This window comes from Mauremys mutica, chromosome 3 (genome assembly GCF_020497125.1).
Source record: "Mauremys mutica isolate MM-2020 ecotype Southern chromosome 3, ASM2049712v1, whole genome shotgun sequence".
In the NCBI taxonomy this organism is placed as follows: Eukaryota; Metazoa; Chordata; order Testudines; family Geoemydidae; genus Mauremys; species Mauremys mutica.
The window spans coordinates 17,786,454-17,890,616 of NC_059074.1; the positions used below are offsets into that span (position 1 = coordinate 17,786,454).

The 104,163-nt window shown below is 46.0% G+C and overlaps 1 protein-coding gene across 1 annotated transcript; it reads right to left on the reverse strand.

Annotated features, from left to right (window-relative positions):
- Positions 1 to 305: 305 nt before the first annotated feature.
- Positions 306 to 87,412, reverse strand: ADGRF5 (adhesion G protein-coupled receptor F5). Its single transcript, XM_045011979.1, has 20 exons — positions 87,153 to 87,412; positions 85,147 to 85,335; positions 72,703 to 72,865; positions 47,314 to 47,443; positions 38,631 to 38,694; positions 35,560 to 35,730; positions 33,137 to 33,316; positions 32,507 to 32,719; positions 31,263 to 31,467; positions 28,046 to 28,233; positions 27,668 to 27,877; positions 26,115 to 26,327; positions 23,654 to 23,803; positions 22,085 to 22,290; positions 19,988 to 20,167; positions 17,458 to 18,855; positions 13,227 to 13,268; positions 13,068 to 13,127; positions 9,912 to 9,996; positions 306 to 4,460 (listed from the first exon to the last, which is right to left on the reverse strand). The coding sequence occupies exons 3-20, from the start codon at positions 72,813 to 72,815 to the stop codon at positions 4,381 to 4,383; spliced, it is 3,888 nt and encodes a 1,295-aa protein (XP_044867914.1). The 5' UTR covers positions 72,816 to 72,865; positions 85,147 to 85,335; positions 87,153 to 87,412; the 3' UTR covers positions 306 to 4,380.
- Between the last annotated feature and the right edge of the window lie 16,751 nt (positions 87,413 to 104,163).

The window sequence follows — 104,163 nt, forward strand, 5'->3', positions numbered from 1 at the left end:
TTAACAATTAACATTGCAAGATATAAGTGTGTACAGTAAGGACGGGTGCATTCTCGTTCTTTTTATACTTTTGAGATATAAACTAGATACAGTAACTCCTCGCTTAACGTTGTAGTTATGTTCCTGAAAAATGCTACTTTAAGCAAAATGATGTTAAGTGAATCAAATTTCCCCATAAGAATTAATGTAAATAGGGGGGTTAGGTTCCAGGGAAATTTTTTTTGCCAGACAAAAGACTATATTATATATATATATATATATATATATATATGTATACACACATGTACACAGTATAAGTTTTAAACAATTAAATACTGTACACAGCAATGATGAGTGTGAAGCTTGGTTGAGTTGGTGAAGTCAGAGGGTGGGATATTTCCCAGGGAATGTCTTACTGCTAAATGATGAACTAGCACTCAAGGGCTAACATGTTGTTAATGTCGCTTCACACTCTACAAGGCAGCACGCATGGAGGGAGGGGAGACAGCGTGGCAGACAGAGACAGAGACACACACCCTGTGTGTGAGAAAGAGAGATGTGCATTGCCCCTTTAAGTATGCTGACCCTACGCTAAGTGCATTGCTTTTTTAAGTAGATTAGCACGTTGAGACAGCAACTGCTGCCAGCAAGCACTCTCAGTCCTGAGCCCTGTAGTGTCCCCCCTCCCTGTGGAGATAAGGTACAGGAGATGGGGGTACAGAAGCAGGGGGGAGGGGGACACCCTGACATTAGCACCACTCTTCACCCCCCCGCCGCCCCCGCACAGCAAGCAGGAGACTCCTGGGAGTAGCTCCAAGGCAGAAGGCAGGAGCAGCACATGACAGTGGTGGGAGGGACAGCTGAACTGCCTGGCAATTGATAGCCTGCTGGGTGGCTGCCACACAGGGAACTTAGGGGAGGAGGGAGGGGGCTGCCGGTCCACCCTGGTTCCAAGTCGCCACCAGGTAGCGCCAAAGGGCTGCTCTTCCTGCAAGCAGTGGACAAAGCAGGCAGCTGCCAAACAACATTATAAGGGAGCATTGCACAACTTTAAACGAGCATGTTCCCTAATTGATCAGCAACTAACAACGAAACAACGTTAACCGGGACGACTTTAAGTGGGGAGTTACTGTATTAGGGAGAAAATCATAGTACAAAAATAAAGTGCTGTCATTTGTAAAGTACTATAGACAGTATCCTACAAATGGAAGACATTAACAATTACTTCTTTTAAAAAGCAAGGGTTGTAAAATAACACTGAAAGAAGCTGCACAGGAATTACCGGAATTTGACCCAAAGCAAAATCTTTTAAGCAATGGAATGGGAGGTGATTAAGGAAATTTCCCCTAGATTTTGAATATACTTTATTGTACATTTTTGAATTCTGAATCCCCATCTAGGGAAAGAAAGCTGGATTATCCAGACAGATGGTAGATAATGTTGTTTAACAACCCGTTAGCTTATGTCAGTCCTTAAGAGACTGTGTGACTGCTAAATGTGGGTTTTATTTTTCTTGACAAACTTACCTTTCTAAAATGCAGCTGTTGCATAAATGTATCTTCCTTGGGGCAATGTAACAAGCCTACTCTAAGCTTAGGTGGCTAGTACATGACAGTGTCATGAAGAAACAGGGCTGCCCAGGGGGGCCAATTTGCCCCAGGCCCCGGGCCCCACAGAGGCCCCCACGAGAATATAGTATTCTATAATATTGCAACTTTTTTTTATGGAAGGGGGCCCCCAAATTGCTTTGCCCCAGGCCCTCTGAATCCTCCGGGCGGCTCTGTGAAGAAATCACGGCACAACAGTTTTCATAGTTCACAGCAATGAAATGTGAATTTTACAGTGTATAAACTCCAGAATTGTTGAGCAAATACTAATTCTGCAGGTTAGTTCTATGTAGGAGAATGTCCGCAATCACAGCTATAAGGCTGACATTTGTCGTATGTGATGTAGCACCTTTCATACTGCAGGATTTCAAAGCATTTTACAGATGATAGGCTAAGTCTGCACTTTAGGCATACGCAGGTAGCACTGGGGAACACTGTGTCAAAAGATTCCCCTTCGAGTCGCAATTCCCTCCTTTGCCACCCTCCGTGTGTTAGCTCTGCTACTGTGGCCAGCAAGTTGGAGCGGCAGAACCAAGGCTCTGAGCATTCGAGGCCACCTGCTCCAGAAAAGGAGGGAGAGAGGAATACTGCTTGCTCTTATGCATTTGGACCCAGAGTCCAAGCAGCCCATACAAAGGCCAAAGGGAGATCTCACCACCCCTTTTTCCCCCTTGCACAGCCATGTAGTGCAAATCAGAATCATTATCTCCACTCCAGCTTCCCAAAGGTCCTGGACCATTAATCAGTGAAAAAGCATTTTGATCCCATGCTTAACCAGGCACAGGCAGCTGCTCTCGCACACTCAGACAGATGAAGGCATCGGGATCTGCTATAAAGTCCCATTCCCAGAGGACAATCCACCTTGCAGTGATGCTGCAGGGGAGCTGGCGAGGGGCACACCTAGAGGTGGATGTGGTTATTGACAGCAGTTCAAGGTCACAAATTTAGCACAGCAGGCCAGGGTTGATGCTTTCACCTGATCCACGGCCTGGCACTGCTCTTGCATAGGGGGGGGCTCAGCTGCCCGTTTGAGGCAGCTTTAGGGAACTTAGGCAGGGCTGAGAATCTTGACTGCAGTCTTAGCCCACATCCTTGTGCTGGGGATGTGCTTGTTACATATTCCCCATTCGGTCCCTTTTCAGCAAAGCCCTGAAGCATGTATTTCAACCTGTCCCTGCTCAGCAAAGCCCTGAAACACACTGACGTCAATGAGACTGAAGGAAGCACCTGAAATGAAGCACATGCTCTGTGCTTTAGCAGCATAGGGATGGACTCTTCTGAAGTAGGGTCTTTGTCCTCATTATGAGGCTGGAATAATCTGGCAAGCACACAGCAGTGTTCTCATTAATGCAGGATCCATTTCCTGTTAGCCACTGAAGCTACAACCCACTTACAATACTTCACACCTATTCTAAGATCTGAGAATAAGGAGGTCATTTCAAAGAAGAACTTTCACACTGGAGGAGACTTTAAAGCAAAAGTAAATTGCTGTCGGTATAAAGAATTTGCTTGACCAATACTTCTCCTACCATCCCACACCCCTGTGTAACAGTGACATCTCTCTCCCCACAACACAGGTTTCATCCTACAGTGCAGTCACAGGACCAAATTCGCCACATGCGTACGTGGGCCTAATTCCACTGAGGCTAAATGGAGTTGCACCCACTGATAATGGTGGTGAATCTGGCCCCTAATCCAGAACTGGGTGAATTTGTGAAATACCTTATGCCAAATTTTGCATGAAGAGTTCCTTTTATTGCAAACAATGTTGTCTTTGGCCATGAGTGTTTTGCAGGCAACTCTCGTAATCCTGGTTTAAGACATCAAAATCTGCAGCCATGGAAACAATTGTGAAGCTACAAATTCAGCGCTGTGATAATAATTTACACACCTTTCATCCTGCCTGGCACTCAAAGTGTTTTATGGTAGTACTGATCCTGCAAGCCCTCCGAGTTTGGGCCTACCACTGTGGTCAATGGAAGATCACTGAGCGCTTACATGATGGGACCTTATATACATACACCACAGGAATGCAGCCACCTGTGGGGTGGAGTGCAGCAACCAACCATCTCCTAACACAATATATACCCATGAGGAAGGGGGAATTTTAGCTAGGGATATAAGGTAAGCCATCATGTTCTTACAAAAGTCCCATAGGGGGCCTTCAGTGTTAAACCAGAGTAAGAAACACAGAGTAAGTCACATCTCTGACAGACCTCCCTGTAGTAATCATCAGGGTACTCCAGGTCTCAGAAGGTCAGCACTCTGAGCTAACCCATCTAGGGTTTGAACCTGGTATTCCAGGAAGTCTAGATAGCTCAAGCAAGAAATTTAGACTACTAAACCACCTGCCCCCTACAGGAGTGAGTAGATGAGCTGGGATGCACTTGTGTATATATGTATGCATTTGGCATCATTCAGAAAATTGGAAAAGTGAAATTATTAAGATCCTGTGAAGTGTATTATCATGTAGTGTCATGGCTCAATTCTGTGCAGTGCTGAGCACCTCCACGTTGATGCTGACCGCCTTCAACTGTCACTGAGATCAAGGGGAGCCTATGCGGAATATGTTTAAAATTTTTTAGCATTAGTGCTCTTTAACATTCCACATCCTGAAACTTCCATACAGGTTAAGTAGAAGGGACGCTTGTTAAAGAACACACCAAGGCACAGTGCAGTCTGGGTGATGTCCACTTCTCTATGATTCATAGAGTATTTTTTCATTCTTTTGACGTATGGCTCACAAAAAGACCCAGGTCCTTTCACACATTCTTGGTTCAACGTTTGCAACACATCAGTGAAGCTCAGAATATATGTTGGAGGTGTGCTCACCAAACGAACCTGTTGCTTCTGTGGCAGAAATTTTGTATTTTCCTGCAAAGAAAAAAAAATGTTTTGGAGTTGAAGACACACTGTTCTACGTTCCACAGACCCAGCTATCCATAACAAGGATTCCGTCTGGACTGTGGCTACATCACAGACCACAAAAACAACATGTCTTGTGATTTGTATCAGATGCTAACACAGACAGATTACGCTGATTTGCATTAGATTAGATTGTCTGAAAGTGACACTTGAATTCCATGATGGAGTTCCAGAGGCTGATGTAAATTCTGCTCTCTGTTACGCCTCTGCAAGCCGACCGAGGCCTGGATTCTAAAGTGGGGGCCCAATGATAAACTCGTACATTCATATTCAAGTAGGTCTGCATCAGTGTTTCCCAAACTTGGGACACCGCTTGTGTAGGGAAAGCCCCTGGCAGGCTGGGCTGGTTTGTTTACCTGCCAGTATGTCCCTTGGCCTGCGCTGCTTCCAGCAGCTCTCATTGGCCTAGAGCAGTGAACCACGACCACTGGGAGCCGCGATCGGCCAGACCTGCGGATGCGGCAGGTAAACAAATCGGCCCGGCCCGCCAGGGGTTTTCCCTACACAAGCGGCATCCCAAGTTTGGGAAACACTGGTCTAGATGATCTAATCATCCCGTCTGGCTTTAAACTATACGAATACTTAGGTAGCTAAATCAGTGACTCGATTTTCAAAGTGCTGAGCACCGAGCAGCTCCCATAGAAAGCAATCAGGCTACTTAATGAGGTGCCTGAATACAAATGTGGGAGTATAACTTTAAATATCCATTTGGGAAAATCGTGGCATGGCTTTTAAAAAATATAGGACAAATTCTGTTTGGTTGTACTGATGCAATCTTTTTGGCTTCAGTAGGTTCTGGCACTAGATTTTTGCCCCAATATGTGGTTAAAAAGACACTTTTAAAACATAATTGTTTGGTATCTATTAAGATCCCTCATTTGCTGCTTTCAGCCCAAACCTTTCCTCATCTCATCTGAGCTATAGTTGGATTAAAAAGATCACACCTATAGGGATCAAGTTATTCTGAGTTTAATTTAGAACAATACCTCCCTAAGTATCAATTAATAAGTTAGCCTTAGTAAAACAGCTACCCTATGCCAACAGGTGCTGCTTTCAAGCAACAGCTCAGATCTCCTCAGTCCTAGGTGGTGCAGTGTAGCTCAGAACTATACTAATTGCACCATGTCATGAACATAAGAATGGCCATGCTGGGTCAGACCAATGGTCCATCTAGCCCAGTATCCTGTAGATGATTTTGTATCATCTACAAACTTTGCCACCTCAGTATTTACCCATTTTTCCAGATCATTTATGAATATGTTGAACAGCACTGATCCCAGTACAGATCTTTGGGGGGGCCTACTATTTACCTACCTCCACTGTGAAAACTAACCATTTATTCCTACTCTTTGTTTCTTGTCTTATAATGAGTTACTGATCCATGAGAGGACCTTCCCTCTTATCCCATGACTGCTTACTTTGCTTAAGAGCTTTTGGTGAGGGACCTTGTCAAAGGGTTTCTCAAAGTCCACGTACACTCTATCCACTGGATCACCCCTGTCCACATGTTTGTTGACCCATGCAAGAATTGTAATAGATTGGTGAGGTATGATTTCTCTTTACAAAAGCTGTGTTGACTTTTCCCCAACATATTGTATTCATCTATGTGTCTGATAATTCTGTTCTTTACTATAGTTTCAACCCATTTGGCTGATACTGAATTTAGGCTTACTGGCCTGTAATTGCCAGGATTGCCTCTAAAGCCTTTTTAAAAAATTCAGCGTCACATTAGCTACCCACTATCATCTGTTGCAGAGGCTGATTTAAGCAATAGGTTACATACCAAAATTAGTAGTTCTGCAATTTCAGATTAGAGTTCCTTCAGAACTCTTGGGTGAATACCATCTAGTCCTGGCAAATTATTACTGTATAATTTATCAGTTTGTTCTTGTATTGACTCCTCAATCTGGGACAGTTCCTCAGATCGGTCACCTAAATAGAATGGTTCATGTGTGGGAATCTCCCTCACATCCTCTGCAGTGAAGACCAATGCAAAGAATTCATTTAACTTGTCTGCAATGGCCTTGTCTTCCTTGAGCGCTCCTTTAGCACCTCAATTATCCAGTGGCTCCACTGACCGTTTGGCAGGCTTCCTGTACTTAAAAAAATTATTGCAACTAGTTTTCGTGTCTTTTGCTTGTTGCTCTTCAACTTGTTTTTGGGTCTGCCTAACTATATTTTTACACTTGACTATGCTCCTTTCTAGTTTCTTCTGTAGGGTTTGACTTCCAACTTTTTTAAAGGATGTCTTTTTGTCTCTAGCTACCTCATTTACTCTATTGTTTTACCCATGGTGACATTTTTTGGTACTCTTACTGTTGTTTTTTTTATTTGAGGTACACATTTAATTTAATAATCGCTATTATGGTGTTTTTTAAAAGTTTCCATGCAGCTTGCAGGCATTTCACTCTTGTAACTGTTCCTTTTAATATCTGTTTAACTAACCTCCTCATTTTTGTGTAATTCCCCTTTTTGAAGTAAGATGGTGGTTTTCTTTGGTATTTCTCCCCTATAAGGAGGTTAAATTTAATTACATTAGGGTTGCTATTACCAAACAGTTCAGCTATATTCACCTCTTGGATCAGATACCGTGAGTCACGTAGGACTAAATCAAGAATTGCCTCTCCCCTTATGAGGTCCTGGACTAGCTGCTTGAAGAAGCAGTCATTAATGGTGTCTAGAAATTTAATCTCTGCATCCCATCCTGAGGTAACACACACAGTGTGACGTTATCTGATTACAATATGACCATATAGATCATTGTACAAGATTTGCTGCAAGTATATAACAGTGGTTGCAACAAAATTTGTCAAATGAGGTGTCTATGAAAAGGTTATGATTTGCTGGTTATGATTATGCTATCTGGATGTATCATTTTTGTATGTGAAGTTATAGGTTTTGGTTATATACTTGGATTTCAAATATTTGCTCCTGGGGTAATGCCTATGAAGTAATTAGCCAGCATATCTTGGAGGAAATATTCAAATTGAGTAGCCCATCAAAAAACATTTAAATGACAATGAACCATGGGAGATGCCTATCTACACTTAATGAAATTTCCTGCTGTGACTAGGCAAAATGCATGGACATGTGACTTGCCCATGTGACTTCAAACTCCATCTTGTTGTTGTAATTTTCCACAGTAAGAACAATTGCCTCCACAGGGCAAAAGCTATAAAAGGCCCTGGAAACACCTCCATTTTGTCTTCAATCCTGCTTCTTACCTCTGGAGGAATTTTGCTACAAACTGAAGCTCTGAACAATGGCCTGAATGGCCCATCCAAGCTGTGGATGTATTCCAGAGACTTGACCTAAGCCAGCAGTTTATTCCATCACTGCTACAATCTTAAACCAAGAACTTTGCCATTACTGTATGTAATTGATTCCTTTAACCAATTTTAACTCTCACCATTTCTTTCTTTCTTTCTTTCTTTCTTTCTTTCTTTCTTTCTTTTTCTTTTTATGAATAAACCTTTAGATTTTAGATACTAAAGGATTGGCACCAGTGTGACTTTTGGGTAAAATCTAAGTTATATATTGATCTGAGTCTGTGGCTGGTCCTTTGGGATCAGAAGAACCTATTATTTGATGAGACTGGTTGTAAAGAACCACTCATCTCTGAATCCAGTGTTTTTGGTGGTGATATAAGAACTGGACTGCCTGAGGAAACTGCCTTTATGTTTTCTTGTTAGCCAGTGTTGTGAAACTAATGTTGTGGCTGGTTTGGCATATCTTATACAAGAATAACCATCTGGTTTGGGTTTTGTTTGCCCTATTTCTCAGCAGTTCGTCCTGAATTTGACTTCCTCAGTTATGATCCACTTAAGCACTATTACACACAGACAAATAGGAATAGTTGAAATCCTCAATATTATTGGGTTTCCTGTTTTTGTAGCCTCTCTAATCTCCCTGAGCATTTCACAGTCACGATCACTGTCCTGGTTAGGTGGTTGGTAGTACATTCCTACTGCTATAGTCTTATTATTCAAGCATGGAATTTCTATCCATAGAGATTCCATAGTACTGTTTGGTTCATTTAAAATCTTTATTATGTTTGACTCTGTTTTTTCACCTATAGTGCCACTCCCCCACTAGTGAAACCTACTCTGTCGTTCCTAAATATTTTGTACCTTGGTATTACCATGTCCCATTGATTATCATCATTCCACCAACTTTCTGTGATGCCTGTTATATGAATATCCTCATTTAATACCAGGCACTCAAGTTCACCCATCTTAGTATTTAGACTTCTTGCATATGTACACAAGCACTTATAAAATTTATCAGTAGTTAGTTGTCGGCCTTCTTGTGATGTAATTGAATGAGACTCTTTTTCATTTGACTGTTTCTCTTCAATTTCTACCTGTATTTTATCAACTTCTATCCTCTCCTCTTATCTAGGATATAGAGCATCCACTTTAATAAATCCTCCCCTAAGGGATGTGTCTGTCTGAACCGTGTGCTTTTCTGCACCTGTCGGCTTTCCCTCAGGCCTTACTGTAAAAAGTTCTCTATGACCTTTTTAATTTTACATGCCAGCGATTGGTTTAGTTGAGCCCATCATTCCTGTATAGGTGCCTCCTTTCCCAAAAGGTTCTCCAGTTCCTAATAAACCTAAATTCCTCTACCAGACAATTGAGACCCTGTGGTTCTGCCTGTCTAAGTGGCCTTATGCATAGAACTGGAAGCATTTCAGAGAATGTTTCCATGGAGGACCTGGACTTTAATCTCTTACCTAGCAGCCTAAATTTGGCCCCCATGACCTCTCTCTTACTTTCCCTATGTCATTTGTACCTACCTGTACCACAACCACTGCACATAAGTCTGTCTCTATGTGCTGAGAGGTTCGCAACCTTCACACCTCGCAGGTGTGAGAGGTCTGCAACCTTCAGACCATGAGGTTCTCCCAGTCATCACAAACCCAACTACCTATATTTCTAAAATCAAATCCCCCATTACTATTGCCTGTCTCTTCCTAATAACAGAGGTCCCCTCCCCAGGAGGGGTATCCTCACTGTGAGAAGATACCATGGCATCATCTGGAAGGATGGTCCCAACTACGGGATCATTTCTCTCTGCTCCAGCTTGATGTTCTCCTTCCACAAGACTTTCATTCTTCTCAACAGCACAGGGGTCAGACTGGGGGTGGGACTGTTCTACTGTGTCCCGGAAAGTCTCATCTATGTATTTCTGTCTCCTTAACTTCTCAAGTTCAGTTACTCTGGTCTCAAGAGCCCGTACTTGGTCTCTGAGGGCCACGAACTGCTTGAGATGACTGATTTTTTTTTAGAAAAAACTAATCTAATCAATTTTTAAACAAACCTTAATAGAAAAAGATTTGAAAGGACAAAAAAAAATCCTGTCTGTTGTCCTTGTTATCACGTAGCCATTGTCACATACCTGCTTTGCCAAATAAGTTGTTTAGTGCTCCTGAGAATGGAGAGCTCATGGAGAACACGGGGGTAGAATCACCCAGGGACGTTGACTGTAAGATGGAAACTGGTTTTAGTTAAAAGTCAGGAACATTTTCTGCAGCTACATTTTAAAAGACTGTGAATAGAATGCTGTTCAGTGGAGCACACAGATGGCATATAAATGGGGTTTTGGGCAGGCTAGATAAAGGGGCCTATTAAACCAGCAGTTCTCAACTAGGATGACCAGACAGCAAATGTGAAAAATTGGGACAGGGGGTCGGGGGTAATAGGAGCCTATATAAGAAAAAGACCCAAAAACTGGGACTGTCCCTATAAAATCAGGACATCTGGTCACCCTATACTCCACCAGAGGTACACGTATCCCTGTGGGTACCCAGTGATCTTCCAGGGCTTACATCAACTTATCTAGATACTTGCCTGGTTCTACAACTGGCTACATAAAAAGCTCCAGCGAAGTCCATACAAACTAAAATTTCATACAGACACTGACTTGTTTATATACTGCTCTATATGCCATACACTGAAATGTAAGTACAACATTTATATTCCAATCAATTTATTTTATAGTGATATGGTAAAATGAGAAAGTCCCCAACTTGTCATTAACAGTGTGACGCTTTCGTAGTGTTATGTTTGATTTTGTAAGCAAGTCGTTTTTAAGTGAGGTGAAGCTTGTGGGGTACACAAGACAAATCAGACTCCTGAAATGGGTATAGCAGTCTGGAAAATTTGAGCACCACTGCTTTAAAGCAATCTACTGCAGAGGGAATAGTGATGCTATTGAGGCATCCAGTAGCATTCAACCTATCAGCACAAATTAGAGCCTTCACTTCTCTCTGTGTTTGCTTTCTTGTGGCTTGCTCTGTTTGGACTGGATTGTGGTTTTAGACTGAATTGTTTGTGTGTGTGCTGTGACTCTATTATTTGTCTGGCATATTCTTCAGCCAGGAATATGTACATTTATGGTAATGATCGTGGACAAGAGAGAAGCAGACAGATTAAATTTAAAATAAAGTACAAGACACAGCCACAAATAGCCTCTGCCTAAATGGCGCATATGATATATGGGGTTAGACTACAGGACCTTTCACTCCAGACAACACAGGGCTTCTGCCACTTGAGCTCAAGGAGAATTGCCATTAGCATGGCCAATAGCACTATGCCTGACATCCTCTTTAAGTCAGTCATCAGCAGATGAGATTACCACAAGCATTTCAGCAAGTCTGATTCCATCCACCAGAGGGCAGGTGGAACACAAACTATAAAACAAATGGTATTTTACAGAGGGGCAGGGAGAAAATGAGTTTATCTTGCTGGAGATGAAAGTCCCATAGCATTTTATAGGGCTGGAACCAACAGGGTTCTCCAGAGATAAAAAGGGGTTCAATAGAAACACTCTAAAAGCCTATAGAATTTAATGAGATCTCTGCAATAGATCGGTTTAAACTTTCTATAGCAGGGTCCTCATTCCCTATTAAATGTGATAGTGTTTTTATAAGGTTCGTCAGACTGAATGGCTGTGGAAGAAAGGATGCAATTTAATAGATTTGAAACACAAGTCCATAAGGTTATCAAGGAAGAAGATGAATGTGAATTAATTATTTTTAAGAAGGATGGTCACACAGGGCCTGATCTGCTTTGCTTACTCTCTCCTTATTGGCAAAACTCCCATTGAAAGAGGCCAAAATCCTGAAGGGTGCAACTTCCACTGATGTTGCTGGGAGTTTGAGTTGGCCCAATGGGGGCTTTTCCTGAATCAGGAGTGAGTAAGGAGTGTGCAATTTTAGTTGGTCTGCTCATTTCTGATTGGAATGGAGCACCGGATGAGTTTCCAATCAAACACTATTCCCATTCATATCAACAACCCAACCAGTGGCTGCAGATTAGCAGGTACCAGATGAACAATCACATATTTTTTTAAAAAGCTGTATGGAAATGTTCCAGCCTGACAGGAGGCAGACACGCTCTTTACAAAGGGTCTGTAGTGAAGGTGTGTTGGTGAAGTCCTCTGTCAACCCATGGAATAAGTACAGCACAGGCAGGCACAGTGCAAGCTCTCCTGAACTGTCTAGACAAAGCGCCTTAAACCTTTATGTGGAGGTATCAGCTCTGCAAGTGTATTTCAACCTGGGATTCTAATGTGCTTGCCAGCAAGGGTGCTAATTCGTATCAACTGCAGCAGTGGCTTCACGACAGCTATAACTTATTCTTCTGTGCATAAACTCCATTGTCTCTCATAGGCCCATATTTCTATGAATTTAACCATTTAAAAATGTCAGGGCCACAGGAATGGCCATACTGGATCAGACCCGTGGTCCATCTAGTCCAGTATCCAGATGCTACAGAGAGAGGTGGAGGAAACCCTGCAGTGGGAAATTCTGGGATAAATCTGTCTCTCGAGAAAGTCCCTCCTGACCCCCAATAGTCAAGGCATGTCCACACTGCATCTGGGAGTGACCCTCCCAGCCCAGGCACACAGACTCATGCCAGTGGGACTCTCATAGCTGTGTAGGCCTCACAGCTTGGGCTGGAGCAAAGGCTCTCAAGCTTGGAGGGGAGGAGGTTGGAAGAGGCGGGCATGAGAGCCTGAGCTCCAGACTGAGCTGCACTGTCAAAGCAACATCTACACAGCTATTTTTAGAGTGCTATTGTGAGCCCTGCTAACACGTGCCCTTCGAATCTGTCCTGCCCAGAAGCATGTGGATTTCTATCCCTTCCTGTTTGTAGTCAGTGGGGACTTCCCCCAGAATCAGGCACCCCATATGTTTCTATGGCCCTGTGTGTGTCAATAGTGGAGCTGGTTGAAATGTTTTGAATTTCAAAAAAAATCAACCAAATTTCAAAGTTTCAAAGACATTTTGAATATATTTTTTAAAAGTAAAAATATTGATTCAATTTTCGTAACACCACCTCCCCCATTTTTGACCAACTATAGGTCAAAATATTTTGAATTTTGAAAAAGGGGGAGAGTTTTAAAAAATTCATTTCTCCCAACTCTTTTTTTTTTGAGCAGCTCTAGTAAATAAGTATGAGTATAAAATATGTTCGACTAAATATACATCTGAGGCACTGCAGAGTATTAATAAAGTAACTATGAAATCCATTCTTAGAGAGGATTAACCTTTGTTTGCTGCGTACTCCATCTTCCAAGTGAATATTTGTTCTGCAAGGCTTCTACTACCTGTGGTTTGCAAACAAAGTAAATCAGTAAATCCATGCAGCCAATTCAAATACTAAGTATTTCTTTGTATCAGGTGTAAGACGTTAGTTTAATTCTTACCTTCTTGTCCCTGAGAGTTCCAAACACCAGAATGAATAATCCCTATAAAAATATGATATTTAAATATAAACAATATATTAATTTGTCCACATTTAACCACACTAGAGCATTCCTCTCCCACCATTTGTCTGTCTTGACTATTTAAATTATAAGCTCTTCAGGGCAGGAACTGTTTCTTGCTATGTGTTTGTACAGAACCTAGCACAATGGAGTCCTGATCTTGTTTGAGGTTCTCTAGGCATTGCTGTAATATAGATAGTAATAATAATTCAGCTCACAGATGTGACGCAAACCAACACAGACAAGAATTTCCAGGTTATGGATGTCATTGTGTCTTTAAATCATCCCATTGTTCCTGGGTATTGCATGAGAAGATGGTGACCAATTAATTGCTCTGTTCTATAATGCAGTAGTGCTTATTCAATGTTTCCACAATATTGACTGCTATTCTTTCCCAGGTTGTTACTGTGTGGTTAACATGTTGCTATCAAAAAGTAATATGCAAAGTGACTAGGGATGTAAAATTTTGAAGACGGGGGAAAAAACATTTTTTTCTCTTTTTGTTTCACAAAAGAAACGAAATTTTGTGGAAAAATTGAAATATCTGCAGTAGTTAGTTGCTTATCAAAACTAAACTTGATTAACTTCTTTAAGAATGAGAAATGTATTCTGCGTAATTTAGTTAGCACATAAAAAGTACTGTTTGGTATATTTATGAAATAAAGTATACCAAACTTGTGCATGGGAGCAAGTATAAATTCTATTGTTTTGATTCAGATAATAAGGACAAATACATCTAGCATTAAGGATGAGCTGCAGCTTTACACTCAGGTATTTAGGTGCATTTTTTTGCCTAGAGAAACATTTTGTTCATTTAAAATACTTATTATTTATTATTGGAAAATATTTTGAAGGCCAGAAGGGCAGAAGTAATATTATTTTAAACATTACTCTAAAAATTATTTCACTGAAATATTTCATATAACAGTTCCTTTTCAATTTTTCCCAAAATTTATAATTTTTCCATACCAGGCAAAAAAATGGGGAAAAAACCCCCCAATATTTTTTCCCAAAAGTTTCCTTTTTCCCCCAAACCCATACCTTAGTGACACAATAATTCTGATAGTTATTTTCAATTTTAAAGGCATTTCACCCAGGGAATCTGAGTGGTTTACACATATGAACTGGTATTTGTTAACAGCGCTGGGTAGAGAAAGGTAATTCCATTTTACGGAGAATTTGATATTTCAGAATTTGTTGGGTGTTGTTCTCATCTGCAAAGAAACCAAAAATTTTGGAATTATCAGTGAAAGGGAATATGGTCCTGCTCTAGAGCAGTCTGCCTGATGGGATGCCATGGAGCTCTAGACCCTGAAAGCTCTGGGCGGAATGAAAAACAGAGAGGACTAGAACCCAGGAGTCCATACTCCCAGGTTACTTCATTAATGGTTAGAACTCATTCTGCAAGTAAAAATTTTCCCTCATGATTGGCAGAAAACAGTCAGTCCGGTGGGTTGGTCCATTTCAGTTGTTTACTTCCCACTTATTAGTATTGCTCATCAATTTATTGTGTCTTTGATGCCTTAGAGCTGGATTGCCGTCCTACAATCCCTAATTATTTGGAAGTGATAACCTGCTAAAGTAGCACTGGAGGAAACAGAATCTGATGGTAGGTCAGAATATATAATAAATGGGAATACATCCTTAAGCATAGTGAATCTTGCTCCCATGCACAAAGTAGAGCTGTTTGCATAATTTGGGGAAAGAATTGCCTCACAACTTATTGGCAAAGACCTTGGGAGTAGGGTGTCACCTTCATCTGTGACCAATCAGTAAGAAACACAATCTATTTATTGACAAAGAGTCCGGTGGCACCTTATAGACTAACAGACATTTTGGAGCATAGCTTTCGTGGGTGAATACTCACTTCTTCAGGTGCATGTAGTGGAAATTTCCAGAGGCAGGTATAAATATGCAGGCAAGAATCAGTCTAGAGATAACAAGGTTAGTTCAATCAGGGAGGATGAGGCCCTCTTCTAGCAGTTGAGGTGTGAACACCAAGGGAGGAGAAATTGCTTTTGTAGTTGGCTAGCCATTCACAGTCTTTGTTTAATCCTGAGCTGATGGTGTCAACTTTGCAAATGAACTGAAGCTCAGCAGTTTCTCTTTGAAGTCTGGTCCTGAAGTTTTTTTGTGGGCATATATTGGTCCAGATTGAGGTTGATGGTGGGGTGGAAGCTGTTGAAATGGTGGTGGAATTCTTCCAGAGTCTCCTTCTCATAGGTCCAGATGATGAAGATGTTGTCAATGTAGCGTAGGTAGAGAAGGGGCGTGAGTGGACGAGAGCTGAGGAAGCGTTGTTCCAGGTCAGCCATAGAAAGGTTGGTATATTGTGGGGCCATGGGGGTGCCCATAGTGGTGTCACTGATCTGGAGGTTTATATTGTCACCAAATTTGAAATAATTGTGTATGAGGATAAAATAACAGAGCTCAGCAAACAGTTAGGGAGGATTTATTAAAGGGGATGCTCTATATCCTAGATATGAGGAGAGGATAGAAGTTGATAAAATACAGGTAGAAATTGAAGAGAAATAGTCCAATGAAAGAGAGTCTCATTCAATTACATCACATGAAGGCCAACAACTAACTACTGATAAATTTTATAAGTGCTTGTGTACATATGCAAGAATTCTAAATACTAAGATGGGTGAACTTGAGTGCCTAGTATTAAATGAGCATATTGATATAACAGGCATCACAGAAACTTGGTGGAATGATGATAATCAATGGGACATGGTAATACCAAGGTTGCTGAGCTCTGTGACTTTATCCTCACGCACAATTATTTCAAATTTGGTGACAATATATACCTCCAGACCAGTGGCAATCTACATGGGTGCTCCACTTCCTTGACACCACGGTACAAATAAGTGATGGTCCCGTTAACATCACCCTGTACTTAAAACCCGCCAACCGCTATGCCTACCTTCATGCCTCCAGCTTCCATCCCGGCCACACCACATGATCCATCGTCTACAGCCAAGTGCTGAGGTACAACCACATTTGCTGCAACCCCTCAGACAGAGACCAACACCTACAAGGTCTTCACCAAGCATTCTCAAAACTACGATACCGGCACGAGGAAATAAGGAAACAAATCAACAGAGCCAGAAGTGTAACCAGAAGCCTCCTGCTGCAAGACAAGCCCAAGAAAGAACCCAACAGAACTCCACTGACCATCACCTACAGTCCTCAGCTAAAACCTCTCCAACGCATCAGTGATCTACAACCCATCCTGGACAACGATCCCTCACTTTCACAGGCCTTGGGAGGCAGGCCAGTCCTCGCCCACAGACAACCTGCCAACCTTAAGCATATTCTCACCAGCAACCAGACACTGCACCATAGTAACTCTAACTCAGGAACCAATCCATGCAACAAACCTCGATGCCAACTCTGCCCACATATCTACACCAGCGACACCATCACAGGACCTAACCAGATCAGCCACAACATCACCGGTTCCTTCACCTGCACATCCACCAATGTAATATACATTATCATGTGCCAGCCATGCCTCTCTGCTATGTACATCGGCCAAACAGGACAGTCCCTATGTAAAAGGATAAATGGACACAAGTCAGATATTAGGAATGGCAATATACAAAAACCTGGAGGAGAACACTTCAATCTCCCTGGACACACAATAGCAGATTTAAAGGTGGCCATCCTGCAGCAAAAAAACTTCAGGACCAGACTTCAAAGAGAAACTGCTGAGCTTCAGTTCATTTGCAAAGTTGACACCATCAGCTCAGGATTAAACAAAGACTGTGAATGGGTAGCCAACTACAAAAGCAGTTTCTCCTCCCTTGGTGTTCACACCTCAACTGCTAGAAGAGGGCCTCATCCTCCCTGATTGAACTAACCTCATTATCTCCAGATTGATTCTTGCTTGCATATTTATACCTGCCTCTGGAAATTTCCACTACATGCATCTGATGAAATGAGTTTTCACCCATGAAAGCTTATGCTCCAATACGTCGGTTAGTCTAAGGTGCCACAGGACTTTTTGTTGCTTTTTACAGATCCAGACTAACTTGGCTACCCCTCTGATATAATCTATTTACTGTAACTTCAGGGGCGTGAGCGTCTTAGTCCTTCCTGTCTTCTTCTTCTATGAGTCTGTGTTACATGGTCATGAAAAATAAAGCAGTGCATACATGATACTCACTTGGAAAGCATTGAGGAGAGTAAATAGTATATGGAATACTATTGGGCTGTCATTGCTAAGGGTTGCGACTCCAAATCCCCAGGTAAGGCCAAATAGCGGCGTCAGAGTGGCAACATTTTTGATGGCTTGAATCAAGGAGCTCCTCTCCTGCTTGCTTGGCTTCTCCCCAATGGCAGGCCTTAGTATTTTGACTAGGATTACAACAGCAATGATTGAATTCACAGCCACAATGATCAGCGCGGGTATAATGAAGGCAAGGAGAGCTTTGCTTTTCTCCCAGTTGAGCCAGCAGGCATTTTCCCTCATGTAAGTGTTATGCGGCTGAGTGACAGCTATGGTGATGACTGATATAATAAGAGGGCACCCGTATCCCAAAGAGAATGCTACAGCTTTCTGGATGGTCTTGCTAGTGTCATGTAAAATGAAGACAAGGCGATAGAAGATCATGAGGCCCAGGGCAAGCATCCAGAAAAAGAGACTGAGGTAGAACAAGTGAATGAAAAAGGTGGCAGCTATGCAGACATTCCCATTCACTAGCTCCTTTTTGTCTTGTATGAAGGCAGTGACAACGAACCAGCTGTCTGCAAGCAGAAGAGACACAGCTATGTTCAATATACAGACGTGACGCATGTAGGAGGTTCTGTTTTTGGTCACATATTTCCATACCAGGGATTCAATTATTATGCAGATAATCAAGCTCACTATGGAAATGCTCAGGCCGATGTAGGTAATGTAATCTAGTGACTGCAGTACGGCTCCAGAAGGGGAGGACCCCTGGTCGAATGACATCAGAATTGAGAACGAAGTCAAGTGATTGCAGGTGCAAATGACACTGTCTCCTTCATCCTTCGGGTCACAACCAGTGTCATCCCATCCTCCTTCAGCAGCAGAGTGAGAGAAGTTCCAGAAGACACACTGGGGCTCTTTCAGGGAAGAATTGCTTTTGGCAAATGTCAGAGAGATCTGGAACTCCGGAAAGAGCGTGCTGTTCATTGTTGTCATCATCACCAAGCCATTCACATCCCTATCTGTCTCATTGGGGTTGGGCAGAATATATCTGAGGGTTGAGAAAGCCACGGAGATGACGGTCGAGTTTTCAACCAATTTCTTAATGATATTACTATTAATTAGCACATTACCGCTGAGGTTTGCTGAATTGGAGAAAGTAAAGCTCTTATTATAGTCTGACGTGCTATTTTCTGTTTTAACTATACCTTGCAGCTGAAGGTTGCTGTTGGTGATCGAAGGAATGGTATTATTAGCTGGCCGGAGGGACCGGGAAAATTTCTCCACTGAATTCAGTAACCGAGAACTGTTCTCTGCTTGCTGATTGTTCAGAACTTTCCAGGCAGGTATTGTGGAATTGTCGACAATAATGTTCACTGTAGAGAGGAAATTCTGTAATAAAGACAAACGTCTGGTATTAATGAAGTTCTTTACGAACATTGCTACTATCAATAATAACATCTGAAATTTATCTTTTTAGCCTGGTCTCTCTCCTTTTGCCCAGTCTCAAACAATCCCTCAGACCTTTCCCCCTGGATGTCCCATCTCAAGTCAGGGTCACTGAAAGCAGAGGTGCTCATCTTTCCTTCTAATACTGCTACACTTTTGCCTGGCTCCCATCCTGGCTCCCAGGTTTGCATCCTCTGTGTTATCTCTGACTCCAGTCTCCCTTCTGCTCAAACATCCAGTCCACTTAGCTGGTGTAAATCAACAAGTCTCTTGTTGAAACTTGCCATTTCTTCCAGCTAGATATATGACTAAAAATCAGCCCTGTCCTCTCTAATTCCACTTCCTGTCCATTCCTTGTTCATCTCTTGCAATTCACCTGTTTTTATTGCCAATTCGTTTCCCTTACCTGGTCACAACAACCCCTCCACATTTATCCTCCTCATTTTTCCCATACCTGCTTCTAACCCATCATTCCTCAACACACACCTCTGCAATTCACACTCACCCCACCTCAGCTGCCTCCTTCCGTTTCCATCATCTTGGTTTCACTAATCCTCCAGATAATTCATAGCCCCTCTATAAACACCATAATTTATTAAAGAAACAATCTCCCAAGTCCTTCCTTTATAAACCTAGGGGAACCATCTCAATTTGAGTAACTGTATGACCATACCACCGTAACCTCTGTACTCCTCCTTTTCTCCACTATCCCTACTGTTTATCAGACTCACTTGGGTATCATGTCTAAAATGAAGACCAGACGCTCTGTGGCAGAGACTGTCTTCTACGTTCTGTAAAGTTCTTAGCACACTTCTAGATGCTGTACAGATAATAATTGTCCTCTCTCCTATTGCTCCAAACATGTCACCTTTTGTGAATCCTTTCATATAAAAGCAAAGCTCCTGCTTCTTCACCTTCAAGGCCTTTCATCTGTATCTTTGTTCTTATTTCCTCTTACCTTATCACTCCCTCACCTCCTCCCTAGTCCACGTACTAACCAATCAGGGAGTATATTCCCATCTGATGCAAAGGCCAAAGAGCCATCCAGCTTCTATAAGGCTTAACTGTAACTTACTTCCATTGTGTGTGGCTTTGCTTCTGTTGGGATCTTTGAAACCAAATCCAGAATGGTAATTACTGCCACCAGGTTTGCAGGTGAAGTGTTTATTTCTTGTTGTTCCTTTAGTGTAGTATTATGAAGAGTCTCAAGATATGTGGGTAGCTGTTCTTCTGCCTGTGGACCATACACCAAAGACTAGAATGGAAATTAAACATGATGTTACATATATGCAATGCACCTGGGGCTTGATCTTCAGTTGAGATACACAATGAATACATAGGGAAAGATGTGTACCGCCTGCATCAGTCTAGTTGGATAGAGGGACAGGGTGATGGCAGGTGATTTTTAGAAGGGAAGACAAAGGATGCAGCAGCAGGACTGTTTTTGTATCCAATGGACAGTGCAGATCAGAAATGGGGTTATGACAAAAGCAAAAATGGGAGTGGTCCTACCGACCGCTCAGCCAGACACCATGATGTGGGAATTATTCCAAGCCAGGGACTAGCTGACAGCAAGGGATCGCTTACGCTCTGGAGCAGGGGTAGGCAACCTATGGCATGGGTGCCGAAGGCGGCACACAAACTGATTTTCAGTGGCACTCACATTGTCTGGGTCCTGGCCAGTGGTCAGGGGGCTCTGCATTTTAATTTAATTTTAAATGAAGCTTCCTAAACATTTTAAAAACCTTATTTACTTTACATACAACAATAGTTAGTTATATATTATAGACTTAGAGAAAGAGACCTTCTAAAAATGTTAAAATGTATTACTGGCACGCGAAACCTTAAATCAGAGTTAATAAATGAAGACTTGGCACAGCACTTCTGAAAGGTTGCCGACCCCTGCTCTGGAGCTACCTGTGAAGAGCAGGTGTGTCTGCAAATAGAGGACCACTGTTAATGAGCAATGTAAAGGCCATGGCAGGACAGAGTGATGGTCACCATCCAGCCACTGCAGTATGAACAGAGGGCAGGAACATGCTCCTGGGAGTTGCAAGCCAGCAATACTCACTGATGGATAGGCAGCACTACAGTAGAACCAGAGGCAAGAAGCAAGTGTTGTGCTAGTGTTGGACAGCTCTGGAGAGAGGCTTGTCTATTTGACTTTGTCATAATTTCCCTCCTTACTTCCTGTGAAGGCTCTGTGTTGTGGTGATCTTCCCTCTGGCTGTGGAGTGCCATGAATGCTCCGTTCAGAGCTAGTCATGGTATGTGTACTATATACACCCACCTACGGCAGATAAAAGCTTCTAACAGCTAAGGGTTATTTGCCTTTAAGACAAGTGGTAGAAGTCTGTACTTATGGTCCTCCAGCTTGGTTAGGTGTGGTATAGCACACACACTGCGATGATAAGTATGGGATAAAGCCTTGATTCAGGACAGCACTTAAACACATGCTCACCTTTAAAGATGTGCTTAAGTCTCATTGACTTCAATGGGACTTAAGTATGTGCTTAAAAGTATGCATGTGCTTAAGTGCCGTCCTGAGTGGGGAATGCTTTCCTGAACCAGGGCCTATATGCCTAGTCAGAATGACGTGAACAGTAACGTCTGCACAGTAGGTAAGTATCATGCAGACTAAGCTGATGTTTCTCCACCTTCTCAGGTTGGTAACCCCTTATTCAGAATCAAATATTTGCACTACCCCCTTATATTTACTATGGAAACAAGCACAAAATGTGCATATACAGCAACAGCGCTCAGCCTCTATACTTTATTTGTGTGTGTGTGTGTGTTTCGAGAGGTTGACAGAGAATAGTGGACCCTGCAAGGCTAAAGGTGTGTGGAGCGTGGGGGAGCGAGATTTTCTTTGCTTTAGACTGTAATAGAATTTTCAGTGCCTCACAACCCTGTTCCTTCGGTTGGCTTGATAAGCGCTGCACCAGGATGTTCTAAATTACTCTGCTGCACTCATAGCTCCCGGTAGCCCATGGAACAAAGGGTTTATTACTTAGCTTTAAAAGCACTTGTAATTGAACAGTTGCATTTTTTCCAGTATTGAATGTCTTTTTAAATGGTTAAAGCATTTTGAGCAATAGAAACAAATTGAAAGAGCTGTCTACTCTTTATTTAAAACTACTGAAAAAACATGAAAGGAACACAAAGTTGTTACCTCAGCATTACTGAGCAGTGTGTTTATTCGGTCAGATATGCAGCTGTTTCTCACAACCTCCCAGTTTTTGTTGTTACACACATAGATTACAGTCCCTCTAACGGTGATGCTCATGCCATTCACACCTTGAGACGCTGGGCATGGTTTTGTTATCTGTGCTCCTTGCTGTCCCACACCAATGCTGCCTGAGCACGTAACTTTATTTTCTGTATTAAGAAAAAAAAATAAATGGATGACAGGGAATAGAATTCTCTAATTTCTCTGTATTTTCCTTAGTACAGATAATTTTCCTTCTGGATGTCTATCTATCTATCTATCTACACACACATATTTCCCTGGCACTCCTCACTGTAGCATTGTATCTGCATGCCTCACAAGCATTACTGAATGAAACCTGGCAATGCTTGGGAGACAGAAAAGTCCTCTTATCTCCAGGATGGAAAACTCAGCACTGAGTAACCTACCCAAGGTAATTTACAAGAATCCTGTGGCAAAAATGAGAATAGAGCCAAGATCTTCATCCTAGACCTAGGGCCTTAACCACAAGAACATCGTTCTTCCTAAAACAATCACAAAATTTTCAAAGCACTGTACAAGCAAGGGCAAACTTATTAGCAGACATGGGCTCAGGTTGGAAATATTTGTATCCACAGCTGACCTATCCCAAATTAAGAGGTGTTTCGATACAGCATTTTGGTTTGGGCTGATCCTTAATTATAACCCTCCCTTGGATATAAGTTTTGGGAGGCTGTTTGCCTGCAAAAGCACTCAAAGATTTGCTGTTGTAGGGGATAAGAATTAATCACAGGGATGGGTGAATCTCTCCATCCCTTCTTCTGAAGCCTGAACAGACGTTTTTCTGAGGTTCAGCAAGGTTTGGTTTAGTACCCCATCCACTCATGTTATTAATTTATTTTATTTTCATTTTCATGTACCTCAGCATTTATGGGTTCCAGGTGGGAGCAGAAGCAGAAGAACTAAAATTCAACATTTCTCATAGATTTCGAGGCCAGAAGTGACAATCGTGATCATCTAGTCTGGCCTCCTGTAGATCTCTGGCCACATAACTGTCCCCAAATAATTCCTGGAGTATATCTTTTAGAAAAAATATCCCATTTTGATCTAAAAATTGTCAGTGATGGAGCATCCACCATGACCCTTGGTCGGTTCTTCCAGTGGTTAATTACTCTCATTGTTAAAAAACACCTTATTTGCAGTCTGAATTTGTCTAGCTGCACCTTCCAGCCATTGGGTCATGTTATACTTTTCTCTGCGAGATTGAAGAGTCCATTATTAAATATTTGTTGCCCTTGTAGGTTCTGATAGACTGTAATCAAGTCACGCCTTAGCCTTCTCTTTGTTAAAATTTCAGCAAAATTGACTTTTCTAATGACAACCATATTTTCTATCAAAAAACATTTAGACAGAAAATTACCAACCAGATCTAACCACAGCACATGCTGCTGCATTTAAGCAGCCTCATTGATACAATACATGTCCTTTGATTTGGCAAATACGTTAGGGTTGTACATTCAATTGCTGTATATAATTACCAAGATTTCTTCTTACCTAGTATAATACTTAGTTTCATAGGTGAACTTGTGACCTTATCTTGAATGCGGTTAACAAAGGTACAATATGCCACGACATCTGACTTTGAGTTGCAGCTTTCTGTGTAACTGTATGTGTAGCACACTTGGTTACCTTGTGTGTTTTTCACTGCAAAGAAAGATTTTAGGTGTGTTAATGTAATCATGGGTGGCAGGTATCAAAGGCCAGTGGAGGCTAAGCCTCCCCTAACTCAGGCCATGCCCCTCCCTCCTGCTCCACCTTGAGACCCTGCCCTCATTCCCCCCTCTCCCCTGATGCTGGCAGGGGCTCAGCTCCAGCTGGGGGGCTGGAGCTCAGGGATCGGGCTGGTGGCCAAGGGCTGCGGTGGCCAGGGCCAGCCCAGGGTTGGGCCAGCTGGGGTTCCTCCGGCTGGCCCTGGCATGCGGGGCTTTGGGCAGAAAGGGCAGAGCCTGGAGACTAGCCTCCCTGAACGAGGGTGGGTTCACCCACAGCCCGTGAATGCAATAGTTTGGTTCTGTAGCTAGAGCAGAACAGGAAGTGCTTGTGAAAACCTCCTTTCTCAGCCTCTTAAAGAACAGCTCTCTCAGCCCTTCTAGGGACAGTCTCCTACTGTTCAAACGTATGATCTTCTGCTGCTTATGCTCATTCCTTGCTACCTTCTTATGTTGTCTCTTCTGTCTACAGACATATAGTTTAAGCATCCTTCTGGCCTTCCACTAGGAGAGCAACTTTCCCCCAAAGTCCTTTATGGTGCAGCAACAGCGGCTGGGGTAGCCACTTTCGAGCACCTCTTTCATTTCTGCTCTCCGTGCTTCTGATGAAGTCTTTCAGCTTAGGAGAGGATTTTTAACTCTTCATCTGGTGACTCTCAGGTTCTGCTCTCTAGTCAGTTTATGTTTCAGTCATCCCAAGGCTCTTCAACAGTAACCTCTCCTGTGTTGTTCTCTGCGTCCTACTCACAAGCCTAATGATCCCCCCGTCTCCTACTGCTTTACACTCCCTCCCAGAAACTTCAGGCAAGCACACAGTCTTCTTCTAGCCAAGGAAAGTTAGATGCAATTCCCCTCAGAGCCCATCCACAGTGATGTTAAATTAATCTGAATGTCTGTCTCCAATAACCGATTAGCTGAATTGCTGAGGGGATATTTTTAGTCACATTAATTAAACCTTTGACTTTATTACATTTCTGTTCTTGCTTATTTTAGCTACAAGCAGAGCACAAATTCCTGGCAACTGCTGACTGATGCAAACAGAATGCGCTGTATTTGCATAATTAGATGGTTATTCCTCTCTCTTTTCTAATCTCATGAAATTTGTTACTTTTTTGAGCCACTTGGGAACTTCGACAATGTGCTAAATAATTGGTAGAATGTATAACTGCACTAAATTCAAAGACCTAGAACCACACTGGAAAAGCCCTTTTGTCCATATTCTTGGTGAATATGGGATAGTTCCTTACATGGTATTCTTGAAAGTTTTGTCCCGTTTGGTTTGAAATTACTCAAGCTTTGGAGTTTTCACCACTTGCTTTGAGAGGCTGTTCCATGGTCTAGTAGACATCACTAAAAGGAAATGTTTCCTCTTACTCATCTTAAATATGCTTTTGCTTAGTTTCACGGGTATTACCCCTACACACTTGAGCGACCCTTAATGACGTCTCTTTCCTTGGTGTTTACGCATTTGAAATGCTTGGGGATGGCTATCATATCAACCTGAATCATGGCTATGCGTCAGTTACATGGACCCACGTGAAAAATATGATCTTAAATTTCGAATATAAAATTAAATGAATGGCTAGAAAATGTTGGCAAACTGACCAAACCTGATATGAAAGTCACTGGTAGAAAGTAAAGACAGAATGCCAGTGAGTACCTGCAGGACAGGGGTCGGCACATCCCTGTGGCCTGCCACTTCCCGCAGCTCCCATTGGCTGGGAATGGCAAACCGCGGCCACTGGGAGCTGCGGCGGGGGCCGTGCCTGCGGACAGTCAATGTAAACAAAATGTCTCGCAGCCCACCAGTGGATTACTCTGATGGGCTGGGTGCCAAAGGTTGCCGACCCCTGCTGTAGGACCTTAACGTAACCACATTTTGGATCTGATCCTACACTCATGGAAGTAAATAGCAAAACTTCCATTAACTCTAATGAGATCAGGGTCAGACTTTTAAAGACTAAATTATGAGAGTGCGCTACCTGCACTATGGCATGAACAGAGAGATCTTGGGTTCAAAATGGTGACAATCCCAAATTAGACATGATGTAATGATTAAGGGCAACAAAGCACAAGGATAGGAAGAGCCTGGATTACAGTAATGAGACTGCACATTTTAAAAAAATACTTATAATTATTTGCTCACTGATTGTGGGCATCATAGAAGAAATGAATCTTATGGGGGGATGTCCACAATTATCCACACATTCAATACCATTTTCAGAGTAAAGTATCAACTTCCTTACCACCCTTAAATTCCCTTTGTTGAACTGCGAATGTAACATCATAGTTTTCCGTTCCGTTTATGCAGCACTTTAGGACCTGAGGTACATTGCATTGTATAAATCCTTGAATGGGATCCAGTACAATATTCTGTTTCAGAGGCAGAGGAACAATCTCAACCGTTGTACTAGCAGAACTTGACAAAGACTTCTGAAATAATGTGCACGTATAGGTGCCTGAAAGCAATGAAACAAAACCAGGCCTCAGTTGAAAGCCACGGAAAGCAGACTGTGAGGAACTGGTAAAATACCCAGGGGTGGCTCTAGGAATTTGGCCGCCCCAAACAGGGCGGCACGCCGCAGGGGGCGCGCTGCCGGTCGCTGGTCCCGCGGACCTCTTGCAGACGTGCCTGCGGAGGGCGCGCTGGTCCCGTGGCTCCGGTGGAGCATCCGCAGGCATGACTGCGGAAGGTCCGCCGGAGCTGCCTGCCGGCAAAATGCCGCCCCAAGCGCGCGCTTGGCGCGCTGGGGTCTGGAGCCGGCCCTGAAAATACCTGTATTACATCTTTATGAATATGGTAGATGTCTCTGTGTGGTTGTTTATGGAGGCTTGCTTGCTATGGAGATAGATCAAAAGGAATTGCTAAAGACACCGAGCAGGAAAGGTAAAACAATGACCTAGATCAGGAGCATCCCTGCAAGCACTCGAGCACAACAGCCAGGTTAGCGGATGCCCGCTGGATTGTGCACTGCACAAAACACAGCTGGAGAAGGAGCTAGGGGGGCTCCCTTTATATGCACTAGTTGGAGTACTCATGAAGGATGCAAAATACAGATTCAAATCCCCACTCTGCCTGCTTTGGAGGAGGGACTTGGACCCAGGTCTCTTACCTCTTGCCTGAGTGTCCTAACCTCTGGGGCCGGGGTCTCTCCAGCTCTCTTGTTGAAGCTGTTCCACTCTGTATGAAATACTTAAATATTAATTGTGCCAGAGAGACCATGAGAGTGACTCTAGAGCCGGCTGGTTAAGGGATCCACCAGGGAGATGCAAGTTCCAGCCCCTGTTCTATTGACTTAAATGGGAGCACTTGTGTGACGAAAGCTGTGCCTGTGTTCAAGTGTCTTGCTGGATGGGGGCTTAGGTGAAGTTCTGGTGTCAGGGCCGCCCAGAGGATTCCAGGGCCGCGGGTCTTCGGGGCACTTCAGCGGTGCGTCCCGGAACTAAAGGACCCCCCGCCGCCGAATTACTGTCGAAGACCTGGCTGCAGTTCGGTGGCGGGTCCCGCTTCGGCGGTAATTTGGCGGCGGGGGTTCCTTCCACCCCGGAGCGGAAGGACCCCCCGCCGGTGAAGACAAGGAGCGGAAGAAGCTCCAGGGCCTGGACCCCACAAGAGTTTTCCGGGGCCCCCGGAGCGAGTGAAGGACCCTGCTGCAGGGGCCCCAAAAAACGCTCATGGTGGCCCCTGCTATGCCCGGGGCCTGGGGCAAATTGCCCCACTTGCCCCCCCCCCCCCGGGCAATGTCACCTACCTTGTCATTCTGACCGAAACACACTGTGAGGTGATGCCTTCACTTACCATTCCAGGCCTGAGTGGCAGAGTTCACTGTGAGTATGGACCTGGCTTCGCTTGTGGAGTTCTTACAGCTGTATAGCCGAGAGTCTATCATTTGAGACTGGATTTTCCAGATGACATTGTTGCAATTGCTCACATCGTTGGTGCATGTTAGATTAAAACTGTGTCCCTCAGAAACTTGAGCTTTTGTGCTTGAAGATATTTTTAGATTTGCTGAAAAATATAAGATAAACAACACATGATTGTTATTTGTCATTGCATGTGGCACAATAGGTAGGCAGGGTGCCATGTGGAGAGAACGGAGACACAGCCCCTGCCCAAGGCACTTATACTCAGCTATGTGCAATCAGATTCTATCAGCATTCTGCAAAGGCTCCTTACCTATTCGTAAATATGTCACGTTGATGGTTTTACTTCTGATGGCGCCTTTCCCCGTGCTCAGCTCACACGTGTACATTATCTCACTATCAGATGGGCTTGGGCACTGAGAATGATTGGCTTGGAGAGTGTACTTAGTACAGTTTGGAGTGAAACTGATGGTTCCTGTATTGAAATAAACAATCCCAGAGCTGTCACTGCTGTCTGTCTATCTCAACCACAAGTAAAGCCTGTAGATACAGGACTTCTCCTAGCTATGCAAACCCTAGGTGTAGGCACAAATTTTGACAGTGAGACAGTGAGACATTTTAAACTCACCCATCTTGAAGTCCACACTCAGCCTTTACTTGGGCAAAACTCACAGTGGCCTAGGAAGGACTTCAGGATTGGGCCAAAGTGCACTTGCCAATTACCTAAGAGACCCATTGGCCCAGTTCCACAATCTTTACTCCTGTTGAGTAGCACATATGCCCAGGAGTAGCCCCACTGAGTCCAATAGCACTGTTTGGGTGAGTGAGGACAAGTCACTGTGAGTAACAGTTTCAGATTCAGGCCTGAGAGAAGTATTTGGCGTCAGATAATCTCAGTATTGGCAGATTCAAGGCGTTTCTTACAGTAAGCAGCGGAAAGTACAAAGAGATACCGCAAATATTAAACTCATCTATTTATCTTAGGGGAAACTAACATTTTTAAGGGCCACCCTGTAACTGTATTTTGGGTGTCAAGAGAGGAGGGTTAGACATAATGGGGCAAATTTACCAAAACTGCCTTTCTAAATCATACCCACACAATCTGAGTGTGCATCTGTTGTGCAAGCAAAACTCATGGTCGAAATCCTGACCCCACTGAAGTCAAAGGCAAAAGTCCAATTGGCTTCAGTGGGCCAGGATTTCACCCTGTATGTCTGAATAATTCACAAGTGCATAAATCCCTGGATCCAAGTGCAATTCTTTGAGGGGGTCAACAGGCATGTGGACATGGGGGATCCAGTGGATATAGTGTATTTATATTGATCTGGGAAAAGGGGTAAACAGTGAGGTGGCAAAATGTGCAGATGATACAAAACTACTCAAGATAGTTAAGTCCCAGGCAGACTGCAAAAGCTACAAAAGGATCTCTCAAAACTGGATGACTGGGCAACAAAATGGCAGATGACATTTAATGTTGATAAATGCAAAGTAATGCACAATGCAAAACATAATCCCAACTATACATATAAAATGATGGGGTCTAAATTAGCTGTTACCACTTAAGAAAGAGATCTTGGAGTCATTGTGGATAGTTCTCTGAAAACATCCACTCAATGAGAAGCAGCAGTCAAAAAAGCTAACAATGTTGGGAATCATTAAGGGATCGATAATAAGACATAAAATATCATATTGCCTCTATAAAAAATCCATGGTATGCCCACATCTTGAATACTGCATGGAGATGTGGTTGCCCCATCCCAAAAATAAATAAATAAATAAATAAAAATATTGGACTTGGAAAAGGTTAAAAAAAGGGCAACAAAAATGATTAGCGGTCTGGAGCATCTGCCGTATGAGGAGAGATTAATAAGACTGGGACTTTTCAGCTTGGAAAAAAGACGACTAAGGGAGGTCTATAAAATCATGACTGGTGTGGAGAAAGTAAATAAGGAAGTGTTATTTACTCAGTGGCGTAGCTGGGGGGGAACAGGGGGAGCGACCACTCCCCCTGAGCACATTCCCCCAAAATGGCGCCTTTTTAACTCACTTACAAAAAAACGCGCCACCCGCTGTGGAGCGGTCTTCAGTGGCGGGACCTTCACTCGCTCTGTGGGGCTTCAGCGGCATTTCGGCGGCAGGTCCTTCAGTGCCACCAAAGACACCCGGAGCTACTGAAGGGCCTGCCGCCGAAGACCCGGAGCGCCACCCCATCAGTAAAAGCGCCGCTGGGTGAGTAAAAGCGCCGCAGCAGGTGGCGCCTTTTTTTCTGATTGCTCCCCGTTCCCTCCACCTGGCTATGGCACTGTATTTACTCCTTCTCGTAACACAAGAACTTGGGGTCACCAAATGAAATTAACAGGCAGCAGGTTTAAAACAAAGAAAAGGAAGTATTTTTTCACACAATGCACAGTCAACCTTTGGAACTCCTTGCCAGAGGATGTTGTGAAGGCAAAGACTATAACAGGGTTAAAAAAAAAAGAACTAGATAAATTCATGGAAGATAGGTCCATCAATGGCTATTAGCCAGGATGGGCAGGGATGGTGTCCCTAGCCTCTGTTTGCCAGAAGCTGGGAATGGGTGACGGGATGGATCACTTGATGATTACCTGTTCTGTTCATTCCCTCTGGGGCACCTGGCATTGGCCACTGTTGGAAGACAGGATAGTGGGCTAGATGGATCTTTGGTCTGACCCAGTATGGCCGTTCTTATGGTCTTATGTACCTTTGTGCATTTACAGTTACTCAGTTTGCAGTCATACTTCATATTAAAGTTCCATTTATATACAGTTAATAAAAGGCTAGTAAATGATTAATAAGTGTTTTAATTAGTGGTTACTCCTTTGCTATAGGTTGTTATAGAGTCCAAAAGGGCAACTGGTTGCTTAAGACTTACAACCATCTATAACACCATCTACTGATGTGCTTATAAAAACTCTACTATGTTCTACTGATGTCTGTAGCATTATTTATAAATCCATTCGAAATGGAACTTTAATATCAAGCATGATTCATTTTGCATGGTACAGTTCACACTTGCATGTGGGGTTTTGGCCCCAATCTTTAGCTGTGCTGCAGCTGTTTTGTACCACACACTTCGCTTACCAAAGGTGAGTACATGGCCCATGGAAGGTACTCTCAGTATAAGGGTGACCCTGAAGTTGTGGACAACCAGTAGAGGGACTTATACGCCTCATACCCAGCTTGCTATCAACAAAGCAGGAAAAGGGGGAGATGCGCTTTCTGAAAGATGACTAGATATCAGCATGCTGTGCTGATCCTGGGATAGATTTCCAGCCCTCTGTGGCAGTTATGGCGTGGCAGAAGTTAGAGCAGCCCCGACCCAGCTCTAACAGTGCATGGCAATGGCTACAGTAGCACTAAGACAATGCTAGTGGGAACTTTATCTTGGCTTGGCACAGCACCCGCTGACTTGTGGTCTAAGCATCTGGGGAGTCCCCGAGGATATGGCCTGTTTGTGCATGAAACAGCTGCAAATGCCTGCAAATTAGGAGGAGAGATTTAGAAAAAACTGGCCTGTATTTGGCCTCCAGGTAGTAGTAAAGGATTGTATATTTCCATCAATGCAGCAGCTCAGCGATACTTTGGTACCGTTACATATAACCTCAGTGTTTCCTGATTGCACGATGTTTATTGGAGCTACTGTTATATTGCGTGTTGCTTTAAATTCCAATGTGGAGTTCACGCTGCTGTCTATGAAAACGCAAGTATAAGGACCTGGAAAGGAAATACAATATTACTGCTGAGAACTCATTCTGCCTTAATCCCCCAAAGCAATGAAAAATAAATTCAGCTAGTCACCCCCTAGCCCAGTAATAGCTTAATCCCTTGAACCCCTTTTTTGCAGGCCACTGTCATGGTTCCACTGCTGGTGGTATGTGTCATAGGCCCATTGGAACAATGGCACTTTAAGGAGAACAAGGAAGTACTGCATGTGCCTCTTATACCATGTACCTAGGACCAGTGCTCCCAAGCCTATCCCTCTGCCTCTTTTCTCTATCATTGGTGGCAATTTCACTCCTCGCTGTGTCCTTCAAGCGTGCTGCCGTGGCATCATATCTTACTCCTTTCTCTCCTTCCCCCCCAATAAATAGTGCTGGAATTTCCTCAGCTGCTTCTCCAAAATCTACCTGCTCCCTACTATTCCCACTGCCAAGCCCTTTGTATCAGCCCAACACACCTCTTGCCGTAACCACTGACACCTCATCTTCTCTGGCTTCCTGAACTCCCACCAGCCAAACTACTGCTGCAAAAATCATCTACATTGCCTGTATCTCTGATTAGGTCCAGCCTCTCCCTTCTCTCAGATATAAAGTGCTGTGTAATAATACTTGGCTGTTTTCATCTATAGATCTCACATCACCCCCTTTTACAGATGATGTGAAGTAGCGTGACCAAGGTCACATAGTAGATCAGTGTCAGAGCCGGGAATAGAACTCATGGTTCTTAACTCCCAGTCCAGTCCATGTTACCTGGCTCCTTAATACTAAGCTCTAATATATCACCTCATTTCAAAGGGCTCTCCAAACATTTAATTTGCTATGGAACTCTAAGATGTTACTTTTTATTATAATATAATAAATACACTATGCTGGCATCACCATTCAGAAGCTGATTCATTAAAGAAAGTCAGAGGAAGATGATGGGGGGAAAGATGCATTTGCCCTTCTGGTTTAAATAAATAGAATCATTGCATTCTTCTTTGTTCCTTTGCCAATTACAAACAATGCACTTGCATATACAGACTCAATCGTACCGGTATCATCCTGTGTAACACTGGTAATTTCCAGAACTGACTTTGTAGTTTCTTCTATAATTATTGTATATATTGAATGCCGGAAGCTATTCAAGATTACATGTCCAGAATGATACCAGGTCACATTCCCTGCATCCAACCGTAGCTCACACTTCATTTTTACTGTATCCCCCTGGAAAATGTCCTCAGGGGACACAGAGAAGTTGGTTTGACCTGGAAAGGCAAAGAGAAACCTGTAGTATTTTTTATTTTATTACTTCAGCTGACATTTACCTGGCGCCTCCCATCTCAAAGGAATCCTAAGCATTTCACAAATTATACACATTCAGTGTCAATGATATGCAGCCACCTCTGGGGTGCAGGGCATCAGCCCGAGATTCATGAAAAAATCATGAGTGTTTGCAAGATTGCACCATGATCTGAATGGGGCCACTTGGATCAAGGTGGAGTTTTGCATGCTGAGAGATGTAATTAGCAAGACACACTTTCCTATTAAAAATAACAGCTACAGTAGGCCCCAACATATTGTGCTTGGTCCATGAGTCACATTTTAGCCAGCCCCACTGTTGTGTAAAGATCACTCTCTCTCCCGATTAAATTTCATACTATATGCTACTAAGCACAACTTACCTTTAGGCTGAAGCTGACAAGAGGATCCTTGAGAAGGCACCTGTGTGATACAGTCACAGATCTCCTCTTGTGTTGGGATGGTACTAGGACAGATTGTGTTGGCACTGCACACTGCAGTTGGCCATCTGTACCCACTTTCACAAGAACAACGGGTCTCATTATTATTGGTGAGACTGCATACTAGTATAAAATAGAAAGCCTGTGTTAATGATGCGTTAGTCATAATATTTTGCACAGCATGGTTCCCTTAAGTATATTTACCCTACTGGGTGTGTATGCAAAAGTTTATACAATATGCTGTGCATCTTAAATGTTCACTAGCAAGATATAAGCCTGAGTATCTGATGCCCTGAGAATCCTGTTATATGAATCATGAGCAGCTAAATAAGAGGTGGTGATACTGTCATTAGGGGCTAAGTTTGATTCATTACTCTAAGGCTTGTCTATACTACCCGCTGGATAGGCAGGCAGCAATCGATCTAGCGGGGGTCCACTTATCGCGTCTAGTCTAGATGTGATAAATCAACCACCGAGCGCTCTCCTGTTGACTCCGATCCTCCACCAGAGTGAGAGGTGCAGGCAGGGTCGACGGGAGAGCATCAGCTGTCGACTCATCGTGGTGAGTAGATCTAAGTATGTTGACTTATTCATGTAGCTGAAGCTGCGTAACTTAGATCGACCCCCACCAGTGTAGACCAGGCCTATGAGTTTTCTTTTAAATATACAGCATGGACTGAAAATTACCCTGTTCCAAACTCTTGGATCTGTTGTGTTTAGTCTTGGATCAGTGTGTTGAAATAGCCCTGCTGATCTATGAGAGCAATGATAGCTTTACAGTCAGATTAAACTACCTGGGCTAAAAACAAACACCGTATATCATCTAGACTGGTTTCAATAACGTTTTGTAGTGTTTATTTCTAGTGAGATATTGAACCATAAAATGATACGATTCTGATCTCTACCTTGAACTTTAGAATGCAAGGGCATTTCAAAGGGCACTATCAGAAAAATGCTGTAGCCAAATATACTTCATATCATCTAAAATATTAAGTCCTAGTTTGTAAATACATGTGGTGTTTATATTTTGTTGCATATTTTAACTATTCAAAATACTATATAGCTGCAATTTTGTATAACAACCAGCGGGAAAATAAAGGTTCTTCAATTCTTTGCTCTTTAATAATGTCCCTTGGAATCACATTGGAAAGAAAATTAGCCCATGAAATGTGTGTCCACATGCTAGGGACAAAGCATAGCCTCTTAGAGTGATTTACATTCCAAATGTCGTTAGAGGGAAGTAAACACTTTGAAAATCAGCGCTGCAGCTTCCTGAAACATAAAAGTAAATCAGACTGCTATTATTATTGTGGTATTAAAGCCATAGCAGAAGGTTTTAGCAAAGGGTTTCTCAGGCTCCCTCCCTTCCTCCGGCACAGAGAAGCATTCAGGCCTCTCCTAATGTCAGTGTTTTGTAAGAAGGAGAGGTGTGGAATGCAAAGACCAGAAAGTGCTGTTATCTATGAATTTTTCTGTCTTGCTGGATCCTTCCCACTCAGGCCTGGTTTACACTATGAGTTTATATCGAATTTAGCAGCGTTAAACCGAATTAACCCTGCACCTGTCCACACAACAAAGCCCTTTATATCGATATAAAGGGCTCTGAATACCGGTATCTGTACTCCTCCCCGACGAGGGGAGTAGCGCTGAAATTGGTATTGCCATTTCGGATTAGGGTTAGTGTGGCCGCAATTCGATGGTATTGGCCTCCGGGAGCTATCCCACAGTGCACCATTGTGACCGCTCTGGACAGCAATCTGAACTCAGATGCAGTGGCCAGGTAGAGAGGAAAAGCCCCACGAACTTTTGAATTTAATTTCCTGTTTGCCCAGCGTGGAGCTCTGATCAGCACAGGTGACCATGCAGTCCCAGAATCAAAAAAGAGCTCCAGCATGGACCGTGCGGGAGATACTGAAGCTGATCTCTTTATGGGGAGATGAATCTGTTCTATCGGAACTCCATTCCAATAGACGAAATGCCAAAGCATTTGAAAAAATCTCCAAGGCTATGATAGACAGAGGCCACAGCAGGGACTCAACACAGTGCTGCGTGACAAGCGTAACGGAAAGCCAAAGAATCAAATGGACGCTCATGGAGGGAGGGGGGACTGAGGACTCTAGCTATCCCACAGTTCCCGCAGTCTCTGAAAACCATTTGCAGCCTTAGCTAAGAGCCATGTGGCTTTTAGTTCATGCAGTAGAGGCTCATATACTAAGCTTCAGAGGTCTCAGGTTCAATCCTGCCTGCCAACAAGCAGGGTCTATCAGCATTATGAGTTCATTGCCTTCACATTTTCACATAGCAATCAATCAAATTATTGACAAGCCACTGCATCATGCAGAACATCAGAAGAGCAACCGACTCACCTGTAGTAACATTGAGGCTTGAAATGTTCATTGCTGCATCTAAGGTGTTTAGTATGACTGGAAAACTAAGATTCTTGAAATAATCTTTGATGGCTTCCAAGAGAGATGGATCTGTATAACTGATCTCAATGTCAATCTTGTATTCCATAGGGGAAAGGCCAAATGTAGCTACTGAAAAGAAAAAGGATGGATGTGTTAGGGTGTATTATAATAACTGAAGACTTCCAGACTAGCATCTGTGCTGTCTATAGCTATTTAACAAGAGCTAATGAGAGGTTGTACTGAGGCAAATACCGGTAACTGTAATATTGGCCCTTCTTACTCAGCAGCTCTTCCATGTGCCTGTCCTATCTGCCTGCGCTTCTGACAGAGGGTCAAATCGTTGCTTCTGAGTGGGCAATGAAAGGAGGTGAGAGCAGGGCCGGCTCCAGACCCCAGCGCGGCAAGCACGCGCGTGGGGCGGCCCTTTCCCGGGGGGGCGGCAGGCTGGGCCGGCGGACCTGCCACAGTCACGCCTGCGGGAGGTCCACCGGAGCCCCGGGACAACCGGACCTGCCGCAGGCATGACTGCGGACGGTTCGCTGGTCCCGCGGCTCGGCTGGACCTCCCGCAGGCATGCCTGCGGCAGCTCAAGCGGAGCCGCCGGACCTGCGAACCGTCCGCAGCTGCGGGAGGTCCACTGGAGCCGCGCGACCAGCGGACCCTCCACAGTCATGCCCCACGGAAGGTCCGCTGCTCCCGCGGCTCCGGGGCGCCTCCCGCGCATGACTGCTTGGGGCGGCCAAAAAGGTAGAGCCGCCCCTGGGTGAGAGTAACAGGAAACCCGCTTCAGTGGTTTGAAATCTGTCAGAGTGAAGGGAGTTAAAGCTGTCTCTCCACTTTGACCCAACAATCGTATCCATCCCAGGTGAATCTCCATTGGCCCAGATCTGTAAAGGGGTTTGTTCTTTCTCTCAAACCATTTACTTGACTTATCTAGTTGTGTAAGCAGGGTCTGAATGAGCACTCCCCCGACAGCTAGTGACACACTGGGGGGAAAAGACTTCAAGAGCAGACTGCGTTTGCATAGACACGCCTAGGTGCACAGCACGATGGTGCTGCTTTGCCAAAACAATCCACTTTGGCTGGTTTGGAGTTAAAAATCACTCTAGTATCATATCACTCATGGTACTGGACACCATCAGGTGGTCAAGGGACATCTATTTAGAACACATCACCGGACATCAGCAATACCAGGAGAGAGGAGCTGGAGTGCTACTGAGAAGTGAAGTTGGGAAAGTAACTGAAATACTTCTCTGGTGTGTTGTATTTACTGAGGGACAGCCTATCCTAAATTCTCAGTTATCTACACGCATTGCTAGATTTGCTTTCCATAAGCTACTCTTAGTATAACCTTTTATGGATGATTTACCCGAATATTTGGATGCTAATACAGTAGCTAAACTGTATTATTAAATGTATTAACCTAAATTTGGGATATTGCAGATTATGTACTATATGTATTTTATGACATTTAAACCAAACTTTGCACTTTTTGACAATGTAAGCATTATATCCAGATGTATAGACTCTTTCCCTATAATCTGTGTATTCGATAATTTTAACATTAGCTTTAATAAAAAAAAATGTAAATTGGAATGCAGGAGTAATGAAATGTCATTATCCTTATTGTATGAGTAAAGGGCTGCAGAACTGTGCTTAGCATGCACTGACAGAGGGAGTCGCCCTAAACTGAACTGAGCTGTCTAAGCGGGCGGGTTAGGGGTGCCACATCCCAGTAACAAAATGAGAGCAGATAGGGACAACTGATTCTATCTGGTTGGGCAGTGGCTGCCTAAGGACGTCTAGACATCAATGGACCTGCCTCTCTTCAATATTTAATGACAGAGCTGATTAGGCTCAGTGGAGAGTCCTTCTTCCTGGCTGTTATTCCTAGAGCTGATGTCATGTCTGAGCCGGTTTAAAAGCTAAGCCTTACACTCTGAGGGTACGTCTACACTTACCTGCCGGTTCGACGCGGAGAGTTCGACTTTTCGGAGTTCGAACTATCGTGTCTGATCTAGACGCGATAGTTCGAACTCCGGAAGCGCCACGGTCGACTCCGGTACTCCACCTCGGCAAAAGGAGTTGGCGGAGTCGACGGGGGAGCCGCGGAGTTCGACCCCGCCGCGTCTGGACGGGTGAGTTGTTCGAATTAGGGTACTTCGAATTCAGCTACGCTATTCACGTAGCTGAATTTGCGTACCCTAATTCGACCCCCGCCCTTAGTGTAGACCTGCCCTGAGTGGGGACAATGAAAGACAACATAGAGACTGCAGTGGCTGTGAGGCTCCCCTCTATCTGCTGCAATCTCTAAGAGCTGGGTGAAGTGGTGGAACCTCAGAACCTGATGTTGCAGGAGTAGCCAGCGGCAGTGGCTGGGGACAGCAGAGAAACATCAGAGAGAGACGGTGGCCAGCAGTGGCAGCAGAGTGGCAGCGGAGACACAGTACATAGCCAGTGGTGGCACTGAAGCAGCAGCAACACAGAAGCATCGGCAGAGAGACAGGGGCAGCTGGGGGTGGGGAGGTGAGAAGCCTAGGCGACTGCCTCCCACCCACTACCAGTGGGGAGCCGAGAGCCAGGGGGGCAGCTGGGCTCCGGGCAAGGAACTACATGGAGAGCTCTCAGCCCCCCACACTGCCTCTCTTCAGTTGGTGGACGCGCTCCTAATGCGGAAACGCCCAGCGACACGAGGAGGGGAACGTGGATATCAATTAATTAGTGTGGTGGCTGTAAGTCAACCTAACATAAGTCGACTTAGGGCTGTAGCATAGACATGCCCTTAGTGTGCAGTGGAGATATACACCGAGTGACCAAGGATAGAGAAGGGAGGTGGCATAAGCCATTCCTCGCGGGAGGAGCTACATAGTAAAATGTGTTCAGACACTTTCATCTGTGATTGGCCACAGGTTTGCACCACAGTGATTCACAGGCTTGATCATTGCCACTCGCTATGTCTAGGAATGACCCAAGAGACCTGTTCCCCTGCTACCTAAAGGAAACCTGCTGTAACGCCAATGTTGACATACCCTGTCGCTTCTGCCTGTGCAGCTTTGTTGGGACATTCTCTTTGGTTCCATTTTCGCCGTCAGGCTGAAAAAAGAAAAGCAGTTGTATAAGCTTTATTTTAATTTATTTATTATACCTGAGCTGGTGAAAACTGAGAGGACAATGGAACTCTGCCAGATCGCACAGCTAAGAGTTTGGTCCATCATCTTTTTCCACATGCTTACACAGGTCAAAAGCAGCCAGTGATTTCATGCTAATGCACTTACATCTCCTTATTTTCTTCTTCTTCTTATTGATTACTTGTACACGCCCCGTAAGTGTGTCCCAGGGTGAAATTCACTCCTCCGCAGAGGCCCAGCACGAAGCCTCTAAGCCGCCTGAGTCCAAATGAACCCTACATACTTTATAGAATGGATACATGGAAAATATCCCTGTCTCAAAGAGTTCACTATCTAATTTTAAACGTGACATGACCAATGACAGTAAGACACTATCGGGGAGATGGGGCAAGGAGTGACAAGGGTTACAGTAATAAGCTCATGCTGTTACTCACTATGTGATTATATTGAAGGTTCCATTAATTTGACTCTCATGATAATTTAACCCATTTTTTGTAGGTAAATCTTAGATCCTTTTTGGTCATCATGATTTCTGATAGCAAAGTAATACTGTGTATTAAAAGGTTAATGTGGGTAGGCTTGCTCCTGCTCTCATTAAAATTGATGGCAAAACTCATTGGCCTCACTACAAGGAGGATTGGGCTCATAATTATATGTGCCCTATCGATGGAAATGTTTATTAAAGGGATATTGCAACTATGAGCAACCAGTCGTTGTTTTGTAACCTGAGAGCCTCCAGCCTGTCAGACAATGAGAGACAACCAACACACAGAATCCCACCTCATTTTTATTACAGATCAGCTCAAACCAGCTCCTGTCCATCACCTGGAAGCTCTGTGAAAGCAGAACACCAGGGAACGCTGTACCCACAGTCTAGGGACAAAATTGGATGAAAGATGTCAACCTAAAGATACAGAACTTCAAAATAAGCGACACCACTTATCTATCTAAGGTTCTTCTATGGCCCTGGTATCTGAGCACCGCCCAATCTTTAATGGATTTCTCCTCACAACAACCCATAAGGTAGCAGCATTTTAACAGTGGGGAGTGGAGGCACAGAGACACTAAGTGACTTAAACAAGGTCACACTGGAAGCCTCTGGTAGAGTAGGGAATTGAATACAGCTTCTCCCAAGTCCCAGGCTCGAGTCCTAACCACTGCACCATCCTATCTCTTGCTCCATGCCACGTCAACATTTGGCCAAGAGCGTTTGACACACATACAGTCATTTGTCTAAGCTGATAGGGGAGCATGTGGATGTAGCGAGAAGACACTGCCTGTGAGGTCCTCCCACCTGAGTCTCCCAAAGGCTGTGGATTTGGGCTAGGACTGACCCTGCTGTAGGACCTCTGAGGCCTGGTCTACACTACAGAGTTAGGTCGACATAAGACAGCCTACCTTGACCTAAAAATGTCAGGGTCTACACTACAAGGTCCTTCCTGCCATTGTAACTCTCCTGCTATGCTGACTGAGGGCTGGTCTACACTATGCAGTTAGGTCGACATAAGGAACCAAGCTGTGAAATTGCCGATGCTGCCCTGCTCCCCAGAGAGAAGGTGGGGGGAGCGGGGGGAGCCAGAGCAGCTGGACCATGCTTCCTGGGGGTGAGAAGCTCAGAGTGGCTTTCCCTGCTCCCAGCGGGGAATGTGGGGGAGGGGGGGCAGTCCACTGGGAGCCTGGGAGCCTGTGGGGCAGTGGGGCTGACAACAGAGCTGAGAGACCAGCCACTCAGCTCCCCACATTGTCCCTCTTAGGACGGCAGAAGCGCCCCTGGAGAGGATGTGCTCCACTGACCCAAGGAGGGCAGTGTGGACAAGCACCATTGCAGTAATTACTGCCGTGGCTGCAAGTCAACCTAATATAGGTCAACTTACGTTTCTAGTGTAGACGTACCCTTAATAACTCCACCTCTGTGACAGGCATGGCATTTATGCTGACGTTAGGAGGTCAATGCAATGGCAGAGTAGACACTGTGTTGCTTGCGTCGACTTAAGTGCACTCCACGAGGCATCCCACAATGACCCATTGTGACTGCTCTGGTTGCCATTTTCAACTCCTCTGCCCAGCAGCCAGGTACACAGGAACAAGCCCCTCCCTCCTTACAGGACTGCTAATTTTTTAATTTTCATTTCCTGTTTGGTTGGTGTGGAGAGCTCACCTAGCAACCGGCCAACTGAGCATGCCAGGTCCATGCTCCAAATGCGCTCTAGCCTAGAGTACACAGGAGGTGGTGGATCGGCCGTGTCAGTGGGGAGAAGATTCTGAGCAGGCACAGCTCAGATCTAGCTGTAGAAATGTGGACATTTACAAGCAGATCTCTTGGGTTACAGGGAGAGAAGGGCTGCGAGAGGGACCCGCAGCAGTACCAGGTGAAAGCTAAGGAGCTGTGTCAGGCCAGAGGAGACCAGCACTGAGCACCCAGAGGCTGCAACTCAGCAGCATGCAACATCTCCAGTGCGAGCCCCCTCCCGCTGCCTACTCATGCCGCTTGGGGGGACAGAGACTTGCCTGGCTCTGGCAAGGGAATGGGGCTTAGAGAATGGGGGTGTCTGTCAGTCCGGACTCCTAGGTTCTCTCCCTGGCTCCAGGAGAGGAGTGGGGTGTAGAGGTTTGCGGGGGTATATCATTCAGAGATCATAGAAAGTGGTGCATTTGCAAGGTTACATTACTCCACTCACAGCATGGTTCAGACCAGGGTGCCAAAAACACAGTGGCAGGCAAAACAAAGGAAACCAACATACATTGCTGGGGGTGGGGGCATTATTAAAACAGTCTTTCAAAGCCTCCCTGAGCCGTAAGCTCCCTGTCAAGTTCTTCTTATAGTCCTGGTATCTGGCTGCTCAAAATCAACAGACAGCTGATCCACTTCCACCCTCCATGTGGCGGAAAATTCTCTCCCTTTGTTCCACAGATATTATGAAGCACACAGCAGGCAGCTATAACCATGGGAATATTTTTTTCACTGCAGTCTAACCTAGTGAGTAGACTGCTCCAGCGCTCCTTCAAATGGCCAAAGGCACATCAACCATCATTCTGCACCTGCTGAGCTGATTGTTGAAGTGTTTCTTGCTGCTGTGCAGGTGTCTGGTGTCCAGCTTCATGAGCCATGAGAGTCAGGAATAGGCTGGATCTCCCAGGATCACCGTGGGCATTTCAACATTTCCAATGGTGATTTTTGTGGTCCCGAAAGAAAGTGTCTGCTTGCAGATTTCTGAACAGGACTGTGTTTTTAAAGATACGTGCATCATGCACCTTCCTGGGCCATTCCATGTCGATGTTGGTAAAAACATCTCCAGTGATCCACCAATCCTTGCAACACCATAGAAAAGTATCCCTTTCTGTTTATGTATTCTGTGGCAAGGTGGTCTGGTGCCAAGATAGGGATATGCATGCCATCTATCGCCCCACTGCAGTTAAGGAACCCCTATTGCAGCAAAACCATCCAGTATCTCCTGCACATTGCCCAGAGTCAGAGTCCTTCTTAGAATCATAGAATGATTGCAGAAGGCAATCTTAGCAGAAGGCAATCAATTGTCTTGCAGACTTGGATCAAAGCAGCCCCCCAGGTGGATTTCCCAACTCCAAATTGATTCACGACTCAACGGTAGCGGTCTGGTGTTGCCAGCTTCCACACAGCGATCGCCACTCACTTCTCCACTGTCGATGCAGCTCTCATTTTGGTGTCGCTGTGCTGCAGGGCTAAGCAGAGCTCCTCACAAAATTGCTGGAAAGTGGCCCGGCACATACAAAAGTTCTGCAGCCACTGCTCATCAGCCCATACCTGCACAACGATGCGATCCCACCAGTCAGGGCTTGTTTCTCAGGACCAGAAACGGCGCTCCACCATGTTCTTCCGCTCTGTGACTGCCAACAGTAACCAGGAATTGTTTGTTTCCATGGCTTCCAGCTACTTGAAAGGAAATTGCCATATTCCGTGCGGCGGCTCCTCTGGTGGCTCTGGAAATACTGCAGGATCAGGTGTGTTGTGTTTGCCACGCTCACCACAATAGTGCAGAGCTGTGCGGGATCCATGCTTGTCTAGAGATGGCAGATGCATGGCTATACTAGGCTTTTGAAAACAGGCGTGACATATTATGGGATGTAGAGAAAACTGCATTCTGGGACATTCACGCCATGTTCCCAGTCACCCCTGCGGGAATGTTTTGCCCCCATGAGGCACTGAAAGCCCTTCCCATAACACCCGGTACTAGATTCTGGCAAGTTGCACTGTGGGATAGCTACCCACGGTGCACTGCTCTCAGCATTGATGGAAGTGCTACTAGTGAGGACGTGCTCTGCCAACACGCACAACTGATTTAACTACTGCGGTGGCTGTACGTCAACTTAAGTCCACTTAATTTTGTAGTGTAGACATGCCTTGAAACAGGAATGCCAGCCAAGGTCTGAGGAGCCCAGTGGGGGACAGGGAGAGGGAACTGGAGCTAAGGATATGGGCACTTAGCTGAATTTTTTTTAAATCTGGGGGTCCAGTTCCCCCCAGCCCAATAGCAGGAGCGCAGGGTTTATCAGCTCTCTCTGGATCCCCCTCAGGTGAAGGACTGGTGGCATCCCAGTCAATTGAAAACTCTTTGCTTCCGTTTAGGTAGCAGATCAGCCACCTATTTCACAGGCCATGACTAGCATGCTTTAGCCGGGGGCATGATGGCTCAAGGGACACAGAGCAGCCGAGTTCATACAGGGGTCTGCCAAGCAGAGTAGAGCGTGTGTTATTTTTATATCATACCCTAGAATGCACTGGCACCATTCTTAGTGATGGGCGAAAAAAAACAAGTGGCGACACAGAGGCAGGAAGTTTGCATCTTTGCCAGTTTGTGGAACTTAATTCAAACCTTTATTTACAGAGCTGGTGAATAGCTTGGCGGCCCTTAAGACACCTCATCACACAAAGGAACCATGTGGCGTGTGATTAGAGCGGCTTCCTCCTCAGATTACATCAGTTCTCGTTGTAAAGATTCCCAATGCATATGTTGCTGCAAAAGTAGGGCTGTGAGCCTTTCTCCTGGCCAAATTTCTGCTTAAACTGTTACATGATGCTTACCTAAGTCCACTTCCTCCCTCAGTTTGAAGCTGTAGGAAGAAGTCTTAAGTTTTTCTCCGAAACGATTGTGGTTTTGCTGCGCACTGTTAAACAACTGCCATGTTGCACCAAGAGGTGGCTGCAATTCAGGAATTGGTGAAGCTGCTTTGTTTGCAAAGCATTTTGGGACCCTTCTGAATTGTAGATACTATATAAATATTAGAGGTGGTGTATTCAAAAGAGGGTAAAGAATGCAAGCTGTCACATTAAATCCTAAAGGGTTGCCTGGTCCTACTTGCCCCTAAGGAAAGTGTGTGATCTATGTCCTATGCAGAAAGCCAGGCTGGAGCAAGGTGAGTTGAGGTGGGCCTCTCTGCTTTAGGGAGCTGGCAGCTTTGTCTCTCTCTGTTTTGAGGTTCTTGTCTTAGGGTTCTGGATTCTAAAAAGTAAAGCAGTGTTACGTCGCAACCTTCCTGAAGGAACACTTGATGGTTTTTATCTATCTTCTTTGTGTGTATGCTGTGAACATAACCTAGGATATCAGATATTTTTGTTCAATATACGCTCTCCACCCAAAGCATTGTGGTTAAGTAACAGCCTGCAAAAACAAAACAAAAAGAGAGACCTTCTCCCTGTTAGTCATCAGTTGTAGGAAGTGAGGTGCTGGTGGAACCAGAGAGCTGATGCGTTTAGCTCCTGATCTTGGACAACCTATTAACTCAGTAAAGCCGCTAGTACAGACAGGGTGAAAATCACTCCTCATCACACTAAGGCCAAGTAAACAGGTTTAGTGTGGGGAAATAAGGGGGAGAAAATTGATGCCCCAGCCCAGTCCACCAACAGCTGCCTCTGATCACTGCTTTATGCAGAGATTCCCCAACACTGGTTCTAGCCATTGGCCTCTCCTCTGTCTTGTTCCTCTAGGTTCCTCTCTGCTCCATTGTATTCAGTACTAGTGCAAAGTCCATCTCAGTGGTGAAAAGGGGGTGGAGAGCTCTCTCTCTCTCTCCCTCCCTCCTTAAATCTGCTCCAGTGAAGAACAAATCCTCTCTATAGGCATTCTGAAACACTGTGGGAATGCCAGATTCCTATTGCACGTAGAAGATCTGGAAGTTACGGCCCGACACAAGGGGCTTTTGTGCCCTGTGTGTGGTGCTGAATTGTGCTCCATGATGAGGATCTGCACAAGAATGCGTGCTCCGGGGTGTGTGTGTGGGGTCTATTGCCCAAGAACCCTACAGTGGGGTCACAACAGGCCACAACCACTTCTCCCTGCAGGCTATCTTCATCTTATTATTTATTTCTAGTGCAGTTCTATGTTGAGGCCCCAATGGAGATCAGGACCCCATTGTTCTAGGCCCTGTAGATACACACACAGAGCAAGAGGCAGTGTCTGCCTTAAAGAGCTTACAGCCAAAAAAAAAAAAAAAAAAAGGAAGGAAGTATTACGAGGTCTAAGGATTAGCATACTGGACTGGGAGTTGGCAGACATGGGTTATAGTCCTTCTCCCTACACTGACCAGTTGTGGGACCTGGGGCAAGTCATTTCACTTCACTGTTTCTCCTCCCACCCTTTGTCTTGTCTATTTAGACTGTAAGCCCTTCGGGGCGGGGGCTGCCTGCTACCACGTGTATGTCCAGCACCTAGCACACTGGGGGCCTGTAGGTGCTGCCATAATAAATATTATCCCTATTTGCCAGGTGGGAAATGAGGCACAGCGAAAAGACATTTTGCACAGGAAGACGATGGAAGAGGTGAAAATTGAACCTAGATCTGAGTCCCAGCTCTGTTTTAAACAGGAGACGCCATTATCATAGCAGCTGACGCTTTTGTCCAGACATTGCCCCAGCGCCTGCTTTCAGGGTACTGGGAGCCGGAGTTTTGTCCACACTGTGACGTTGCACTCTATATGGTTTTATAAAAATATGCTAATGAGTGAATATGATGTAACTGGAATATGCTTTATGCAATAGGTTTCTTGTAAGGTATTACAAAGCTTATAATCTACTGAGTGTGATCATCCAATTTGTATAAATGTACCACGCTTGTATCTGAAACTAGAAATATGAAATATAACTCTGAGGGCCTATTGTAAATATACAAAGTGTGGGCCATTAATGGTGGTTTGGAATCTTGATGACTCCCATTAACCAGGACAATTGTCTGCAGATGGCTCTGTTTCACCTGTAAGTCTTCCTGTATATGTGTGTGCTGGCAAGTGGGCAATGAAGTCTTGCAGTGACATGTGATCATGTCACCTGAACTGGAATCCATCTTTAACCTGGTGTCTTTCCATTGAGAAGGATGGGGGGGGGGAACCCGGAGGGGGACAAAGGATTCCCGCCTTATGCAAAAGATATATAAAGGGGTGGAACAGAACAAAGTGGAGGAGCCATCATGAAGAATCCCCTAGCTACCACCTGAGCTGGAACAAGAGCTGTGCCAGGGGAAAGAATTGTGCCCAGGCCCAGAAGGTGTCCAGTCTGAGGAAAAAAATTAATGAAGCATCTCTGAGAGTGAGATTATCTGTATTCAATTTGATTAGACACAGATTTGCGCGTTTTATTTTATTTTGCTTGGTGACTTACTTTGTTCTGTCTGTTACTACTTGGAACCACTTAAATCCCACTTTCTGTATTTAATAAAGTCACTTTTTACTTATTAATTAAATAAGCTTTATACAGGGTAAAACAGATTTATTTGGGTTTAGACTCCATAGGGAGTTGGGCATCTGAGTATTAAAGACAGGAACACTTCTGTTAGCTGCTTTCAGGTAAACCTTCAGCTTTGGGGCAAGTCATTCAGACCCTGGGCCTTTGTTGGAGCAGACGGGAGTGTCTGGCTCAGCAAGACAGGGTGCTGGAGTCCTGAGCTGGCAGGGGAAGCACGGGTAGAAGTAGTCTTGGCACATCGGGTGGCAGCTCCCAGAGGCTTTCTGTGATCCAACCCGTCACACACACAACTATTAACAAAATTCCCACCCAAGCATAGCCCACGGGGCGAGCATTTAAACCAAGCTAGCTAAGCCGCCAATAGCCTGACATGGTAAGAAGGCAGGAAATATGACGTCTTGTTCAGTTTACGCTGAATGCGTTGAGTTGGGGCTGCACTTACTGGTCGCATGGGTTATTTCTGCAGTCAGTGGAGCAGGACATTTAGCTGTCTATGCATTTATAAAGGATGGCTACATTGCAAAATCCAGCAGCTCCTCGAGTTGTTCTCATTTGACCCAGTGGACAGGGCACAATAGGAGACCTATGTTCAGATCCTGGGTCTCCTGGTTGACCTTGGGCAAGTCATAATGACACTGATCTCCTTTGAGGCTGATGGAAGGAAAAGTGCTATAAAAGAGTTAGGTAGGGTCACCAGACAGCAAATGTGAAAAATCGGGACGGGGTGGGGGGTGGGGGGTAATAGGAGCCTATATAAGAAAAAGACCCCCAAAATCGGGACTGTCCCTATAAAATCGGGACATCTGGTTATCGTAGAGTTAGGCGTCGTTATAAACCAACTGAAAACCACCATAAAAGTTGAAAGTTACTTACTGAGAGAGAGAGGAATGGGTCAAAATTAACTTCCATCGAAGCATGGGTAGACGTGGTGACAATTAGAAGCAGGAAGCAGAAGACTGTAATGCCCAGGGATGGCATTTCACCCAATATTTTATTGCAGAACCTGAAGGAAAAATACAGCAAAAGGTTAGGAATTTTTCTATTGATTTATATAGTGAAAATCATTAATAAACCCCATCGAAAAGCACTATTTTCAGTCAAATTATGGTCACTGTAGTGCTAGGTGAGCAACAAGCCACATAATGGGGGAAATATTTATTTATATAATGTATTTTCTTTTTTCTCTCCTACCACATGACTTTGTCCTTCAACTCCCTTTCCCAGGTTATCCTGGCCCTAAAAGGCTCCCTGGCTTTTTTTTTTTTTTTTTGTGTGTGCTTGTAGTACTTTTCCCTGAAATGTGCGAGCTCTGCTACCTGCCAAGGGAGAGAAAGGATTCCTTTCATTGCTGTTATACATACTGGGGAGCACCCGGAGGTGCCATTCAGGGATTGGCAGGTGCTGTACACAATGGTCCCTGCCCCAAAGAGGTTGCAGTCCCAGGACAAGACGGAGTGTCTGGTTTTTACCAGCAACGTGCTAGGAGTGCCATTCTCATGATCAGTGTTGCAGTTCTAGCTTGTTGAGACTAGACTGGTCTTGTGGCTGGGGAAGTTGAGTGGAACTCAGGAGTGCTGGGTTCTATGCCTGACTCTGCTGTGCACCCTTGCCTGAGTCACCTCACCTCTTGTTTTGCTTCCGTTTCATCTCCCACTCTTTGTCTTGTTTATTTAGACTGTAAGTTCTTCAGGGCAGAGACTGTTTCTTACTGTGTGTATGTGTACAGCACCTAGCACAATGGAGCCTCTAGGCATTACTCTAATAGTAACAATAATGTTCAGGAACAGTGAAGAGTTTCTAAAAGGTCTCAGCTTCAAGCTAGTGTTTATATTCACCCCTATGGAAAGGAGGAATGTAAGGCCAATGAAGCGCTTTCAACGCGCTATGTTTCCGGATCCTCTTCCTAGACAAGGAGGAAAGGAGCCTGCTTTCCTGGAGAAGCCATCCACGGGGATACACGTTTGTAAAACAGAGAAGGACGCCATGGCAGGAACAAAACTCACTCCCAGTAAAAAGGGACAGGAGGTGAATGAAGATACAAAAATTAGAACCCAGCAATTTTTCAGATTTCGAACACCAAGTATGTTGGGTTCATTTAATCAAAACATTGGAAAAGGTGGGGGAATTTTTTTTTGTACAAATGTTTGTTTCCTTCTAAAGGCTCTTTTTCATAAGGAAAAAAAAAAGCTTTTCTATGAAAAAAAAAATGAGCAGCTTATTTTCTTGCTTACATCAGTATACATCTATATTAACGCCACTGAAGTCACTCCTGCTCTACACTGGAGTAAGCAAGAGGAGAATCAGTGTAATCGTAACTCGTTTGGAGCTACTGGGCCAAATTCTGCTCTTTTTTGTTGTTATTTACAATTTGCATTCCTGTAGTACCCAGTGGCGGATTAATGATTTTGCCGCCCCTAGGCCCTGAAATAATTGTTGCCGTGCCTGCCCCTGGCCCCGCCCCGACTCCACCCTTTCCCCGCCCCCATTCCAACCCCTTCCCCAAAGTCCCGCCCCAACTCCACCCCCTCCCTGTCTCTATTGGATCCCTTCCCCAAATCCCCGCCCTGGACCCACCTCTTCCCCCAGCGCGTCGCGTTCCTGCTCCTCCCCCCTCCCTCCCTTCTCCATGAAACAGCTGTTTCGCGGCGCAAGCGCTGGGAGGGAGGGGAGAGAAACATGACGCGGCGGCACGCTTGCAGAGGAGATGAGCTGGAGCAGGGGAGCTTCTCCGTGGGTGCTCAAATTTGCCACCCCTTCAAATTTGCCGCCCTAGGCCTAGGCCTTGTCAGCCTAGGCATTAATACACCTATGAACCCCAGTCAGGGACCAGAGGCCCATTGTGCAAAGTCCTGTACAAACAGAGAACAAAAAGACAGTCGCTGCTCCAAGGTACTTGCAATCTAAAGTATAAGAAAAGAGACAACAAATAGCTAGAGCCAGATGGGGGAGCCCAAGGAAACAAAGAGATAGCACTGGTCAGCATGACAGGCAGGGGTCTCTGCACACCAGCAGCTTAGCCGTTGTTAGCATCATGGCAAAAGACATTTTTGAGGAGCAAATTGAGGGTGGATAATGAGGTCACTTTGCTGACATTTACAGGTCGCCTCTCCCAAGTGGGAGGGGCAGCGTGGGAGCAAGTACGAAGGCACTTGTTTGATAATTTAATAAGCGGGCAATGGACATTGGCATCATGGGCCGATTGGCAGTGGGAGCTGACATTTCCATAGCAAATGAGAGATGGCAGGTAGGGTAAGGACAGGCTGAGAGGGCGGGGCCCTGAAAGTGAAGTCAAGTAGGTTATGTCTGACCCAATAGAAAAGGCCAACCAGCAGAAGGATGCAAAGAGAGGCGAGGCACGGTCAAAGTGTCAGGTCAAATGATCCTTGTAGCAGCCTTCTGAGTGGATGTGAGAGGGGCAAGATTGCATCTGTCAAGGCCAGAGGGAAGGAAGGGGCACTAATTGCAGTGTCAGATGACGAGAGCCTGGAGGACAGTGTGAGCTGTGTGGATGGATAGGATAGGCTGTATCTTGGTGATGTTACGCAGAAAGAAGATTTAGACATAGCCTGGGTATCATGACAGAGATCTGAACTGAAGATGCGGCCCCAGTGATGGGCCCGAATGACAGGCAGGATGGTGATGCTGTCCATAGGGCTTGAGAAAGGAGGATGAGGGAGGGTTTGGGGAGAAAGATTATGAGCTCTGTTTTAGCCATGTTGAGCTTGAGCTGACATCCAGGAGGAGGAGAAGTCAGCGAGGCTGGCTGAGGCTTTAGTTTGGACAGAAGGAGGCAGGCCTGCAAGACAGAGGTAGATCTGTGAGTTGTCAGCACAGAGAGGGCAGGTCAGTTTGGACTGAGGAAAGCTGGAGGGGAGGATGAGGGGGAGCCTCTGAAGCACTTGCTGAAGGAGCGATTAGAGAGGTAAGAGGAGAAAAGGAGAGGGGGGAGGGATAGCTCAGTGGTTTGAGCATTGGCCTGCTAAACCCTCGGTTGTGAGCTCAATTCTTGAGGAGACCACTTAGGGATCTGGGGCAAAAATTGGTCCTGCTAGAGAAGGCAGGGGGCTGGACTCAATGACCTTTCAAGGTCCCTTCCAGTTCTAGGAGATTGGTGTATCTCCAATTATTACCTTTAACCAGGAGAGGAGTGATCCACAAAAGCCAAAGGAGGACAAGATTTCAAGAATAAGACCACGGCCCACTGTGTTGAAGTGGCTGACAGGTCAAGGAGGAAGAAGGTAGAGAACTAGTTCTGAGATTTACCTAGGAAGAGGTCATTACAGCCTTTGGTGAAAGTGGTTTCAGTGGAGTGCTAGGGTTAGAAGCTGCATTAGAGAGGGTCTAGGATGGAACTGGAGGAGAACTCCAGACAGCGATTGTATGTAGTGCAGTCCATGAGCTTAGAGATAGAAGGGAGATGGGGAAGTGGTTGACGGGGTTAAGATGGGAGGACTACAGCATGTTTGTATGGGGAGGGGAAAAGCCAAGGGAGAGTGAGAGGTTCAGAAAAGATGGGAGCAGATGTGAGTGGGCGTGGGGGAGACTAGGAGATGGGATGGGATGGGGTCACAGGGGCAAGTGGACAGTAGGAAAGAAGCCAAGAAACTTCTGTGTCTGTGACAGGGAAGAAGGAGGAAAGAGTTGTTGGAGGCAAAACAGGAAGGCGGGCAAGTGAGGTGAGGGGGAGATAGTGTCCTATTTTGCCCATTTTCTCTTGGAAGAAATTGGTGAGATCCTGTGTGGAGAGAAAGTGGAGGCAGGAGGAACAGAGGGTTTGAGAAGGGAGTCAAAGATGGTAAAAAGGCAGCTGGGATTGCAGGCATGAGATCTGATTAAGGTGGCAAAGTGGACTTGTTTAGCTAGGAAGACAGCAAAACTGAAGGAGGAGAGAATGAATTTGTAGTGTAGGAAGTCAGGCTGGTCATGGGATTTCTGCTTGAGATGCTCCTCGGTGTGAGGGCAGGCGCAGAGGAAATGGATGTTGGAGGAGAGCCAGTCACGTTGGTGTAAATCCAGAGTAACTCCATTTGAACAGCTCATAAGGGGGTTTCTTTGGTAAGACAGAGGTGGGGCCAGTGATGCCCAACTACATGGACCCACTTGGCATTCTGTCCTATGGATGGCGAGGCGCTGCTGTCCTGAGTGGACCCTTCTCCCCAGACCCTGTGGAAATCACTAATGCACATCCCAGTGCCTTATGTTGTGCACCGATACCAGCATCCCTCACACCAAGCCAGGACCTCCGTTCAATGCTGATTCCAGGGGAGAGTGCCCCTTGCTGACTAACAAACCTCACTTCATGAAATGTTAGGAAAATGCTTGTAATCGCCCACTGTCAGACCCATTACACACTGTGGCTGCAGGCCAGACAAATTCACATGGAAACATTTGCACGCATTATGGTACTTTATGAAAGACTCTCTGTAGTCTTCATGCAAATTCTATGCGTCCATATGCCCAAACTCTTTGAGGTCTATGAAGTAGAGGGGAAATGTATGCCGTTAACTGTAGGCACATTCATAAATCCACAAAACATAGATGAGAAGAATATTTATTATTACTACTATTACTACTACTACTACTAATTACTAATTTGTATTGTTGTGGCACCCAGAGGTCAGGACTCCATGTGATATGGAAACATATAACACAGAGACATCCCGTGCTCTGAAGAGCTTACAGCTGAAACAAACCACAGGTGGATAAAGCAAACAGATGAGGAGAGGAAACAATGAACCAATACTGATCATCATGAAAAATAGCGGTTGCGCTGAGCATAGACAGTGCCTTGTGAAATTCTGCATTCCCCGTTCCTCCATTCACAATCTTGTGTGCAACTGCAAACACCATGGGTCAGATTCTTTCCCCAAATACATCATCGGGGCAGCCACATAACTCAGAGCAAATGTCCCATTAGCTGTATCTTTAGTAGGTGCCTTTGGTGGCTTGCCAAAGGAGACATGCACTAATTGTGTTGCATCTGAAGAAGTGTTTACCCACGAAAGCTTATGCCCAAATAAATCAATTCGTCTTTAAGGTGCCACCGGAATCCTCGTTGTTTTTGTGGATACAGACTAACACGGCTACCCCTCTGATACTAATTGTGTTATTACTGAAACATAAATATTTATTTATGTATTAGGTAAACACTGAGGTGTACGTTTTAATTATACAGGTATTTAAAAATACCTATTTATTATCTAAATAGGTTTCTAATTTTATCTTGTTTCAGAGCAGGACGGTACAAAGAACTGTCATATGCTTTCTTGTTTGCATATGAACGTGTAATAAGAAAGATTATTTTCCCGCTGAACGAGTGCATTGTTTTGATATTCTCTATTATAATGTTTCCTTCCAATACATTATGTTATTTAGCCTGCCATTAATAAACATAGATCTAAATTTCCTGGGATTACACCAAATCTGAAATTAAGCAAAAATTAAGGCAATGGTATACAAGCAAGTTAATTGCACTATTGGTTATCACAGCAAAAGTCACCTGTCACATCAGACCCTTTGTGTGCATGAAATGAAACTTAGCGCAAAAGTATTATTTCTGCAGCCTGTTGGGTCTGTGGTAATGCCCCTGTAGGTTTGTGTTTCAAGGTAGCTTTTAAGTTAGCTCAGCAGCAATGGTGTTTTATATGTGCACTATAAAAAAACAGTGGATAGAGGTAATAAAACATTTCTGAGCCACTGTGTCAGCATGACAAATGTAATGAAAGAGACTAACAACCTTGGAGACTGAGAGCATGATGGGAGAACACAGTAAACATCAGTAATTTTTCTTTCTTCTTTCCCCTACCCCAGACATTCCCTGACCCCCCAGAGTTGTTTAGATCTAACTCTGCTTAGTCTTGCCCCAAAGGCAATTCAAGCAAGGTCTTCTAAACAATCTCGAATCACTTTAATTTTGGGTTCCTGCCTACTTCCTCTACAAACTTTCTTTCTGCATTTCTCACATTGTGAAGGCAGGCAACTAAAGTGATCTTATTTTCCTGAAGGAAATTTCTGCCAAACCAAAAAGTTGCTTCTGTCAGAATTCCCAGCAGAACATTTCAGCTGTTCACTGCAAACCCCAGAGCTAGAAACCTAAGCTCTTTTTTGATTTTCAGCAACCACCCACCGATAATCCAACATTTTCAAGAAAAGCAGACAGTTTCCACCCGTTAGAGCAAACCCCCAATTTTAGGTTGAAAAAAGTTTCGGTGGGAAATATTCAACCAGCCCTCCCTCCAAGGCTGATGCAGATGCCTTGGCTGGCCAGGTGTCTGTACTCCTTCATCCACACATATCTAAGCCGCAACAGCTCAGAAAGCAAGAAAGACCCAACTTTGCTTCCAGCTCTGTCTCCTGCACTACAGCATTTGACAATTTGTTGTCAAATCACTGGCTGAAAATAAATTTGGCTCACGGATACAAAATAACCCTAGAAAACATACACCGGGGAACCAACCTGAGCTGGGAGAGGATAGTCTGACTTTCCATGAGCTGAGAGCGGCTCTTCTTCATTCCCAACTTCTGAGAGTTTCTCAGAAGCGTCGCTGAGTCTTTAAAGCGTCTCTTACAAACCCAGCCTAACGTTTCTTTCAGATGAAAAGGCTGTAAATGAAACCCAGGTGTGTAATCTCATTTATCTGCCCAATTTTCCCTGAGGAAAGCTCCCTGAATTCAACTCATGCCATCTTAAAAGTCTTTCTCCCTTCCACTAGCTGTCTGCCTGCTCCCAATGCAGGATGTTCACTGAACTGGCCGGGTTGTCATTGCTGCCTGGAGAATGGCTGCCGTTTGTGGCTGGGACTCCCTTTCAGAGCAACCTCAGTGGCACTGTTACAGGAGACAACACGCTAGGCATTTTAAGGTGTCGTTTCCTGATACCTCTCACCAAGTAAGTATATTATTTTTTCCCTACACATGATCCAAGTCTCCAGCCCCTTTTCTGCACATTGCTCCAGCAAGTGGCTTAACTTGTTCTGCCAGCATTACTCATACTGTTTGTTTGGATTAAACAAAGTGTGGTGAAAGTGGTAACTAACCTGGTAAAAATGAGGTCTGGCCAGCTGCCCCGGGGTGCTCTTCTTTATGAAATTGCAATGGAATGATATTTACTGCCTTTGTTTAATCGCCAAGGGGAAAGAATATGAAAGTTACTCCGATAGGCCAGCAGGCTGGTTGCTTTTCAGAGATTCACAGAGTTCGAGCAGCGCCATATGTAAGAGGAATATTTACAGGTACATGATATATCACAGCATCATTGCAGGCTGCGATGCACCACTGTCATCAAAGTCTAGTTTAACAATGGCCTAACCCCAGCCTTCCCAGGGGCTCATGCTTTTAGGGAACAGACTGCCAGGTGCTTACAAAGCTCTGCCTAATGTATACACAAAATGCAACTTTGTTAACTGGATTCCAAGTTCATTTCATAAGCGCCGGTGAAAAAACTGCACCGTTAAATCCAATGTCAAAGCATCGGGTACGTATTCAACAGGCAATGTCAGGGCTGGTGGCCAGCCACGCCTCCTAATCACACTGCTGAGTGGTTTTTTCCTCATCTCATTCATACAATCGCATCACTGGAGGCTGTAATCATGCCAAATTTTACAACTTCAGACAGATCTGGCTGGGTCACTATTTGGATGAAGGAAGCCAGCAGAAATTTTATGGGCTGCAGGAAGGGTTGTTAATGAGTCAGTAGGTGATAACCTGGTCTCTGAGTCAGCTGGTATTGTCTGTAAGCATTTCTGCAAGGGTCACAGGGCCAAAGATTACAATCGGTGGTGCTGGGTGCTGCACAAACACAGATAAAGTGGCAGTCTCAGCCTTCATGAGCTTAAACTGGAAAGGAGCAAGGCCCGATGGAAGGCTGGGGCTGGGACATAGCAGCACGTGAGCGTGCAGTGGTTGAGCCCAGCTGTGTTAGTTTCACGGTTTGCTGGTGTTGGGAATTACCAGTGAACCGAATGCTCAGCATGGCGTTTGGGAACACAGTGCTGCTGACAGCCCCTACCTTCACCACTGTGCAGACCTGGGGCAGTTTTACTGTCTGGAGCAATCGTAACCTGCCGTGCCTGCTCTGTGAGCCCAGTCAGAAGGGTCAGGTGGGCGAATTGCAGCATGGCCACTGATCCTGCAGTGTTGCCGGGGCAGAGGAAGTTAAGGAACTGGCCAAAGTGGTTGCCTGGAGACCAGTAAGGTTGGGAATGGCTTTCCCCACGAACCTTTGGGTACCATACATGGGAGAGAGGCCCCATGGCTTGCCCCCAAGGGTGGTGCATAATGGAGGCTGAGAGAGGCTAAGCCTCCCCAAACCTCATGCCAATGCGGGGAGAAGGGGGTGAGGGGACAGTGGAGGATTTGGGGCCCCTGGAAAAATCTCCCCTCACCATGCCTCTGGGGCTGGAGGAGCTCGTGCTCCCTGCTGCAGCCCCAGGGATATGGTGGGGTCGCAGAGCTTTTCTGGTCTCGGGGGCCGCAGCACCGGAGCAGGGGGAAGGAGTGAGCAAGGGGCGGGGCCTTGGGGGAAAGAGGCAGAGTGGGGGCGGAACGGGAGAAGGGCTGTGGGGGAAGGGGCAGAATCAGGGAGGGGCTCCGGGCTCGGCACTCCACTTTCTGAGGGAGAAACAAAGGGAAGCCACATGAGCGGCCATGCCACCCTCCCCAGCAGTATGTTTGGGGTGCCCAGGGCAGCCGGCAGAGAGGTAAATCTCTGGGGGGGAGGAGGTGGGACTGGGGAAGACCTGGCTGGTGGCTCGTACCCTGCGCCAGACTCAGCTGCTAGTCCCGGCTGGGCTGGGGAGGACGAGACTTCCTCTTTCCCTGCACAGCATCCAGGATTGGGTCAGACCCACCCCCAGATTTCTCCTCCAGCTGTAGGAAGCTCTGCAAACTTCTCCCACCCCCATGTTTCCTGCACCCATCACTCCTCAGCTTCAGGGGGAGGGATTCCTGTACAGGGAGCTGCACCCCCGTCTGCTCAACCCCCATGTATTCAGACCCCCTAATACTCAGACCTTCCCACCGTGTCTCACCCCCGCCCCGCATTCAGACACCCCCCCAATGAGCCCCACTTCCCCTGCACCTGGACCACCCTGATGAACCACCCACACCCAGATCCCAAACCCACCGAGCCCCAACCAGCTGCACCTGGATCCCCACCCCACTGAGCCCCACTCCTCCCACACCCAGAGCCCCCACACTGAGCTCCCCACAACCAGAGCCCCTTGCTGAGCTCTATCCCCCCCCACCCAGACCCCACCCTGCTGAGCCCCAACCACCTTCATCTGGACCCCCCTGCAGAGTCCCATTACCATTGCACTCAGAACCTCCCCAACAAGCCCCTGTGCATCCAGATTCCCCCCTGCACCTGGATCACCCACTGAGTTTCCTGCACCCAGATTGCTGCATACAGAACCCTCTCAACCCACACCTGGATCCCCCCACACTAAGCCCCTCCACACTTGGATCCTGCCTTGCTGAGCCTGCCTGTCCACACCTGGTGCACCTGGCACAGAGGGGCAGGGCCCTGGGGTGTTTCTGGGGCAGGCCCGGTCCTTGTGCTGTGTCAGGGTTGGGTGCAGCCTCACTGCTGAGTCCATGTCCCAGCGGGGTGGAGCTGCACAGTGATCTCCCAGCTCTGTGCAGCCAGTGGCCTGTGCTCCCCAGTGCCATGCTGGGGCCTCCACGTTCATTTGACAAATAAACTTTGCAAAATTTTGCAGAATTTTAAAATATTGTGCGCAGAATTTTAATTTGTTTGGGCGCAGAATGCCTTCAGGAGTACTCCATGCAGTCCTTGCACCCAGAAGAATGCAAGAACTGTGATTGTGATGGGCTCTTACATGGAGGTTGTATGGCGAGTGACTGTTTCATGCACCCCTCCACGTACACCCCACATCCCCACAATGGACCATCATAACCTGATAAAGGGAGGGTGTAGCCCACTGACCCACCCCACCCCTTATTCCTCACCAAGAACACTTCAATCTCCCTGGACACTCAGTAACAGACTTAAAAGTGGCAATTCTTCAACAACAAAAACTTCAAAAACAGACTCCAACAAGAAACTGCAGAGCTGGAATTAATTTGCAAACTGAACACCATCAAATTAGGCCTGAATAAAAACTGGGAGTGGATGGGTCACTAGAAAAAGTAATTTTCCCTCTGCTGATACTCACACCTCCTTGTCAGCTGTTGGAAATGGGCCACCTTGATTGCATTGGCCTCGTTAGCATTACAAAAGTAATTTTCCCTCCTTTGGTATTCACCCCTTCTTGTCAACTGTTGAGAACAGGCCATTTCCACCTGAATTGAATTGGCTCATTAGCACTGACCCCCAACTTGGTAAGGCAACTCCCATCTTTTCATGTGTTATAATATATATTCTGCTTACTGGGTTTTTTTCACTCCATGCATCTGATGAAGTGGGTTTTAGCCCACAAAAGCTTATGCCCAAATAAATGTGTGAGTCTCTAAGGTGCCACAAGGACTCCTTGTTGTTTTGGGTGGTGTCTGAGTAGCCCGGGAACATATGAGCTCATTCCTACAAGCACCAAGTGCCCTCATCTCCCATCAACTTCAATAGGGATTGCCAGCATTCTGCGCCTACGCCAGCAGTCTCAGCTATGCGAAGAGTGGCCAATGTTCTGATTTCAATGAGGCTGTTCATTTATTTTCTGAGATACCCATCACCATGTATCTAAGCACCTATTGGCTGCCATGCTTATTGCCCCTGGCAGTTATTGAGCTATTTTCTCTCTCAGCCATGTAATTCCTACGAAAGTCTATGGTGCCAGCACCTGAGAGGAAAGGAAAGCAGGGAGAGAGGAATTAGGAGAAGCTAGAAACTTAAGTTCAGCTTTTTAAAGGCATCGAGGTACCTAAATATGCAGATAGGCATCTACAAGGTGTTTCAACAATGCCTCGGTACCTAACTCTCCTATTGAAATCAAGGGGAGTTAGACACCGAGGTGCTATTTTTAAAAAAATCACACTAGGCACTTAAATGCCTTTAAAATCTAGCCCTTACTACACAAAGAGTTGTAACTAGAGAGGGGTAAAAATTTTCAGCTGAAGCTTTTCTCTTGTCTAAAAATGCCTATTTGGGTTGTCTGCAACATTTCACACACAGGCGCCGAGTTGGGCCAATTGGCTTTGCTGAAAATCAACACACCAGAAGTTTTGGAAATCTCAGAATGACCCATTTTGATGTTTCTAAAATGAAATGTTTTGATTTTCCAGGCTAATGTCCATAGGCGGCAGGTTATATCCTTCTGTGGTGCTCGGGCACCAGGAATATTCAGGTTTTCCATCCCTCAGGTCATTATTGTGGCCCTCCTTTGAACTTTCTCTAGTATTTCCACATCCTTCTTGAATTGTGGACACCAGGGCTGGCTACACTATTGTCTTATCAACAGTATATTCAGAGGCAAAGATCACTTCTCTACTTGGGTTCCCTAGGGAGGTGGTGGAATCTCCTTCCTTAGAGGTTTTTAAGGTCAGGCTTGACAAAGCCCTGGCTGGGATGATTTAGCTGGGGATTGGTCCTACTTTGAGCAGGGGGGTTGGACTAGATGACCTCCTGAGGTCCCTTCCAACCCTGAGATTCTATAATTCTACTTGACAGTCCCCTTTCTGTACATCCAAGGATCGCATTAGCCCTTTTTGCCACAGCATTGCACTACAGAAGTGGTTCTCAAACTTTTGTACTGGTGACCCCCTTTCACATAGCAAGCCTCTGAGTGCGACCCCCCTCCCCATAAATATATTAAATAGTGTTTTTAATTTAACACCATTATAAATGCTGGAGGCAAAGCAGGGTTTGGAGTGGAGGCTGACATCTCACAACCTCCCATGTAATAACCGCACGAACCCCTGAGAGGTCTCGACCCCCAGTTTGAGAATTCCTGAACTACAGGGCAGTGCAGGCAACTTTCATTACACTGGCATAAAACTGAAATAACAGAGGCATAATTGGATCCTGTATGCTCATTTTCAAAAAGTCAGAGCAGAAAAGTGCGTCACAGCCTGTTTTTTACCCCCTGAATCCTTATCACCAAGTGGTTGAGCCTGGAATCCTTGATTAATATTTGTTTACATGATGTTGGTCTCTAAAATTATGAGATGCGTTATCTAAAGTCACTGCAATTTCCCCCACCTACCCTTACAGCAAACTCGCCCATGAATTATTGTTGTGCAAGGGCGTGTTTCTTACGGTCATTGTGTTTTCTGTTTGAAACAAACATTGTCTGCTCACCAGTCATATTATACCCCTGTCAAAAGTCATGTTTTAGGCAATGAATAATCGACTGGAGGCAAAGCCAGTCCATATTGGCAGACAGGAAAGAACCGTAGACAGCAAAAGAAAGTTCACACTTAAATTATGACTTTAGGCTCCAGAAATCTGGTCTCTTAGAACAAATGCACAGTTGATGCTGGTAGATTTAAAGACCTCAGGCCAGATCCTAGTGTACCTCCACTGACACCAAATGAGTTATGCAAAATTACACCAGCTATAAATCCAGTCCCTTAATCCAATGGCCAGTTACAGCAAGTGCTTGGCGACTAATTGATGTTTCAGTTCACTGGCAAGTCCAAAATTAAAAAAAAAAAAAAGTTTTGGGTCAACCCCAAACCGACATATTTTTAAAAATTTTCAGTGAATCAAAAAGTAGGAAGAAAATTCATTTCAGCACAAAGGTAAGGTTTCATTTGTCCCAAAATGAAACGTAATGTCAATTTCAGGCATTTTTAGCTTAAAAAAAGAAAAAGAAAGGAAATTAAGGGAGGAGGAAGTGATGCCCATGTGCTCCTTATACCCAAGAGCCCGGTGGTTAGGGCATTCAGCTGGGATGTGGGAGACAACGGGTTAACCCCCCACTCGGGGACACAGACTTGAGCCGAGATCTCCCACATTCCACGTGAGTGTCCTAACCGCAGTGTTATTGACTATAAGAGGGAATCCACTCATTTTTCCTCATTGCTTTTGTGGATGGTGCCTACATCCCCTTATGACATTAGCATGGGTGGCAAGTTTGTAGAAATTTTGGTGTGCCCAGAACCCGACCCCACAACTCTGCCCCCCAAAACTCCGCCCCCCACCTGCCTAAGGCTCTGGGAGGGGGTTGGTGGGGAAGTCTGGGGTGCAGGTCCTGGGCTGGGGATTAGGGTGCAGGAGGGGTGCAGGGTGCAGGCTTTGGGATGGAGTTTGGGTGCTGGGTGCAGGCTCCGGGCTGGGGCAGTGGGTGGGGGCATAGGAGGGGTGAGGGGTGCAGGCTCTGGGAGGGAGTTTGGGGGTGGAAAGGGGTGTGTGGGAAGGGGGAGGGGGTGCATGCTCTGGGAGAGAGTTTGGGGATAGGAGGGAGTGCAGGGGTGAGGGCTGTGGGGCTGAGGATGAGGGGTTCATGATGCAGGAGGGGGCTCAGGGCTGGGGCAGAGGATTAGGGTGCAGAGGGACAAGGGCTCTGGCTGGGGATGAGGGGTTTGGGGCACTGGAGAGGCTCAGAGCTAGGGCGGAAGGGTAGCCTGCCCTGCCATTAGGAACTGGGGGGCGCTAGGACCCTGGGGCAGCAGACAGCAGTTCTGCCGGGAGCCGCTCCTCGTAGGAATGTGATACACCGGCAGCACAAGCAGGCACAGGAGAGGCACGTGCCACTTTGTTTCAGGCAGGGACACAGCGGTGGGGAGATGAGTAGGGGAGTGGGGGCCGGGGCCCAATCCAGGCAGGGCCGGGGGAGAGACCCAGCTTCAAATATCAAAGGAGGGCCACAATAATGACCTGAGGGATGGAAAACAAGGCTTATCATGTGAGGCTTAAGGAGTTTAAGCCATTCAGCTCATCGATGAGAAGCCTGAGATGTGACTTGATCACTATATGTAGGTCCTTACACATAGAAAAGAGAGCTGATAGCAGGGCCAGGGTGAGGTGGAAGAGGAGGAGAGCGTCTCAACCTTGTTGACAAAGGCATAACAAGAGCCAGTGGCTGGAAGCTGAAGTTAAATAAATTTAACCTTGAAATAAGACACAGCTGCTCAGCAGTGAGAGTGATTAAACATTTGAACAGGAAGGAGGTCGAGTGATCATCACTTGGAGGTTTTAAGATGAGATTAGATATCATTTACTTTAACACAGTTTCTGGAAGAAATTCAACAATCTATGTGGGGGGGTAGGGTAGGAGGGGGATTGGGCTGGATTTGTTTTCACCCCCATCTAAAGCACCAGAGCTGCCCCAGCTGGAGCTGGGACACCGGTCAGGGTGGGCCAGTGCTCTGTGGTGGTACAGAGAATTCTCTTTCTAGATGCCTGCTGGGACACCTTGCTCACATGCTCGGGGTCTGACAGATTGCTAGCAGTCTGAATGAATTTCCCCACCAGGTCAGATTGGCAGGGACCTTACAGTCTTTCTCTGCAGCGTGGAGCATAGTTCTTCTGCTGGGATCATCTGGGCATAGCTCAACTAATCAATTCCCAGGCATTGCAGGGGTCATGGACATTGGCAGCACCTCAGTCTCTCCCTGTAGCACAGAACAGTTTTGTCTCTTAAGGTCTGAAATTCTTTAGCCCAGGTCTACACCAGTGGGGGTAGGGGGGTCGACCTAAGATACACAACTTCAGCTATGCAAATAGCGTACCTGAAGTCGGTGTATCTTAGGCCAACTTACCTGGCCGCGAGGACGGCAGCGAGTCGACCGCTGCCACTTCCCTGTTGTTTCCGCAGCCGCCTCTTGCAAGCTGGAGTTCCGGAGTTGACAGGGAGCGCAATCGGGGATCGATTTTATTGCATCGACACTAGACACGATAAATCGACCCCCCGATAGATTGATCACTACCTGCCAATCCGGCGGGTAGTGAAGACCTGCCCTTAGTCTATCTAAAGTCACTGGGGTTAATAGACATGTACTGGTGTAAAATTTAATGGCCTGTGAAGTCAGACTACATGATCTAAATGGCCACTTCTGGCCTTAAACTCTGTGGAACTATAAATGATGTAGTTATTTAGTTAATTATGCCAGTGGAACAGCAGCAGTTTAGACAATGGCCTTAGTTTGAGAAGTTATGCTTTCATACACCTAGTGGTGAATCAGGTCCCAATGCTTTAGGAATATGCATGGTGACCATTAAACAAGACTATGACAACCATTCATGGTGCTGCCCAGACCCAGTATTCAGGGACGGCTTTAGGCCTATTCCACCAATTCCCCCGAATTGGGCCCCGCACCTAAGAGGGCCCCGCGCCCAGTGAGAATCCCTTCCCTGGCTAGAGGCGCCTTTTTAATTTTTACTCACCCGGCGGCACTCCGGGTCTTCAGCAGCACTTCGGCAGCAGGTCCTTCAGTGCCACTGAAGACTTGGAGTAAGCGAAGGACCCGCCGCCGAAGACTCGGAGCACCGCCTGGTGAGTACAAGCCCCACGTGTTTTTTTGTTGTTTTGTTGTTTTGTTTTTTTAAAGTCATCCCTGCTGGGGCCCTGTCAAAACTGTTCAAATTGGGCCCCGCACTTTCTAAAGCCGGCCCTGCCAGTATTCATAGTGCTACTCAGCAGGGACAGGCAGCTGAGATTGCCTAGTTCTCAACCCAGCGTGTACGCTGTGGCTTGGAAAGTTTCTCTTCAACTTGCATATGGAGCTGGGTTGGAAATGATTTTTGAGATTTCTGACAAAATTTCCCATTCCAGATCAAGCGAAAAAGTCAAATTCTTAAAAATGTTAGTGAGCCAACACTGACAAAAACTGCAGTCAGATTGGGCCTAGTAAATCATTTCATTTTGCTGTCAAAACATTTTGTTTTGATACTTTTTTTTTTTTTTTAATTTTTAACTATAAATTAGTTACCTTAAATTTCTAAACTATAAAATTAGTTTTGATCCAAAACCCAAACCTTTTCCATTAGGAAAATGTCAAAACTTTCCATCTAGGCAGTTTTGAAGCTTTTTTCTCAATTTCTCCCAAGAGGAAATTAATCAGAATTGACCTTTTCCCACAGACCATTTTGGTTTTGACAAATTGGCATTTCCGGATGAAAAAACAATGAGTTGAAAAATTCCCCGTCAGCTCTACTTCCGTGTTATTGGGCTCATGTTCCACTGAAGGAGACGGTGAAAAAAGGAGCAGAGGGGGGGAAAGCCAAACAAAAATAGGATGCGAAATGGCAGGCATTATTCTATCCTACTGAGGTTCTTTCACCTTGCCCCTCACCGTGGTATTTGAACACAATGTGTTTGGGAGCGCTCTAGAAGAGCACGTCACCCTACTTTGGCACAGGCTCTTCTCTGCTGGCTATTGCGATTGGAGAGATGCAACCGTGAACTTTTTCTTCCCCTCCTTGTAACATTTTGGAGTTTCTAGAGCTGTTGGCTGGCCCGGCATCTCCCAGCCCTTGGCCTCAGGGAATGCAAAGACTGAGAGCATGTGTATGAGCACAAAGAAGTTTGAGAACCTCTTGTACTCTCTCCCCTCATGTGCACACCGACGGCCCTAATCTAATAACATCCACGGAAGTCAAACTTCCATTGACTTCAATGGGTGTTGGCTCACGTCCCTGTAGTGGGCCAGAGACAAGCTACTCCTACACATTGAAGTCCTTGAGAGCCCAGTGACTGGATCCTTCCTGCTGGTTGAGCCTTTTTAATTTTCTATTTATTTTCCTGTTATTGCCACGGGAGCTGCTGAAATGACACATATGCAGCTGCCTCTGGCTAGCTTTGTAGGAAGTGGCTGAAGTGGCTTGGTATTTACATAACCCACTCTGGAGGGTGAATGAGATTCCTGCACAAAGGAGCAGCCTGTTACACCTAGCAACCAGAATTAAAAGTCTGAAACAGTGTTCAGTGCCTTCCACATACTCAGGTCCTGCCAGAAATAGTACAGAGTAGCTTGGATATGGTGAATACGGCCACAGCATTTCCAACGGGTTACGCCAAGGCTATTGTTTTCTTATGACCTTTTTATGCTATCAAAGCTGTTGGTTCCATCTTAGTCATAGGCATTTGCAAGGTGGTTAGTTAGTGATTCACCACTGTGTTACTCTAATTTTATGCCAAGTTAACACCACAGAGAATAACCCTGGTTCTGGAACATGAGGCATGTCTACACAGTATGGCGGTGAGGACTACAGTGGTGGGATTTCTAAAGTGCATTAACATATTGGACACTAGTTGGGCTCTGTAGACCCTGCTGGTGTGCACTAAACATTCACTAATGCTCTTTAACGTAATATTGTTTGAAAAGGAATGACATTAAGGCGTGCTAGGGAACATTTAGTGCACACCAGCAGGGTTTAGGTGGCGGAATTAGTGCCCAGTATGTTAGTGCATGTTAGAAATCACACTCCTGTAGCACACGTTACTGCACCATGTTGACAGTAAAAGTGCAGGAGTTCAAAAGGGAACATTTTTGTGTGAAGACCATTATCTTGGCCATCACACCACTGATTGATCCAGGCACCTCCAGAGCTAAACGCATGAGCTGCTTCAGCTGTACCTGGGGCTACACCAATTCATGTCCTCTGTGGAGTGGGGACTTCTAACACATGCTCATCAGTGGGTTACATTTGCTCTTTCTAAAGGGTTTGAGTCAGCAGGGTCCTTGGGCTCTGAATGGAGCAAGCCAATGACATTACTCTGTCGTAAAACTGGAATAACATAGTAGTGACTCCGAACTGCTTATTTCACTTCTGTGGGGCTCGATCCTCCACTGGTGTAAAGGGATATCACTCCATTCAGGCTGCCTGCTGCTGAGACTGGTGCAACTCCACTTGCGTTAGTGATACTGGGAACCCTAGCGCAGACGTCTGGCTGTAGGCACTACGTAAAGCCTGGCTGCAATTAGACTGGCTATGAGCAGGGTTAAAGATCATAGTGCTGAAAACAGTTCTGGGAGCCAGTAATCCATCACCACTAGGGGTCCTTGCATTGCCCATCGCTTTGACCATCTCACCCCACTCTTTGCATCCCTCCACTGGCTCCCTGTCCTCTAGCACATCAGACATAAGCTGCCTGTCTTCATTCTAAGGCCCATCATGACTAGGGCTCTATCAAATTCATGGCTGTAAAAAATGGACTGTGAAATCTGGTCTCTCCCGTGAAATCTGGTGTTTTGGGGGCTTTTCCCCTATATACTACGAGGTAAAGTACGCAAAAGTACTAGGGCCATCAAGTGTTTAAAAAACTTAATTGTGATTAATCGCAGTTTTAATCCCACGGTTAAACAATATTTGAATACCATTTATATAAATATTTTGGGGTTTTCTATATTTTCAAATATAGGGTCAGGGCTGGGGGCTCGGGGCTCCAGCCCCCATCGGGGTGCAGGCCTCCAGCTGCTCTTGGGGTTTAGTGCAATGGGTTCCAGCCCCCCACCACCACCTGGGAAGCTCCAGAGCTGCAGGGCTGCGGCTTCAGTCCCCCCTGCACCCCGGCTACCAATGCCTCCTGCCCCACCATTAATTTTGATTTCAGTTAATCGCAGGTGTTAGCTGCGCTTAATTGACAGCCCTAAAAAGTACACAGCGTTTCTCAAACTTGGAGTCCCAATCCAAACAGGGGGCCACAAGCCTAGTGTGTGGAGGGGTGGTATTGGTACCCTTACTTCTGCCCTGCCTTCAGAGCTGCGCAGCCAAAACGTGGCGGCAACTGGCCGGGTGCTCAGCTCTGAAGAAGTAAGGGTGGTATCGTGGGGGGGTTGTCACTTTTTGGGGGACAGCCTGAAATATTTTCCAAGGGGATCCCAGCAAAAAAAAAAAAAAAGTTTGAGAACCCCTGATTCAGCAGAGTCCCTTATCCAGGGCGACTTACAAACGTAACCGTAGTAGTAACATGCTGTTTATGTACTGTATGATCACATCTGCGAAATTTGCTATTTATGCCATGACTAACTCACGAAAAATGTGTGATTTCTATGTCACTTAAGTAGGGAGCCCCACCTTAGTTATCACCTCTTATTCACTACTGAGCGGTCAGCTCCTGCCTCCGATCGGCCCATGACGCCGGCCTCCCCTATTGTACGGGGAGACTTTGGCAAACCAGTAAAATGCCTGAAACCACTATGGCTTATTGTTAAAGACAGCCTAGTCAGCAAGTGTTAAAAGCAAGTCTCAGCTTGACCAAGGCAGGAGGGGAGGGGGGTTAGGGTGCCACCGAAAGGATAAGAATTGTGTTGAAGTTGCTGATACATGAGTTTTAAAAGAGTAGGATGTGCCCCAGGAATGTCTATTGAGGTCTCAAGGCTGCAAGTTCTGGAAAACCCCACACCTGGTTATTCAATAATCAGAAGGAGCCTCTAACTTGATCATTGAAACTGCTTCCTTAACAAGGTTTCTTTAAGGGACATGTCATTCTATTACTAATGTGTAAATAAGGGGACTCGTTTGGGGCCTCTTCGGGACTGGTCTCTCCCTCTGGATGCATCTTGTGTTCCCCAGCGGCAGACGGGCTGCCGCTGTATCACTCAAAAGCCACACTCAGCTTTGGCAATTATCAAGGGTTGGGGGTGTTTTACTAATCTTGTTGCGGACGTGTGCTTGAGACTAGTAAAGTTTAGCTTTAAGTGAAAGCATTCTTGTGTTGTCCTGTTTGTGCCAGACATCTATCGGTCGGATGGCCGTGCCTCCCCTGATTTATTTCCTGACACCTCCTTGCACAGAGTAAAAGTTACCAAGCGCTTTGGGTTGAAGGAACCCCGGGTAACACTATCCACTTGTAGAATTTGCAGCCAAACACCACTGTGCTTTCTCCCCGGCTGCCCCTCACGCGCCGCATAAACATCTGCAAAGCTGGTGCAGCCTCCTCCTCTGAAACCCTCCTTAAAACTCTCCTCTGCTGGGATTCCTCTAAAAACTTGACACCAGTAGGCTGCTGCTGTGTTGAGACACAGCCTCTCATGCTGCCCTAGAGTGTCCAATTGTTTCCTTGTCCTCCATGGGTCACCATCTGTTGTCTCTTGTCTTATACTTAGATTGTAATGTCCTTGGATCAGGACCATCTTCTTCTTCAGTGTTAGTACAGCACATAGTACAATGGGACTGGGGCTCCTACATGCTATGGTAATAATGATCATTAAGGCTACGTTTTAGTCATGGGTACTTTTAGTAAAAGTCACGGACAGGTCATGGGCAGTAAACAAAAATTAACGGCCTGTGACCTGTCCGTGACTTGTACTATATACCCCTGATTAAATCTTGGGGACGGAGATGGCCCGGAGGTGCTGCGGGTGCTCAGGAGGAGCAACCCAGGGGTGCTGCAGGTGCTGAGAGGGTGGCCCAGGACCCCTGCTGGTGCTGTTGGGGCAGGTGGTGGCGCGTAGCCTGGTATACCCACTGGTGCTGGAAGGGGGGAGTGTTGGCAGGGCTGGCAGGGTCCCTACCTGTCTCTGCACCTCCCTGGAAGGGGTGACATCCCCCTCCCTCAGCTGCTAGGCAGAGGTGTGGCCAGGCAGCTGTGCACACTGCCTCCGCCAAGAGCACCAGCTCTGCAGCTCCCATTGGCCACAGTTCCCAGGCAGAGCTGTCTGGCCACACCTCTGCCTAGGAGCTGAGGGGGATGTTGCCACTACCAGGGAGCCCTCTGAGGTAAGCACCACCTACAGCCCAACTCACCCCAACCCGTGCCCCAACCCCCAGCTCCCTCCCACACCCAAACTCCTGCTGCCGCTGCTGGGTGGGGGGCAGGGGCAGCGCGGTGGCCTGAGACTGGCCCAGTAGCGGCCAGTGCGACTGTTCCAGGGGCTGCCTGATCTGCTCAGGTGACCGCCGGGCCAGATGCACCGGCCACTGCAGAAGTCACAGAGGTCATAGAAAGTCACAGAATCCGTGATTTCCATGACAAACTCACAGCCTTATTGATAATTAATAATAGCTAACACAGGTGGAGCTCAGCCAGTGTCACCAAGAGTGGGACATTGTTGACACATTTCCCTAATAATGATTCTTTCCTCTATTACAGATGCATGTAAAGGCTCCACACTGAGATCAGGACCATGGCGTGTTGGGTACTGTAAAAACACACAGTAAGACACAGTCCCTTCCCCAAAGAGCTAAGACAGGATAGATAGGAAAGAACGCATTATGGCCCCATTTCACAGATGGGGAACTGAGGCGCACAGGAATTCGTGACTTGCCCAAGGCCACCCAGGAAGGCTGTGGTAGAGCCAAGAATGAATCCAAGTCTCTGGCTTCATAGTCCAATGGCTTAACCACAGGACCCTCCTTTGCCTCGGAAGGACATGTACGCCAATTTCAGAAGCAAGGGAGAGCTGAATGAAGAGCACGTAGCGAAGCTTTGTGAAATATTATTATTGTATTTAGTGCCATAGGACTGAGTTAAAGCAGGGACGTCAGTGAAGCCTTTCCTTTCTGTTTCAACAATGGGAGGAAGCTCTGCTTTATCCGCAGAATTTCCTAGGATACTAAATCGGACCCTAGAATTCCTCTCTATTAAACTTCTCTGGCGGATATTTTAAGATAAGTGCTTTGCAGTAACATTTAAATGGGGATCAATGGAGCTCAGACATTGCTGGGCTACAACAAACCCAACGTGCCACAAGATCTTCTCTGGTCTTGAAGCTCTGGATATATTCGAGTGGTTAAGCAGGAGAATTGTCCTTCCCTGAACAGAGAAGTTTTAGCACCAGGGGCAGATTGGGAAGTGAGATCTGTTCCTGGCACTTGCCTTGCACCCCTACTGCCTTCCATTACCCTCTTAGAAGCTGATTCACAGGTCGGGCAATGTCATCTGCAACTAGAAAAATTAAGCAAAACCATCCAGCTAGCAAGAGTTTCTGTGGAGAAGGTACTTATACAACCCTCCCCAGCAAAGGAACAGAGCACCTCCCAAACAGGAACTCATTCATCTTCCCACCACCAGCTATGTGTGGCAGGGAGGAAACTTTAGTGCGGTTTCACAGACAGAGAGCTGAGGCAAAGACAGGGGAAGTGGCATGCCCAAGGGCACCCAGGAGTTCGGTGGCAGAGGCAAAAAATGGAGCTGGCTCTCCTGAGTCACAGCTCAGGGCTTTCATCACTGACTGGTCTGGTGCAGCTGCACTAATGGGAGGAGGGAGGACAGGAGGCCCTTTTACCCCATCTGCATCCACCACGCAGTACGCTGCCAATTTGGGTGCAGCACGCAGGGATGTGGAGCTAGTTGGTGCTGCTGGCAGTGGTTACCACCTCAAAGGGGTGTACTAGCTCAGGGGCAAAGCCATGGCCCTTTTTATTTCCTGCACATCAGCTGGCAACTGCATGGATGCAGCGGGGGTGGCGGGATCGCTCTTTTTGAAAGGTATAGCAAGATCTGCTTCCCCCCAGCTTCCCCAGGGCCCCGGAGAGTGCATCCCTCTAGTGCCGTGACTGGGACACGATTTAGCACAAAGGTGTTGGCAAAAAGAGCAGGCATCTTCCTGAGGTTCATCCCCCCTGGCAGTTCCAGTTACTGCCCGGTGGGACAGGAAAGCGCAGAGCTGTTGTGTCAGAGCTGGCATTAGTCGCTTCTGCGGGGAACTAGGTTAGCAGAAGGGAAGACACAGGGTCTTGTGGTGAAATCCTAGGTGGGGTCTCAGGGCACCTATCTTCAGTTCTCAGCTTCACCACAGCCTCCATGTGGGACCGTGGCCAGGCAACCAACTCTCTCGGTGCCCCTCAGTTCCCCATCCGTAATGGGAGCACTGGTAGTCCCCACCTCACAGGGTGTGCCGGGAGGATAATCCCTCAATGTTTGGACGCTCACATACTGTGATGCTGCAGGGGCCTTATAAAGCACCTGACTGACAGGAACTCAATGCGCTACAGCTTCCGGGCCACACAGAACCGAGCGGAAGAATGCTGAGAACTGCCAGCTCCAGGTGACGTTTGAGCTCCACCTAACAGGAACATTCATTAACATGCTAACATGAAACAGGGAAGCAACAAGCTGAGCCTGGGAGTGGAAGAAACCACTTCTCCTTATTCAACAGCGGCCCAGCACGACTCTGGGATCTATCTCTCTGGCTGGTAAAATAGTGGCTGTGATGGGCCGGGGAAAGGCTTCGAGGAGGAATTTGTTACAGACGTTGGCAGGTCAGCTGTAGCTCCAATAGGAGTGATGGGCTTGATGCAGAGATAGCCGGGTGAGGTTCTATCTCCTGTGCTGTACAGAAGGTTACTCTAGATGATCACAATGGGCCCTTATGGTCTTAAAGCTAAGTGCTGAGGTCTCCTAAGGCCAAGGAACTACCTTCGATCATTTTAATGTTGCATTACAAAGAGAAATATAGTTCCAGATACTGGTGTGGCTTTGACTGAAATGATTCACATCCATGTTCCCTCACTACAATCCACTTAGCTCACAGCGCGCCAGAGACGTCAGCCACAGGCTGGGATGCTGGAGCCACTTTTCTCGCTCTAGGCGAATGGGTTAATGAGTGCAGAGTACTCTAGTAAAGCTTCAGGCTTTTAACAATCAGAGGAAGCTCTGCCTTGATTGAGGAATTTCCCACGCCTCTAATTCAGACATTAGAAAACCGCTCTTTTCAACTAGGAGAAGGGGTGTTTAAATAACAAGATAAAACAATAAGCAAATGTAAGGGGAGGACCAGGGTAAACATATTTAGTTACAGCTCAGCCCTTTCAAGAAGGGGTTTTTATTTGTTATCAGAATCAAAGGAGCCAAGCTCAGGGGATAAGATCTGAGGAAGTTGGATAACAACAAATGCCAGATTCACAGTAAGTTGTACTCCTAGGACCAGGTCCTCTGCTAAATCAGCTTTGCTCTGTCCACTTCAATGGTGCTTCATTGATTTGCACCAGCCGATGATCTGGCCTTAATTTCTTCATGTCACTTTTCATTGAAGGGCTTGGTACAAAACATTGCAAAATAATGAAAGTGAACAAAATGTTGAAAAAGTTTCTGGGTAAGCAGGAAATCTGTGGATTGAAAAATGCACCTTCTAGGGTATAATAGCAACAGGTAACCTAGTGAGAAAAAGAAACTCTAGCCTTCCACAAATTCATACTGATCTCCTTTATAGTTCTGACCCACTGCTTTCCCATAGTTACAGACTTGTTTCACCTGATAAAACGATGATAAAAACAGAATTCATAATAATATTTTGCAGTTATATATCACCTTTTTTCCCAAAATTGAAACGCTCTTTACAAACATTCCTGAACATTATTCTCTCACTGATGAGGAAACTGAGGCACAGAGGTGCTGCGACATGCCCAGGGTCACATAACAGCTCAGTAGCAGAGCCAGGAATAAAATCCATGTCTTTTGACTCCCAGTCGCCTGGGCTAATCACTAGATAATGCTGCTGCTTAAATGTAATCACACTTGGAGAGTTTCGTCTTTGCTGAATCAATGCTTACATGAGTCTACAGTGTTGGAGTCAGGATCATCAGATCCTTCCACAAGGTGCATGTCAAAGGAAGGTGATCTACCCTGAAAGCATCTGTGCTTTCCCACTGACTCACAACTTGACACTGATGACAAGCCAACACAGAGGTGATGGCTGCTTTGCCAGGATACAAATTAACGGCAGATAAATGAGTTACTAAAAACCCAGGGAGGGTAGAAAAAGTGATGGAAAATAAAGATAACTGTGAAACCCAAAGGAAGTCCCATGCTAAGGTCTCCTGTACTGCACTTCGTATCCAAGGTCCTTCTCCTTTAAAATCCTGCTTGGTCTAATGTGAAAGTGACAGAGCCAGACTGCAAGAGATTATGTGTAAAATAAATGATTATGGCATAATCTGAATGGAATATGTCACACTTATCTACACTGCAAACCCCAGCCAGAGGAGAGATTTCGCAAGGGGAACATTATTTTGTCATCACCAGGCTGAACAATCGAGCTCTTTTTATAGTTCTTGCAGTTTCTCAGAGGTTGATAAGTAACTGTAGGCATCATGTTTAATTTTGTTTCCTACATAAAACCAGTGCCTCCTTAATATAGCACCTCCTATCACCTCCATCTCGGATGCACTGAATTTTATCTAGCTTAGTCATAGTCACAGTTAAAACCTACCCAAAAGGACATAGCAGAAGGTTAGTGTAGTTCCCACTTCCACAGCTGAAAATATCATGCTGGAAGCTGTCACCTTATCACCTTAAAATGAAACATTTATTATGGCAGTTATGCTAATGTAAATCTGCACAGGGTCCATGGACTCTGACTGAGTTATTTTAGGTTTGCACCATGAGCTTAGAGTCAGGACCTGAAAACTTTCCTGACCAAATGATTTCACAGCATGAGGGGGGAATGGCTGTTGTTACAGTCAACATGCGCAGTCCTTACCTGAAGGAAAGCGAGTGCCAGGCTCCTCTGAGCAGTCTTTCTCCTGCAATGGGTAAGGCGCTTCCTGGCCAAGTGTGAGCTTCAGTCTCAGTCTCTGTCCTTTGTTTTCCCATGGACTCCTCTATAGCTCAGTGACATCAGGAAGACACAGCTGTTTTTTACCCTTTGGGAAAAATAATAGAACAGCCTGAGCGCAATTTTCAGAGACACACACAGAGCAAGAAAGAGACTTTGGCTTTAAGTGAACAAACCAAACTAACATCCAACAAAGATCCCAACTTCCCCTTTCTGTGGCCAATGAGGATCTATCCCATCATTCACATTTCAGGGTGGAACTCCAGTAAATGCCACACGGGACTGACTGGCTCTCTGCCATATGGGCAGGGCCGATTTTCCCCACTGTCTCAGTTCTCACAGTGCCTAGAGAGCAGAGGTGTGTTGCCTTCTCCTGCTGCTGCTGGTCTGAAACACTAAGCTGGCATTTAGCCAGGAGAGAGGGAGGAAGCACAGGGAAATGTAAGAGTGAAAACCTTTTCCATGGGATTTCCTGTGCTTGAGGAAAAGTGAGGCCAGGGAGGGGGGGAGTTCCCATGGAAGTGATGGAGAGTTTAATTTCAACACAAGGCAAACACTATTTCACCTGTTGCTTCATTTTTTGCTAGTTTGTGGGGCTGAAATAGAAAAGGCAACTGGTTTAGGAGACGAAGCCCCATTGTCAGATGTGACCCAGACTCTTTAGACTCAGTGTTGCAACACCAAATGTTTGAGCACCCTACTGCCTTGTGGAATGCCCAGCTCCCGGGGTGGGCACCCCCTAGAATGCCAGGGGAGAGAGAGACACCTGTGAGCAGGAGAGGGCAAGTCGCGTAATTCCCGCCCTCTACTGAGATAGGTGCCCAGCTATCAGTCAGGGGCAGATGCCTTCCTCCACCCAGGTTTCACAGCTGGCAACCCCTGCCTGGAGGCAAGCGCTTAAGTCAGGTCAGCTCTTTAGCCACGAGTGGTGCCCTGCTTATATCCAAAATCCCAGCGGTTGAACACTCACCCACGAGGCAGGAGACCTGGGCTCAAATCCCTACTCTATCTGATATGCACTAGGGACTTGAACCAAGCTCTCCTGCTTCGTGAGTGCCCTAACCACCAGGCTGTAAACTACTCTGGACTGGGGAGGAGAGAGAAGCTCTCAAACGTTCCTGTTGAAGCTGTTCTACTCTCTTAACAGATCAAGAGGAACTGATCACAGAAGTACAAAATAATGGTAGCTTAGGTACAAGTGATCATAACTTGATCACATTTATAATTTGCAAGCAGAATAAAGTCCAGAGCAGCTCTATAGATACACATAGTGCTTTAATAGGGCCAATTGCACAAAGCTGGAAACAATTATAAGCCAAATCAGCTGGGAGGAAGAATATAATCAGAAAAATGTGAATGATAATTGGGAATCATTTAAGAACATTTTACTAGATTCTCCAAAAGCCACATTCAAGGAAGAAGGCTGTACTGGCTTAAAAATAAATGACCTGGTTTAGAGGGGAAGTGAAGGTATAAGAACATAAGAATGGCCCTACTGGGTCAGACCGAAGGTCCATCTAGCCCAGTATCCTGTCTTCTGACAGTGGCCAATGCCAGGTGCCCCAGAGGGAATGAATAGAACAGGTAATTATCAAGTGATCCATCCCCTGTCACCCATTCCCAGCTTCTGGCAAACAGAGGCTGAGGACTCCATTCCTGCCCATTGTGGCTAATAGTCATTGATGGACCTATCCTTCAAGGGTACGTCCAGACTATTCGCCGGTTCACAGCATCCTCTGGCAAGGAGTTCCACAGGTTGACTGTGCGTTGTATGAAGAAATACTTCTTTTTATTTGTTTTAAGCCTTCTGTCTATTAATTTAATTTGGTGATCCCTAGTTCTTGTGTTATGAGAAGTAGTAAACAACACTTTCTTATCTACTTTCTCTACACAAGTCATGATTTTATAGACCTCATTCATATCTCCCCTTAACCATATATTTTTCTAGATGAAAAGTCCCAGCCTTATTGATCCCCCCTCATACAGAAGCCATTCCATATCTCTAATCATTTTGTTGCCCTTTTCTGAACCTTTTCCAATTCCAATCAGGGGCGGCTCTAGCAATTTTGCCGCCCCAAGCACGGCAATGGCTCAGGTTTGAGAATCTCCCTCACATCCTCAGCCGTGAAGACCGATGCAAAGAATTCATTTAGTTTCTCCACAATGGCCTTATCATTCTTGAGTGCTCCCTTAGCACCTCCATCACCCAGTGGCCCCACTAGCTGTTTAGCAGGCTTCCTGCTTCTGATGTACTTAAAAAAAAATTTGCTATTACTTTTTGAGTCTTTGGCTAGCTGTTCCTCAAATTCTTTTTTGGCCTTCCTAACTGTATTTTTACACTTCATTTGCGAGTGTTTAGGCTCCTTTCTGTTTTCCTCACTAGGATTTCATTTCCACTTTTTAAAGGATGCCTCTTTGCCTTTCACGGCTTCTTTTACTTTGTTGTTTAGCCATGGTGGCTCTTTTTTAGTTCTCTTACTATGTTTTTTTTAATTTGGGGTATACATTTAAGTTGAGCCTCTATTATGGTGTCTGTAAAAATTTCCATGCAGCTTGCAGAGATTTCACTTTTGGCACCATAACCTTTAATTTCTGTTTAACTACCCTCATTTTTGTGTAGTTCCCCTTTCTGAAATTAAATGCTACAGTGTTGGGCCGCTGTGGTGTTTTTTCTGCCACAGGGATATTAAATTTAATTATATTATGGTCACTATTACCAAGGCAGCTCTAAAAAAATAAAAACATAATATATAACAAATGGAAGAAAGGGGAAATTGATAGTGATGAATATAAATTAGCAGCTCAGCTAATTTATATTGTAGGAATTTGATAAGTGAAGCAAAGGACCACAATTTATGGCCAGAAGAGTCAAGGACAATAAGAAGGAATTTTTTTGAATGAACTCTCCCCTTACATCTAATGATGAGTGGGGATTGGGGATGGGAAGGGAAGAAGAAGGAGAAAGACTTCAGGACCAGACTGTATTTACATGAACACACCTGCTCTGCTGAGGTAACCAGCAAACACAGCTGTGTTGCCAAAGTAATCTATTTTGGCTGGTATTGGGTTACAAATCACTTTTAGTTCTCAATACCAGGAAGAAAAGAGGCAACAGGACAATTTTCAGCAATTTTAGAGCCTGAGCTTGTGGAGATTGAGCAGCCGGAAGCACAGCAGCCAACAGTGAGGGCTGCCACACCATGGCAAGCCTCTTGGATGGAGGAGTTGGCAAGGACAGCCTCCTTCGATGACTTTGATCTCCTTGTAGACAGACTCACTAAGGACCTATCTGCAGAAATTGTATCTGGGAGGAAGGGAACTCAGGAGAACACACTGACTGCTCACATAACTCCTGCATTGAGCCATAACAAAAACAGCATCAGAGAAGTCAGGAGAACAACATCAGTCATTGCTACGATCCAGCAGCAACAACCAGGATCCAGAAGCTCTACTGGTCAAACCACCCAAAGGCTATGCGAGAGATCCTTGACAGGCCCTCATATTACTGCGCAATCCCATCTGAGAGACTATTCTCTTACTCCAAGGGTGTGTTGGACCACGTAGCTCAGAACGACGCGTAGTGTCCAGGGTGCCTTCATCCTCTACCCCAGGTTGACTACGCAGGGGACCTGGAACAAGACTTTACATCACAGGAAGTAATGACCAGACTTACAAAGACAAAAACCACAGCCCCAGGAAAAGATGGCATTCGCTATAACTTCCTGAAAAAACAAGACCCGGGTTGCCTGGTGTTAACTGCCATTTTCAACAAATGCAAACAGTTTCACTGTACTCCCAGCTCCTGGAAGAAGTCTATGATGGTGCTTGTTTACAAGAAGGGTGAGGGGGACGACCCCAGCAACTGGAAACCCATCTCTCTCTGTTCCACCATGTACAAACTGTATGCTAGCTGCCCTGTGGCTAGGATCACAGACTGGTTGGTGAACAGAGGAGCCATCAGCTCCATCCAGAAGGGCTTCATGTCATGCGAAGGATTCTATGAACACAACTTTTGTCCTTCAGACTGCCATCCACATGGCTAGGAGGGCACTGAGGCAATGTGCCATAGTGTTGCTCGACCTGGCTAATGCTTTTGGATCCATGACCCACCAGCAAAGTTTTGCATTCCTGCAAGAGTATGGTATGTCTGGAAACTTCCTCCTACTGATCCGGAACTGTATGAAGGCTGCACCATCACCATCCCGCTCCATGGAAGGAGAGACGCCTGAAATTCCTATCCATAGTGGTGTGAAGCAAGGCTGTCCCCTGAGCCCCATTGTTTTCAACTTAGCCATGGAGCTGCTCATTCGAGCTATCTCCAGCACTGTAGGCAATTTCGACCTGTACAGCAATAGAGTGAATATCCTGGCCTATGCAGATGATCTGGACCTGATTGCAGACAACCCTGAGAGTCTCCAACAAATGCTCAACATCATCAGCCAGGCTGCCAAATGGATGGGATTCCACTTCAATGCTAGGAAGTGCACATCCCTGCATATTGATGGCGGTAGAAGTGACTCGGTCCAGATTATGCTGTTTCAGATCCAAGATGGACTCATAATCTTCCTTGAGGAGGGGCAAGCATACCAACATCTCAGCACGCCCATGGGTTTCTGCATCCAGCAGACACCCGAGGATATCATTGAGGAGATCCTATGAGATGTGGCCAGGATCGACTCCTCTCTGCTGGCACCGTGACAGAAGATCCCCCCTATTTTGTTCGTCCTGAGGGGATCTGCCATGACGAAGGTACCTCTGAACAAGGCAGACAACACCATCCGGCAGCTAGTGAAGAAGTGGATGTTCTTCCCCTGACAGCCAGCAATGAACTGGTGTACATGTCGCACAGGCAGCGTGGCACCAACATCTCTCATATGGGTGATCTATGTGACGTTGCAGTGATCATTCACGCCTTATGAGTTCAGATGTGTCCAGACTCCATGGTGAGGAACATCATGGAGAATGCTATGCACTACGTCATCAGGAAGCGAATTGCCAGGACAACCTCCAATCAAGATGTCGCCACCTACCTGAGCGGCTCCCTGGAAGGTGAATTTGGAAGAGACGAGGGAGACTTTGCTTCGCTCTGGACTTGTGCCTGCAATGCTACATGGTGACTGGTGCAGTGTATCAGCTGCCACTGGATGTGGTGTAAGGAATGCCAGGAGCTCGGAGTCCTGGTGCCAGAGGTGAAGAATACAGAGCACACAATCATCACTCCGAGAGCTAGAACCATGCTGGAGAGAACCCTGAAGGATGCCATCCGCTGCCAGTACATGGAAAACCTGAAACAGAAGCCAGACCAGGGTGCGGCCTTTGAAATGACGTGCAAGTGGGACACCGGCAACCACTTCTTCGCTGGGGAAAGCTTCATCCAATTTGCTGACTGGAGGTTCATCCACAGGGCCTGGCTCAACTGTCTCCCACTGCATGGAACCGTCCGCTATGAGAATCGGGACTAGCGATGCAGGAAGTGAGGCTGTGCCAATGAGATGCTACCCCAGGTCTTGTGTAGCTGCAAGTCCCATACCAGAACCTGGCAGCTGCCCCACAACGCCATCCAAGATTGCCTAGTCAGAGCCATCCTGGCACCTGTGGGGAAGGTTGTAATGAACTTTGCCATCTCCAGAATCGACAGCCAACTGCGTCCAGACATTGTCGTCACCGAGGACCAAAAGAAGATCGTCATGGTGGACCTCACAGTGCCCGATCTCAAAAGCTGGAGAAATACGGCCCTCTGGCTGACACCTTGCGAGGTAGAGGTTACCAAGTTCAAACTGATGTCCCAATCGTTGGATCCCTGGGTGCATGGGACCCCAGCAATGAGCGAGTGTTACGTGAATGTGGAATTGGTCAGCGCTACGCTCAGCTGATGTGGCAACTCATGGTGTCAGACTCCATCAGGTGATTGAGGGACATCTACCTAGAACACATCACCGGACATCGGCAATACCAGGAGAGATGAGCTAAAGCGCCAATGAGAAGTGCAGTTGGGAAAGTAACTGACATACTTCCCTGATGGATTGTACTTTCTAATGGTCAACCTATGCTAAAGTCTGAATTATTGAGGGACAATCTTCACTCATGGAGATATTTGCTTTCCACAACCAACTCTCTGTATATCTTTTCATGATGTACCTGAATATTTAGATGCTAATCTCTAAATTGTATCATTAAATTTTTAATCTTATTTGGGTTATTGCTGGTTATGTACTATATACATTGTACAATCCTTTGTACTTTTGGCTAATTTAATCACTATACCCTGATGTACAGACACTCGTTCCTTAACCTGTGTATTATATCATTTCAACATTGGCTTTAATAAAATTTTTAAATGTAAATATGGGGGTAACATAGGTGCTGACTCTGTGGGTGCTCCAGGGCTGGAACGCCTATGGAAAAAAATTAGTGGGTGCTTAACACCCACTATTAAGCTCCCCTCCTCCCCTTCCCCCCAGCTCCTCCTGCCTGCTGGCAGCCCCGCTGATCAACTCCACCCCCTCCTTCCCAGCACCTCCCATACACCATGGATCAGTTGTTCCGCAGCGTGCAGGAGGTGCTGGAAGGAAGGAGGAGGAGCGTAGGGTGACCATCAAGATTGGATGTTTTGAAGATCTGCTCTGGGAATTATTCTGGGGCAGTTCTGTGGCCTGTGTTATACAGGAGATCAGACCAGATGATCACAATGGTCTCTTCTGGCCTTGAAATCTATGAATTGTGTATGAAATATTCAAATATTCATTGGGGCAGAGAGAGTATTAGAGTGATTCTATAGGCTGGTGGTTAAGGCACTCATCTAGTCCCTGCTTTAATGTATATGAGGTAGGAGGAGGAGCACCTGGTTTGGGACTTGTACTGGGGCTAAGGTGAGTTACATGCCAACTAGTTCAGTGTTATCAGGGCCTAGGTACCTTTGTGCATGCCCACAGGCAGAAATTTAGGGGACTTTACCTGTGGAAACGTGGGCACCTACAGGATTACGCAGCAGTTGAGGGCCTTTTGAGGATCTAAATTTTGGACTTAGGCAACTAAAGTGGCAATATGGGACCTAAATCCCTTTTTTGGATCTAGCCCTTAGGATTCTAAATCCCATTGGCTTTCAGCACATTTGATTTAAGCACGTTTGAAAATGTTGCCCCAGCAAAGGATGCCAAAACATTTTGCAAATATTTACTGGAGTACCTTAGGCCTGGTCTACATTGGGGGAAAGGGGGGCACGAGAAGGAATCGATCTAAGATACTCAACTTCAGCTATGAGAATAGCATAGCAGAAGTCGACGTATCTTAGATCGACTTAGATTGACTTACTTCGCGTCCTTGGGGCACAGGATCGACGGCCGCCACTCCCCCGTCGACTCCGCTTCCGCCTCTCGCCCTGGTGGAGTTCCAGAGTCGACGAGGAGCGTGTTCGATCTAGACGAGACGTGATACATCGATCCCCGATAGATCGATCACTACCTGCTGATCCGGCGGGTAGTGTAGACATATCCTAAATCATTAAAATGCAGCCACATCTGGGCTGCAACACAGCTGTTAAACAGCACCCAGCAACACTTCAAAGTTTCAAAAATGAAGTTTAATGCTAGGGCTAAGCAGCTGGACACCACAGGTCCAAATATCTTGCCATTTGGCTAAATCTGAATAATCCCAGATATCTCAGTATCTGTGCTAATGCGCTTCCTGTTGGTTTTGCCTGTGGGAGCCAAAAAAGTAAACACAAGAGCTAGTCTTCCTGCAGCATTTCTGTTATGCAAGAGCTGAAGTGCTGGGAGGATGCCACATCCTTGCTGCCCACCATTTGAGAAGGACAGGCACTTCTTTGAGCTGCCTCGGAAAAGGGCCCTACCCTGCCCTGCCCTCCTCCCCTGAAAACTTTTCTAATGATTAACTAACTTAATATGCGATTTCCTGCCTTCTAGAAGATCGTGCTCCATATATTGTATCAACAACTTTTCAGGGAAACTCTGTCAATAGCTATCTACATAGCAGGGGTGCTGTGTGATGCTGTGGGAGAGCTTCTCTCCTCCCACCTTCCCCCCAAAATACAGCTCTGGCGGCATACAGGGGACATAAAGGTGCGACAGGAGGCTGGGGAGAGAATTTCCCCAGTGTGAGAGCAGATGTAGAGAATGATATATGAGGCATTACACGAAGGGGCATAGCCAGGTTTTGCAACCTGCGGTAGGGGTGTGTTAGGATTAGGGTGGCCAAACCTCCAGGATTATCCTGGAATCTCCAGGAGTTAAAGATTAATCTTGAATTGAAGATCACATCATGTGATGAAACCTCCAGGAATATGTCCAACCAAAATTGGCAACCCTAGTTAGGACATGAGGCAAAATGGGGCAGGACTCTGGGGAGATGGGGCAGATGCGGTAGGGGTAGGCCAGGAGGGGCAGAAGAACTAGGACACAGGACAGGTGGAGGGCAAGGGGGTATCGCTTACCTGGTTACAGCCTGGCCCAGGGAACCCCTCATCCTTGGGGGATAAGGCCATTGTGGAGAAGATATATTTCACATCAGTCTTCTCTGCAGAGGATGTGAGAGAGATTCCCACACCTGAGCCATTCTTTTTAGGTGGCAAATCTGAGGATCTGTCCCCGATTGCGGAGGTTTTGGAACAAACTGATAAATTAAACAGTCATAATTTACCAGGACCAGATGGTATTCACCCAAGTGTTCTGAAGAAACTCAAATGTGCAATTGCAGAACTACTAACTGTGGTATGTGACCTATCATTTAAATCAGCTTCTACAGCAGATAACTGGAAGATAGCTAATGTAACAGCGATTATTAAAAAAGGCTTCACAATAGGGTTGCCAACCTTCTAATCGCACAAAACCAAACACCCCTGCCCCACCCCCATCTCGCACCTTCCCCGAGGCCCGGCCCCTGCCCCGCTCCCTCTCCAAGGCCCCACCCCCCACTCACTCCATCCCCCCTCCCTCTGTCACTTGCTCTCCCCCCACCCTCACTTGGGGTGCAGGAGAGGGGTGAGGGCTTCGGCTGGGGGTGCGGGTTCTTGGGTGGGGATGAGGGATTTGGGATGCAGGAGAGGGCTCTGGGCTGGGGCAGGCAGTTGGGGTGCAGGGTGGGGGGTGAGGGCTCCAGCTGGGGGTATGGGCTCTGGGGTGGAGAAAGGATCTCAGGGCTGAGGCAGGTGTTGGGGTGTGGGTGGGGTGCGGGCTCTGGGAGCAAGTTTGGGTACAGGAAGGGACTCTGGGCTGGGGCAGGGGATTGAGGTGCAGGACGGGGTGCGAGGTGTGGGGTCCAGGGGCGGCTCTAGGATTTGCGCCGGCCCAAGCAGGGCAGCACGCCGCGGGGGGTGCTCTGGCAGTCGCCGGTCCCACGGCTCCCGTGGACCTCCTGCAGACGTGCCTGTGGAGGGTCTGCTGGTCACGCGGTTCCGGTGGACCTCCCGCAGGCACGCCTGCGGATGCTCCACCGGAGCCACAGGACCAGCGGACCCTCTGCAGGCATGCCTGCGGGAGGTCCACCGCAGCCGCCTGCCGCCCTCCCACGGGACACCGCCCCAAGTGTGCGCTTGGCGCGCTGGGGTCTGGAGCCGGCCCTGGTGGGGTCCCAGCGACACTTACCACAGCTCCTAGGAGCGGCCGACAGGTCTGGGTGGCCCTAGGTGCATGGGAAGCCAGGGAGGCTCCATGCGCTCCCCTTTCACCCACAGCTCCCATTGGTCTCAGTGCCCGGCCAATGGGACCTGCAGAGCTGGCACTCAGGCGGGGGCAGCATGCAGAGCCTCCCAGGCTGCCAATGTGCCTAAGGGTCACAGGGACCTGGCAGCTGCTTCCAGGAGCCATGTGGAACCAGGGCAGTTAGGGAGCCTGCCTTAGCCCCAGGTCCCTGCTGCACTGCCGACCGGACTTTTAACAGCCCAGTCAGCAGTGCCGATCAGAGCCACCAGGGTCCCTTTTCGACCAGGTGTTCCGGTCGAAAACCAGATGCCTGGCAACCTACTCCACAGCTGATCCTGGCAATTACAGGCCAATAAACCTAACTTCAGTACCAGGCAAATTGGTTGAAACTATAGTAAAGAACAGAATTATCAGACATAAATAATGAACACAATTTGTTGGGGAAGAGTCAACATGGTTTTTGTAAATGAAAATCATGCCTCACCAATATATTAGAATTCTTTGAGGAGGTCAACACGCATGCGGACAGTGGTGATCCAGTGGATATATTGTACTTAGATTTTCAGGAAGCCTTTGACAAGGTCCCTCATCAAAGGCTCTTAAGCAAAATAAGGAGTCATGGGATAAAAGGGAAGGTCCTCTGATGGGCTGGTAACTGGTTAAAAGATAGGAAACAAAGGGTAGGAATAAATGGTCAGTTTTCAGAATGGAGAGGAGTTTGTACTGGGACCAGTCCTGTTCAACATATTCATAAGTGATCTGGAAAAAGGGGTAAGTACTGAGATGGCAACATTTTCAGATGCTAAAAAACTATTCAGCATAGTTAAGTCCAAAGCTGACTGCAAAGAGTTACAAAGGGATCTCACAAAACTGGGTGACTGGGCAACAAAATGGCAGATGAAATTCAATGTTGATAAGTGCAAAGCAATGCATATTGGAAAACATAATCTCAACTATACATATAAAATGATGGTACGCCCACATCTTGAATATTGTGCGCAGATCTGGTCGACCCCATCTCAAAAAAGATATATTGGAACGGAAAAGCTACAGAAAAGGGCAATAAAAATGATTAGGGGTATGGAACGGCTTCCGTATGAGGAGAGATTAATAAGACTGGGACTCTTCAGCTTGGAAAAGAGTTGAGTAAGGTGGGATATGATTGAGGTCTATAGAATCATGACTGGTGTGGAGAAAATACATAAGAAAGTATTATTTACTCTTTCTCATAACACAAGAAGTAGGGGTCACCCAATGAAATTAATAAGCAGCAGGTTTAAAACAAACAAAAGGAAGTATTTCTTCACACAATGCACAGTCAACCTGTGGAACTCTTTGCCAGAGGATGTTGTGAAGGCCAAGACTATAACAGGGTTCAAAAAAGAATTAGATAAGTTCATGGAGGATAGGTCCATCAATGGCTATTAGCCAGGATGGGCAGGGATGGTGTCCCTAGCCTCTGTTTGCCAGAAGCTGAGAATGGGCGACAGGGGATGAATCACTTGATGTACCTGTTCTGTTCATTCCCTCTGAAGCACCTGCCATTGGCCAGTGTCAGAAGACAGGATACTGGGCTAGATGGACCATTGGTCTGACCCAGTATGGCCGTTCTTACATGTAGTGTTAACTATGTACACCACAGGTAACACTATAGAAGGGAGATATGGCTTGTCTACACGAAGACTGAGTGAACTGTAAGCGGGGATGTGAATCTGCACCGCACTAGCTTGACGCACACTAACTGTCCGAGTGAACCTTGCTACTGTGCATTAAAGGTTCTGCTATGTGCTTGGATATCTGCAGGGGTATGGATCAGTGTTCACGTTGCACTCCCTGTCAGTATTGGCCCCAGCCAGGGAAGCTAATGATCCAACCAGCGGACCAGATTTGGTGATAAATCCTGGTCACATGCCACCTGAGGCACGTTGCGCATACACTAAGAAGAAGAAATGCGTGGCAAGCTAGTGTGCTGTAGAGTAACAAGGCAGCTTGCCATGCACTAAGTAATGATGTAGACAGGCCCTTAGCTACACATCTGTGTATTCATTTACATTCCAGAGCGTAGAACTGCTGAAGGTAACAAGTCCTGCTCCTATTGGAGTCATTTACTTCCTTAAGAGCAGGATGCACTTTGAATGCCCTCCTCAAGCAGCATTGCAAAGGGTCAGATAAGGATCAGCTCAATAACTAGCTTGGACATCTCAACGAGTTTAATAAAAAGATGATCTCTCTTCGGCAGGCCTGTCAGCACCAGGACTCAAACCAGCCCATTGGTATGCAACTATACTGGTTTTAATCCCTTTATGGGAACAGCAGCTTTGTCACTGAAGCAAGTCTCATCAGGTTCCAGTCCATTTCTTGTGGGTAGCAGAGTAGCAATAAGTTAAACCACAAAAGGTTGCACTGAAATAAGCCTCTCAGAGGGAATTATTCAAATCTCTTGAACATGCCAAATTGGCTATATCGTTATGATTTATAAAATCGGGGGGGGAGGGGTGGGTTTAGACCCCAGTAAAAATAATCCCTTTTATCTGAGTACTTCCGTGCCTTGCAAAGTGAATTAAGTACCATGAACCTCATTTTACATGTGGGGAAACTGAGGCACAGAGCGGTGACCTAAATTGCTCAAGGTATCACAGCGAGCCTCCTTGAGAGCTGAGAATAGATCCTTTGCTTGTGGAGGATAAGTCAGTGCCTCCATCCACTTAACCACCTGTCTCCTTGAGGTTGAGGAGAGATTGGACACAAGGGAGGGAGACGGTTTGGCAGCTGGTAATGGAAGGGGCACTCAAGCAGAGGCTCTTTCGTGAGAACGGTAGTATCTTGCAGATCTCGCTGGGCAGGAAATAGCACAACCACCACCTCTCACATGGTATTCTGACACTTTTGGCCCAGTCACCACCTGGAAGGGCAAAGAGAAACAAAAACGAAAAGTCAATATTTAAAACCTGCCATTTAGTTGGCAAGACTGGACTGGGTTAGAGGGTAAAGTTAGAGGTGACTGACAGAGGAAAAAACATATCGGGCTGATATTCTTTTCTCCTTTATTATGCTGTATGCAAAATGCTGGAAATGTAGAGGATCAGGTCTAATCCTGCAAACACATACACAAGTGCTTAACTTTCTGCATAGGAGTAATTCCATGGAAGTCTGTGGGACTGCTCCTGGGAGTACAGTTAAGCACATGGATAAGGGTTTGCAGGATCAGGGCCATCGGTGTTGAAGTCAGTAGAGCAGATCCTCGATTGATATAAATGATCATAGCTCCATGGATTCTAATTGAGCTCTGACTGCTTACACCAGCTGAGGATCTGCCACAGTGAGTCACTGTGAAGGTGCAGCACTCCTCAGGCACGCTACACATTGCAGGATTAGTGTGTGTGTCCTTTCCAAGGTTATCTTTCTTGCTTGTTTGTTACAATAGACATTCTGATCTTGCCTGCCCTGGAAGACTCTACAGATGACTGGCAATCTGGCAGGATTATAGAAAATCCATTTATAGTACAGCTAGAGATGGAAAGTTCCACCTGCACATCCCCAAAGCCCTCCAAGAAAAACGGGAACGCACGACTTGACAATCCTGATATCATATCACATTAGTGTAGCCTGAAAATATAGTTTATGGGCTGAATCATTAGGTCAGTTATTATTGAACCAGAACACCTGGTAATTTTACTAGTGCAAGACCGGGCTTTCTTGCTTCATAATCAGCACAAAAATGAAAGAAAAAAAATCATCAGTAAGGTGCTATGTACAATGAAATAAAAATCACTGCTATCAGCTTGGGGAATTGTGCTGAACAGGATCAGTTGACATGGGGAATGAGTGCTAAAAACATTGCTAGATCTACCTGAAAAGAGGTTTCGGGACTATCGAAACATGAGGCTTGATTCTTCTCTCATTGGCACCAATTTCACACCAGTGTAATTCCATGGGAGTCAATGGACTCACTCCTCGTTTACACACTAGTGCAAGTGAGAGCAGAATCCGGTCCATTGACTTCACTTACGCTCAGGGTGGGAGTGGGTGGAGTTAAAGAGAGTGGCCATTCTCCTTTGAGCCCAGTGACTGGTATGAACACCCATAGGAGCCTGCATCCCCTCGGCAGAGAGGAGTGCACTAGGACAGGAGGTGCACAGCTCTAGCTTTCTGTTAGATACTGGCACTGTCCAGAGGCGCCATGAGTCACCTTCAAATGGACCTGATCTAGATTTTGCTTCACCCAAGCCACCTTCTTCTAGGGGGCCTGACTGTGCCTATTAAGGTATGTCTACACTGCCATTAGACCCCCATGGCTGGCCTTGCCCACTGACTCAGGCTCACAGGGCTCAGGCTGAGGACCCTGTGAGGTGAGAGAGTCCCAGAGCTCAGGCTGCAGCCTGACTCTGAACATATACACCAAATTAAACAGCCCCAGAGCCTGAGCCCCGTGAGCCTGAGTCAGCAGGCACAGGCCAGCCGCGGGTGTCAGACTGCAGCACAGACATTGTGCTTGGTGGAGAGTCTGGGAGGAGGGAGGTGTGAGAGGCTGAGATTCCTTGTGGCCTTCGTACACACGAGTCAATCGAGATCCAGCTCAGAGCAAACGGCGTTTCCTCCTTTCTTGCACTGCTCCTGAAATGTGTCTATTTCCTCTCCATGTTATTTACCAACTGCCCTTCCTGATAGGGGACCCGCTGAGGTATATTTCTTTATAAGACCATTATTTGTATTACTCACCTTTGACTGAAACAGGCTTTTCACCGAATTTTACCGCCCCTTCCCACGTCTTCATCACGAGTGCATGCTGTTTTGTTATTGGAGGGTTGCCCTCATCCTGGATAATGGTGCTGGGGGCAGAGGTGCAGAGTCAGATGGAGAAGAGAGGTTAGGAATGCAGCACTGAGTTGTTTGGTTTGCAGAAACCCTAGCCAACTTGGCAAAGTTTCGCTCATTTCCTGTTGAGAGTGGGAAGTAATCTTTCACAGGCTGCTTACATGCCAGCACCTTCACCTAAGGCACTTACTGGAAGGAATGTATCACCTTGATCTCTACATAATTAAAAGAATGTGCCCCTCCCCCCCTTGAGATTCCAGACACGCTCAACAATCTCCAACAATTCCCCCAGCTGCCTCCCCCTCTCTGCCCGGACTAGAGGGGTGTTAGCAGGTCACTGTACCTTGAGTGGCCCCTTGAAATGAGTTAACTACTTATGCTAAACAATCTACCCCACCTTGTATTTAGCTGTGACACCCTGAGGTCAGATCTACTTTTACGAGGCTGCAGCTGAGCTGCTGTAGCGCCTCAGGGCAGGTCTATGTTACAGGGTTAAGTCAACCTAAGTTATGCAACTCCAGCTACATGAATAACGTAGCTAGAGTTGACCTATGCTTCTCGTGCCGGTGGAGTACCGGAGTCAATGGGAGCACGATCAGCGGTCGATTTAGTGGGTCTTCACTAGACCCACTAAATCAACTGCCAGTGGATCGATTGCCACGCGTGGATCCCCTGGTAAGTGGAGAGAAGCCCTCAGTGAAGACACTACTATGTCGGCGGGAGAGCTTCTCCCATCAGTGTGGTTAATACCCCTCTGAGAGTGGCGGTAGCTGTGTCGAGGTAAGACACCCTCCCATCGACATAGTGCTGTCCACCCCAGGGCTTAGGTTGGTGTAACTGCCTCGCTCAAGGGTATGGATTTTTCCTACACCCTGGGTGACACAGTTATACGGATGTAAGTTTATAGTGTTGACGTGGCCTGCATATGTTCCCCAGATCTCAAGAAGAGCTCTGGGTAAGCTCAAAAGCTTGTCTCTCTCACCAACAGAAGTTACCTCATCCACCTTGTCTCGCTAATATCCTGGGACTGACACAGCTACAACAACTTGCTTAATCCCTGATAACGGCACTTGGCTGTTTGATTAAGCTGTGTCTGGGACTCAGCCACTGGTATTCCCGGCATCAACAGTTCCCACTGACTTTGCTGGGCACTTATGGAGCTCAGCACCTAAGGTAATAATTGGAGATATACCAATCTCCTAGAACTGGAAGGGACCTTGAAAGGTCATTGAGTCCAGCCCCCTGCCTTCACTAGCAGGACCAATTTTTGCCCCAGATTCCTAAGTGGCCTCCTCAAGGATTGAACTCACAACCCTGGGTTTAGCAGGCCAATGCTCAAACCCCCTGACAGGAATGGGTGCTTTGCATTATCACCAACCCCAAGGGCTAGATTCATAAAAGGACTCAGGCACCTGACTGCCACTTTGGAGGCCTAAATCCCAGAATCAGGACCCTCTGGGATTCACAGCCCTCATCCTCAGCCGGCCCTGCAGATGCCTAAACTTGCTTGGCCCTTAAACTTTTGCAGTAAAAGTTCCCTAGGTGCCTATATTCCTGCCTCTGAGCTTGCATACTGCAGCCCCATGCCAGGCGTCCGGATGCCAAAGCCCTAGAGCAATGCACAAACAAACATGGGGAAGGGGGGAGTTTCTCTGCTCAATTTGCCTGCAGGGCCTGATCCAGTACACGTGCTGGGCTGTTTACACTGGAAAAAAGAGGAGAAGGGATAAAAAAAAATGAAACCCCCACTTTTCATACTTTTAAAAATGTTTTCCAATGGGAAGAAGCTGTAAAACAGTAAGAATGGGTGTGTAAATAGGTTTTTAAAAAATGAAAGTAGGAAAAACCCTTTCTCCCCAATTTCCCCAGTGTCAAAATTGGGGCAAGAGTTTTTAAAAAAGGAGAAAAAAGTGTGTGTGGGGGGGACCCTAACCAAATCCAAAAGCTGAAAAAAGGAAAAACAGACTGAATCAAAACACGGTTGTAAGTTGCGACGAATGAAATAAATGTGTTTTGTTTCAAAATGGTGATTCAAAATGAAAAAATTCATTTTTAATTTTCCATTTGAAATCAACAGTTTTCCTGCAGAAAATTGTATGATGCTGGCAGATCAAGTGCCAGCCCTTGTCGAGGTTGTAAGTATCAGCTGAGCACTGACAAATTCATAGCTGGAAACCAGGCCAGCTCACCTGTATGTTAGCATTGTTCAAGAAAGGTATTAGACTTATACGAATGTGTCAGTGTTTATGACTTTATGGAATGCTTGTGAATTGCTGCATGTGTCAATTTCCCTTGTAATGGATGTATCCCATGCTATAAAGTGATATGTAATTTTGTTTTATAACTCTAAAACTGCTTGCTCTGAACCTGTCAACCAGTCAGGAGGGATGGTCCACCACCCATCAAGATGGACTATCAAAACTAAATGGGCCTTTGTGGAACATAATGATACAAAGACTTGGTTAATGGCCCTCTCATGCCCATGAAGGTGCTCCTGCAAGAAAGCTTATCCCCATCAACTTGAATTCTGGAAGAAGGAAATAAAAATAGCTGACATTTCATCTCTTTGCTCTTTGGACTGTCACAGGACTGCAGCTAGGAAACAGAGATCCACAAGTCAACCTGGCTTAGCCCTAAGAGACATTCAGTGCTGACAGATTCCTACAACTCTGTCACCTTTTGGAGCCATAGGCTGTAACTCATTAGTATATCTATGTTTGCCTGCTTTAACCTGTAACTAACTCTGTCATTTCTTTTTCCTAGTTAATTTTATTAATTTACTATAGAATTGGCTGCAAGTGTTGTCTTTGATGTGAGATCTGAGGTACAAATTGACCCTGAGGTAAGTGACTGTCTCCATTTTGACAAACCCACATATTCCAACGGGGCCATCTTTCAGTGAAAACATTTTGACCGGCTCCACTGCTGCAATAATGTGTGTGTGTGGCAGGGGTGACACTGAGCAGCATGATCAGACTGTTTGCAGCAGTGAGTAGAGACCAGGCTGTATTGAAACAATGCGGAGTCTGGTGGCACCTTAAAGACTAACAGAGTTATTTGGGCATAAGCTTTTGTGGGTATAAAATAAGTGGGGTTTTTTACCCATGAAAGCTTATGCCCAAATAAATCTGTTAGTCTTTAAGGTGCCACCAGACTCCTCATTGTTTTTGTAGATACAGATTAACATGGCTACCTGCTGATACTTGACACCAGGCTGTATTGGAATCAGAGCAAGCCAGGCAAAGTCTCCCTTGCTTTCCTTGAAGTGTTTTCTTAACATGGCTCTGCTGGTGGGGATATCTGGGGAGGGCTGCTGGGGTGGGGGAGAGGTGCCAGGGGCTGGGAACACCCGGGGCCAGCAGCACCAGCTAGCAGGGGACACGTACTGTGGTTGCTCCGACCGGCAGCCCAAGGACCACTGCTGAGGGCCACAAACCACGGCTGCCCTGGCCAGCCAGCCGCCAGTGGACCATGGCTGCTCCAGCCACCCCAGGATTACTGCTAGGGGCCACTCCAGCAGCAGCAGGATCCAGCTGCTTGGTCGGCCCTGGGCTCAACCACACCAGCCGCTGCAGAAGTCAGAGGTCATGGAAAGTCATGGAATCCGTGACTTCCTCGACCTCCGTGACAGACACGGGGCCCAAATCATAATTAAATACAGTGCCAGCCATTCTGAAGTGGGCAGAACTCTCAATGTTCTTACACTGCGAAACTTGAACAGAATAGGAAACTAAGGCAAGTGGACAGCAGTTTTCAAGACTAGAGCTGCTCAGAAAATGGGGTTTTGACTGTGGAAAATTTCAGTGAAAACAAGTGCTCAACAGAAAATTTCAACTATTTGTCAAAAATCCAGAAACTCAAAAAACTGAACATTTTTGGCTGAAACCTGAAAAATGTTGGCTGGAAATTTTTCCATTTTCCAATACAAAACATCAAAAAATTTTGAGGAAAGCAGAACTATAGACTTTGAGGCCAGAAGGGACCATCATGATCGTCTAGTCTGACCTCCTGCACATCGCAGGCCACAGAACCTCACCCACCCACTCCTGTAATAGACCCATAACCTCTGGCTGAGTTACTGATGTCCTCAAATCACGATTTAAAAGACTTGAAGTTACTGAGAATCCACCATTTATACTAGTTTAAACCTGCAAGTGACCCATGTCCCATGCTGCAGAGGAAGGTGAAAAACCCCCAGGGTGTTTGACCTGGCAGAAAATTCCTTCCCCCAACCCCAAATATGGCGATCAGTTACATCCTGAGCATGTGAGAAAGACCCAGTAGCCAGACACCTGGGAAAGAATTTTCTGCAGTAACTCAGAGCCCTCCCCATCTAGTGTCCCATCACTGGTTGTGGGAGACATTTGCTTCTGTTGTTTTGTCAAAAATGCTATTTCCTCTTAAAAATAATTTTACCAATTTTTTTTTTAAATCCGGCCTTACTTAGTTAGCCAGGATGGGCAGGAATGGTGTCCCTAGGCTCTGTTTACCAGAAGCTGAGAATGGGCGACAGGGGATGGATCACTTGATGATTACCTGTTCTGTTCATTCCCTCTGGGGCACCTGGCATTGGCTGCTGTCAGAAGGCAGGATACTGGGCTAGATGGACCTTTGGTCTGACCGAGGATGGCCGTTCTTAGGTTCTTATGTAATGAGTTGCCAAAGAGGAAATTTGCTCTGGGTTGCAAGCGCCTCACATTTTTAAGCAGACATCAGATTCCAGACATTATTGTATTACAGATACCATGAAGGTTGCAAACACCATTTTGGCAAACAAGAAGCTCATTCAGTTATTTTTAATTCAGTTTTGCATACAGCTGCTGAGCTATCAGTTAATGGACAGCTAATCCTCTTAAACCTCCTGCTTGGTTGTTTTCATTACTGTGTATTTCTTTTGCTTCCCTCTTCCCTCTGCGTTTAGAAAATACTGTCATTTTTGTTATGTAACCAAACTGATTTCCCTGTATTGGAAACAAATCTTCATGGTAGATACATGGCTGGAATTAGCTTGGTTGGAATGAGCTACAGGATCAGTCAGGGAGATTGTAGCACTGATTAAAACCCAATTAAGTTGTCTTTTATTTTTAAAAGGATGTATTTGTATTTTAATAAGCATCTGATTTGCTCTGTTCTGTTGAAAAAAGGTCATTCCTATGTGGCCAGGTGCCACTCTATATCATTGGCATATGTGGTGTCATTTTAAGGTCAGGTCTATGCCACAAAGTTGTACATAGCTACATTGGCTAACACTGTGAAAAAAGCAAACCCCTGACATGGCTATGTCAGCAAAACACTCCCTGGAGACACCTGAAAACAAAATTCATCAGACTGTTTTGAATTGAATGAAACTTTTGTTCAACCCAGAACAAAATTTGTGTTTGGTTTTTCATTTTGGGGAGGAAAAATGGTCACTTTGGGTTAACCTGAAACAATGTTTTTTTTTATTTTTTAGATTGGCCACGAACCTGAAAAAACCGAACAACAAAAAACCAAAACACCATTCGTCCAGTTCTAAGCGCGAGCTCTTATTCAAACGAGCAAACTCCAAGGGACTATGTCCGAGGGCTCGCTGGCATGAGCCGCACAATCGTGTCTATAATATTCGTACAACACTGCCACAGCGCATGGGGGCCACACAGCTAAAGCCATCAGACAGGTCCCTGCCTCACAGATCTTGCAGAAAAAATGATGGGGGCGGTGGGTAGGCTCCAACATGGGATAGCTCTTACATAAAATGAAGATACAGCTAGGCCACCTCTACGCTACCGGCACTACAGAGGCACAGACATGCTGCTGTAGCACCATAGGGTAAACATTTCCTATGGCGCTGGAACTGTTACACACACACACACAGAATGAGGAGCAAATCTAGACGTCATCTGTGCACAGGTCCCCCTGGCAGCAGAATCAACTGTGGAAGAGGGTGGGGGATTTTCAGAGGCCACCCAGGGGTGGAGATGGGCACCCCTGTTGTAGCTGGTAATCTAGTTCTCCAAAAGCTCACTGCATGGGTGCACACAGTGGGGAGCGGGCAATGGGCATGGGTGAGCTGCGGGAGGGCCACAAATCCCACCACAGAAATCTTCAGGTTTTCCTTCTACGTAGGGGTGGGCAGAGGCGTCGGCCACCATCCAGGCCGGTGCAAGGATATGTTGCACCCTAGGCGAAACTTCCATCTTGCACCGCGCCCCCGCCCCCTCGGAGCATAAATTAACATGCAAACTCATATTTAATGCAATATTAATGTTGCAAGCTTAAAATATACAAAGACCATGAAATTAGTAACATAAAGTTTCAGAAAAAACTAATTCATCTCATTTTAAATTACTTTTTAGTGAGAAGGAAAAAAATCAGTTTTGGTTTTTCTTGAAAAAAGAAAACAAAAAAATACTGAACAGCAAATGATAGTTCCAGATTGTGCCGATCTTATAACCAAGAAGTTAAATATTGAATTGCCGAAAGAGTGATCCAAAATACCACATGTGAGCAAGTGACCATCTCACAATGGGAATTTTTCTTGACTTTTATTTCAGTTAGCAATTTCATTAATGTACTTTTTTGCCAGAGGGGGGAGAAGAGGGATAGCTCAGTGGTTTGAGCATTGGCCTGCTAAACCCAGGGTTGTGAGTTCAATCCTTGAGGAGTCCACTTATGGATCTGGGGCAAAAATTGGTCCTGCTAGTGAAAGCAGGGGGCTGGACTCAATGACCTTTCAAGGTCCCTTCCAGTTCTAGGAGATTGGTATATCTCCAATTATTACCAAAGAGGAGAGCAGCATCCAAGGAAACAAACAGCAGGAGAAGAGACTTTGAGCTGAGAAACTGAGCATTGTACTACACAATGAGTCAATTTGGCTCCTCTGAAGCACTCCACCCTCCTTTAATGCTTTAGAACAATGCAATTTCTCCACACCTCACCTGGTCCCTGATGCTGTAAACATGTTAATGCTTAACTTAAAGCCCAAACACTGCCGTGATGGACGGCAAGGACAGGAAATTTACTCTCCTGTCTAAAACAAAGCAGGCGCTCAAGTGTTTGCAGGATCAGGGCTTTAGTGGCTCGTCCCTATATTGAGAATGAAACAGCAGAACAGGAGCACCCCAGGGAACAGTCAGTGCCAGGGCAATGGCCACCAGCACCCCCCCGCACACGTGTGAAGTCTGACCTGAGCTGTTGGAGCTCAGCCAGCCCTCCTCCGGCTCCATGGGGCAGGGACCCCCCCTCCGCAGCATCTTCCCGTCTCCCAATGCCAAAGCCCTGCCCCCCCTTCTCTTGGCTCCCTGTCAAGACCCAGCCCTGGCCCCCAGCGCTCCACGCCGGGAGTCCTGGTGTGTGAGCGAGTGCCCCGCCCTGACCTAGGCACGGACCGAGAAGCCCCCAGCAGGACAAGCTGCCTCTAGTCTCCTAAGTCCAGCCAGCCCAGACTGCCTGGCCACGGGGGGGAGGAACCTGCTGTCTCCTCCCTCTGCCCCGCACGCTACGTGCCGAGCAGAGTGGAAGTGGCAGCAGGCAGGGGTGAGAGGTGAGCAGCAGCTGCTTTTTGCCTCCCCCAAATCTTGGCGCCGTAGGCGGCTGCCTAGTGGTTACACCAGCCCTGGCCACCATGAGGCTGGAAGGGAGTCTATGGAGCAGCTTCCCAGCCATTCTGTGACTTTGGGGGAAGGGATTCTGCTTCGTTTCAGCAGTGCCCAGCCTGGACAGTACAGGGTGTGCCTGGCCCTGGATGTTTGCTGGAAGAAAACCTGGTATTTATTTTTGATTCCGAGCCAAACAATGTCCAATATCTAGTAAATTGGCCTTCCTCTGACCTCGAGACGCCAAAACATCCCGTAATGGAAATTCCCTCTGCCAAGCGGAACTGCAGCCACCTCACGCGTTTCCTTTGATTGTCCCCATCTGTGAAGCTTTCAGCCAATTTGGCTTTTTCATCTGATGCTCCTTTAACATATTCATCTATATGCAGCGTAACGAGCTTCAGAGCTTCTCAGAGACAAGCTAGCCATCGTACAGAACACTGAATAAGTAATACAGAGAAATCATCAGTGTATTCAGGCCACATTTCCAGTAGCAAAGGTAACAAGCGACTCACACACGAATCACATACTCCGGGCAGCCCCTGCAGAACTGAGCATGACTCTGCTGACCCATCTCTACTGACTGCCCTGCCCTGCCCAGCTCGGGTTTTTAATTCATTTCTCTGCACCGTATAATGTGGGCTATTATTTATACTGCATTGGCTGCTAGCCAAGAAGAGGGCTCCATTGTGCTCTACATACACAGAAGACGACCCACTCTCCCTCAAGTCTCATTACCAAGAGACAACGAATAAGCAAAGGTGCTTTTAATCCCAACACCCTCCTTGACCTCTCTTGCTTAATTTTACCCTCACTGGATGCAGCTGTATAATTCTGGGGCACATATCACAGCTCTGCCAGTCGCCCATCAGAGGGGTCATGCAAACCATCTCCCCGCAAAGGAGCTTTGCTTTCCGCCCTAGACAAGTTGTTGTTTTTCAAAGTGATCTGTGAAACGGGCCAGATTGAGACCAGCATGGATCTCTGATTAGCCACAGAACAGGGTCAGCATGCTCAGTGGCAGCATTCGCTTCCCCCACACAAGCCTTCACTGTTAACCTGGAGAAGGCACCTAGGGCTAGAGGGTGTCTATAGTTCACTCTCTAGGACCCATTCAGCCTTTGGTCACCCTGCAGAGATGTCCTATAATGGTACGTCTCCACTGCAATAAAAAACCTGCGGCACAGAGTCTCAGAGCCCAGGCTGAGTTTGGACCCTAATAGTGAAAGGTTTCAGGTGCCAATGCCAATAGTTTTGGCCGTCTGCCCTTATATGTACTGTACATTGGCTTTTGTCCCGCTCCCCCACTTCTTTTCTTCTAGATACAGATGGTATTGAACAAAAGGCTAATAACTTTGAATGTGCTAATGTGATGACCACCATGCTGGCCAGCACATGGGGGAATTGAACCAGGAACCTCAAGAACTAAAAGGCTGAGCTATGGAGGTTTGAGCTGAAGAACCAAAACACCACAGCTGGTGCTATAGCAAATTCACATCCTATGTGGATCAGGTACAGAGGAGGTCTTCAGAGTACCGGCCATGTTAGTCTGTATCAGCAAAAAGAACAAGAGTACTTGTGGCACCTTAGAGACTAACAAATTTATTTGAGCATAAGCTTTCGTGGGCTAAAACCCACTTCATTGGATGCATGCAGTGGAAAATACAGTAGGAAGATATATATATAAACATATACACACACACACCATGAAACAATGGTTGTTGCCATACCAACTGTAATAAGAGTAATCAATTAAGGTGGGCTATTATCAGCAGGAGAAAAAAAATCTTTTGTAGCGATAATCAGGATGGCCCATTTCCAACAGTTGACAAGAAGGTGTGAGTAACAGTAGGGGAAAAAATTAGCATGGGGAAATAGATTTTACTTGGTGTAATGACCCATCCACTCCCAGTCTTCATTCAAGCCTAATTTAATGGTGTCCGGTTTGCAAATTAATTCCAATTCTGAAGTTTCTCACTGGAGTCTGTTTTTGAAGTTTTTTTGTTGGAGTATTGTGACTTTGAGGTCTGTAATTGAGTGACCAGTAATTGAGTAATTGTAACAGATACTCACTAGTAGGTCACACTGACAAGAAAGAGAAGGCAACAAATTTGAAAAAAAAAAAAAACCAAAACCAAAAAGAAAAAAAGTGACGGGCAACTTTCATGAGGCTGGGAGCCCGCATTCAGCTGGGAAACTCCTACCGTTTCAGACACTTACCTGAACAATATGCAACTATCTGATCCAACCACAACCTGCAAAACTGGTCTGGAGATTTTGTATTTCAGCATTTTCACTTGTGGTCTCAGCCAGAATCCAAAAGTACAGACACATGAAAATGGGGAGGAATCCAAATATTCACAACCCGAATGTGGTTCATTGAGTTTATTCTACAGAGCAGTGAAAGTTTGTGGAGTCACTGGTGGTGGGGTGTATCCATCCCTTAGGTAAAACAAAGTGACTAGAGAGCAGAGATAGGCCTACACCAAACCTGGTATGCACCCTCACCCCCAGACTTCGGGGTGTTCAGAATTGGATCCAGATCAACTTTTCCAGCCTGAATTCACCTTTATATAAAGGTCCTGCACCACTTGGAATGTAACGTCCAACCTATGTTTCATGCTAGTTTGGACTGTGTTACCTGTGTCTAATTTAGTGTCGGAGCCAAAGGCACTGAAATCAATGGAAAGCCTCCCATTGACTTCAGCGACCTTTGGAGCGGGGCCTTAGATTGTAAGCAGGAACCATTTCTTCCTCTGTGTGAGATGAAATAATATGGTTTTTCTGGCACTTGCCTAGAACACAAAGGGCCGTACCACTATTTCCCTTTTCCCAGTGGAGGAAATTGGTGGCCCGACTTTCAGAGGTGCTCTGAGGACCTATGATACCAGCGGAGGTCAGCACCTCTGAAAACCTGGTTATAAGCACTTTACTACAATGCAGGTGGCCTGACTCCCAGTCCTGGCCTTTATTCACTGGATCATGCTGCCACATGTACGACTGCATAAGACAAATATTAAAAATAACATTAATAATAAAAGAACTATCCATCTTACCATATGGCTTGTTAAGCCAATCCAGCAGCAGTGGATTCCAGGGCCTGATTCATACGCTGCATGAAGTAGTATTTCTTTTCCTTGTTTTATATTTACTGACCATTAATTTCACTAAATGACTTCTTATTCTTACGGAATGGGTCAGTATGAAAGGAAACACTGCTCAGTTTTCACTATATCAGTCACAATTCAGCTCTCCTTTACAGGCTAATAGCTCCAGTGTTTGCAGCCTCTCTGTCACATCCGTTCCATGCTGCTTTCCTTCCACCCAGTTATTAGAAATTATTATTGTGTGTAAAGAGTTACAACGGGGTGAAAGCCTTCCTAGCAAATGGCTGTCACTAACCTCCTGCAAAGCTGTCATGAACCCAGCAAAAACTCCCTAGCTCCCACCATCATAGTCATTCCAGCTGCTAAGGGTAAAACAAAATAAAACCAACCAACCATTTTCCTTTTTGTTTCACCAGTGGGATAAATGATCATTTTTTTACCCTGGGGATTTTAAAGCTCTCCCCATAGCTGAATACCAGTTTGATGAGACTCTGCCCCCCTTGTGGTGGAAAGTACGAATTCCTAGAGTTTTGCCCAACACTGACTTTTTATAAAGAAAAGTAAGAATGAGCCCCATGTGCTGGCTTTATTATGGTGCTGTGGAAAAACCCAAGATGGAAAGATCATTGTAGGGATTGTTGTGAGGAAGTAAATGGCCATTCGCCATACCTAAAGCTTGAATCACCGGGCTCCTTTGCAGACTTTTATGACACTGAAGAATCTGCAGAAGACATCAAAGAACTTGGCTATGTAAATATCTGGTTATAAAGCAAGAAATCATGTGACCTGTAGAATTAATGTTTTTCCAGGTTGGAGCATTGTCTTACCCAGTTGATATTTCTCTCTCCCCGGGGGCCACAGATCAGGGAGCAGGTGCTCTGGAGTGATGGTCCTTTCCCTAACTGCTTATGGGATGAATGATGTAAATCCCCTGGGACTGTTCCCCTAAAGTTTGAGGATTTTGATGCCATTCGGTCTCTAACATTGTGGATTGATTGACATAATCCATGGAAAGTCAAACACCAAGGAGCTGTCTCGCCATCTGGCCTTAAGAACCAGGCAGAGGGAAGCAAATTGCTCTCTACCCTAGTAGTCCATGGTTTCAAGATACCCAAATGCAAGTAGCTAAATCTGTAACACTGGTGGGGTTAGAATCTTCACTGCAGGAACATGGAGCGCCAGCTTTGGTGTGATCACTATTCCTCTGTCTCCGTCCTTATGCTTGAGTCCTTGAGGATTTAGGCTGGGCTTTTCAGAGGGCTCTAATGGAGAGAGGTGCCTAAATCCCAAAGAAAACCATTTGGAATGGGTACTTAATTCTCTTTGGCTCCTTTGGTAATCCCAACCTTAATAGGGATAAAACCAAGAGGGTTTCAATAGGAATTGTATAGGTGCCTCTAGAATTTGCATTTAAAACTAGCACAAGTTAATAGCGAATGAGATCCTTTTTATACATTTTTTTAAATCATCATAGATCAGGGATAAAATCCTCTATTCAATTCTATAGGGTGGTTAATAAACCTATAGAAAAAACTTATTATTGCTTTATTCTATAGAACTCTTCCATACATTTCCCCTCTCTCTTTTCCATTTTCTTTGCTTTCCATCACCCATTCTTCTCTATCTCCTGTCTCTATCCCGTTCTCTCTTTTTCCTTTGGGTTAATAACATCATGCATCTGCATAGCATCATAAATACATGGCACAAAGAACTGGGGGAATGGACGAAATTCTATTTGCAGAGGCATTAGTCAACAGCTGGCGGGGGGGAAATAGAGTGACTAAACTACTAGCAAATAATAGCTGAGCATCTGGACTGACTGCTGAGATTGCTAACAGCAAGTAATACCTAAGCAGAGGGGAATCCAATATCTTCACACCCAGCCAATAGTACTAATGCTGGACAGGACCACGAATAACAAATGGGGTCTGTTGTGATGATCATACCTAATAGTTCATCGTCAGAGTGCTATACGGAAAATGGGCCTGACTCCCTTCTCAGTTATACCAGGAGTAGGTCCCTTGACAGCCATCAGTGTCAAATTGGTGATAGGAGAATCAGGGCCATCAACTAAATAATCCTCCCAACCCTTCTGCCAGGTAGATTATTATTTTATTCCCATTTTATAGATGGGGAACTGAGGCGGGAAGGTTAAGTGCCTTGCCCAGTGACACAGAGCGTACCAGTGTGAAAGCCAGGCTCAGAAACTAGGGCTTTCCAGTTCCTTGTCATGCGCTCAGATGATCAGATCACGTCCCTAACCCCTGGCAGCTTCGCAGTGTTTGTAAACAAACGCCATAAGACATACACTGGGGCTGTGATTCATTTGTGAGTTTGTGTATGAGTCAGATCTGCATAGCAAGTGGCATTCAAAGCAGTGAAAAAACAACCACCTTTCCATTGTTTCCAGCCTGCCTCCTGCCCGCCTCCATTCTCCTATCTGTTCCCCCCAAAAATCCATAGTGGAGGGGCTCCCTTATTGTCTCGCAGGCTGGCTGAGAAGATGAGAATATACAGCTGACCCATGCACCTGAAAGCTGACCTGCAGGTGGATTTGTTCATTCTCCGTAGAGAGAGGAAATTGTAGAGTGAAATCCTGGCCTCAGTGGCTGATGCCTCTAGGAGTTTTGCTATTGGCTTCCCTGGGGCGAGGATTTCACCCCTAGTATCAGGCTGCAGAGATGCCGTGTGGAGCTAATGGCAGAACTGAGCTCTGTGGATCTACAGCTGTGACCATGAGGAACTTGCAAATTAGAGACGCTTTGGCAATGAAGGGAGTTGTTCCTATTGACTGCGGGCCAGATGCTGGCATACGGGGCAATACCTTACTCCTCGATTAACCCCACTGAAGCCAGTGGAACTCCATGTCGGAAATGGTACTAATCAGCGGGAGTTAGGGGCCGATAATCCCCAATGGGCACGTGGGGGGTCACATGCCCCACCCTCCAGGTTTGCTGCTCACATGGACTGAGCATGCTCAGTAACACTGCTGAAGCTGGCTGCCCTCACTCTGTCCCCCAAGTTCTCGGCAGGCATGGGTCATCTCTGCCCACAGCAAATGGAGAAAGGTTACTGCCAAAGTCTGAAGAGGCTGAACTGTACCATATCAGACCACAGACCCACAATCAGCAGACGTGTTTTTACTGGCAGAAAGTCAGCAAGGAAATAGTGGCCATTTCCTGAAATGTGTCAGTGTCGGTTTCTAATGCCATTTCTGCTGCACTGTTTCGGGTTGACCGGGGGAAGTCACTTCACTGCTCTGTGCTGCAGTGTCCCCATCTGTAAAATGGGGATAATGACACTGACCTTGAAAGGTCTGAGGCCTTTTGCTGCAGCCATATTAGGAGAGCAGCAGCCATGAGCCAAGCAGCAGAAAGTCACATCCTCAGATTCCTTCAGAATTATATCAAAACAATGCAATACTGGCCTGTTAAGAAGACGCTCCACCTAACAGTACCCACCATCACCAGATAAGCAAGGAATCTCTTAAGATGTTTAAAGAAAACTTGGTTTGATGGCCTGCTGGCTGGCACAGAATCACTTAACAGTTGTGTTTGTAAAATCGATACTTTTATTGTTTTGCCTTTATTCTTCCTGCTTCTCTATTGATCATCTGTATGGTCTCGGTCTGCTTCTTTGATTGTTAGTTATGCAAATCAATTAAGGTGGAGGGATATGATTGGTTAAAGAATTTTGCAATATGTTAGGATTGGCCAAAGAATTATTTTGGGATATTTTAGTAAAATGATTGGTTAAGATATAGCTAAGCAGGACTCAAATTTCACTATTTAAACTGGGGTCCAAAAAGGAGACCCAACAGAGGAAGAAGAAGAAGAAGGAAAGACCTGAAGGAAGATGAACTCAATCCCCAAGACGCAGCCTAAAATCAGAACTGCTAAGACTCCTCCGCAAGACCGTGATGTGCAGCAACCAGAACCCAGACAAGACCGACCTCTGGTGAACAGGGAAAGTTCGCCTGCGTGAGCAGGCTTGACGAGCATAGCATTGTATGCTCAGCGTGTGTATTTGTCTTGGTAATTAATAAATAGAGGATAAGGATATTACTGTGTAAGGCTCTTTCACTGGTAAAAAGATCCTGCAAACCTGTAGAAGAGTACACCCTGAGGGAGCCCGTGGAAGGATAAGGGTGGGTACTTAAATGAACCAGATTGCATCCTGAGCCCTAGGAATTTGGTATGGGTGGCCCTGAGCCCTAGGAACTGGGAAAGGGTGGGGGTGCCTAAGTCAACCAGGTTACGCCTTGAGCCCTAGAAACTGGGTAAAGGAGGGTGCCTTGGAACATGGGCTGTAGCTCACGAAAGCTCATGCTAAAATAAATTTGTTAGTCTTTAAGGTGCCACAAGTACTCCTGTTCTTTTTGCGGATACAGACTAACACGGCTGCTACTCTGAAACCTTTGTAAAGGGCTTTGAGGTCTGCTGATGCTAAGCACTAGATAAGAGCTAGCGATTTTATTACTGCTACTTGGGGGAATCCGCATGATATCCTGTCACGTGACCTGGGTAGAGGATGAGCAAGCCATGACTCCAGACAAGTGCCACTACGGAAGCAGGGTTGGAAAGAGCACACAACTGGTGCTGTGCGCTTCTTCTAGCTCCAGTTAGTGAGGATGTCAGACACTGCCAGCGGCTGTGCACCACATACTAGGCGTGCTAGAAAAACAGGAAACAGTTGTCACACTCGTTCGCAGGAGATGTTTGTTTCCTTTCCCCCACAAGCGAAGTTATAAAATTTGATTCCCCCCCGCAGCAGCTCTAGCACCCACGAGTTCTCCTTTCCTCCCTTTTCTGTAGCCATAAAGGAGCAGAGCAGGATACTTTCCGCTGGTGCTAATTGTCTCCTGTCACTGTTTGCCGTGCACAGAGGTCTCTGCTCCATTATTTCCTTTGCTTGGAAAGCTTTATTCTTGCACGTGAATATGGGTCACAAAGTGGGCACATTTGTTATGAGAGTGCTCTGTGTCTGTACAATTGTCAAGAGTTACTAGAGTGCAGCAGATGCCACTCAAGAATACGTAGCCTAGTGCCTGGGTTTTGTAGGGCCAACAAAACTTGTCATGCAAATGGCCTCCTGTATGCAGCTCTCTACAGCAGTTCCCCATGATGGTTTGGATGATGTTTTTCAGTGGGAAAAGCCTCTTATTCTACAGAGCCACACTTGCTGCTAAGAGTTTGTGATTAGTCAAAAACCCACTTGCCGAGCAATGTTGGATAGCAACCATTAGCAAAACCCATGTTTATGGGCAATTCATGAATGGACAAAGAACAAATAAGTTGTCTGCAACAAATACTATCAGAGATTCGGAAGCCGGTGATCTGGTCTCTTACGTGGCACATGCCATAGAATTTCCATCAGAGAGTCCATCACTGAGCCCAAACATTTGTGATTGAGCAAGAGCATTCCTTGCAGCAAGACATTCAGCCCTGATTAAAGAATCCACGTAATGGAACATTTACCACATCCCTTGGAAGCCTGCTCCAATGGTTGGTGACACGCACTGTTAATCATTTGCATCTTATTTCCAGTTGGAACTTTGTGGATTTCAATATGGCCATCTCCAGCAACAATGCAATAGTTATGTTGTTCCTGTTTTGTCTCCTATTTCATGTTTACACCTGTTCATGTTTAATATTGACACTTGCATAGGGGTAAGACTTAGACAGAGCTATACCTGGGATGAATTTGAGCCACAGAGGGTCTGTCTACACTGCAATTAGACACTCATGGCTGGCTCTTGTCAGCTGACTTGGGCTTGTGGGGCTCAGGCTAAGGGGTTGTTTAATTGCAGTGAAGATGTTCCCTCTTGGGCTGTAGCCTGGGCTCTGGTATCCTCCCAACTCACAGGGTCCTAGAGGCTGGGTCCACCCTGAGCCTGAACATCTCCACTGCAATTAAACAGCCCCTTAGCTTGAGCTCCATGAGCCTGAGTCAGCTGGTACAGGCCTGCTCTGCATTTTTAATTGCAGGGTAGACAGAGCCCAGTCTTCCTTCCTCAGGCATATCTGAAATCAGCTTTAGAACCACCTGCTGGAAAAGTGTGCGTTCTTGGAATGACTTTACACCATTGTGAGGGGGAAAAAGTAGCAGTAGTCTTTCAAGCTCCATCCACAAACCAGATTCCACCCACTTGAGACATCAGAATGAGACACCATTCACACTAGATGTTGAAGATCTTTCAATGAATCCTCCTCCCGCTCTTTTTTGGCACTAGTT

What these genes read in the sequence shown, in the direction of transcription:
- ADGRF5 (XM_045011979.1), bottom strand. Translation starts at nt 72,815, where the DNA reads ATGGGAAAACAAAGGACAGAGACTGAGACTGAAGCTCACACTTGGCCA. An exon ending in TTGTCAGCTTCAGCCTAAAG is followed by an intron (nt 32,720 to 33,136) that starts GTAAGTTGTGCT and finishes TTGCCTTTCCAG; the next exon opens with GTCAAACCAACTTCTCTGTG. An exon ending in ACAAAGGGAATTTAAGGGTG is followed by an intron (nt 23,804 to 26,114) that starts GTAAGGAAGTTG and finishes CTTTCTTTGCAG; the next exon opens with TGAAAAACACACAAGGTAAC.